The following is a 132,298-nucleotide window of genomic DNA, read 5'->3' on the forward strand; positions in this document are numbered from 1 at the left end:
ACGAATACACGCTTCCAATGTGCGATCACCGCGATGTCGCCAAACACGGATGCTACCATCATGATGCTGTAAACAGAACCTGGATTCATCCGAAAAAATGGCGTTTTGCCATTCGTGCACCCACGTTCGTCGTTGAGTACACCATCACAGGCGCAGCGTCAAGGGTAACCGCAGCCATGGCCTCCGAGCTGATAGTCCATGCTGCTGCAAACGTCGTCGAACTGTTCGTGCAGATGGTTGTTGTCTTGCAAACGTCCCCATCTGTTGACTCAGGGATCGAGACGTGGCTGCACGATCCGTTGCAGCCATGCGGATAAGATGCCTGTCATCTCGATTGCTAGTAATACGAGGCTGTTGGGATCCAGCACGGCGTTCCGTATTACCCTCCTGAACCCACTGATTCCATATTCTGCTAACAGTCATTGGATCTCGATCAACGCGACCAGCAATGTCGCGATACAATAAACCGCAATCGTGATAGGCTACAATCCGACCTTTATCAAAGTCGGAAACGTGATGGTACGCATTTCTCCTCCCTACACGAGGCATCACAACAACGTTTCACCAGGCAACGCCGGTCAACTGCTGTTTGTATATGAGAAATCGGTTGGAAACCTTCCTCACGTCAGCATGTAGTAGGTGTCGCCATCGGCGCCAACCTTGTGTGAATGCTCTGAAAAGCTAATAATTTGCATATCACAGCATCTTCTTCCTGTCGGTTTAATTTCGCGTCTGTAGCACGTCATCTTCGTGGTGTAGCAATTTTAATGGCCAGTAGTGTAGGTTCTCTGGCCGCAAGTAGCAGGAGGTGCCCTCCAGTGGCGCATTTGTGAAATACGCCACTGGCCCGTCTCACACAGTGGTCCAGCTCTCCCAGAGTTTCCCTATTATTTCAGTACCTCTTATCCGTGAGTGTGTGCGGTGGCTGCCTATCGTACGTTTGTGGGGTGTCGATTCATTTAGCTACGACCACGTTTCATTTAAGGAGGCTGATAAATGGGCCCTATCTTTAGAAGAAGGGGAGGGACGTCGGCACAGCGCTGTGACAAGTACGAAGTGTCGGATCGTGCTAGCGGACGCGGTGAGGCGATGGGGCCACAGCTCAGGGGTGGCGGTCACGTAGTCGCCATCAGCCATCAGCGCCAACGAGACCCAATTGGCGCAATGAGAGAGGGAGATCGCCGCGGCGGTTCGCCCCCACGCCCACACACTTCGCCTCACTCTGCGCCGAATCGCCGCCCGGGCCGCACACTCGCTCCGCCTGATCGACGCCTACACGAGAGGGAAAAATAAAAGGACAAACCGGTGAGTACCGCCGGGGCCCGAACACGGCTGCAGCTGGCACCTCGGTATTAATTGCCGTGAGCGGCGTCTTCAACTGCTTGTCGTGAGATGACTAGAGTAGCATCTGTCGCGAGATCTTCGTGCTGTCCTCAACTTACGCCGGGTTCACACAGGCAACCAAAGGTATCGCCACTGCTAATGGCGAACTGCAGTTGCTTTGTAGTGTGAACTCCTACTTTTCGGTGGCGTCATTTAAGAAGCGCAACTTTTGTCACGCCACAAAAAGTTGAACTCGGCTCTACTTTCTTGCGCCATTTTGCCTTCTCCACAATCGAATAACGTCATTCGATTGCTACCTCGCGGCTGGATTCAAACCTTTCTAGTGCGTATTCGTTCGCAGATAGTGCTTTTGTTTGTGCGTTTGCTATTAATATGTCGAAAAAGTGGTCAACAGCGGCAATTATGAGATTCTTGAAGGTGTATCAAGAACGAGAATGCCTTCGGAACCACAAAAGCGAATCATACAAGGACAGAAATTTGAGAGATGCTGCATTAATTGAAATAGTAAACAGTATGCGTGAATATGTATCTGGAATTGATGTAGCTACAACAAAATTAAAAATTCGAAGAATTCGAAATGCTTACATGAATGAACATAAAAAAGTACTGAAATCACTTAAGAGTGGTGCGTCTACAGACGGTATTTATAAACCCAGCCTTGCTTGGTTTGAAGCTGCAGACCGGTTCTTAAAACATGTAGTCGAGACAAGAGAGACAAGAAACACTTTGGTAAGTAATATTTTACATTTATTATATTTCCAAAACATCTTATTTAGTAAGATGCACAGCCGTTTAATCAGCTAAGACAGGTGACGCCATTTTGCAAACTGCGCAATTACGAAGAATTTGTGGCGTGAACGGTAGCTCACAGCGCCAATCCAGAATGACTTCACTTGTGGCGATACTTTCGTTGTGTGTGTGAACCCGGCTTTACTCCAAATACTGTTCCTACCAGTCACGTTTTGTGCGCCAACTCTGGCGCCACAGACCAGAAGTAACTATGGGTCAGTAGCATCAGGACGTCAGATGATTAATTTGTCCAACATAGCTCACGTAAATAACAGTGATAAAAGTTTGGGTGGATGGTGGTCCGCAGCTACCATCTACTTGATAAATGACAATTCTTTTTCAAACATTTTAAGCTAGGTATACACGTGAGAGTTTTTCACGCTTAGAGAGTTTGCGAGTAAAGGCGCGTTTCCATTGAGCACAGAACATGTTTTTGTCCGGAACATTGTGTGCAACTTGTTCCCTCAACATGTTGACAACATTATTCGCATTCCCGTTTACACTGGCGGCCAACATTTCTACGTATTCGCATAGTCTGCTGCGGTGAACTGACAGGTTACTTTGTGTATTCACATCAAGAGATACGCTATGTCAAGTGAAGAGGAAGAATTAATGACATTTGGTGATGCATTAATAATGCTTAAAGAAATGAACAGACGAAGATAACGACGTAGTCGTCGTTGGTGGACCAAAATATACTATAGGAGACGTGGCAGGAATGACATGCTTTGTGAGCTGAATTTGGAAGACGGTTCTGGCTTTTGTAACTTCACTAGGATGTCGCCGTCAGATTTTGAAATGCTGTTGAATATTATAGAACCAGTTGTTTCAAAGAAAGACACAAATTTCAGAAAAGCAATCCCTGTATGCCAAAGACTTGCTGTTACTCTTCGTTTTCTGGCATCAGGAGGCTCCTATCAAAGCCAGCCATATCTCAAATAGTTCCAAATCATCCATGAAACGTAGATATTTAAATCCAAACCACTTCGTTTCGTAAAGTGTGTCAGTACCACATCCAGATTTTTTTAGTTTCCTCTATTTTTCTTTTCTCTCGTCGGTACTCAGATAAGAGACATTTAATTTTTTTGTCCACGTCACTGCACCAGCAGCAACTTTTTCCAATGAATGATGCCGGCCGGAGTGACCATGCGGTTCTAGGCGCTACAGTCTGGAACCGAGCGACCGCTACAGTCGCAGGTTCGAATCCTGCGTCGGGCATGGATGTGTGTGATGTCCTTAGGTTAGTTAGGTTTAATTAGTTCTAAGTTCTAGGCGACTGATGACCTCAGAAGTTAAGTCGCATAGTGCTGAGAGCCATTTTTTTGTAATGAATGATGTTTGATTTTAGAATTTGTGTAACCAGCGCAACGTACATTCCACAGGCACTCCTCTGCCTCATAGAGCGATATCAACTGGAAAATTTTGTCTTGTGACCACTCCATTTCAAATAAAAATGAAGGGACATAAAATAAACGCACCACTACACTCCAGCAAAACAAACACCAAAACACTCACTCAGAGCAAACGAACACTAGCGCTGCGTAGCGGAATTTAGTGGAAGCAGTCCACGGACAATGTTTCTTTTATCTCTACCGACGCAGCCGTGGAACACTGATTTTATGTCGCGAACATGTTGCCAACATGTTGCGAACATCGGTAGTCTATTACTAGCCACGAACAATGTTGCGAATAATGTACACTCCTGGAAATTGAAATAAGAACACCGTGAATTCATTGTCCCAGGAAGGGGAAACTTTATTGACACATTCCTGGGGTCAGATACATCACATGATCACACTGACAGAACCACAGGCACATAGACACAGGCAACAGAGCATGCACAATGTCGGCACTAGTACAGTGTATATCCACCTTTCGCAGCAATGCAGGCTGCTATTCTCCCATGGAGACCATCGTAGAGATGCTGGATGTAGTCCTGTGGAACGGCTTGCCATGCCATTTCCACCTGGCGCCTCAGTTGGACCAGCGTTCGTGTTGGACGTGCAGACCGCGTGAGACGACGCTTCATCCAGTCCCAAACATGCTCAATGGGGGACAGATCTGGAGATCTTGCTGGCCAGGGTAGTTGACTTACACCTTCTAGAGCACTTTGGGTGGCACGGGATACATGCGGACGTGCACTGTCCTGTTGGAACAGCAAGTTCCCTTGCCGGTCTAGGAATGGTAGAACGATGGGTTCGATGACAGTTTGGATGTACCGTGCACTATTCAGTGTCCCCTCGACGATCACCAGTGGTGTACGGCCAGTGAAGGAGATCGCTCCCCACACCATGATGCCGGGTGTTGGCCCTGTGTGCCTTGGTCGTATGCAGTCCTGATTGTGGCGCTCACCTGCACGGCGCCAAACACGCATACGACCATCATTGGCACCAAGGCAGAAGCGACTCTCATCGCTGAAGACGACACGTCTCCATTCGTCCCTCCATTCACGCCTGTCGCGACACCACTGGAGGCGGGCTGCACGATGTTGGGGCGTGAGCGGAAGACGGCCTAACGGTGTGCGGGACCGTAGCCCAACTTCATGGAGACGGTTGCGAATGGTCCTCGCCGATACCCCAGGAGCAACAGTTTCCCTAATTTGCTGGGAAGTGGCGGTGCTGTCCCCTACGGCACTGCGTAGGATCCTACGGTCTTGGCGTGCATCCGTGCGTCGCTGCGGTCCGGTCCCAGGTCGACGGGCACGTGCACCTTCCGCCGACCACTGGCGACAACATCGATGTACTGTGGAGACCTCATGCCCCACGTGTTGAGCAATTCGGCGGTACGTCCACCCGGCCTCCCGCATGCCTTCTATACGCCCTCGCTCAAAGTCCGTCAACTGCACATACGGTTCACGTCCACGCTGTCGCGGCATGCTACCAGTGTTAAAGACTGCGATGGAGCTCCGTATGCCACGGCAAACTGGCTGACACTGACGGCGGCGGTGAACAAATGCTGCGCAGCTAGCGCCATTCGACGGCCAACACCGCGGTTCCTGGTGTGTCCGCTGTGCCGTGCGTGTGATCATTGCTTGTACAGCCCTCTCGCAGTGTCCGGAGCAAGTATGGTGGGTCTGACACACCGGTGTCAATGTGTTCTTTTTTCCATTTCCAGGAGTGTAGTAAATAATGTTGCGAACTCAGTGTAAACGCGCCTTAATACGCGCAGTGTAGGCAGCAGAGACAGTCAGCTCGCCAACAGTGTCTGAGAATCCAGCAAGAACAGCTGCGTGGGGTAGCTGCTTGGTCTAGGGCTCTTGTCACGCGTCTACCCCCGTCGGAGGTTCGAGTCCTCCCTCGGGCGTGGGTGGGTGTGTGTCGTCCTTAGAGTAAGTCAGTTTAAGTTAGATTAACTAGTGTGTAAGCCTAGGGACCGGTGACCACAGCAATTTGGTCCCCTAAGATCTTACCACAGATTTCCAGATTTTTTTTATTTATTTATTTTTTTATTTTTATTTTACTATTTTTTTTTTCAGGTAGCATCTCAGAGAGTCGCACGCTGCGAGTTCAGACTTCTCGTGTAGGTAGTCGCCTCCATCTCTCGATAGCTATTCGCCGTAGTTCTCAGACAAAGAGAAATAACTACACCGGCATTGTCGGGAGAGCAGAGAGTACTGGGAGGGTACAGAATGTCCATACTGCGTCCCAGAATTGTGCCGTATTCCACATTTTGTACACTGCCACTCCCTGGTAATATACTTTGCCGTACTCATGTTCACTTTAAATAAAAGCACCCACGAAAGGGCGTGTTTTGAGCCATAATATGTAGCTATGTCATGTTTCTGAGGGAAAAAATCGCCCGTTTTACCTCCTAAACGAGCAATGCCAGCAGTTAGCCTGTTCCGAAAGTTCCAGATTTAAATAATGTTACGCGGTAAGTATCACATAAACACTTCACAGACAATTACATAGAATTAACAAACGAAAATTAAAAAATTGTCGCTAAATATACTCGATCCCGCGTTATAATACGACAATGTGAAAGAGAGACTGGCGCGCTACGCACTGTGTCACATCGACTCTGTAACACGCTGCTCTAACAATGTGTACCGCCATTGCCGGGATACGCACTGTGAAGTAAATGTCAGCGATGAAGAAAGAGGCCAAGAAGTGGACTCCGGGCGAAGTTTCGCATTTAATTAGTTTGTACGAGGACGGGCCAGCGTTATGGAATGTACAATTACTCAGGTACGGGAACAGAGGTAAGAAACAAAGTTTGCTGGCCGAAATGGCTACAGTTTTGACACCTCCACAGATGAAATTTACCAGAATATGAACACTTCAATGAATCAGGTATAAGAATTTTATAACTTAAGTTAATTAACATACAGAAACAAGTGAAATTATCTTTGAAAGTAATCGTTTTGGAACTCGGAAAACTGCCGTTTAACCTCAGGTGACACAGTTGTATCTACAGTTTTATGTGACATGGTGTTTATTGATTATATTATTGTTCTAGGTGTTGAAAAACGTTCCCGGGTTCGATTCCCGGCGGGGTCAGGGATTTTCTCTGCCTCGTGATGGCTGGGTGTTTGTGCTGTCCTTAGGTTAGTTAGGTTTAAGTAGTTCTAAGTTCTAGGGGACTGATGACCATAGATGTTAAGTCCCATAGTGCTCAGAGCCATTTGAAACATTTTTGTTGAAAAACAGACCTTCAGGAACTGACGAGCGATTCCTTAAGTCAATACACGTAAAAACGTTCAAATAACTGTATGTCCAGAAATTCTTCATATATCAAATATCCACCCTATTTGGCATTTGAACGTCTATGGGTATCAATATAAAATTGCTGTAATGTTATTTCGTTACAGTTGTTACTTCGCCAAATATTAATGAGAGTAAACGACTGATGCTATAAATATTAGTGTCACAAGCCGTTTGTCTTTAATAGTAATGGATTTACGCGTACTAGTATCCAGACTGGCAATTTTGGGGCAGATTATAAAAAGTATTTCTTCCTTCTCCATCGCTAGCATTCTCGTACAGTTTCGATATTGTTGTGAATTTTGCGTCACAAGCTCTACAACGAGATTCTTGCGTGCTCTCAGCACGAAAAAGGCAGTTTATGTTTTTCTCTTGCCACTATAAGTATGAAAAGTGCAGCTGCACCCCGATGCTCTTCCATCGCAACCTATCCCTTCAAGCACGTAACTATGACAGAAAAATCTCGCGGAGAGTGAGCTCTCAGCTCTCACAGACATTCTCATCCTGCTGTGTATAAACACTTCTGACATCATCCCTTGAACTCACAGGCAGCTCTCACAAATAGGTATCATACAGTAACTATAATCGAAAATTCGTCCCGAGTATAAACCCTTCTGCGAGTACTATCTGAGAGTACCAAAGTGACTGAGAGCAAAATACTCCAACTATGATTGTCTAAGCTGCGTACAAATTATTTACTATTCGATCGGTTTTCTTACTAGCCTATCATCTGGATCCTTAGCACTGGGATTTACGTGACATGTTTGCTCTCAGTCAGTTCGATACTCTGACTGCACTCGCAGATTTGTTTTGTGCTAGGAGCACATTTTAGCTGATAGTTACTGTCTGATAGTTGCTAGTACTTCTTGTAAGTGTCTGAGAGTCTTGCGAGAGCAGATGTCGGAAGCGTTAACACGTAGCAGGATCAGAGTGTCTGGTAGAGTTGACAATCACTCTCAGCGAAATTTTTCTGTCGTAGTTCTGCGCGGAAGCAAGATGTCGCGATGGAAGAGCGTTGGGACACGGTTGCACTTTTAATACTTCTAGTGGCAAAGAGAAAAACGTAAACGGCCGTGTTCGTGATGGATAACAGAGTGAATTAGGCAGCGGGATGATTTTGGAGCATGCAAGAATCTTATTATACAGATTGTGATGGAAGATCCACAACAATATCGAAATGTTACGAGAATGACAACGATAGAGATGGAAGTAATATTCATTGTAAATGGACACAAAATTGCCAAACAAGGCACTATTATGCGTAAATCCGTTGTTTTTCAAGACAGACTGCTTGTGAGACTAACGTTTCTAGTATCGGATACGTTAATTCTCTTTGATATTTGGTAAGGTAACAATTACGATGAAACAATATTATGCCAGATTTGATCATGATACCCATACTCCTTCAAAACCCAGTGCGCATATCTGATAAATAAAGTATTTCCGGACATATCTCCATTTCAACGTTAGGAACCGCTTGTAAATTCCTGAAGCTCTGTTCTTCAACATTCAATATAATAATATAATCAATAAATATGTCATAAAATTATAGATACAGCTTTTTTACTTGAAGTTAAATGGCTATTTTTCGAGTTCCAAAACGGGTACTTCACTCGTTTCTCCATGTTAATGAATGGAAAAAAGAACACATTGATACCGGTGTGTCAGACCCACCATACTTGCTCCGGACACTGCGAGAGGGCTGTACAAGCAATGATCACACGCACGGCACAGCGGACACACCAGGAACCGCGGTGTTGGCCGTCGAATGGCGTTAGCTGCGCAGCATTTGTGCACCGCCGCCGTCAGTGTCAGCCAGTTTGCCGTGGCATACGGAGCTCCATCGCAGTCTTTAACACTGGTAGCATGCCGCGACAGCGTGGACGTGAACCGTATGTGCAGTTGACGGACTTTGAGCGAGGGCGTATAGTGGGCATGTGGGAGGCCGGGTGGACGTACCGCCGAATTGCTCAACACGTGGGGCGTGAGGTCTCCACAGTACATCGATGTTGTCGCCAGTGGTCGGCGGAAGGTGCACGTGCCCGTCGACCTGGGACCGGACCGCAACGACGCACGGATGCACGCCAAGACCGTAGGATCCTACGCAGTGCCGTAGGGGACCGCACCGCCACTTCCCAGCAAATTAGGGACACTGTTGTTCCTGGGCTATCGGCGAGGACCATTCGCAACCGTCTCCATGAAGCTGGGCTACGGTCCCGCACACCGTTAGGCCGTCTTCCGCTCACGCCCCAACATCGTGCAGCCCGCCCCCAGTGGTGTCGCGACAGGCGTGAATGGAGGGACGAATGGAGACGTGTCGTCTTCAGCGATGAGAGTCGCTTCTGCCTTGGTGCCAATGATGGTCGTATGCGTGTTTGGCGCCGTGCAGGTGAGCGCCACAATCAGGACTGCATACGACCGAGGCACACAGGGCCAACACCCGGCATCATGGTGTGGGGAGCGATCTCCTACACTGGCCGTACACCACTGGTGATCGTCGAGGGGACACTGAATAGTGCACGGTACATCCAAACCGTCATCGAACCCATCGTTCTACCATTTCTAGACCGGCAAGGGAACTTGCTGTTCCAACAGGACAATGCACGTCCGCATGTATCCCGTGCCACCCAACGTGCTCTAGAAGGTGTAAGTCAACTACCCTGGCCAGCAAGATCTCCGGATCTGTCCCCCATTGAGCATGTTTGGGACTGGATGAAGCGTCGTCTCACGCGGTCTACACGTCCAGCACGAACGGTGGTCCAACTGAGGCGCCAGGTGGAAATGGCATGGCAAGCCGTTCCACAGGACTATATCCAGCATCTCTACGATCGTCTCCATGGGAGAATAGCAGCCTGCATTGCTGCGAAAGGTGGATATACACTGTACTAGTGCCGACATTGTGCATACTCTGTTGCCTGTGTCTATGTGCCTGTGGTTCTGTCAGTGTGATCATGTGATGTTCTGACCCCAAGAATGTGTCAATAAAGTTTCCCCTTCCTGGGACAATGAATTCACGGTGTTCTTATTTCAATTTCCAGGAGTGTATGTTACAAAACTACTTTGCCCGATTCCTTAAATAGTGGATATTCTGATAAAGTTCTTCTGTGGAGCTGTTAAAAGCTACATCTATACCTAAATGGATACTCTGCAAAACCACATTTAACTGCCTGGCAAAGAGTTCGTCGAACCACCTTTACAGTTCTCTATTATTCCAATCTCGTATAGCGCTTGGAAAAGACGAACACATATATCTTTCCGTAACTGCTCTGATTTCCCTTATTTTATCATGGTGATCGTATCTCCCTATGCAGGTCGGCGTGAGCAAAATATTTCCGCATTCGGAAGAGAAAGTGACTGGAATTTCGCGAGAAGATCCCTCCACAACGAAAAACGCCTTTGTTTTAATGATTTCCATGCCAAATCCTGTATCATGTCAGTGACACTCTTCCCCCCTATTTCACGATAATACAAAACATGCTGCCCTTCTTTGAACTTTTTCGATGTACTCCGTCAATCCTATCTGGTACGAATCCCACACCGCACAGAAATATTATAAAAGAGGACGGAACAAACACTGGTAGCAGTAACTTCTGTAAAATATCTGGGAATATGCGTGCGGAACGATTTGAAGTGGAATGATCATATAAAATTAATTGTTGGTAAAGCGGGTACCAGGTTGAGATTCATTGGGAGAGTCCTTAGAAAACGTAGTCCATCAACAAAGGAGGTGGCTTACAAAACATTCGTTCGACCTATACTTGAGTAATGCTCATCAGTGTGGGATCCGTACCAGATCGGGTTGACGGAGGAGATAGAGGAGATCCAAAGAAGAGCGGCGCGTTACTGAGATGTTTAGCAAACTCAAGTGGCAGACTCTGCAAGAGAGGCGCTCTGCATCGCGGTGTAGCTTGCTGTCCAGGTTTCTGTATGAGGTATTGAATATATTGCTTCCCCCTACTTATACCTCCCGAGGAGATCACGAATGTAAAATTAGAGAGATTCGAGCGCGCACGGACGCTTTCCGGCAGTCGTTCTTCCCGCGAACCATACGCGACTGGAACAGGAAAGGGAGGTAATGACAGTGGCACGTAAAGTGCCCTCCGCCACACACCGTTGGGTGGCTTGCGGAGTATAAATGTAGCTGTAGATGTAGATGTAGATGTAGGACAAGCGTAGTGCAGGCAGTCACCTTAGTAGATCTGTTACATTTTCTAAATGTTCTGCCAATAAAACGCAGTCTTTGGTTAGTCTTCTCCACAACATTTCCTATGTGTTCCTTCCAATTTAAGTTCTTCGTAATTCTAATTCCTCGGTATTTAGTTGAATTTATGGCCTTTAGATTTGACTGATTTATCGTGTAACCAAAGTTTAACGTTCCTTTTAGCACTCATGTGGACGACCTCACACTTCCCGTTACTTAGGGTCAATTGCCAGTTGTCGCACCATACAGATATCTTTTCTAAATCGTTTTGCAATTTGTTTTGATCTTCTGACGACTTTACTAGTCGATAAATGTCAGCTTCATCTGCATACAAAGTAAGACGGCTGCTCTGATTCTCTCCCAAATCGTTTATAGAGATAAGGAGCAGCAAAGGGCCTGCAACACTACCTTGGAGAATGCCAGAAATCACTTCTGTTTTACTCGATGACTTTCCGTCAATTACTACGAACTGTGACCTCTCTGACAGGAAATCACGAGTTCCAGTCACATAACTGAGACGATATTCAATAAGCACGCTGTTGCTGTATCCATTTCAGCCACCAAACATAGCTTGTTATCTCTGTGCCTGTAGTCCAGTAACAGTAAAATCCATGACGCTGGCCTTTCCTCGTAGAAACTAATTAAATGCGGAACTTCTCCCCGACTCCACTTCTTGGCCGCTTTCTTCATCACAAGTCGCCACCGACATTCGTGACATTCACTTCAAAATGCGTAGGGATGGCGACATTGGTCTCAACTGTCCCGACAAAGCTGGTACTCGTTTACAGAGCAGCTGCTTGCACTGTCTGTGTGTCGCAACAGATGATACGTTATTCTTTCGTTCAATGTAAGATCGAATCTTTTCGGCGACAATTTTTTTTTTCGTTTGTTATTTGTATAATGTTTATGATGATTTTACAGGTTTTTTCTTAAGTTGCATTGTTGTATAGAACTTTCGAAATAGGCTAACTGCTCGTGCTGTTCGTTTAGGAAGTTAAACAGACGGGCAATTTCTTCGCTGAGAAAGATTCCACGGCCACAAATTATGGCTAAAAGCACGCAGTTTCGTAAGTACTTTTATTTACTGTTTGCGTGAGTGGGGCAAAATATATTATTTAGGTGTGGTAGCGTAAAACCTGTCAAATACGGCGCGAATCCTGGACGCAATATGGCCCGTCTGCACTCACATGGCATTCTCTTCTCTCCCGACGATGCTGGTATAGTTTTTCTTGTCTGAGAGCTATGGCGAGCAGCTCTCGAGAGATGGAGGTAGCTGTCTAGACGAGAGTTCTAAATTCGCAGAAAGCCACTATCTGTGGTCTTGCCCGCTCTATGACAGTGCGGGCGAGCCGACTCTCGGCGGTGTTTACACGGCATTTATCTACATCTACATACAGGGTGTTTCAAAAATGACCGGTATATTTGAAACGGCAATAAAAACTAAACGAGCAGCCCTGTATATACTCCGCTAGCCACCAAGCGGTGTGTTGCCGAGGGCACAATTCGCGCCAAAATCACATTTCCCCCCCCCCCCCCCCCTGTTCCACTCGCGGATCGCGCGAGGGAAAAACGACTGTCTGAACGCCTCAGGACGAGCTCTAATTTCCCTTATCTTTGAATGGTGATCATTGCGCGATTTGGAAGTTGGTGGTAATAATACATGCTCTACATCCTCGGTGAAGATCGGATTTCGGAATTTAGTGAGCAGCCCCTTCCGTTTAGCGCCCCGTCTATCTGCAAGTGTGTCCCATTTCAAACTTTCTATAAGATTAGTAACGCCCTCACGATGGCTAAATGTACCAGTCACGAATCTTGCCGCTCTTCTTTGGACCTTCTCAATCTCTTGAATCAGACTCTACTGGTAAGGGTCCCTACAGACGAACAGTACTCTAAGACTGGACGAACTAACGTATTGTAAGCTATTTCCTTTGCTGAAGGACTTCATCGCCTCAGGATTCTACCAATAAACCGCAATCTAGAGTTTGCCTTACCCGTTACTTGTGTAATCTGATCATTCCATCTGAGATCATTTCGAACAATCACACCCAGATACTTGACGGATGTTACCGCTTCCAAAAACTGGGCAATTATTTTGTACTCGTACATTAATGGGGATTTTTCGCCTTGTTATACGCAGTAGATTACAGTTCCTAATATTGAGAGGTAACTGCCAGTCATTACATCACGCATTTATTTTCTGCAAATCCTCATTGATTTGCTGACAACTTACGTGTGACACTACTTTCCTGTAGATTACAGCATCATCGGCAAATAGTCTAATGCCCTCTTAATACCATCAACCAGGTCGTTTCTGTAAATCGTAATAAGCAGCGGACCTATTACGCTGCCCTGGGGCACACCTGAAGTTACGCTTGTTTCTGTTGAAGTCACCCCGTTCAGGACGACATACTGCTCCCTGTCTATTAGAAAACTTCCTATCCAACAGCATATGTCATCGGATAGACCGTAAGCGAGCACTTTTTGGAGCAAGCGACAGTGCGGAACTGAGTCGAACGCCTTTCGAAAGTCGATAAATATGGCATCATCCTGGGAGCCCGTATCTAGAGCCTGTTGCACAAAGAGGGCCAGCTGTGTCTCGCATAACCGCTGTTTCCTAAAACCGTGCTGGTTTCTGCAGATGAGCTTCTCAGAGTCTAGAAAGGTCATTATGTCTGAACACAAAATGTGTTCCATGATTCTACAACAAATCGGTATCAGTGAAATTGGCCGGTAATTATGTGCATCCGATTTTCTACCCTTTTTATAGATTCCTGTGAAATGGGCCTTCTTCCAGTCCCGTGGAACTTTCCGCTGTTCCAGTGATTTATTACTCGCAAAAGTTCTCTGAGAGTGCAAAACTCACACGTGTATGCCTGGCTTATATTCGTACTAATAATATCCAAGTGAGCATCACATGTACTGACTAGGAGCTGCCAGCGTGATGTTTGTCAAGAGGAAAACTTTAAAAATAACTTTAAATCAAAAGGGAAAAAAAACGACGCATCATGAAGGAGTTAACCGAATGGGCCGTAAATCTAGATGTGAAGTACATGTACAGACAAACGAATGATTCCAATTTCAGAAAAACTGGATGGTTTATTCGAGAGAACCAGCTCCATAAATTGATCAAGTCAATAACGCGTAGGTCCACCTCTGGCCCTTGTGCAAGCAGTAATTCGTCTTCGCATTGGTTGACAGAGTTGTCTTGACGGATATCGTGCCATATTCTGTCCAACTGGCGCGTTAGGTCGTCAGAATCCCGAGATGGTTAGAACGGTTTGCCCATAATGCTCTAAACGTTCTCAACTGGGGAGAGATCAGGCGGCCTTGTCTGACGAGGCCTGGTTTGCCAAATACGAAGACAAACAGTAGAAACTTCTGCCGTGTGCGGGCATTATCTTGCTGAAATGTAAGCCGAGTAAGGGATGCCATGAAGGGCAACAAAATAGAGCGTAGAGTATCGTCGACGTACCGCTGTGGTGTAAAGGTGCCGCGGATGACAACCAAAGGGATCCTGCTATGAAGAAGGATGGCAGCCCAGACCGCCACACCCGGCTGTCGGGCCGTATGCTGGGCAACAATCATGTTGGTATCCCACCGTTGTCCGGAGCGCCTCTAGACACATCTTCGGCCTGGAATCTCACGGAATGGAGTAGAACTGTCTTCACTGATGAGCCCCGCTTCGAACTGAGTCCCGATGACGTGTCTGGAGACGGTCCGGACAGTGGTGGGATACCAACCAGACTGTCGCCCGCCATGTTGTTGTTGTTGTTGTAGTCTTCAGTCCTGAGACTGGTTTGATGTAGCTCTCCATGCTACCTTATCCTGAGCAAGCTTCTTCATCTCCCAGTACTTACTGCAACCTACATCCTTCTGAATCTGCTTAGTGTATTCATCTCTTGGGCTCCCTCTACGATTTTTAGTCTCCACGCAATCAGGAGCGAAGGTCTGGGGTGCCATTTATTTCCGCAGCAGGACCTCTTTGGTTGTCATCCGCGCTACCCTTACATCACAGCGGTACGTATAAGATGTTCTACGCCCCGTTTTGTTGCCCTTCATTTCAATTTTATATAAAAACGTAATAATGAATAGTACTTAAATACCGTTCCAATAAAGTGGAATTTATCAATTGAAGATATGAAGTCTGTATATGAGTACGCTATCATTTTATTTTTAGCACCTTTATTCTCACAAGTCCGTCTTGATCACATAGATTTATTTACACTTTATGACCGGTTTCGGCTTATTGCCGTTGCATATAGTATATCAGTATATGTTTTAATGACAGACGCTCGTTTAGCCAAGGGGGAAAATTTTTTAACTAAAGGCAATGCATACCGCATTTTAATCTTTATATTGGCGGCATTGGTTTACTATGTACTCTGGCTAAGTGCCCTCTGCTGGCGTTAGGTTTTTGTCTAAATAGTGACGCAATCTGAATATCAGCACGCACATGTTTAACTTGACTATGATTTATATCGGAATATTTTAACGGTATGTATGGCTACCATACATGGCTATAAATATTTTATATTTCATGCATCACTAATACTTGTATAGATTTAATCTTAACTAATTGAACCTGGTCGCTTACATATTTATAGTTACAACAGATCTAAAGATGACAATAAGCCGAAACCGATCATAAAGTGTAAAGAAATAAACGTGAGCAAGACGGTCTTGTGAAAATAAAAGTGCTAAAAAGTGGGATTTTTGTAATTACTGTTTATAAACGCTTGTCAGAGGCTGAAAAATGTTAGGAAATGTGTGTTTGTTATATTAAGTTATTAATTAAAATTATGTTAGTGTAAACTGTATGAACTATACCTATGTTAATATTCTTTAAGTATTACTATAGAGATTATGATCCAACTCTGCTTGTTTATTATACGATACGTGCGCTGCAGGAAAGGTATTAAAAAGTGGGACAAATCTTATAAAAATAATTTGGGCTGCGGAAATGGGACAGGACCCGGAAATACAATTTTAAATGGGAACAGTATTGTCTGTAAAATAATAGTAAACTATTGTAAATACCTGTTCTTGTTTATTCTTTTTCCAAGACTCGCTCAATAACGCTTGAATATGCCACATCTAATCTTTTAACACTTTAAAAAATTAATCTGTTTCAGTTACTATAAATTACTTAAGTTTAATGCTGCATTTCGGTACAATAATAGACAATTTGCTCGCTCTCCTCTCTAATGTTGGAATCGAACTGCCTCAACAAAAAATGGACACATATCATCTTCTCTTTCGGAATGAAAAACATTAGAACGTAGGCAGAGACATACTTTTCATCGTTATCTGTGACTTTACATTATTTCACATTGAGGTTACTCACTGAATTACTGTTTTAACATTTTATTAAAAATTTGCGACATAATTTCTCCCTATGACGGAAGGTAGAGAGCATACGAGATGTTACAGACTTTCTCATTGAAACTGTATGGAGAACCATAAAGTAAAGCAGGGTAGGAGTTGTTATACAATACTGTTACGAGAGCCACATTTTAAGTTTTTGGCACTGTTGAGATTTGATACTAGTATTCTTTTAGTGCCATTTGTCGTTAAAAAACTGCAGCTTAGAAAACGGGCAAATAGTTTCATTGAAGTGAGGATTTAAAGAAACGGTCTTCTAATGAAACTCAAATTTCACGGTAAGGTTTTCGTTGAACGATTTTTTACGATTTTCGTAAAGCCCCAACTCAACAACAGTGCCACGAATCGTTTCGTTCAATTTTGGTATTCAGTCACCTTTAGAAAAGACTGTTTATAAATGGTTTCCGCAGTTGCTTTTGGTCATGCTTCCGTCGACGGTGAATTTCGAGATAACCAGAACCTATTGCTGAGCCGAGAAACGTTGATGTTGTGCACGTTATTGAAAAGCGTAGCCGTGTGACCTACTGTTCGATAGACGCAATCTTAGTCATACATTCGATTCTGCGTGAATAATTAGCTGTAAAAAAATATCTGTTTCCGATGAATTCAACACAACAATATCCTCGCGGGTACTGGTGTAAGGAAATGTTAAAAAAAGTCGACCGAGGAAACGTGTAATCCGTATACTACGCACTAAGTGTGTTGCCACCCTTGCTGTTCATACTGTGTACTAATGACCTTGCGGACAATTTTAATAATGAGCTCAGATTTTTGCAGATCGTGCAGTTATCTGTAATGAAGTGCTCTCTGGAAGAAACTGCGTAAATATTCAGTCCGATCTAGATAAGGTTCCAGAGTGGAGAAAAAAAAAATTAAGAAATGTTAAACTGTGCACTTCTCAAAACGAGAAACAGTAGTATCCTATTACTTTAATATCAACGAGTCACTGTTAGAATCGTATAACTCATACAAACAGCTGGGTGTACAGTGTCACAGAGGTACTGTGTGCACTGTAAATGTACATTAAAGATTTTTGGACATCTATGGAAATGCCATTTCCGACTTTTTATATTGATGTCGAATTAAATCGGGTGACGCTGCGGGAATTAGATTAAGAAATAAGACGCTTAAAGTAGTAAATGAGTTTTGCTATTTGGGGAGCAAAATAACTGATGATGGTCGAAGTAGAGAGGATATAAAATGTAGACTTGCAATGGTAAGGAAAGCGTTTCTGAAGAAGAGAAATTTGGTAACATCGAGTATAGATTTAAGTGTCAGGAACTCGTTTCTGAAAGTATTTGTTTTGTGGCGGCGTTCGTAGCGACAAACAATTCGCTGGAGAAACGGCTTACGAAGTCACCGCCACACTTTTAATAGCGGGCCGACCGGTCCGCTGGAACAGTGAACAGAAAGATGAAAACCCAAACACTCTGATTAAATAAAAGTCGGTACTTATCTTTATTAACGAAGATACAGAAACACAGTAGTGAACTCCGTGTCTACAGAGATCTGTCTAGTTCGAGTCGGAGCGGCTAGGTCAGCGTCGGCTGACGACAAACAACAACTCTGCTGCGATGAACACACAACTGACTAGCAAGTACACAATTCGGTGGCGAGTATACAACTGAGCGGCGACTACAGAACTGTCCTAGCGCTCGCGACTCCAGCGCTTAAGAAGCCAGAAGCCAGCGGTGGCGCGCGCAGACTTGCGGCGATTTCCTGTCTCGCTGGCGCTGCTTATGCGGACGGCGTCCGGACTTTGATGCTGCCAACCTTTTGGCAGCGGGCTCGGGTGGCATTACTGGCTAGGACATAACAATTTGTATGGAGTGCAGCCATGTATGGAAGTGAAACCTGGACGATAAATAGATTAGACAAGAAAAGAATAGAAGCTTTCGAAATGTGGTGCTACAGAAGAATGCTGAAGATTAGATGGGTAGATCACATAACTAATGACGGGGTACTGAATAGAATTGGAGAGAAGAGAAATTTGTGGCACAACTTGACTAGAAGAAGGGATCGGTTCGTAGCGCATATTCTGAGGCATCAAGGGATCACCAATTTAGTATTGGAGGGCAGCGTGGAGGGTAAAAATCGTAGAGGGAGACGAAGGGATGAATACACAACACAGATTCAGAAGGAGGTAGGTTTTAGTAGGTACTGGGAGAGAAGAAGCTTGTACAGGATAGAGTAGCATGGAGAGCTGCATCAAACCAGTCTCTGGATTGAAGACCACAACAACAACATTTTGATTTGAAAATGGGTCTTCGTCCGAAACTAGTCATCGTATGAAAAATAAAATATTTGCAGCTTGAACTGGCTTTTCGTTCTACTGATTAAGAGAAGCTGCTGACCCGAGCTACTCCAGCAAGCTGAAAGTTCATGCGATGGAATGATTACATAGGCTCAGTCGTGGATAAAGCAAGTGATAGACTTCGGGGTATTGATAGAATACTGGAGAAGTGCAATCAGTCCACAAAGGAGATCGCTTATGACTCACTCGTGCGACCGGTTCTTTAGTACTGCTCAAATGTGTGGGACCGATACGAAATAGAACTAACAGGCGATATTGAATGTATACAGAGAAGTGCAGCACGAACGGTCACAGGTTGGTTTGATCCGTGGGAGAGTGTCACAGAGATACCGAAGAAACTGTACTGGAAGACTCTTCAAGATAGACGTAAACTATTCGGTCAAAGTCAATTATCAAAGTTTCAAGAACCGGCTTTAGATGATAACTCTCGGAATATACTACAGTGCCCTACGTATCCCCCACATAGGGGTCGTGAGGATAAGATCGTAATAATTACTGCGTGCACAGCGGCATTCAAACAATCATTCTTCCCGCGCTCCATACGTGAATGGAACGGGTACAGTGGGACGGACCCTCTGCCATGCACCTCATGGTGGTTTGCAGAGTATAGATGTAGAAGAGGGGACGAAATTTGAATGTATTCTAACGAGCCGGAAACTAACTAGCAATAACGGTTTGTGTCTTCCAAGATGACCCGGAACCAACAAAAGCCATTTTTCGCGAAGCACTTCCAAGAAAATGGTAGATTGTTTTTTCGGTTGCTCTCGACATGTCCCAACTACTGTGGATGATCAAGAAACAGTTATTGCTGAATGTAACATACCAATTTCTTCACTGTAATGGCGCCTAAAATTTCTGTAAGTGTTACGTACATAGCTTCCAGGTCCTTACAGAACAGGATATAGTTGAAATGAATTTTATTATGAGTGTCTTGACTGAAACTACTTTTCAGCTGTAATCTACATAATGTTTTCTGGAAATAATTATCTATATAAAGATTTATGCTCATAATAATTAATACTGAATGTTGCAAATTTTGACTATATAAAACTATCAGTTTCCTGTTTCTGCATAATTGTCCACTGCAGTATCGATAGTAAAATTGGAAAAATGAAAGCAGAAGTTTTGTTTACAAGAAAAATAAAGCATAGTATTAGTTGGACTGTTAATTGTTTTTGACTCATTTAAGTTAACAATTGTGATTATTAATTTTCATGGTTCAATATCGATAGTGCTAAGTGGATCAAAAAATAAAATTATATTATCAGTAAAATAGTGTTTGATGATCAAATATTTGCAAAATTAGCTTAAGATGTAGAATATATGTAATTTAAGTATAAAAGTGAACTCAATCCGAAATTTATAAGGAATCGAATATTTCAATTGAAGTACGAAAGTTCTGAGGAGGCAAGATTCATTACACTCCTCGCTATGCGAAATCCAGCTTTAAAAAATCTGACTGTTTGACGGAGAATTCACTAGACTTATCACATGATGCCTTTCTTTTGCTCCCTTGTGTGAAACTTATTTGCTGGATTTATTCCAGTTTCTGTCTTCCAATAAGGTTTTTACCCTCTAGCGCCCCTTCAGATACCAAGGAACTTATCAGTGGCCCATGTGTCCCACTCCTCAGCAATACTGCGGGGAACCTCCTCATTACTGTCTTAGCAGGGCACCTCATTTTCAGCATTGTTCTAAAGCTTCGATGCTGTTCTGTTCCCATTTCCCACAGTCCATGATTTATGTCCTTACAATGCTATTCTCCAAGCACAGTACTCAGAAACTTCTTTCTCAAATTAAGGGCGCTGTCTGATATAGAACTTTTGGCCAGGAACGGCCCATTCGTGCTAGTCTACTTTTTATGCCATCCTTGCTTCGTCCGTTATGTGGTTCTTTTTGATCCACAGACAGCAGAATTCTTTCACTTTGACTGCTTAATAGTCATCAGTTTTGATGTTCGGGTCATTGCTTATCTCATTTCTGCTACTCAGCATTACTTTCGTCTTTCTTCTGTTTACTCTCAATTCACAGAATGTGTTCGTTAGACTATTCATTCCATTCAACAGGTCCTGCAATTTTTTATTCTTCTCGACTTTCACTGAGGATAGTCATACCATCAGCGATTCTTTATCACTGGTATCCTTTCACAGTGAATTTTAATATGGCTACTTAATCATCGTTTTATTTTTTAATTGCTTCTTCGTTGTATACATTGAACACTAGGGGCGAAAGACTGCATCCATGTCTTAAATCCTTTCTTATCCGAGCACTTTGTCTTTGGTGTCCTATTCTTATTTTTCGCTCTTTATGGATTACACCGATTTTTCTCAGAATTTCGAACATCTGGCACTATTGTACAGGGCCGAACACTTTTTACAGATCGACAGATCACATGAGCGTGTCTTGATTTTTCCTTAAGTCTTGCTTTATTATGAAGCACAACGTTAGAACTGCCTCTCAGGTTCCATTACCTTTCCAAAACCAGTCATCTAACTTTCCTCAAATTTATTTTCCTGCCTTCTGTGTGTTCTTCTTGTCACCAACTTGGGTGCATGAGATGTTAAGTCGATTGTGCGTTAGTTCTCGCACTTATCTGGTCTTGCCATCTTCGGGATTGTATGAATGATGTTTTACCGAAAGTTTGATGGTTTATCTCCAGATTCATATACTGCACGAACCAACCTGGGAATTCATTGGATTACCACGTGCGCAATAATTTTAGAAATTACGAAATAACGAAATAATGTTCTCTAACCCCTATGCCTTGTTGCCAGACTCTTTTGAACTCTCCCCTATGTTGTTCTGACACGCCATCAGACAGCTCCTTCCCCACGTAGAGTTTTCAGTGCAGTCTTTCCAACTGTCCTCTCTCTCCTCTGCGTTTAACAATGGAATTCCTCTTGCCGCATTTGGCTCAAACGACAATTTTTTTCTTTATCTTCGCACTGTTATTGCACCTTTGGCTTTGTTGATCTTGCTATTTTGTTTATTCGTGAATGACTTACATTGCTGTATTCATGAACATTTTTTGACTCCCTTTTTTCGTCGGTCAGTTGAATTATTTCTTCTATTCTTTCTTATTTTATTATTTCTTCTATTATTCGCACTTCCTTGACTCTTGCGCAGACAGGTGCGCAATACACTGCAGCATCCATTTTCAATAAGCTACCACAAGAATGCAAAAATCTTAGCACTAATCCACGCGCTTTCAAATCGAAACTGAAGACTTTCCTCATGGGTAACTCCTGTTCTGTCCAGATATTTCTGCAAAAAATTAAGCTGATTCCTATGTTATAATGTTGATTTGGTTTTCTTAAGCGAATGGCTTTCCTCTGTGTTTATAAACGTTTTATTTTATCTGTTATTACTCTTATGTTGTAATTTCATGTAGTGACACGTTTCGTGGCCTTGGAGATTTGCTCCTCAATTTGGTCCTACGGAACTAGACGCGTAAAATAAAAATAAATAAAATTACGTAAGAGTTCGTTGCAGTTTCTTTTATTGTGCATATATTTGTCTGTGCAACTTCCGTCATTGTCCTTTTAATAGATGCCATTCCTCTCCTACGTAACTTTGCAAGGTCGGAGCTAGTACGCTGTGTGCAACGAGTCGAAGCCACGACCCATCCTGAAGATGTCATCCACACAAGAAGGCGAAACGTTTGGTTTACCAGCTAGATCCATTCCGTCACAGAAAAGCAGGCTGGAAAATATTAACATCTGTACCAATTGTGGCATCGAAAGCTTATATTTTGCGATTTACACTATCCAGCAACTCGTAGAATACTTTTTGACTATGGGTTCTGTAGTTTCTAGGAACAGCCTTGGAGAAACTAAGACCTGTTTGAAATATACAGGGTGTCCATAAACTCCCTTTACAACTTCAAAATTTTATTACAACGGCAGTTGTTGAAATATTTTAACAACATTTCTTTTATTGTAATCATTGTTTATCAAAGTGTTTTTGACAATGTTTAATAGACCTCTATATGGGCGCCTTTAGTTGCACGAAGCACATCAACACGGTACTCGATTTCTTGCCATGTTCGCTGTAGCATGGCGTCCGTCATCAACGGTGGCAATGGCAATTACGAATCCTTTGCTTCAAGTCAGCAATGTCCCGTATCTGTGTTTGATACACGATATTTTTTACATACCTCCACAAAAAAAGTCCAAGAGAATGATAACGTGGCGAACGCGGTGGTCAAGGAATTGGCCCATCCCTCCCAATCCATCTGCCTGGAAATGTTTCGTTGAGGAACCGACGAACATGCAGTCCCCAATGTGGTGGTGCACCGTCTTGCTGGAAAATGATAGTTGGTTGTAAGTCAATCAGTTGTGGTGCTATATATTCGGTCAGAAAGTCGAGCTAAACATCTGCAGTAATTGTTGACTCGTTGAAGAAAAATGGACCAAATATTCGGCTGCACATTATTCCACACCACACATTCACTTTTGGACTATCCCGGTGAAGCTCTCTAGTCACAAGGGGGTGTTCAGATCCTAGATTCTCACATTGTGTTTGTTTAATGTCCCAGAAACATGAAATGTTGCCTCGTCACTGCAACAAACTCGCTTGAGGAATGCTCCAGCCTCCGAAAGGCGTTCCAGCATGTTGAGTGCAAACTCTGTCCGCTTTTGGCCCCAGTGTCTGTAACGGTTGTACTTTGTAAGCGTAAAACCGTTAATTTCTTGTGGAGGACCTTATGCACAGTTTAACGTGGTAGTTGCAACTGTCTGGCAGCAGTGCGGATGGGCTTCGTAGGTGAACGAGTGAAGGCGTTTAAAACGCAATCGATGTTTTCCTCGGATGTTCTTGGTCGCCTGCTCCTCCCTTTATCCAACACCGTCCCTGTCTCCATAAATGCGCCATGCACAGATTGAAGGGCACGATGGTGGATCTCTTCCATACTTCGTTCTGAAGTTTCGTTGAGTCTGAACATACGATTTTGTCTCAATAAACCAGGATACATTGTGCCTTCTCTCGAGGAGTTGCCATTTTATAGAGATTCAGTTTCTTCCATCAACAATCTGAAACACAAAATTTTTGATTTTTGGACAACATGGTTGTGGAGAGAAGCAGCGATTAGTATAAATAATCAATAATTCAAGAACAATCTTAATCGCCTTTATTACCGTTATAATACCGCCAACCGGTTTCAACACCACGTAGGGGTCATCTTCTGGGCGTTTACACCATTGGTCGACCGCTGGTGGTGTCACTCCTGTCTACATAACATGCAGTCCACCAATGGTGTAACCGCCCAGAGGATGACCCCTACGTCGGGTTGAAACCGGTTGGCGGTATTATAACGATAATAAATGCGATTAAGGCTGTTCTTGAACTACTGACAAAATTTTTGTATATGTAAAAACTTTAGTAAACAGTGTTTACAATAAAAGAAATTTTGTTAAAATACTTCAACAACTGCCGTTGTAATAAAATTTTGAAGTTGTAAAGGGACTTTATGGACACCCTGTATATCTGTACTCACAAGCCATCTTACGGAGTGTGGCGGGGGATACTTCTGGTACCATCCTCAACCTGTTCCACTCGCGAATGGCTCGTAGGAAGAATGACTGTCGGAAACATCCGTATTTAGCTGTAATTTCTCGAGTTTTCTCGCGGTGGTACTTCCGTGACACGTATACGAGAGGAGGTCATTTGTTTCCCGATTGCTCCCGGAACTTACTCTCTCAGTATTTCAACAATAAATCTCTCCGCGATACAAAATACCGATCGCGCAGCGTCTGCTACATGAGTTTGTTAACCATCTCCGTAGCGCTCTCGTGTCGACTGACGACCCCGTGATGAAGCGCGCTATTCGTCGTTGGGTCTAGCGTATATCTTGCAGAAATCGAACCTGGTAATGGTCACGGACTGATGAGCAATTCTCAAAATCAGTCGAACAATTGTTTTTTAAGTACCTCTTTCGTGGAAGAATTACATTTCTTTAGGTTTCTTCCAACGAATCTCAACCTGGTCTCAGCTGTTCCCACAATTATTTTAATGTTGTCTTTGCACTTTACATCGCTCCAGACGGTTTCTCCGAGATATTTTGCGGTAGTTACTGCATCCAATTAGAGTTCGTCAATACCATAATGTAACAGTAATGATCCTACTCGCCAATTTGTGAGCAACACGCTATATTTCTTCTCGTTCAGGCCCCTGCACTAGAACTGTTGATATTATTAAAAATATAGGGAATCCGTTATATCGATATTTAAGAAATATCATAGCCGACTCGATCATGGATGTATCGTAATTATGTATCGATATATAGCCGACAAAATACGACTTACCGGCCTACAAAAATATCGGCTGCACTAGTAAATATACTGCCAGTCTTAGAGCTGTACATTTAAGTGCTGATTTATTATTACATATTCTGTACAACAAACAAGCTAGCAGTCTGCTTATTACCCTTCGAGCAAGAATTGAATGGAAAACGATGCACTTTCACACTTGGCAATAAGCACTTTACAACGGTAACTCCATGTAAGTGGCACAACAAAAGCTATCTTATGGGTCTGTCGTTTGGTTCCGTCACATATAGGATCTGTCCAGATTTTTGTTTACCATTTCCAGCATCTGTTTTTTAAGAATGCCGACGTGAAGAAATAACACACTAGTTGCGCTAAAATTGTTTTTTAACGCGACTGGTATGCTGTCTCTTCACATCGGGAATCTTGTATTCCATTTAAACAGTTCCCCCCCCCCTCCAGTGCAAACCGTCCTACTTGTTTGTGCCATCTTTATTTGCTTCTCACAGTCAAAGAGAAAGACTGGACGTGATGGAAAATCAGAAAGTAGCAAGACTCCTTGACACACTGAAAATAAAATTATGTTCTACTACAATTTCAAAAGAACAGTTTCAAATATTTACTGAAAATTGCGAAAAAAGTATAATATAAAATAAAAACATCGGAACTCGAAGCTGCCATTTCGATGTCGAAACATCTATATATCGGAAAAAGAAATAGAGGATCTCTATCGATATTTTCGGAGGAAATATCAATATATACGTATATAAAAATCTAAATTCTGTCCGAACAGGCCATGTAGGCCCAACAGTACCAGTGTCCTCAGCCCACAGGCGTCACTGGATGCGGATGTGGAGGGGCATGTGATCAGCACACCGCTCTCCCGACCGTATGTCTGTTTACGGTACGATATATATATATATATATATATATATATATATATATATATATATATATATGAATGGTGTAGGGTAGGGCTGTTGATAAAATACATCACACCGCTCTCCGGGCCGTACGTCTATCTACGAGACATTATATAGGGTGGGTCGCGTAAGACGTAACACCCCCTCTATTCCGGGGGCGATTGCACGTATCGGCATGCGGTTTTCGGCGAATCATAGCGGACTATGGGGCACATGCGTTGGTACGTGCACAATAATCACAACGTTTATATTGACAGAGATAATGAGGCAAGAACTTGTTTTTTAAATGGGATGCTATACCTTTTTTTTACCATCATTCGAACGCTCTGGAAAAGACGCGTATAGTGATGTAACGCATGTTGCTATTGTGATTCAAACTTTGCTTAAAAGAGAGCAGATGAGGATTTACTTTCGTAGCGTAGGCCGTGCATGCTGCATAGAGCACGGCAACTCGGCCTGCGGGTCGCGCGAGGCGTGTTTACAGTCTGCAGCCGCTTCCGACCGCCTCGACCTCCAATCGTACAATATTTCCCAGCGTCTTTTAAGCGAAGCTTGAATCACAATAGCCGGCCGCTGGTGGCCGAGCGGTTCTGGCGCTTCAGTCTGGAACCGCGCGACCGCTACGGTCGCAGGTTCGAATCCTGCCTCGGGCATGGATGTGTGTGTTGTCCTTAGGTTAGTTAGGTTTAAGTAGTTCTGAGTTCTAGGGGACTTACGACCTCAGCAGTTGAGTCCCATAGTGCTCAGAGCCATTTGAACCATTTTGAATCACAATAGCAACATGCGTTACATCACTATACGCGTCTTTTCCAGAGCGTTCGGATGATGGTAAAAAAGTATAGCGTCTCATTTAAAAAACATGTACTTGCCTCGTTATCTCGGTCAATATAAACGTTGTGCTTATTGTGCATGTACCGAAATATATATATATAGGGTGATTCAAAAAGAATACCACAACTTTAGGAATTTAAAACTCTGCAACGACAAAAGGCAGAGCTAAGCACTATCTGTCGGCGAATTAAGGGAGCTATAAAGTTTCATTTAGTTGTACATTTGTTCGCTTGAGGCGCTGTTGACTAGGCGTCAGCGTCAGTTGATGCTAAGATGGCGACCGCTCAACAGAAAGCTTTTTGTGTTATTGGGTACGGCAGAAGTGAATCGACGACAGTTGTTCAGCGTGCATTTCGAACGAAGTATGGTGTTAAACCTCCTGATAGGTGGTGTATTAAACGTTGGTATAAACAGTTTACAGAGAATGGGAGTTTGTGCAAAGGGAAAAGTTCTGGACGGCCGAGAACGAGTGATGAAAATGTAGCACGCATCCAGCAAGCATTTGTTCGCAGCCCAGGAAAATCGACTCGCAGAGCTAGCAGAGAGCTGCAAATTCCACAATCAACTGTATGGAGAGTCCTACGAAAAAGGTTAGTTATGAAACGTCAACTACCCGAGGCGATGGATCGGCCGCCAGGCAGCCCGTGACAGAGCACTTCATCACTGGCCTCCAAGAAGCCCTGATCTTACCCCCTGCGATTTTTTCGTATGGGGGTATGTTAAGGATATGGTGTTTCGGCCACCTCTCCCAGCCACCATTGATGATTTGAAACGAGAAATAACAGCAGCTATCCAAACTGTTACGCCTGATATGCTACAGAGAGTGTGGAACGAGTTGGAGTATCGGGTTGAAATTGCTCGAGTGTCTGGAGGGGCCATATTGAACATCTCTGAACTTGTTTTTGAGTGAAAAAAAAAACGTTTTTAAATACTCTTTGTAATGATGTATAACAGAAGGTTATATTATGTTTCTTTCATTAAATACACATTTTTAAAGTTGTGGTATTCTTTTTGAATCACCCTGTATATATCGTAAATAGAAGTGATATATTTTATCAACAGCCCTACCCTACACCATTCATCGATCCTTCGCTAAGGTCTTCTGACGTTTCAGCGTTCCTAAATAAAACAGCACATTTCACGAACAGTCTCTGAATAGTCCCGAAATTATGTTTACTTATGACGATTTCGTCGTTTAGATTTAGAGTTCCATCTGCAAGGAAGTCCTCAATGCCGTCACAACTCCAGTCTGATGCTCGATAAGGTCGTATTTTGTTCGCTAAACCAAAGAGCAGAGGCATACCGAATGCTTTCCTGAAGTCAAGAAACACGGCATCGACCTGCACGCCGTTGTCTACAACGCTATGGATCCCGTAAAGGAACAGAGCGACCTGAGTTTCGCACGATCTCTGTTTGCGAAATTCATGTTGATTTTTATAGAGGAGATTTTTAGTTGTCAAAAAACGTCCTAATTCGTGAGCATAATACATGTTCCATAATTCATTGATTGACGGGAGCGATAAAGGCCTATACTGTTGTGCATCGATCCGCCGGCCCTTATTACGGCCGGGAATGTCCTGCGCATTTTTACCTTCACTTGCTACGCTTAGCTGCTGCAGCGGTCTAAGCAAACTGCTACTAGAAGTGGAGCACGTATTGTCACGTAATATCTGTAGAATCTCACAGATGTCACATCAGGAATTCTTACTTTGCACTACTGAGCGATTTGTCTATTCCACGATCTACAAACATACTCCGAAAACCACCGTATGTGCCATAAGTAGCCGTTTCCTTTCCTTTTCCGCTGGCAAGCAGATCGAGGGAAAAACGACTGTCCGTATGCATCCATGTAAGACCTAATTTCTTGTATCTTTATTGTGGTTAAGTGAAATGTATGTTGGCGGCAGTGGAATCGTTGGGCAGTCAGCTTCCAATGGCGGTTCTCTAAAGATTCCCAATAGCGTTCCTCCAAAAGAACGTCGCCTTCTCACAAGCGATTCCCATCTGAGTACCAGAAGCTTCGCCATAACACTTACATATTGTTCGAACCTATCAGTAATAAATCTAACAGCCCACCTCTGATTTCCTTTGTCTTCCTTCAATCCGACCTGGTATGGATCCTAAACACTCGACCGGTACTCAAGAAAAGGTCGCACTAGTGTCCTACATGCAGTATCCTTTACAGATGAGCTACACCTTCCTAAAACTCTCCCAAGAAACTGAAGTTGCCCATTCGCCTTTCCTACTACAGTACTCACATTCTCGTTCCATCTCATATCGCTTTGCAGTTGTCTCAGTATCTGCTATTTCGTTGTTCGCATCGTGATGAGGAAGGACGTACTGCAATAAGAAATTTTGCAGTGCAAGCCTTTTGGAAGACTTAATTTACTATTTTGGCCTTCTCCCTGTCATATTTCTTTTCGGGCCAGTATGCTCTCTAAAGTAGCTGACAAGGGAACCTCCCCATCGCACCCCCCTCAGATTTAGTTATAAGTTGGCACAGTGGATAGGCCTTGACAAACTGAACACAGATCAATTGAGAAAACAGGAAGAAGTTGTGTGGAACTGTGAAAAAATAAGCAAAATATACAAACCGAGTAGTCCATGGGCCACATAGGCAACATCATGGAAACCGGCAGCCCAGGAGCGCCGTGGTCTCGTGGTAGCGTGAGCAGCTGCGGAACGAGAGGTCCTTGGTTCAAGTCTTCCCTCGAGTGAAAAGTTTACTTTCTTTATTTTTGCATAGTTATTATCTGTCCGTTCATTCATTGACGTCTCTGTTCACTGTAATAAGTTTAGTGTCTGTGTTTTGCGATTGCATCGCAAAACCGTGCGATTAGTAGACGAAAGGACATGCCTCTCCAATGGGAACCGAAAACATTTGATCGCAAGGTCATAGGTCAACCGATTCCTCCACAGAAAAACACATCTTGTATATTCTTTACGACACTGGTGACGGCATGTGCGTCACATGACAGGAATATGTTGTCGACCAACCTAACTTGTACACTTGGCGAATGGGTAAAAAGATTCTTCTACCTTGCCCGATTTACGTTTTCTTGTGAATGTGATAATCACTCCCAAAAAAAAGTGATGGAAACATAAGAGTTTGTCACATATACTAAAAATAAAAAATTAAACTTTTCACTCGATGGAAGATTTGAACCAAGGTCCTTTCGTTCCGCAGCTACTCACGGTACCACGAGACCACGACGCTCCTGCGCTTCCAGTGTCCTTGATGTTGCCAATCTTCCATGAACTACTCAGTTTGTATATTTTGCTTATTTTATCACAGTTCCACACAACTTCTTCCTGTTTTCTCAATTGATCTGTGTTCAGTTTTTCAAGACCTATCCACTGTGCCAACTTATAATTAAATCTGAGGGGGGTGCGATGGGGAGGTTCCCTTGTGAGTATGTGATTTCGGTCCGCCCGCTGGCTTTACATTGGATCGAAACCTCTTAGGATTTTTAGTCTGATCAATTGCCAAAATTTTACTTTATTTTATTGAGCGGTGTCCGCCCCCGGTAGTTGAGTGGTCAGCGCACCAGCATGTCAATTCTAAGGGCCCGGGTTCGATTCCCGGCTATGTCAGAGATTTTCTCCGCTCAGGGACTGGGTGTTACGTTGTCCTAATCATCATTTCATCTCCATCGGCGCGCAAAACGCCAAAGTGGGGTCAAATCGAACGACTTGCACCAGGCGAACGGTCTACCCGACGGGAGGTCCTAGTCACACGACATTATATTATTATTGAGCAGTTACCGCAATGTTCCCCTTACGCTCTTTTGACTATGACCGCTTAAATCTGTGATAAAGTTCTCTTAGCTTTCGTAGGAACCTCCTAACACATCTACTGACCGTAGGTGAGCCTTTGCCATCAGTCATTATATTTATCGGCATATACTAGTGTAAGGCGTATTGTACAATGCTTTTGAATTTTATCCCTTGTGTTTCACAGCTTCTTTCAGACTACTAAATATCTGATGCTGACTGATTCGTTCCTTCACAATCTGTTTGTTGCTAAGCCAAAATATTTTGCTAGATTCTTTAAAATTCCTTGCAACATCAGCAGTCGTTGATGAAGCGTTCTTTCATCTAAGTACGAGGTCTGTCTAAAAAGTATCTGACCTCTGATTTTGCCGCGCAAAATAGAGACGATACCGCGGCGCCATTATACACAGTGAAGGAAGAGACCTTTATGCGCCGACCAGAGTGGCCGAGCGGTTCTAGGCGCTACAGTCTGGAACCGCGCGACCGCTACGATCGCAGGTTCGAATCCTGCCTCGGGCATGGACGTGTGTGATGTCCTTAGGTTAGTAAGGTTTAAGTAGTTCTAAGTTCTAGGGGACTGATGACCTCAGAAGTTAAGTCCCATAGTGCTCAGAGCCATTTGAACCATTTTTTAGACCTTTATGCGTATAACTGAATTTTGTCCCCGCCCCCAGCGCGTCAGTCGCTGCCTGTCGGTCGCTGAGTGAGGTGCCACACAACGTGTTCGTCGGATCACCGATTCTCTCAAGATGACTGAACGTGTTGAGCAAAGATACTGCTTCAAATTGTGCCAAAAGCTTGGTGATTCCCAAAGCAGGTGTTTGGAGAAGATGCGATGGGTGTAACACAAACGAAGGAGTGGTTCAACTGATACAAAATGGCCGCACAACAATGGAGAGCGACCAGCGTTCTGGCAGGCCCCAAACTGCTCGGAGCAGTGTGCGATTTGCAGGGGGGATGGGGGGGATTTCCCTCCCTCTGCATCAGACCATCCCCTCCTCTGGTTTTAGTTTGCGCATCCCAACCTGGGATGTTTATTTCCCACGAAAAATTTAAATTTGTGGAGTCTTACTACTAATACTATTAATATGTTTCAGTTTTCTATCATCAGAATAAGCACAACTTTTCACAAATGTGCCTCTGCTTTTTGAATTCCCCTCGTATATCTGTACCCGTATGTAGATGATTTTGTAAATAAGCTTTACCTATAATGTACTTTTAAAGATATAACAAGGGATGGCTTTTCTGATAGTGCATACGCGTCAATAGTGAGTTTCGGCTTTAACATCTATTTATAAATAGCTCTTTAACCATGCGTATTGCCACGGTCCAAGCTAGTAACATATATAATTCTAAAAAAACCCTGAGACATCCCCCCCACTGGTTAAAGCACAAATCGCACCCTGGCTCGGAGTGCATCTGTTGTTGAGAGGGTGCAAAATTTGGTGATGGCAGATCGTCGTTTGACCGTGCAGGAGATTTCCCAAAAGGTTGGAGTGAGTAAAGATTCTGCCCATGCAATTTTGCGTGATGATTTGAGCATGCACCGAGTGGCTGCGAAATTCGTGCCCAAGTTGTTGTCGGCGGAACAAAAAGACCCCCGTTTTGGCGTTGCACAGGACCTTCTGGACACCACCAACACTGATCCTGGGTTTCTGAACACCGTGATAACCGGAGTCGTGGGCGTACGGGTACGACCCAGAAACAAAAAGACAGTCGTCGCCATGGAAGCATCCCGAGTATCCAAGGCCAAAGAATGTGCGGCAGGGGCGAAGCAGAATCAAGGTGACGACTGTTTTCTTTGATTTCCCTGGAATTATGCATCACGAATACGCATCGGAAGGACAAACAGTGACAAAGGAGTACTATCAAGATGTTCTCCGACGACTCCGTGACGCACTTCGGCGTAAAAAGACCCGACATGTGGACGGCGAGAAACTGGCAACTGCATCACGACAACGCCGCCGCACATTCATCCCACTTGATCCAAAATTTCTTGGCCAAACATGGAATTACAGCCGTTCGCCAACCTCCCTATTCTCCAGAGATGACGCCTTGCAACTTCTGGTTGTTTCCAAAATTGAAGACGCCACTGAAAGGATCCCGTTTTGAGAGTAGAGAAGAGATAGTGCGGAACACGACGACGGAGATGAACACCTCTGGAAGAAGACTCCCAGAGGTGTTTCTGGCAGTGGAAGGATCGGTGAGCTAAATGTGTGCAAGCAAAGGGGGCCTACTTTGAAGGGGGTTAGGGTCCCAATCCCTCAGGTATTGGAAATATTTTTTCTGGCAAAAGGTCGGATACTTTTTAGACAGGCCTCGTATTTTTCAGACAAGGCATTCAGAACGATCTGACCCGTGTTACTGCCTCTGACATCAGTTTTAATGGATGGAATCTCGAAATTTTTACCTGGCAAATTGAATTTTCCACTTTTGTGTTGGCAGAAGAGCCAACACCGTGTTACGAGTGGAGGCCGAAATGCACGCGTTTTAGCTCAGGCAGGCTGGCGTGAGGAGGGAAGAACTATACTGACGTGAGGTCTGGAACATGACAAGGAATGAGAATTCAGGAAGTAGACATAATTAGTTTGATACTTGACTTTAATCCATTAATGATGAACGTCGCTCTTGACGGTACATGATTCACAATATTATCTGTTCAGAATACATTCATAGTAACTGAATATGGCGCCTTGCTAGGTCGTAGCAAATGACGCAGCTGAAGGCTATGCTAAACTGTCGTCTCTGCAAATGAGAGCGTATGTAGACAGTGACCCATCGCTAACAAAGTCGGCTGTACAACTGTGGCGAGTGCTAGGGAGTCTCTATAGACAAGACCTGCCGTGTGGCGGCGCTCGGTCTGCAGTCACTGACAGTGGCGACACGCGGGTCCGACGCATACCAACGGACTGCGGCAGATTTAATGGCTACCCCTAGCAAGTGTGGTGTCTGGCGGTGACACCACATCCACCTATTACAATAGCATGGTCAAGGAACTTACTCGCGTTGGTCTGCAAGTTTTCCCCGTTACACTCTACCACCGCAGTTTCCGAGGCACGTGATCGACGACGTTTGTAGTTGTCATCTTCATTTCGAAGACAGGTTTGATGCAGCTCTCCACGCTAGCTTACCACCTGTAAGCCTCTTCATCTATGCAGAACTACCGTAACATATATCCATTTGAAGCTGAAGACATAGTCGAGCCACCGTCTGCATTTACAAGTTTTAACCCCACATTCCCTCTATTTCCCAATTTACGATTCCGTGATGCTTCAGGATGAGGCCTATCAAGTGACGTGTTCTTTAAGTCCGGTCGCACCACAAGTCAATTGCGTTCTGTATCTCCTCATTAGTGGACAGGTGGAAAGAGGGTACTGAGGACCTCTATAAGGGTGAACTTATCTGATGACGTGATAGAAGAATCTATAGGGAAGATATAGGGGATCCAGTGTTAGAATCAGAATTTAGAAGAAGTTTTTAAGACTTAAAATCAAATAAGGCAGAAGGGGTAGATAGTATTCTATCAGAACTCCTAAAATCATTGGTGGAAGTAGCAACAAAACAGCTATTCACGTTACTGTGTAGAATGAATCAAACTGGCGTTGTACCATCAGACTTTCGGAAAAACATCATCCACACAACTCCTGAGATTGCAAAAGCCGACAAGTGCGAGAATATGGTACAACCAGCTTAACAGCTCATTCATCCAAGTTGCTGACGAGAATAATACAGGGTGTACAAAAAGGATCATCCGATTTGGCACGTCTATATTTCTGAAACTAATAAACATATGTAATGAATTTTGTTTTCTGGTGAACGGGAAACTCAAGAAGTTCTTTCTTATACCTTTTCATAGGTGTTCAACGTGCCCCCTTGATATGCACGGCATATGTCAATGAGGTATTGAATTTGTTCCCACACTGCAGCGAACATGTCTTGAGTTACAGCTTCCACAGCTGCTGTTATGTGATGTCTCAGTTCATTCATTGTTGCTGGTAATGCAGGCACATAAATAGAGTCTTTTATAGACCCCCACAAGAAATAACCACTTACAGTCAGGTCCGGTGACCTTGGAGGCCACAAATTTAACCCTGAATCATTTTGTCCAGTGTGACCGATCCATAGTCCAATAACCTCTGATTTAAAAATTCCCGCACTTCCAGATACCCGTGTGTGTAAACGTTGGCGCGACACATACCAGACAGACATCGGGGGCACGTTGAACTGTCGAGCTGCACGGCGAACGGATTTCTGCGGACTTCTTGTGGAACTATGGCCGATGCGTTCGACGTCTCTATCAGACATTCGGGGAAGGCCCGGCGATTTGCCTTTACACAAACAACGTGTATCTCGGAATTGTTCATGCCATCGTCTAATCCTCTGTGTTGTAGAAGGATCCACACCACACCTAGTACGAAAGTCACGCTGAATAATTATTACTGACTCGCACTGCGCAAAACGTAAAACACAAAACGCTTTCTGTTGTCTGGACACCATTTTCACTAAAACTGAAGTGAGCGCACACTGCTGCTACCTACTGGGAACCATGTAAAACTCGAGAGTTTGGTCTTTCCAGCAGTACGTTGTTCATGCATATATCTCAAATAACATAATAGTTATTTTTTTTAATCGGATGATTCTTTTTGATACACCATAAAGAAGAATGGGAAGCGAAATTGAGGATGAGTTAGATGACGATCATTTGGATTTCGGAACGGCAAAGGCACTAGAGAAGCAATTCGGACGTTGTAGTTGATAATGGCAGCAGCACTGAAGAAGAATCAAGACACGTTCATATGATTTGTCAATCTGGAAAAAGCGTTCAACAATGCGAAAAGGTACAAGATGTTCCAAATCGTGAGAAAAGTAAGGGTAAGCTATACTGAAAGATGGGTGATATACTATATGCAGAAGTAGTGAGAGGGAACAATAAGAGTCGAAGACCGAGAACGATGTGCTCGGGTTAAAAAGGATGTAGCACAGGGACATAGTCTTTCACCCCTGCTGTCACGCAATGACAGAAATAAGAAAAAAATATTCAAGAGAAGGATTAAAACTCAGGGTGGAAGGATATCAATGTTAAGATTCGCTGATGACATTGCTTTCCTCAGTGAAAGTTAAGATGAATTACAGGTTCTGTCGAATGGAATGAACAGTCTAATGAGTAAAAAATATGGATTGAGAGTAAATCGAGCAAAGAAATAAGTAATGTGAAGTAGCAGAAATTAAAACAGTGAGAAACTTAACACCATAACTGGTAGATGAAGTTAAGGAATTCTGTTACCCAGGCAGTAATATAAGCCAGGATGGACGGAGCAAGGAGGACATAAGAGAGCAGACAGTCACTGGCAATGAGGGCATTCATGGCCAAGAGAAGTCTTCTAGTATTAGACACAGGTCTTAATTTGAGGGAGAATTTCCTGGTTTGGAGCACAGCACTTTATGATAGTGAGACATGGACGGTGGGAAAACTGGAACGGAAGAGAATCGAAGCATTTGAGGTGCGCTGCTATAGGACAATATTGAAAATTTGGTGGACTAATAAAGTAAGAAATGAAGAGGTTCTACTCGATTCAGCGAGGAAAGCAATATTTGGAAAACTCTGACAGGAATAAGGAACATCTGTTAACTCATCAGGGAATAACTTCCATGGTACAAGGCTACGCTGGTCTGTGAAAGCAGCCAATTAACATGAGTCATCCATCTTTCATATTTTGCTTCGGCCGAATTACTTCATATTAGGAATCTGTAATAACGTCATGTGACACCATCAAGCTCTACGCCGCAATGAGTATGCTTGCTAGCCTATCCCTGCGATATGTAATCCATCTGAATTTAAAGTTTCGTTCCTATCCACTTTCGGTTTCAGTCAGCTTTAACTATGACACAACTGAGATCATGATGACTGAAAGCATACCGGTATATTACACAGGGCTATTACAAATGGTTGAAGCGATTTCATAAATTCACTGTAACTCTATTCATTGACATATGGTCAGGTCACGACACACTACAGATACGTAGAAAAACTCATAAAGTTTTGTTCGGCTGAAGCCGCACTTCAGGTTTCTGCCGTCAGAGCGCTCGAGAGCGCAGTGAGACAAAATGGCGACAGGAGCCGAGAAAGCGTATGTCGTGCTTGAAATGCACTCACATCAGTCAGTCATAACAGTGCAACGACACTTCAGGACGAAGTTCAACAAAGATCCACCAACTGCTAACTCCATTCGGCGATGGTATGCGCGGTTTAAAGCTTCTGGATGCCTCTGTAAGGGGAAATCAACGGGTAGGCCTGCAGTGAGCGAAGAAACGGTTGAACGCGTGCGGGAAAGTTTCACGCGTAGCCCGCGGAAAATTGGCTCATGCCAGAACTGGAGACCGACAGCGCCGACTTCATCTTTCAACAGGATGGTGCTCCACCGCACTTCCATCATGATGTTCGGCATTTCTTAAACAGGAGATTGGAAAAGCGGTGGATCGGTCGTGGTGGAGATCATGATCAGCAATTCAAGTCATGGCCTCCACGCTCTCCCGACTTAACCCCATGCGATTTCTTTCTGTGGGGTTATGTGAAAGATTCAGTGTTTAAACCTCCTCTACCAAGAAACGTGCCAGAACTGCGAGCTCGCATCAACGATGCTTTCGAACTCATTGATGTGGACATGCCCCGCCGAGTGTGGGAGGAACTTGATTATCGCCTTGATGTCTGCCGAATCACTAAAGGGGCACATATCGAACATTTGTGAATGCCTAAAAAAACTTTTTGAGTTTTTGTATGTGTGTGCAAAGCATTGTGAAAATATCTCAAATAATAAAGTTATTGTAGAGCGGTGAAATCGCTTCAATCATTTGTAATAACCCTGTTTTAGATTAGATTAGATTTACTTTCATTCCAATTGATCCGTAGTGAGGAGGTCCTCCAGGATGTGGAACATGTCAGAAAAACAACAATACATGACAAATATTTAAACTAAAACAAATAAGCTAATGTACCATTCCACAGGTCCCAAGTGGAATGATCGTCATTTTTTAATGAACACTAAGGGTCATTTTACAAATACTATTGCACTGAATTTAAAATAAAAAAGTTTTATATTTATTTATAAGGTAAGAAACATGTAATACAACTACTGTAATACTTATTTACAATGAACACATTACTGCACTGAAATGGTGCAGAAGTTAGATTATACTTACACACACACACACACACACACACACACACACAAATTTTCAGTGAACACATTACTGCACTGAAATTGTGCAGAAGTTATGTTGTACTTATATACAAATCAGTTGGTTTTCCTCAGAAATTCATCAATGGAGTAGAAGGAGTTGGCCACCAATAAATCCTTTAGGCTTCTCTTAAACTGAATTTCATTGGTTGTTAAGCTTTTTATGGCTGCTGGCAAGTTACTTTATTGAACTTCTATTCCCTCCGAGAAAGGGGGGGGGGGGCAGAGGGGGGGCAGGCTGGCAGTAGCGTAATATGCCGCTCTCCAGCCTACAGAAGAATTAAAAACATGAGGAGATATCAAAACAATAAAAACAGGCGAGTAAACGGTGCCTGTTTAAAAGTGGAACATTGCGAAAAGTTGCGAAGTGAAAATATAAAAACAACTCTTTTGTATCGGTTGTGAATAAATAGTTGCACTATTTAAGTTCCAACCCTCGTACTTGCATGTTCTTCGTACCTGTTGTTGTTGTGGTCTTCAGTCCTGAGACTGGTTTGATGCAGCTCTCCATGCTACTCTATCCTGTGCAAGCTTCTTCATCTCCCAGTACTTACCGATAACAAATCTAACAGCCCAGCTCTGAACTGCTTTGATGTCTTCGATTAATCCGACATGGTACAGATCCAAAACATTCGAACAGTTACTCAACAATGGATCGCACTAGTGTCCTATAAGCCGTCTCCTTTATCGATGAACCACACTTTCCTAAAATTCTCCCAATGAACCGAAGTCGACCATTCCCCTTCGCTACTGCTGTCCTTACGTGATAATTCCATTTCACATTGCTTTGCGACTTTACGCCTAGATATTTAGTCGGCGTGACTATGTCAAGCAACAAACTATTAATACTGTATTCGAGCATCATGAGTTTGTTTTTCCTACTCATCTGCATTAACTTACATTTTTCTACCTTTAGAGCTAGCTGCAATTCATCACGCGAAATAGGAATTTTGTGGGAGTCATCTTGTATCCTCCTACCTCCGCTCAACGATGACACCTTCCCGTACATTACGGCATCATCAGCAAGCAGGCGCTGCTTACCCTGTCCGCCAAATCATTTATGTCCATAGAAAATAACAGCGGTCCTATCACACGTCCCTGGGCATTCCTGACGATACCCCTATCTCTGAAGAACACTCGTCGTCGAAGACAACGTACTGGGTTCTGTTACTTAAGAAACCTTCGAGCCACTAACATGTGTGTGAACCTATTCCATATGCTCGTACCTTCTTAACAGTCTGCAGTGGGGCGCCGTGTGAAATGCTACACAGTAATCTAGGAATATGGAATTCGTCTGTTGCCCTTTATCTACGGTTCGCAGGATCTCATGAGAGAAAAGAGCGAGCGAATTTCCGCACGGGCGATGCTTTATAAAACCGTGCTGATTAGAGGTCAGAAACTTTTCCCTCGCAAGGTCATTTATTGTATTCGAACTGAGAATGCTTTAAAGGATTCTGCAGCAAACCGACGTTAAGGATATTGGTCTGTAATTCCGCGGGTCCCTTTCCTTATATACAGCAGTCACCTGCTCTTTTTTCCAGTTTCTTGGAACCTTGCGCTGGACGAAACATTCTAGATAAAAGCAAGGTAAGGAAACAGTGATGCAGAGTATTTTCTGTGAAACCGAACTGGCATTCCATCAGGACCTGGCGACTCATTTGCCTTCAACTCTTCACTTGTTACCCTACACTAGCGATTTTTATTATGTGTCCTCCCATGCGGGAGTCTGTGCGATGGTCAAACGACGGTATGTTGGTACGGTTCTCCCTCGTGAACGATTTCTTAAACGCGAAATTTAAACATCGGCTTTCCTTTTGCTCCGTTGTACTGCCACACCACACTGGTTAACGAATGACTGGATAGAAGCCTTCGAGAATGGAGGAAGGCCATCAGTATTAAAGGGATTCAACTAGGAAGGAATCTAAACAAGATAACTGTCGACTGTTTAGCCTTCGTAGATGACATGGCATTGATTACAGATTCGCGAGATAATGCCGAAGAAGAAATAAGAGAACTGCAAAAACAAGCAGCCAAAGTAGGACTACAAATATCCTTTGAAAAAACAAAGTTCATGAAAAACATCTGCGATGCTCCTCAAAATATTTCAGTTGACAACAGTACAATACACAAAACAGATTCCTTTAAATACCTAGGAGAGTGGATTACATACAATGCAAAAGAAAAGACAGCTATAGAAACTAGAGTGCATAAAATGGAAAGAGTGTTTCCTATGACCAAAAACGTTTATAACAAAAAATCCTTGTCCTGGAACATGAAATTAAGACACTACCAAACAGTGGCCAGACCTGAAGCTCTGTGTGCGGCAGAAACACTTAAACTAACAAGAAATGGAGATCTTGAGAAACTAGAGAAGGTCGAAAGAAGAATTTTAAAGAAAATACTGGGAGCTAAAAGAAACGATAATACTGAATACAGGTTAAGACCAAACAGAGAGCTATACTTGAAAACTGAAAAACTAACTGATGTAGTGAGGAAGAGTAGACTACAGATTTTTGGACATATATTCAGAACGGACAACGACTAACCAAGCGGATATTCACATTGCTCAATAGCTACAAATCCAAGCCCGCATGGCTCAAATGGCTCTGAGCACTATGGGACTTAACTGCTGAGGTCATCAGTCCCCTAGAACTTAGAACCACTTAAACCTAACTAACCTAAAGACATCACACACATCCATGCCCGAGTAGCCCTCATGGTTCATAGAGAATGAAAAGCATATGGAAAATGCTGGAATTACAGTAAACACAATAGAAAACAGAACATATTTCAGAAAGGCAATTCAAAAGGCAGAATTTCAGGAGAGAAAGAAAACTAGGCATAAGTGGACTCAAGAAATAAGGGAACAACACACTAAAAGGATGAAGGATATTTGGAAACTAAGGAAATCTAAGACAATGAAGAGTAGCCAAAGCTGATTCATCGTACCCTCCAAATGGGTTATTCGAAAGAAGAACAAGAAGAGGAAGCCTTCGATCCACTTGGCGAGTTTTCGTAGTACCAGAATTTTCTCGAGTTTTCGGCTAGGTCTGCTACAAAGGTATGTCTCTGGTAGTCGTATGCTTCAGGCATCGATGTTTTTACAGACGCTCGAACTCCTGTAAATTTTTGCGACTTTGAACACTTGTTATATCCCTGGCTTGAAGCACAACGTTACGTATGTCTATTGCAACTAATAATTTGTACCACATTGAAGACATCAAGATGTACTGAAATGATTTCAAACATTTCGGAATGACCTTTAGTTCAACATGTGCCTCCACATTCAAATTAAAGCTAAAAACAAGTTCAGTCGACTTTTTTAATCCTAGCGATTGCTCAGCAAACGGACCTGTGACATCCATCCGTGCACACCAACTCGTTTCCAGCAGCGCGTGAAGAGGCGATCCAATGTTTTGTTTTAAAAGTTTCCATCTTTGGAGACTAGGCTGATACACTTCATCAGTATCACTTGATGGAAATTGATTATAACACCTCCATGTAGGCCTAGGTAGCAACAATGTTTTTTTTTTTTTCTGCAGTGTCTGACGTACTGGTCGCGCCTTACAAGCAGTAACATAATGTTTTGCATTTATTTAACCGCTGGTTATATAGGCATATGATCTTTTAAAACCATCCGACATGGGCAGTGAGGGCCTCCAGCGCTCTCGCCTCTTATTCAAAATCATATGTGCAGATTTTAAAATTTGCGTTTAATTCTTATTTGTATTGTGTATTGTACGGGGGACCTAGAAACGACGGAGAGGCTTCGTTCTGGCATAGCCCTCAGTGGTTCACAACCCCACAACAGGCCGCAGCTGTTCACCCACCTCACTGCCGCCCCAACATGAATCGTCTCATACCAGACGAGTGTAACCCCAATGTTTGCGTGGTAGAGTAATTATGGTGTGCGCTTACTTGGAGACAGTGTTCGCGCAGCAATCGCCGACAGAGTGTAACTGAGCTGGAATAAAGGGAACCAGCCTGCATTCGCCGAGGCATATGGAAAACCATCCACAGGCTGGCCGGCACGCCGGACCTCGACACCAATCCGCCGGGCGGATTCGTGCCGTGGACCAGCACGTCATCCCGCTCGGGAAGCAGCGCGTTAGACCGCGCGGCTAGCCGGGCGGGCGTTGACTCTTATTTAGTCAGGCACCTGAGGCCCGCATCACACATACAACAACAGTCAGTGACGTAATAGAAGGAGTAAACGAATGTATGAATTCTCCACCCTGCGAACTTTCCGCCCCACTAGAAATCTAATTCTCCGCCTCGTACCTGCGTCCATTGTGTCCCGCCCTACCTGCAGCCGGACCGTCCTAATCACCTAGCTCTACCTGTTCCCTGGACTCGGCCGAACTCCGCCCACACAGTCCCGTCTGCCTGTTAGCATCGCTCTAGTTTTCGTAGACTTCACATCGTGCCACTTGGATATTACCGTCTCAGTAGTTGTGATATGGAATTTTCAACGACAGTTCGTGGCAAGCCTAGTTGCCACTATGAAGGTTATTCTTACACACTGAAGAAAACGGAGGAAGATGGGACTGTGATTTGGCGCTGTTCAAAACAGAAAGAGAAGCATTGCCGAGGAAAGCTTAAAACCAAGAATTCTACAGTGCTCTTTTCGCACGAGCATCATTGTGGAGCTCCGGATGACGCAAGGTTGCAAATACAGAGAACTCTGAACTTCAACTAATACACTGTCTTCTTTTGCATGACATTTATGTGGAAGATTTTCTACGTTTTCTTTAAGTCCTTCAGTATTATCAAGAACGACCTCCTTAATACAGGGTGATTCAAAAAGAATACCACAACTTTAGGAATTTAAAACTCTGCAACGACAAAAGGCAGAGCTAAGCACTATCTGTCGGCGAATTAAGGGAGCTATAAAGTTTCATTTAGTTGTACATTTGTTCGCTTGAGGCGCTATTGACTAGGCGTCAGCGTCAGTTGATGCTAAGATGGCGACCGCTCAACAGAAAGCTTTTTGTGTTATTGAGTACGGCAGAAGTGAATCGACGACAGTTGTTCAGCGTGCATTTCGAACGAAGTATGGTGTTAAACCTCCAGATAGGTGGTGTATTAAACGTTGGTATAAACAGTTTACAGAGAATGGGTGTTTGTGCAAAGGGAAAAGTTCTGGACGGTCGAGAACGAGTGATGAAAATGTAGCACGCATCCAGCAAGCATTTGTTCGCAGCCCAGGAAAATCGACTCGCAGAGCTAGCAGAGAACTGCAAATTCCACAATCAACTGTATGGAGAGTCCTACGAAAAAGGTTAGTTATGAAACGTCAACTATCCGAGGCGATGGATCGGCCGCCAGGCAGCCCGTGACAGAGCACTTCATCACTGGCCTCCAAGAAGCCCTGATCTTACCCCTTGCGATTTTTTCGTATGGGGGTATGTTAAGGATATGGTGTTTCGGCCACCTCTCCCAGCCACCATTGATGATTTGAAACGAGAAATAACAGCAGCTATCCAGACTGTTACGCCTGATATGCTACAGAGAGTGTGGAACGAGTTGGAGTATCGGGTTGAAATTGCTCGAGTGTCTGGAGGGGCCATATTGAACATCTCTGAACTTGTTTTTGAGTGAAAAAAAAACGTTTTTAAATACTCTTTGTAATGATGTATAACAGAAGGTTATATTATGTTTCTTTCATTAAATACACATTTTTAAAGTTGTGGTATTCTTTTTGAATCACCCTGTAAATGTTAAAAAATGACGAAATTCCTCTAGCTGTATTAAGGTGTTGGTTTTATTGGCAACTAGTTTCGATGTTGTTACATCATCATCTTCAGGCCCATACTTGTTGACACAACCGTATGCGTCTAACACAGTAGTCAGTGGAGAGATAGGCGTGTTCCATGGAGAAGGCAGGTAGTAATCTCCTTAATATGTTCTTCATTTTTGTTAGTCTCGTCAATTTTTTGATCATCTACAAATCCACTCTTGAACTATAATATTTTTGCGCCTTCTTTCATATTTGGGTCGAGTGCTTCTCTGACGTAAGTTTAACAAATTTCAGCATTGAACCAGCCGACAAAAGGCCCTTCAAAAACCTGACCGCAATTAACTTCCTTAAATTTATTTACTTATTTTGTGTTCCACTTGGGCAACGTCGCTGTGTATTTGTTCGAAACCAAATATCTGCATAAATTAATAGAATCTTTTTTTTTTACTTTTAATCAGTAAGAACTCTCTACGTAAAAACATATACATATCAGAACTATAACACTGAAATTGTTACATGCAACATATTGTAAAGACTTGTACCGTACGGTTTGAGCATGCTAGCTCGTGTCCCCAGGAAATTAGTGGGACCTTGTTAGACCTTTTCTGGGTGGAAATTTCACAAGGAAGAGAACGCACGGAGGATTAGTGGACCCTCCCTCGACCTTTTCTGGGTGGAAAATTCACAGGGCGGAGAATACACGACACCGGAGTAAACACCTTGGAATGGCATTGGGCTCGTCATGTCGCTCGAAGAAAGGTTATCGGACGGTGAAAACAAACAACAGACTGGAGCCCAATTTACCAAAACTGTTAAAGGGGAACACTATTGGACAGATGGGAGACACAGACTTATGAAAAACAGCTGGATCCACTTAGCAATAAGAAGCCTGAGATCGGCAGCCCGCCGACTCAGGAAGGTCACATCACCAAGAAATTGAAGTGGCTGATGATGATGGTATGATAACTATATGATATGATATTTAGGAGGTTAGGGACGCAGCACTCACCAGATACTGTCGTCATAACTGATTCACCGTTTCGTCAGCACAGTCGTGCACGCTGCGTGAGAAACCTCCCACTCGGCAATTGCCACCGGCGTGATTATGTACTTCTGCACCTCGAGCGGAGTGGAGTGAAGTGGTGGGGTTCATTTATAGCGTGCACCGCGAATCACTGCTCCTCACTGGTTTGACCTCCACACGTGTCGCTGATGAAATTGACCTTGCCGCGTTACGAGGCGACGGGTCAGGGGCCAGGAGAGGGGGGAGACCACCTTCACATCTACTTCTGCATACAATGACGGAACAAAAACGCACTAAAAATGATAAATGTAGAGAGCATAATGGAATGTAGTCGAATTAAATCGGGTGATGCTGCGGGAATTAGATTAGGAAATGAGACGCTTAAAGTAGTAAACGAGTTTGGCTATTTGGGGAGCAAAATAACTGATGATGGTCAAAGTAGAGAGTATATAAAATGTAGACTGGCAATGGCAAGGAAAGCGTTTCTAAGAAAGAGAAATTTGTTAACATCGAGTATAGACTTAAGTGTCAGGAAGTCGTTTCTGAAAATATTTGTATGGAGTGTAGCCATGTATGGAAGTGAAACGTGAACGATAAATAGTTTAGACAAGAAGAGAATAGAAGCTTTCGAAATGTTGTGTTACAGAAGAATGCTGAAGATTAGATGGATAGATCACATAACTAATGAGGAGGTACTGAATAGAATTGGAGAGAAAATTGTGGCACAACTTGACTAGAAGAAGGGACCGGTTCGTAGGGCATATTCTGAGGTATCAAGGAATCACCAATTTAGTATTGGAGGGCAGCGTGGAGGGTAAAAATAGTAGAGGGAGACCAAGAGATGAATACACTAAACAGATTCAGAAGGATGTAGGTTGCAGTAGGTACTGGGAGATGAAGAACCTTGTACAAGATGGAGTAGCATGGAGAGCTGCATCAAACCAGTCTCTGGGCTGAAGACCACAACGACGACAACAACAACAATGTAGAGAGACGAAATTTCTGGAATACATTTGTCTAGGTAACATATTGTAGTGACTGACATTGCAAGATCTCAAGCTAATGCGCGCGCGAGATAAGCCGCTGCAAGTGTGAAATGCTGGTATGTTAATAAACGGTGCAACCATTAGAATGCTGAATACAGGCATGCAAACGTGCATGTATTGTGTTACAGAGGTACCGGATGTCAGTTTTTGGGATGGAGTCGCATGCCCGTTGCACTTGGTTGGGGCAATAAGGGGATGGTGAAGGCTGTTTGTGGGTGATGCTGGAGCTGCCGTCCGATGGTGCCCGATATGTGCTCGATTGGAGACAGATCTGGTGACCGAGCAGACCAAGGCAACTTGCCGATACTGTACAGCATGTTGGGTTCCAACAGCGGTATGTGGGCGAGCGTTATCCTGTTGGAAAACACCCCCTGGAATGCTGCTCATGAATGGCAGCACAACAGGTCGAGGCACCAGACTGACGTAGAAATTTATAGTCAGGGTTCGTGGAATAATGACGAGAGTGTTCCTGCTTGTAACGTCTCCCTTCCCTTCTGTTGACAACGTTAGAAATATATGACCGTGTAAGCATGAGCCTAAACAATTGGAATAAAAATTTTGAAAAGGCTATCGTTCCGAAGTTTCAATATAAAGTCGATAAATGAGGGGGGAGGTTTACAACAAGGTGCCTTCTAGGACAACTTATTACGCCTACTTAATTACTGTAAAATTCAGTATGGTTGTTCGAAAGGTTTGTGCTATCATTCACGTACTGTGCCAACGAGAAGGGGTACCACATGGAACGGAACAGAATAATAAGAGTTACTGAAATAATTATAGCTAAAAGAAATACGGTCGCCAGCCCAGCTGGGCAAAATTTATGTTCGATAGGTGAATCAATGAGCCGAACAGTCAATGTCAAGCATTACTCGAACATGCGCGGCAACAGAGGGCTGCACGCACGTTAGCAAAAACATCTGAAACATTTACGTAATAAAGCGAGAAAGAAAATAGTTAGCATTTGAAATATCATTAACTAATAGAGCTGATATTTTGAAAACATACAAGATAACTTAGATTAATGGTTACTTACTGTTGTAAGTGACATTGGCGCTGCCTCACAATAACGTCTACTATTTTGATATGAATTTTGGAAAATGGCAAAAAATAATTAAAAGAAACTCTGTTGACTTCTGGACAGGGAAGTAGAAATTGATAATTACTGTATCAAAAGGTAATTATTATATTTTAGCACGACTGCAAGTCAAAGTGTGAACCAGAACTTTACTAACAACAATTTACAATAATCACTGATATTTGCACTCACTCATTAATTCTAGTTAGTGTTTTTGTTCATAGTGGCAGGAATCATTTTAATTTGATTAGTTGCTCTACTATTCGCAACAATTAGATCGCCTCAGATTAAAGTTCAAATTTAAAGTTAGGGAGACTGAAATTACTGAATGCTTTAAGTTCAAATCTTTAATCTAACTGAATCATTTAGTTCATAAGCAAAATTAACTGCATTTTTCATAAACGGTACTCTGATTATTGTAACAATAGGACAGGACAGGAACCTACTTGGTGAATGATTTTAGGGGATTCACGGGTAAACAGTTTTGATTAAACTATGGTAATTATTCACTCGCAAAACACCACAAAGCTGAGTAACGCCGTTACAAAACTAGTTGACAATAAGCTGTGATGCAACAATCTTACTTCAGTCCATTCTCGCCGCGACGACGTTGCTGACGACGATACTGTTGCTGGCTCCTTTGCCGGCCGCTGGTGGCCGAGCGGTTCTGGCGCTATAGTCTGGAACCGCGCGACCGCTACGGTCGCAGGTTCGAATCCTGCTTCGGGCATGGATGTGTGTGTTGTCCTTAAGTTAGTTAGGTTTAAGTAGTTCTAAGTTCTAGGGGACTTATGACCTCAGCAGTTGAGTCCCATAGTGCTCAGAGCCATTTTTTTGAGCTGGCTCCTTTCCATGATAATTAGCGAGCACGGGTGTTATTGGCAATGATATTGGCCTGGCGGGTTCTTGATGTTGCTGCAGCTAATATTTCCACCGTCCACGCTCATCACTTGCCACGTGCCGCTAAACAGTCACTCCTCCAGTACAGTGCACGCCATCCACGCGTCCGCACTTCACCAAGTCTCACACCAGATTGTTGTTGGTTGTGTTTTGGGGAAGGAGACCAGACAGCGAGGTCAACGGTCTCATCGGATTAGGGAAGGACGGGGAAGGAAGTCGGCCGTGCCCTTTGAAAGGAACCATCCCGGCATTTACCTGGAGCGATTTAGGGAAATCACGGAAAACCTAAATCAGGATGGCCGGACGCGGGATTGAACCGTCGTCCTCCCGAATACGACTCACACCAGAGTTCTCCCTCTGTGTATAGCGCGCTCGGACGTAACATCCTCCCGCGTCCAGAGACGCCGCTACTCCAACGATACTTATTCGTTGACAAGAACCTAACGTTTCCTTAACGCTTCCTCAGCGATTCCTCAGCGATACTTACATAAGATACATAATTGATTATACAGCAAAATAAATTAATGCATACATCGTGTACCTATAAATTTACGTAAAGATAAAAGCAAGTAAAAGAAAAATTCGGAGTAGGTATTAAAATCCATGGAGAAGAAATAACATCTTTGAGGTTCGCCGATGACATTGTAATTATGCCAGAGACAGGAAAGGACTTGGAAGAGCAGTTGAACGGAATGGACAGGGTCCTGAAAGGAGGATATAGGATGAACATCAACAAAAGCAAAACGAGGATAATGGAATGTAGTCGAATTAAGTCAGGTGATGCTGAGGGTATTAGATTAGGAAATGAGACACTTGAAATAGTAGATGAGTTTTGCTATTTGGACAGCAAAATAAGTGAGGATGGTCGAAGTAGAGAGGATATAAAATGTAGACTGGTGATGCAAGGGAAGAGTTTCTGAAGAAGAGAAATTTGTTAACATCGAGTATAGATTTAAGTGTCAGGAATTCGTTTCTGAAAGTATTTGTATGGAGTGTAGCCATGTATGGAAGTGAAACATGGACGATAAATACTTTAGACAAGAAGAGTATAAAAGCTTTCGAAATGTGGTGCTACAGAAGAATGCTGAAGATTAGATGGGTAGATCACATAACTAATGAGGAGGTATTGAATAGAATTGGGGAGAAGAGGAGTTTATGGCACAACTTGACAAGAAGGGAGCGGCTTGTAGGACATGTTCTGAGCCATCAAGGGATCACCAATTTAGTACTGGAGGGAAGCGTGGAGGGTAAAAATCGTAGAGGGAGACCAAGAGATGAATACACTAAACAGATTCAGAAGGATGTAGGTTGCAGTAGGTACTGGGAGATGAAGAAGCTTGCACAGGATAGAGTAGCATGGAGAGCTGCATCAAACCAGTCTCAGGACTGAAGACCACAACAACAACATATGGTCAAAGAGCACATCGGCTTGAAAGTGTTACATGCTCACATTTGAAGTCGCACCCCTGACCATAACTCTAGGTGTAGGTCTAGTGTGTAGATCTTCTGGCTGCATTCCCTCAATTAGCCTCCTTCTAACCAACACACGGCCATCACTGGCACCGAGGCAGATCCAGCTTTCATCGGAAAACACAATAGACTCCCATCCTGCCCTCCAAAGAGTTCTCGCTTGACACCACTGAAGTCGCTACAGGCTGTCTATCTCTGAGCTGCCCTCGAAGTAACCGATTTTTAACAATCCGTTGTCTCACAGTAGTGCCAATTTCTAATGAAGTTACTATTGCAGATGCAGTGCGATGCGCCGCAGCCATACGCCAAATACGATGGTCTTCCCTCTCGGTAGTGCCACGTGGCCGTTCGGAGCCAGGTCTCCTTGCGACCGTACATTCTCCCGTGACCATCACTGCCAACGATCATGCGCAGTGGCCACATGCCTGCCAAATCTTTCTGCAATATCGCAGAAGGAACATACAGCTTCTCGTAGCCCTATTGCACTACCTCGTGCAAACTCAGTGAGGTGTTGATAATGGCGTCTTTCTCGCCTTAATGGCATTCTTGAATAACATCAACACGCAGTGGCCAGTCTCAGTCGCTCACGACCGTTGCAGCGCATATTTAAAGCAAGAAGGATTTTCATCCTCATAGTGGCGCTGCTAACACCACTCTTTTGCAACTGCAGCGAAATTTAACTAAACGTCATCTTGCAGATGTGGAAACATGTCTACCAACTTCCGCTTATGTCGCACAGCTCTTTCTTGGTGTTGCGATTTTTTCCTTCGTCAGTGTGTAAAGGGTGATTCAGCTAAGTTCTCACCTCAAATGTTTCCGAGACCATTTAACATATTGTGAATCTATTTTCACACAGATGAGTTGTGAGAAACTGCTCACCAAACGATGTTTAGTCTCTTTTCACAGCTATTTTTTTAGCATTCCGTCTTCAGGCCACGAGTGGCCTACCGGGACCATCCGACCGCCGTGTCATCCTCAGAGGAGGATGTGGATAGGAGGGGCGTGGCGTCAGCACACAGCTCTCCCGGTCGTTGTGATGGTATTCTTGACCGAGGCCGCTACTACTCGGTCGAGTAGCTCCTCAATTGCCATCACGAGGCTGAATGCACCCCGAAGCATGGCAACAGCACATGACGGCTGGATGGTCACCCACGCCCAGCAGCGCTTAACTTCGGTGATCTCACGGGAACCGGTGTATCCACTGCGGCAAGACCGTTGACTCTTTTCATAGCCATATTATTGTATTTACACAGACATGTTTATTAACTTCGATTTTTCAAATGGAACCATAGATTTTTAAATGCATGAAAAAATGTTCAAATGTGTGTGAAATGTTATGGGACTTAACCGCTAAGGTCATCAGTCCCTAAGGTTATACACTACTTAACCTAAATTATCCTAAGGACAAACACACACACCCATGTCCGAGGGAGGACTCGAATCTCCGCCGGGGCCAGCCGCACAGTCCATGACTGCGGCGCTTAAATGCGTGAGACGGCGCTGTTTATTTGTCTTTTATTATAACTATCAGTTTCCGCTTACACCGTCATCAAGGTTCCTGCATACAGCAAACAAAGCACGAAACAACTAGAAACGCGTAAGGTCCAGTCAGTTATGCATGGGTGGTATAATCTAATACTTGTCGAAGATCAAATATTAATAATATATCATAGCATATCATATCAATATCGTAGGCCATATAATCTGAGCTGTTGAACATCTACAGAACCAAACATGGCACAAGAGGTGCAACAGAACCATTGCACAAGAGGGGGTATTTCCAAAGCCCAATCTGAAATCATGTTGTAACTAATCACTAGCTGAATATAAACCATAGATGTTCGTTATGGAGTAAAAAGAAACCGATATAACTAACAATGTTACACAGTTATGTAACCGACATTCTAGCTTCATTCCTTACACGAGTACGTACGTAATTATTCCAGCCTACCACTGTGCTAAATTTTAGACATACACTCCTGGAAATGGAAAAAAGAACACATTGACACCGGTGTGTCAGACCCACCATACTTGCTCCGGACACTGCGAGAGGGCTGTACAAGCAATGATCACACGCACGGCACAGCGGACACACCAGGAACCGCGGTGTTGGCCGTCGAAAGGCGCTAGCTGCGCAGTATTTGTGCACCGCCTCCGTCAGTGTCAGCCAGTTTGCCGTGGCATACGGAGCTCCATCGCAGTCTTTAACACTGGTAGCATGCCGCGACAGCGTGGACGTGAACCGTATGTGCAGTTGACGGACTTTGAGCGAGGGCGTATAGTGGGCATGCGGGAGGCCGGGTGCACGTACCGCCGAATTGCTCAACACGTGGGGCGTGAGGTCTCCACAGTACATCGATGTTGTCGCCAGTGGTCGGCGGAAGGTGCACGTGCCCGTCGACCTGGGACCGGACCGCAGCGACGCACGGATGCACGCCAAGACCGTAGGATCCTACGCAGTGCCGTAGGGGACCGCACCGCCACTTCCCAGCAAATTAGGGACACTGTTGCTCCTGGGGTATCGGCGAGGACCATTCGCAACCGTCTCCATGAAGCTGGGCTACGGTCCCGCACACCGTTAGGCCGTCTTCCGCTCACGCCCCAACATCGTGCAGCCCGCCTCCAGTGGTGTCGCGACAGGCGTGAATGGAGGGACGAATGGAGACGTGTCGTCTTCAGCGATGAGAGTCGCTTCTGCCTTGGTGCCAATGATGGTCGTATGCGTGTTTGGCGCCGTGCAGGTGAGCGCCACAATCAGGACTGCATGCGACCGAGGCACACAGGGCCAACACCCGGCATCATGGTGTGGGGAGCGATCTCCTACACTGGCCGTACACCACTGGTGATCGTCGAGGGGACACTGAATAGTGCACGGTACATCCAAACCGTCATCGAACCCATCGTTCTACCATTCCTAGACCGGCAAGGGAACTTGCTGTTCCAACAGGACAATGCACGTCCGCATGTATCCCGTGCCACCCAACGTGCTCTAGAAGGTGTAAGTCAACTACCCTGGCCAGCAAGATCTCCGGATCTGTCCCCCATTGAGCATGTTTGGGACTGGATGAAGCGTCGTCTCACGCGGTCTGCACGTCCAGCACGAACGCTGGTCCAACTGAGGCGCCAGGTGGAAATGGCATGGCAAGCCGTTCCACAGGACTACATCCAGCATCTCTACGATCGTCTCCATGGGAGAATAGCAGCCTGCATTGCTGCGAAAGGTGGATATACACTGTACTAGTGCCGACATTGTGCATGCTCTGTTGCCTGTGTCTATGTGCCTGTGGTTCTGTCAGTGTGATCATGTGATGTATCTGACCCCAGGAATGTGTCAATAAAGTTTCCCCTTCCTGGGACAATGAATTCACGGTGTTCTTATTTCAATTTCCAGGAGTGTATAACTTTTTAGGAGGATGCGCTATGACTTAGTTGGAGCGTTGAATGGGAGCTAGCTCTAAATATAGAAAAATGTAAGTTAATGCGGATGATCAGGAAGAAAAACCCGTAATGTTCGGATACAGGATTAGTAATGTCCTGTTTGACAGTCATATCTTTTTAATACCTGATGTAACGTTGCAAAGCGATATGAAATGGAACGAGCATATGAGGATTGTAATAGGGAAGGCGAATCGCCGACTTCGGTTTGTTGTCAGAATTTTGGGAAAGTGTGGGTCATCTTTAAAGGAGGCTGCATATGGGACGCTAGTGCGACCTATTCTTGGGCACTGCTCGAGTGTTTGGGATCCGCACCAGGTCGGTTAAAGGAAGACGTCGAAGTAATTCAAAGGTAGCAAGTCTGACAGCCTGCCTCTGAATTACTTCGATGACTTTCTGCTGTGAATCCCAAACATTCCAGCAATACTCAAGAATGGGTCCCATTAGCGTCCTACACGCCGTCTCTTTATGGATGAGCTACACTTCCAAAATTCTCCGAATGAAACAAAGTCCAGTATTCGCTTACCCCAACTACCAACTGACGTGCTCATTTCGCAATGTTACGTTTAGTTATGTAATCGACGCGACTGTTTCAAGCAGCACGTTACTAATGGTGTATTCGACTGTTGCAGGATTGTTTTTCCTTCTCATCCGTGTCAACTTACATTTTTCTATATTTAGAGCAAGCTGCCATTCATCACACCAACTAGAAATACTGTCTAAGCCACCTTGCTTCGCCTTACAGTCACTCCAGGACGAAACCTTCCTGTACATCACAGCATCAACACCAAACAATCGCAGATTACTGTCCATCCTGTCTGCCAAATCGTTTGTGTATTGTGCCGTGTGCTCCTGCGATTTGATTGTTCCAGTGTAGTGTGTTGTATCTCTTTCGATTCGCTTTGCGGTGCGTGGATTGGTGCGCCCTCTGGGATTCCGTGCAGGAAGCCGAAAGGGAGTCTCGGGTAGAGAGACGGGGGGGGGGGAGGGTGGGAGGGAGGGAGGGAGGGAGAGAGAGAGAGAGAGAGAGAGAGAGAGAGAGAGAGATCGGGCCTGGGCGGAGCGACGCCGGAAGACCGCGGAAGCCGCGTCGGCAAGTGGTGTGTGTGTGTCAGTTTTGCATTGGGGCCGGCCGAGCGCGGAACTGGAGCTGCTGCAGTGACCCGCTGTCGTTCGTTCTGTTTACGAGTTCAACCTTCCCTCACGCTGTGGCTACGGGCTGGTGTTATTCTGGCCATTACCTTATTAGCGGCATTTTACTTAATATTGTTAAAGGTGAGCTGTTAGTTTGGTGCATCTTCATCTGGTGTAGTTACAGCGAGACTTCTTTCCGTTGCATTCTGGCTTGCGCTGCTGAGCAGTGAGTGTTCCCACGTCGCGTGTCGAAATACTGACTTGTGCCCTGGTTGACTTACGTATGAACTGGAGTGCCTATGTGGGCGTGTTTGCTTAAATTGTTGATGAAGTTTTCCACGATACCCTTACTTGAGTGTCTTTAAACTGCATTTCAGTTCGTTACTGAATTTATGTCAGTTAAGGGACGCCCAAATTGTCGCGCTAGTCAAGTAAAGTTTAAGTCTACTGTGACACAACTGTTTACCTGTTGGCCTACGACTATTGATGGATTTCTGTGGTAAAATTCAAATAGAGGCACTGTCTTGTTAACTTGTCTGAACTGAATGTGCTTGCCTTGTAAAACAGTTCATTGCTGATTCTGAGTAGTTTAATCAGCAGTAGGGCACTCGTTATTCTGGACCAGACTGTACTTGGCATTAATTGCATTGTCTTGGTAAATCGGTGTGCTACGTAAGATTATAACGCTAGCGCCATTGTGGGTAATATTCACCATTTAACTATATGAGTTGGTTCTGTGAATCATAGTGTAAGACAGTGCTGTAGTGGGCAGATATTGCTATACGTCTGTGATATTATTTCCTGTAAGCCACTGTGCCCATTAGGTTATGTAAGGCTTAAATAAAGTGACCAGTTTGGTAATTTTCTGTGTTTCGTAATAACATTTTACAAGCATTACAATTTTGGGTTCAAATGGCTCTGAGCACTATGGGACTTAACATGTATGGTCATCAGTCCCCTAGAACTTAGAACTACTTAAACCTAACTAACCTAAGGACATCACACAACACCCAGCCATCACGAGGCAGAGAAAATCCCTGACCCCGCCGGGAATCGAACCCGGGAACCCGGGCGTGGGAAGCGAGAACGCTACCGCACGACCACGAGATGTGGGCCAATTTTGGGAAAGGTTTAAATCTCATATTTGCAGATTGTTTGATGTTAGATAACATGTTGATGATTCCTGTTAAATCAGCTGATGTACATTTAAATTGAACAAGTTATATGTCAATATGTTGTTACTAGTACCTTGCATGACTTTTCTTGCGCAATAAATTAAAATTTATATTCTATCCTCAATTTGTTGATCAGCCTTCCACTCCAGCAGCCCCTGTATCCTGCTCCCAACCATATTATGTATATAGAGAACAGCAGCGGTCCTGTTACACCTCGCTGGTGCACTCCTGTCGATACCCTTATCTCTGATGAATACTCACCGTCGAGAACGACGTACTTTGTTCTATTATTTAAAAAGTTTTCGAGTTACTCTCATATCTGGGACCTAAACAGTATGCTCGGTTCTTTAACAGCCTGCAGTGGGGCGCTGTGTCAAATGCTTTCCAGAAATGTAGGAATGCGGAATCAGCCTATTGCCCCTCATCCATAGTTCGCAGTATATCATGTGAGAAAAGGGAAAGCTGATATTCGCACGGGCGATGTTCTCTAAACCCGTGCTGATTGGTGGACAGGTGCTTTTCTGTCTCAAGAAGGTTTATTATATTCAAGAATTCTGCAGCAAACCAATGTTAAAGATATTGATCGTCGTTATGCGGACCCGTCCTTTTACGTGCCTTATCTACAGGAGTCATCTGTACTTTTTTCCAGTCGCTTGGGGCTTTACCCTGGGTGAGGGAGTCACGATAAACGCAAACTAAGGGGCCAATGCTTCCAGTTACTTCTCTCTGCCAGAGAAGCCCATTTCTACGTCCTCCACCCAGGAGTCTGTGCGAAGGTCAAACAATTGTTGTTTGTACTTTCTCCCGCGTTAATGCGCGAAATTTAAAGTTTCGGCTTTCCTTTTGCCATCTTCTTTTGCCGCACCAGACTGACGGGTGGCTGAAGAGAATCCTTCCGCCCACTTTGCGATTTTACGTGTGAGCAACATTTTCTCGGGTTCTCGCCAGGAATTTCGACTTCCTTTTGCCTCTCGACATTTGAGAGTTCTTTTTTAAACCGACAGTGGAAAAGTATCTGGTTCCTCAGCATTCCGAATTTTATTATTAAACCACGGAGGGTTTTTCCCAACCTTAATCCACTTTGTTGGCATACACATCTCATCCATAATTCCTCTACGTCCGCCAAACTGGAACTAATGATGTCCATTCATTGCCTAAGTGGGATGCCAGCAACTGCTTATCTGCTTTTTTCTAGCATAAATACTCTCCTAGCCTTCTTGAGGGGTTTATTAACTTAAAACCATGATCGCCATCATTATCACTAATCCTTCTCTCTATTTCTGAGACTGTCTATAAACTAAGGTCTGTTTGTAGCTACAACGTCTAAAATATGTCCATTGCGTATGGGCTGTCGAACTGGTTTTTCAAGGCAGTTTTCGGAAAATGTGTTCGAAAGTACTTCACGAGACTGCCTGTTCGTACCACCTGCAGTGAATCCGTACACGTCCGAGTCTATATTTGGAAAATGTTGAGGGGACCTCATATGTACCAAAAATATGCCTGTACGTATTAAGCAAGAGTCTGTAACATGCATGTGATATCCGTGAAGTCGTCTTAATGAAAGCAAGAGTTTGTAATGTCACGAATCACCACGACTGGCCCCGCGTCCATTAGATATTATGTTTCGAGATGAAATACTTGTATTCATTTCGTGATGGGATATACATATACCAAAAGCTACAACACTCGTATATTCTTCGCCACATCATACTTGAGGTTCAAGTTTCACGATAAACCACACACATCTAAAGCCTGTAAACTGAACTTAACACGTAGGCATTACAATTACGAATAACTTAAATTGGAACGATCACATAGATAATGTTGTGGGGAAAGCAAACCAATTTGTTGGCTGTATTATCGCGAAATAAGTGAGCGAGTGGCACGAATTGGGGTGACAGTCATTAAAACCAAGTCGTTTGTCGCTGCGGCAGGATCTTCTCATGAAATTTCAATCAGCAACTTTTTCCTCAAAGTGTGAAAATATTTTGTTGGCGCCCACATACATAGGGAGGAATGATCATCATAGTAAAACGTCAGAAACAGAGCTCGCAAAACTTTTTCTCGCCGATACCCTTCCCTCTCCTACCACCCCCACCCCCACCATAAAATGATGAAAGGAAAAAAATTCTCGTTCACTAAATTTTCGCTGTTCACGCAGTAGAACATAATCAGACAAGACGTTTTACTTTATTACTTCTTTACTACTAGCTCAGTTTGCAACACGTTTTGCAGACAGTATTCACATATACCACTGAATGTGCCTGCAACATTATATTACTGTACGAAGCACAGTTCAAGAGATATGGCGTCATACACATTGAGATGCCTCAAACAATAGCTCCTTCTTAAAACAGAGCGCAAATTACCGAGACTAAATTCATTTAGTGTTTGATAATGAGAGTACTTAGCGACTTTCAACAAATGTTAAACATAATTTGAGACCTTTCTAAACTTTTTCTAGCTTTCATGCTTAGTGTCAAATATTTAACAGACTAATTTGTAAACTCAAAGTGGTTCAAATGGCTCTAAGCACTATTGGATCTAACATCTGAGGTCATCAGTCCCCTAGACTTAGAACTACTTAACCCTAACTAACCTAAGGACATCACACACATCCATGCCCGAGTCAGGATACGAACCTGCGCCGACCGGTGTGGCCGAGCAGTTCTAGGCGCTTCAGTCTGGAACCGCGCGACCGCTACGGTCGCAGGTTGGAATCCTGCCTCGGGCATGGATGTGTTTGATGTCCTTAGGTTAGTTAGGTTTAAGTAGTTCTAAGTTCTAGTGGACTGATAACCTCAGATGTTAAGTCCCATAGTGCTCAGAGCCATTTGAACCATTTTTGAACGAACCTGCGAGCGTACCAGCAGGAGCTCGGTTCCGGACTGAAGCGCCTAGAAGCGATCGGCCGGCAATTTGTAAACTAACAAGACGTTTGAAGTTGTTCTATACAGGGGAGATCGATTCTTTAAAGTATCTGTAATGATGGGTTTACCGGTTGGTACCTATCACCATAGCCTCTGTCTTTTGGTACCACACCAACTAATACATGTTGTTCACGTTTCAGACATTAGTGCTGACGTGTGTGTGTATACCTGGAACGCGTTGGATCGCAGAACTAGTTGTGGGAAAATACTGTACGTCCTTTTCTTAAGACGAACCTGACTATAAACAATACAGGGTACGGCAGCGTTCATAGTAGGGTATTAAAAACACACGATCAGGCAGTAACTGTAATTTATTTGTTACCTCTTACGACAATTAATATTTAAAGGTATGCCATTTACTAATGTGTAAGTCATTTCCCATTGCGTGGATTACTTTTTGAATATGACTCCTGTCAAATGATGCCCCTCTGCACAACACATTCATGTAGGCGCCGTTGGAAGCTTTCCATAACTCGACGTAACGTATTCCCTGGGACACTGCCGACGGCAGTTCTGATGCGACCCTTCAACTCAGGAATGGTGGCACAACGTGTCCGGAATACTTCTTGCTTCAGGTAGCCCCAAGGAAAAAGTCTGCAGATGAAAGGTCAGGTGAGCGAGGCGGCCAGGAAATGTCACCAAAACGGGAAATTACTCAACCGGGAAATGTCTGTCGCAAGAAATCCATTCAAATTCTGGCCACCCTTCCTGAGTTGAAGGATCGCATCAGAACTGCCATCAGCAGTGTCCCAGGGAATACGTTACGTCGAGTTATGGTAAGCTTCCAACGCCGCCTAGATGAATGTGTTGTGCAGAGGTGCATCATTTGACAGGAGTCATATTCAAAAAATGATCCACGCAATAGACAATGACTTACACATTACTAAATGGCATACCTTTAAATATTAATTGACATAAGAGGTAATAAATAAATTACAGTTACCGCCTGATGGTGTGTTTTTAATATCCTACTGTGGTGTCACCGCCAGACACCACACTTGCTGGGGGTAGCCTTTAAATCGGCCGCGGTCCGGTAGTATACGTCGGACCCGCGTGTCGCCACTATCAGTGATTGCAGACCGAGCGCCGCCACACGGCAGGTCTAGAGAGACGTCCTAGCACTCACCCCAGTTGTACAGCCGACTTTGCTAGCGATGGTTCACTGACAAATTACGCTCTCATTTGCCGAGACGATAGTTAGCATAGCCTTCAGCTACGTCATTTGCTGCGACCTAGCAAGGCGCCATTATCATTTGCTATTTATCTTGTGATGCATGTACCGTCAGACCGATGTTCACCAATTATGGATTAAAGTTAAGTATTCCAGAAGCTACGTACTATTTTTGCTGCTATAAAGACCTTGTCCTGTTCCAGACCTCACGCCATCCTGCGTGAGCTTAAACGCGTGCCCTTCGGCCTCCCGTCCTAGTGGATTGGCTGTCTTGCCAGTCCACAAAACCTACTATGAACGCTGCTGCACGCTGTAGCTTTATCAATAATTACCATAAAAAGCAGAACAGCTTCTTGCACCGGACTGTTGCTCGAAATAATGTCCTGATGCTTTTTACGTACGTTTGATGAAATGAAAGATAACTCTATTTCTATGGATCAAATAATATATTTTCTCTAAAATCGACTTTATGGAGCCACTGGTAAAAGTAGGTAAATATGAATAGTTGATAGACAGTTGTATAACCTCTCTCGTCTATCTTCGTTCAGTCCCCTTTAAAATACATAAAAGCAGAAGCTATATTAATCTCGCTACTCAACCTCAAGAAGCCCTCACTGGTCTACCTCTAGCAGATGCTGAGAAAAAGAAATATCCAACAGAAAGAAAATCTAACATTTAAAAATGCATTGTGTTGTTTATTACTTACTAGAACAGTAATGACACTGGCTTCTTTCTAAATACTGAGAGAGCACTTTGAGGCACTGAATATCCGTTTAAATGTTTCGTTGTAATTTACATTAGAACTGGTCTCAGGTCTTGCGATACAGCTCAGAAATTGACTCCCACATGAGCTGATGCGGAGGCATGTAGACTATCGTTTTTCTCTCGCTCTGTCTGTGTATGGAGCAGGAAAGGTACAGGGTCCGTCATTCATCGTACGGTCGCTTGCGGAGACTGTATGCAGATGTAGATACAGATGTAGATGTAGACATGGTCGCATGTTAATGTAACTTCATACACATACACAATATTGGTAGGTACATAAATGATTAGAGTTGCAATTCTCTGTCACAGGTGTAACGGCTACCGTTGGTGTTATTACCGGTTCCGGTAGAGTACATATGGCGTGTGAAAAGCAGCAGGTGGTGATTGATCACTGAAGGACACGGAGAAGCTGCGTAAGTGGGTAAATCAGCAACATCAGCACCTACGAGAGATTGAAAGAGACTTCATTGTAGGTATCCATTTGGCCCACTGGTCGAATAGTACAATATCTAGAATTTTTGGACAATCGGACACGACATTGCCCCGATGTTGAACTGTGTGGGCGTGTCAGGGCGAGCATACTCGTCTCCGAGGTTCCGGCCGACCACCTCTGGCCTCCCCAGGGGAGGATCGCCTTATTGTGCGCCAAGCACAGCGTAACCCCTTCTGTATCTCCATCTAGATCTACGCACTCCACAATCCACCGTATGGTGCATGCCAAAGGGTACCTTGTACCAGTACTAGCCATTTCCTTCCGTGTACCACTCGCAAATACTGCGAGGGATAAACGACTGTCTATACAGAGTGGTCCATTGATCGTGACCGGGCCAAATATCTCATTAAATAAGCATCAAAAGAAAAGACTACAAGGAAAGAAACTTGTCTAACTTGAAGGGGGAAACCAGATGGCGCTATGGTTGTTCCGCTAGATGGCGCTGCCACGGGTCAAACGGATATCAACTGCGTTTTTTTTTTTTAAATAGGAAAACCCATTTTTATTACGTATTTGTGTGGTACGTAAAGAAATATGAATGTTTTAGTTGGACTACTTTTATACTTTTATCGCTTTGTGATAGATGGCGCTGTAATAGTCATAAACATATGGAAACAGGTAGGTTTTTTAAATTAAAATACAGAACGTAGGTACGTTTGAACATTTTATTTCGGTTGTTCCAATGTGATACATGTACCTTTGTGAACTTATCTTTTCTGAGAACGCATGCTGTTACAGCGCAATTACCTGTAAATACCACATTAATGCAATAAATGCTCAAAATGATGTCCGTCAACCTCAATGCTTTTGGCAATACGTGTAACGACATTCCTCTCAACAGCGAGTAGTTCGCCTTCCGTAATGTTCGCACATGCATTGACAATGCGCAGACGGGGAGAAAGAAATCTGGGGACGTCAGATCCGGTGAACGTGCTTCGACGACCAATCCACCTGCCATGAAATATGATATTCAGTACCGCTTCAACCGCACGTGAGCTATGTACCGGACATCCATCATGTTGGAAGTACATCGCCATTCTGTCATTCAGTGAAACATCTTGTAGTAAATTCGGTAGAACATTACGTAGGAAATCAGCATACATTGCACCATTTAGATTGCCATCGATAAAATGGGGGCCAATTATCCTTCCTTCCATAATGCCGCAGCATACATTAACCCGCCAAGGTCGCTGATCTTCCACTTGTCACAGCCATCGTGGATTTTCCGTTGCCCAATAGTGCATATTACGCCGTTTTTACCGCTGTTGGTGAATGACGCTTCGTCGCTAAATAGAACGCGTGCACAACATGTGTCATCGTCCCGTAATTTCTCTAGTTCCCAGTGGTAGAACTGTACACGACGTTCAAAGTCGTCGCCATGCAATTCCTGGTGCATAGAAATATGGTACGCGTGCAATCGATGTTGATGTAGCATTATCAACACCGACGTTTTTGAGATTCCCGATTCTCGCGCAGTTTGTCTGCTACTGATGTGCGGATTAGCTGCGACAGCAGCTAAAACACCTACTTGGGCATCATCATTTGTTGCAGGTCGTGGTCGACGTTTCACATGTAGTTGAACACATCCTGTTTCCTTAAATAACTTAGCTATCCGGCGAACGGACCGGGCACTTGGATGATGTCCAGCATACCGAGAATCATATATAGCACACGCCCGTTGGGCATTTTGATCACAATAGCCATACATCAACACGATGTCGACCTTTTCCGCAATTGGTAAACGCTCAATTTTAACACGGGTGATGTATCACGAAGCAAATACCGTCCGCACTGTCGGAATGTTACGTGATACCACGTACTTATGCGTTGTGACTATTACAGCGCCATCTATCACAAAGCGAAAAAAGTGGTCCAACTAAAAATTTCATATTTCTTTACGTACTACACGAATATGTAATAAAAATGGGGGTTCCTATTTTTAAAAAAAACGCAGTTGATATCCGTTTGACCTATGGCAGCGCCATCTAGCTGGTCAACCATAGCGCCATCTGGTTTCCCCCTTCAAGCTAGCCGAGTTTCGTTCTTTGTAGTTTTTTCGTTTGGTACTTAATTAGTGAGATATTTGGCCCAATCACTATCAATGGACCACTCTGTATACCTACGCTGAAGGCAGTAGAATCGTTCCGCAGTCAGCTTCACACGCCCGTCCACTGATTTTTCTCAATAGTGTCCCGCATAAAGAACGTCGATTTCCCTCCACAGATTTCGATTTGAATTCACAAAGCATCTCCGTAATAATCGCTAGTCGATCGGAACTACTGGTAACATCTCTAGCAGTCTTCCTCTGCACTGCTTCGATGTCTCCCTTTAATCCAACCAGGTGCGGATCCCAAACACTCGAGCAGTACTCAAGAATCGGTCGCACTAGCGTTCTCTACGCTGTCATCTTTGTAGGTAAGCTCCACTTTCCCAAAATCCTCCTAATGAAACGAAATCAGGCATTCGCTTTCCCTACCACCGACCTTATGCGCTCATTCCAATTTGTTTCAGTTGGCAGCGTTATGCATAGATATTTAATCGACGTGACTGTGTCAAGCAGTACACATGCTGTATTAAAACTATATGGGTTTGTTTTTCCTATTTCTAATCTGCATCAAATAAATTTACAATAAGGTGCCATTCATCACACCAACTAGAAATTTTGTCTGGGTCATCTTGTACGAGGGTCACTCCAAAAGAAATGCACACTAGTTTTGCAAAAAAACAGTTTTCATTCTGCATGTGTAAAAAGTTTTACAGTGTGTAGATACATCCTTCCCGCGTGTTTTCAAACTTAGTTCAACCTGTTCCCGTGAGTGGTGCCGTCATAGCATGTCTTCAAGATGGCTGCTACATTTGACGTTCGTCAGAAGCAACGTGCTGTCATAGAATTGCTGTGCTGTGAAAACGAGACAGTGGGAAATATCCACAAGAGGTTGAAAAAGGTGTATGGTGATGCTGCTGTCGATCGCAGTACAGTTAGTCAGTGGGCAAGCTGGTTACGTGATGAAAGCGGGCACGGCAATATTGAGGATTGTCCTCGCAGCATCAGGCCTCGTACTGCACACACTGCAGACAATGTGCAGAGAGTTAACGAATTGGGGACTGCTGACAGACGCATCACAGTGAACGAATTGTCACGCGACGTTGGGATATGGGAAGGAAGTGTTTGCAGAATACTGAAAGTGTCGGCGTTAAAAAGATTTGTGCCGGGTGGGTTCCCAGGATATTGACAGTGGCTCACAAATAAACAAGAAAAACGGTATGCAGTGAACTTTTGGAACAGTACGAGAATGGTGGAGATGAATTTCTTGGAAGAATTGTGACAGGTGATGAAACATGGCTCCATCATTTTTCACCAGAGACGAAGAGGCAATCAATGGAGTGGCATCATGCAAATTCACCCAAGAAAAAAAAAATTCAAAACCATACCTTCTGCTGCAAAAGTTATGGCTACGGTGTTTTTCGATTCCGAAGGACGCTTGCTTGTGGACATCATGGCAAGTGGAACCACCATAAATTCTGATGCATATGTGACGACACCGAAGAAACTTCAAGTTCGACTGAGTCGTGTTCGACCACATCGGCAAAAGCAGGATGTTTTGCTGTTGCACGAGTGAGGAGTGCCCCAGGCAAGTGCGACAGGACCGCTCCTATTATCTAAATATGCCTCTACATTTACATCTGTACTCCCTGCAGTCACTTTGCTGTGTGTGGCGGAGGGTACTTGTGTACCACTATCACGACAATGCACGGCCACATGTCAGTCAAAAAACCACGGAAGCGATCACAAAACTCGGATGGACAACACTATCACTTCACCCCTTTCCTGACACAGTACAGTACAGGATAGGAAGAAGAACCGTGTGGGCTCAAATACCGTTTTATCTACGTGAATGATCCGATGGACAGGCTGTCCAGCGGTCTGCGGCTGTTTGCTGAAGACGCTGTGCTATACGGGGAAGGTGTCATCGTTGAGTTTTCAGTGAGCCTAGCCGATCTGACATGTACACTTGGCACTTTTTGCCTTCATACGGGCTCACTTGGCCTGCTGGGTTGCTTGTATATGGCACGGGTAGAATACACAGACTCAAGTCAATGGTCATAGCAACCTAACAACAAAGACATATGACTCGTATTTTACTTTTCTTGTTTTCTGAGCAATTGAGCATCTTTTGATGATCAGGGGAGCACAGTTAGTAACCATTCCTCTGTGTAAAGAACACCTTTCTAATGACCATAAGCAAAAGCAGATCAAAAAGTAAAAATAAAAATTAATCAAGAAATTAAAACTTGTCTCCATTCCGGAGCCATCAGTATGCAATAAATTACTTAAAATCTTAACTTCTCCTGAAGGGTAGTTACCCTACAGAGGTTGGTTGGTTTTGGGGTTTGATGGGGGCTAAACATCGAGGTCATCAGTGGCTCTGAACGCTATGGGACTTAACATCTTTGGTCATCAGTCCCTAAGAACTTAGAACTACTTAAACCTAACTAACCTAAGGACATCACACACATCCATGTCCGAGGCAGGATTCGAACCTGCGACCGTAGCAGTCGCGCTGTTCCGGACTGAGCGCCTACAACCGCTAGACCACCATGGCCGGCGAGGTCATCAGTCCCCTGTTCCAAACAGACATACTTCTAAAAGGCATATACAGTAAAAGTGTAACCTCTGCACTGAGAGGGAGGGAACACCAACGGGTACAGAGCTAAAATGAACACCACAGTAACACAAAATAGAGGACACTTAAAAGGAGCAGAGCAAATAGTTGACTAGAGTAAAACAGACTACAGTGGTTGATGGATCAGGTAAAAGGTCGACCTCTCAACTACAAAAGAAGAACCTCCAGCTGGAGAGTATTGATAGAGGTACCAACACAACTTGTTACCATAAAAGACACTATTTTGGTATCCATGTCACAATTAAAAGTCGCTGGAGTGGGTATAGCCTGAGAAATCATGCGAGAGCGCCCACACTAGAGCGAGTGATAAAACCCAGCTGGACGGATAAAACGTAAAACTGAGTCAGCTATAAAGGCATCGCCACCGAGAATTAAAGGAAGTGCAGCTGGTAAATTAAAGGACTGCATCAAGGGGGCTAAAAGGGGGCAGTACATCAGAAGGTGGACCACGGTCAGCCCTGCATCACAGCGACACTTGGGCGGGTTCTCATGACAAAGGAGATAGCTGTGGGTCAACTGCGTATGTCCAATTTGGAGATGGCAGAGAGCAACTGAGTCCCTACGCGTGCCCCTCAAGGATGTGTTCCATACGGCCGTGGACGACTTATCTATGTGGAGCTTATTTGGCGTGTTCAAGGCAGACCATTCAGAGCTCCAGACATCGCGGACCTTGCCATGTAGGGCTGACCGGAGGTCTCTTCCCACGAGACCAAGCTTCAGGGTGGGCGCAGTGGTGGCCTGCTTGGTCAACCATTCGACACGTTCGTTTCCTGGAATGCTGATGTAGGCCGGGATCCACACAAATGTTGCTGAACGACCACACTCAGAGAGAGCAGAAACAGCATCTTGAATACCACGCACCAAAGGGTCCCGAGAAAAACACTGGTCGAGTGCTTACAATCCACTCAGGGAGTCACTGCATATGACAAATGACTCCCCAGGGCAGGAGGAAACGTGAGCGAGTGCACTATAAAGAGCAACCAGCTCCGCAGTGAAAACACTGCTCCCACAAGGCAGTGAATGCTGCTCAACGTAGTCGCTGTGGATGAAAGCAAACCCAGTGCGTCCATAGACCACAGAACCATCGGTGTAGACTACATCTGCATCGCGAAACAAGGCAAAAAGGGCCAGGAATTGTTGACGAAGACTGGCACGTGCAACGGAGGACTTGGAGTGGCTGGACAAATCCAAGCAAAGCCGCAAACGAGGGAGGGACCAAGGAGGGGTAGAAGAAGAGGGCCAGAAGGATGGAGGAAGGTGAGAAGACTCGAGTGACGAGAGAAGGGAACGAATGTGGACTGCAATCGGGAGACCCGACCTAGGCCGCCGTCGTGGGGAGGGGAGTGCAGAAGATGGAAAAAGGAGCCTGCAGTTTGGGGAGTCAAGCGCGGCATGGACGCGAGCGATATATGACGCAAGCAGCTGTTGTTGGCAGAATCGTAGGGAAGGGATTCCAGCTTCTACAAGAAGGCTAGTCACCGGACTAGTGCGGAAGGGACCTGTCGCCAGTCTGACGCCACAATGGAGAATTGGGTCGAGGATTTGCATTGTTGAAGGTGCTGCTGAGTCGTACACCACGCTCCCATGGTCGAGACAGGACTGGACTAAGGCCTTATAGAGCTGTAGGAGGGTTGTTTCTGCAGCCCCCCAAACAGTGTGGCTGAGGCAGCGAAGGATGTTGAGGTGCCACCAGCACCGTTGTTGAAGCTCGTGAAGATGAGGTGTCCAAATGAGGCGAGCATCAAACAGCATGCCAAGGAAGTGACGCATCTCCTCAATATGAAGGAGTTCATTGGCAAGGTAGAGCTCTGGATGGAGGTGGACCGTTCGACGATCACTCGGGTCTTAAAGGCTGAGAATAGAAAACCATGGTTGGATGCCCAAAAATGTGCCTTACGGATAGCTCCCTGCAGCTGCCGTTCAGCGACACTGATGCTTAGGGAACTGTAATAAAGACAAAAGTCATCGGCAGATAGAGAGGAACAGACCGATGAGCCCACCGCACCTGCAAGACCATTAATCGCCACCAAAAAATAGGGGAACACTGAGAACCGAGCCCTGCAGGACACCATTCTCCAGAATATGGTCAGAGCTAAAATATGTGCCAACTCTAACTCGAAAGGAGCGATTGGAGAGAAAATTCCGTAGAAAAATCTGAAGTGGACCCCGTAAGCTCCATTCGTGGAGCGTAGCAAGGATATGATGGCACCAGGTGGTATTGTATGCCTTCCGAAGATCAAAGAAAACAGCAACTAGATGTTCTCGCTGAGCAAAAGCTGTACGAATAGCTGACTCTAGCGACACTAAATTTTCGATCGCTGAGCGGCCCTGTTGCTGGGCTAGGAGGCCCCGAGCTTTGAGGATTCTCATGAGCCACCAACTCACCATCCATTCCAGGAGTTTGCACATAACAGTGGTAAGGCTGAGAGGGCGATAGCTATCAACCACCAGCGGATCTGTACCAGGTTTCAGCACTGTTTTCTCAGGTTCCACCAAAACCACATCCTCACAAATCACAATGTATTCAGAAGAAACAATCAAATATTTGTGACAGCAAAGATATAGGTTTCACAGCTGTCCTGTTAGTATGGCAACAATGTTTTCAAGTAGTGATACCACAGACAATGGCAAAGTTTAGAATAAGTGTAACAAACTTTTTAGGTAGCTATCTTAAGTCAACAACTGTTCGTAAGTTTCCTTAGTCGGAATACATTAAAAAGAAATCTTTCCCAAGGAGCTCGTTTTGCAGTTGGCTGGAGATGAACTGAAGCAGCCCGCTGAAAAAAATCTTTCAGAAACGAAGAAATGAATGAACTGTAGAATGTGCTGTCATCAATATCCCTTCTGCTCTCCAAAAATCTCTCTCCATAGTTCCATACCCAAATTGGTTTTTATACTTGAGTACCACATGCATGGCCAGACTGAGTGATATTTTGCCTTTTGGGCCATTGTTTAAAAATAATAAAGAGCATTGTTTCAAAACGTATTAAATGCAGCCAAGGGCAAAATACAGTTTGACACATTAAATCTTACTATGTGCATCGCAGTCGATGGTTCAAAAACATATTACGTTCAGGGCAAGTTTCTCAGCTATCTTATTAGCCCGCTCTTTTTCTTGCTGTTTCTGCTATTTTCGTCTTACAGCTCACAGTGTGGTGTTGATTACATGATAGCGCACAGTGATGTTGCCTTTTGAAAGTCCTACCAGTCTTCAAATAACGCTAACATTAAACTGCTATAGATATGTAACGAGGCTATTGTAGAAGTGTCTACATATTTTTAACTACCACAACACTAGCGTACGAATCAGAATCTGTTTTCCTCTTCTTTCTTGTTATAAACTCATCCATAATTAGAAACTATCACAACAGCACACAGTGCAAAAACATTAAGCAGCAGCACTTTCATTAAATTCAACTGCAAGTAAGAGCTGAACTGATTAAGAAAACAACAGCTGAGATCAAGGAAGACCATTAATGTACAGAAACTGGTCTTGTCTGAAGTAGGGAGGGGCGATAACTGATAGTGCTATCGATATATCTACAGTAAAATCTAACAGTGGCGATATTTACTATCGGCAGAGCCGGATAGAGGGGGGCAAACTGTGGTACCTGCCCCAGACGGCAGTTTCAGGAGGCGCCAAATTCATATACTAGAAGAAAAATAAACAATGTTTCACAAAGCGCCTAGCATCCAGTATATGTCAGTCTATCTATTGTTGAAATAATTTTGAAACAAACTGTTGGTTTTTGAACACATTCTAAGTTGATTTCTGAAAGAATCATAAGCTGATTTTTGAATGTACGCAGAGTGTACATCATGACTCTGCCTGGGGAATCCCCGTCGCATCTAGAAATAAAAGACTTTCCCGTGGACAAAAGAGGCCGGGGCTATACGAGCTGAGCCGAATTAACCCGAACGGGTGAATACCAATCGCTGTTTGCTTACGTGGTTGATTGGGTGTGCGAATGATAAAGCTTTGTTATAACTCTTCGCGAAACCCCTTGATTCAGACCACCACAGTGGAAATAAACGACTAACAGGAACAGCAGGTGAAAAAGATTACATATCCACTTGGTGTATCCAAGAAAGTGAAAGTTAGAGAGAAAATTTTTGCCAGCTCGCTCCATTACGAAGGGCCAGTTGTACCGTCCCTGGCTGCCAGTCGCTTAATTCTGTTCTCGGAATAAAATGCGGGATAACTATACCGGTGATTTTGTCAGGCTTAGTGAAGTTAACCAGAGAATAAGTTTTGACAATGGCAGGAGTAGTTACACAACTAGCGATGACAAGATTGATTGTTAGAACGAAGAAGGAGACGAAACAGGGATATCGCACAATTTATATGGGAATATGAAGATACTAGATTTATATAAAATTTCGTACTACTACCACTTTTCGATCTCATGCCTGAGAAGCTGGAACATATGAATGAAATGAACTATTTCCTAACATTCAACTTTTTGCATGTGGTACGCCTTTTGATATTGGTACTTCGTGAATTATATTCTGTCTTGTTATTTATGTAAATGAGGTCGATAAAAATGATAATTTACGCCAAAACAGTATGGCTTATTTGACGTGTGTTACAATTGCTGTAATAGTAGAAAGGTCTATTTCGTTTTCTCTAGCAGACAGTGACAAAATAGACGTAATCAAATCGAGAAACCACACCAGTCTTGGGTACTATTCGTATTTAATTTGTGCGGGACCATAAGTTGGGAATGTGGGCCTCACGGGAGGCGCGTCAGAGATAAGTCCCTGCAGTCGCACTATCTTCTGTGTCCTCGGTGGCTCAGATGGATAGAGCGCCTACCATGTAAGCAGGAGACCTGGTTTCGAGCCCCGAGCGGGGCACACATTTTCAACTATCCCTGTTGACCTATATTAATGCCTATTCGTAGCTAGGGGTATTCATTTCATTTTAATTTCATTCTAACGAGCTGCGTGGTCACCGATGGTATCTGTTCTTTCGGACATGTAACTATTCGTATTAACAGCTTTTCCGGTGTAAAGCAAAGACATTCTGATTTTTCATGTAGCAAGACGTTTGACGAATGTTGATGAGGTAATAGATTCTTTGGCAGAAAGAAGAGCACGTCTTGTAAAGCTGTAGCAAGGTCAGAGAGAGAGAGAGAGAGAGAAAATGCTGGGACCTAAGGATCGAAGAAATGTGTACTGTCTTGCTTGTCTCTTGTCTTTTTTTTTTTTTTTTTTAAAAAAAAGGGGATAGGATGTCAAACCGGCCATCTAGGAGCAGAACACTTTAATTTCCACTGCCCTGACTATCGGTTTGATGGCGTCTATTACAAAATATACATGTTTGAATTCCACTGAGCTAAATACAGAGAGGCGTCACACAATAATGCTGTGTGAAGAAGCGTGGCACTGCACTTTGGCACACTTAAGACCAGATAACATGTCTTACATTTCCTCGATCGTATATGTTGCATATATTAAACTCTCTAGAAAGATGTGTGATATAAAATGAACACAGTTTTGAAAAATAGATTTTTTTTTTAATTTTTGACGTCCTACTTCAAATGCTCGAGGATGAGGAGGGAGGGGGCGCCACAATAAAGTTTTTGCCCCAGTTCGGAAATATCATTCGTCGAATGACAGAAAACCAAAATATCATTCAATTTCACTACATAGCAACTGGGTTGTGTTTAATTTTATTTAGGTGATTTCGGAGGTGGGGTGTCGGACCCCTGGATCCCACCTTTAGCTACGTCCTTGGTGGGTGACAGGATGTTTGATGTCCGCGTCTCACCGCAGCACACGACAATCTGAGGCTTACCCACTTCATTAAGCAAGGTTGGGGGTGATCTGTGACAGGTCTGACGACAGATTACAATGCTGGTACAGGCAAAAGTGTTCTGAATATACTGTTTAGCACTCAATTTTGAGCCTGGGACTCGACAACAGACTACTCAACGTCTTTCCATGTTGACCCATCCACAGCACCAATTAGGTTTGCAGTGGGTATGAGGTCGTTGATACGGGACTGTGGATCAATAGTAACGTGTCGCCTGTTAGATGAATAACGTTTCCTGTTATATTAGGTCGATGGTCGTGTCCGTATTCACCTTCATTTAGGTGAACATCTGCTAAAAACATGAACCGCGCCACACAGCCTATGCACGCCAGCGGAGGTCGAGAGACATTCGTCTTGGTTTCAGCGGGTCCTGTAGTACTGTACACTTAAAGTAGTAAAGGAGTTTTGCTATTTGGGGAGCAAAATAACTGATGATGGTCGAAGTAGAGAGGATATAAAATGTAGACTGGCAATGGCATGAAAAGCGTTTCTGAAGAAGAGAAATTTGTTAACATTGAGTATAGATTTAAGTGTCAGGAAGTCGTTTCTGAAAGTATTTGTTTGGAGTGTAGCCATGTATGGAAGTGAAACATGGACGATAAATAGTTTGGACAAGAAGAGAATAGAAGCTTTCGAAATGTGGTGCTAGAGAAGAATGCTGAAGATTAGATGGGTAGATCACATAAATAACGAGGAGGTATTGAATAGAATTGGGGAGAAGAGGAGTTTGTGGCACAACTTGACAAGAAGAAGGGACCGGTTGGTAGGACATGTTCTGAGGCATCAAGGGATCACAAATTGAGCACTGGAGGGCAGAGTGGAGGGTAAAAATCGTAGAGGGAGACCAAGAGATGAATACACTAAGCAGATTCAGAAGGACGTAGGTTGCAGTAAGTACTGGGAGATGAAGAAGCTTTCACAGGATAGAGTAGCATGGAGAGCTGCATCAAACCAGTCTCAGGACTGAAGACCACAACAACAACAACTGTAGTACTGTACAGGGTGGCCAAGATAAACGAGGTCTCGTGTTATAGTAAACGTGATATTTGAAGCTATCTGTCACTACATTTACATGCAACACATCTTTCGAAAGACGAAAAGCGAATTTCGGAAGCAATTTTTCGCTGTCGGTGTTCACCTGTTAAATATCTGAATCAGAGTTGTTTAACTGGAAATATGGCGCCTGGAAAACAGCTGTTTCAGTTCCTGATTTAGTTGGAACAATCGCTATTTCTGTCCAATTAGACGAAGTATGAACAGCTTCAATCTGATATTTCTACTTATCCTTCAATGTACAAAAGGCCACTCCGGCCATATTAGCCAAAAAATTTTGAAAACAAGACGAAACCTGACAGCCCAAGCACTTTTCTTAACGGGTTGCGTTTACAAGGAAGCGATAATACACTGCTGGCCACCGTAAATGCAACACCAAGAAAGACAAGAGGTAGCACAACAAAATTTATTTTGTAGATAACATGTTGACCAAGTATCAAATGATTACGTTTACAGACGTCTGTGACATGTGGTTCCTGCCAGAATCAGTAGCCAGAGTAGCCGCCATTGTTGGAGATCACCGCTGCCACACGTCTCGGCATTGAGTCAAAGAGACGTTGGATGTGTTCCTGGGGTACAGCAGCCCAAGCAGCTTCCACACGTTGCCAAAGATCATCTGGTGTGGCAGCTGGGGATGTAATCTGGGTCACTCGTTGAGCAACCATGGACCACATGTTTTCTATCGGCGAAAGATCCGGAGATCGAGCCGGCCAGGGAAGCAATTCAATCTGGTTATTGACGAAGAACCTTTGGACAATGTGTGCCACGTGTGGTCGCGCATTATCCTGTTGAAATATGGCTGTGGCCGAGCCCTGAAGGTAAGGAAGGACAATTGGCTCCAGCACCTCGGATATGTAGCGCCGGCTATTTAAAGTACCGGCAATGCGTACTGGAGGCGTGCGAGAGTAATATCCAATACCGCCCCATACCATAATACCCGGTGCAAGACCAGTGTGGCGGTGCATAATGCAGCTGTCCAGCATCCTCTCTCCACGGTATCTCCACTCTCGAATCCGACCATCGTGGTGCTGCAGACAGAAGCGTGCCTCGTCAGTAAAGACAACGTCATTCCATTCTGCCGTCCACATCCGTCTGTCATCACACCATTGGCGACGGAACGTCTGTGGTTCTGCGTCAATGGTAGACGAAGCAATGGACGTCTTGCGGACAGACCACTCTGCTGTAAACGGCGTCGAATGGTACACGCAGACACTGGATGATGCGTTACAGACGCAATGTGCTGTGCTATGGTTCGGGATGTCAGAGCGATCCGTCACTGCCATGCGCACAATTTGCCTATCAGCACGTGCAGTGGTGCACCGAGGTGAATGCGATCGACCACGTCGGTCCGTCGTACCCTCCTGCATCCAACGGTCACATATCCGCATTACAGTTGTTTGGTTTCGTCCAACACGACTAGCGATTTCTCTGTATGATAATCCACAATCTCGGTAAGCCACTATCCTTCCTCTGTCGAACCCGGATACTTGATCAAACGATATTCGCTGTTGTCTACGAGGCATAACTGATCGTCTTGTGAAACAACCACAAGGTAAACACACGTGCCGAACGTACACTCGTCGAAATCGCCAAGCCTTTAATGGCGCTATGAGGTGGCGCCACAGGCGCGCGTGATGTGCGTCTGCGCTGAAATTCTAATCAGTTGCATATCTCATCGCTGCAAACCCATGGTGTAAATTTCACTTGATTCGGATGCTTCCTTCAGGGTGTTGCATTTACGGTGGCCAGCAGTGTAGATTGCGGAATTGGAAAGCCGGCAACTAGAAATGTTTACGTGACCATCCAGAAGGGGTATTGGGAAATCGGTTTGCAGCGTGTGTGTGCGTGTGTGTGCGTGTGTGTGTGTGTGTGTGTGTGTGATTTCTTAACGCTAGGCCGGCACTCGATCGTAGTTATGTGATAGTGATCAGTGCTGCGTTGTCAATAATCAGTTTGCAGCTTGTGAATACAGTTCTGCAGAATACCTTTTGCAATCGAACAAAGGATGTTTACTGTTGAAACTTTTTTTCGATCTAAATCGTTTAACATGTGAAATGTTGTGTTGTGCACAAATTAATCACTAAATTTAGAGCAACAGATTCAGTCACTAACGCCAAACATAACTGTGTAAAGAAAGTTTGTTCACTGGAAAATACTGAACGTGTTCAGGAGACTATGGTAAAAAGTCCATGGAAATCAACTAGATGTCTATCCTGCCAACGGAGCGGGGCGGAGACAACAGCAGCAGCAACAACAACAACCACAACAACACTATCGTGACTGGTTACTCATGAATGTCGCTGATGGTTATCTAGACCGAAATCTCCCCTTCAACTCAGACGAATCGTGGTTTCATCTTAGCGGGATCGCGACCTCTCAAAACACACGCTCTTTGTTAACAATCCCAAGGAACGCTTTGAGGTGCCTCGGCACTATTTGAAACAAGGCTTTGGGTGTGCAGTTTCAGGCCAACGGATTGTAGGCCCCAATTTCTTTAACAACACCGAGAACTCTCAAGTATGTGTAACGGAATAGTTGCAACCATTCATAGCGCAGCTAACTGAGGAAGAACGAGAGTGTGCGTCCATGAAGCTTTCGGAGCAGGTTTTTGGCCTCCAGATCGCTCTATCTGTCTACCTGTGATTTTTATTTGTTGGGTAATTCAAAGGGTAAAATCTACAGTAACAACCCGCATAAAACAGAAGAGCTGAAAACAAATATTCGCAATGCGATTGCGGAAATCATAGCAGATGAATTATGTTGAGATGAGCTGATTGTGTATTGAAGTTAATGGTGAACATTTTCAGCACCACCTGCAAACTATTGACCTTCTGAATGTTCAGTGCCTTGTCTTTCGTAACAGTTATTTGCTACTCTGTAATTACAATAAACAAGAGAATCTTCTGTAAGTCGATTATAAAGCATGGGACCTCTTATTTTGACCACCCTATGGTAATCGAAGGCACCATGGCAGCTAAGGCCTATGCTAACATGATTATGGAGCACCTGTATCCCTTCATACTTGATGTCCTTTCGAAAGGCGATGCAATCTTCCAGCAGGATAACTGTCCATGTGAGAAGGTCAGAATCATGCTTTGTTTTTTGAGGAGAATCGTAGTTAAATGACGATATCTTAGCCATCAAATTAACCATATCTAAAACCAATGAAAACGACTGGAACACTATAGTGCACCAGCTCCACACTCACAAGCCAACAAGCCAATGGCCCCAAATTCACATGAACTGTGCATCGACATCAGGAGGTATCTCTATAAAACCTACCAGAGACCTTTCGAATCCTTGCTAAGCAGAGTCACAGCTATATTGCATTCCACAGCTAGACCACCACCTCAACTAGTCCAGTACTCAGTAAACGTTTGTTTCATGCTTTGTGTAGAAAACAGTATGGTGCACTATGGTATGAGACAGGCCTATGTGCTGTGTGTGACACCACCATCACAGTATTTAAAAAAAGTACAGAGACAAACTCAGTCAATAATAAATTAGCAATATACGTCAAAAGGAAGAAATCCCACCACCACGAAGAACCGACCCTTCTCAACAGAAGTGAACTGGCCCATATCTGAACAAGTATTGGCTTCTCGACTTCTTTCTCTAGTTTTGTGTAGTACTATTTTCTGACAGACACACACAGGGACACATTTTTAAACATCTTATATCTGTATCATGGCAGCTAAAACAGGTCATCCAAATCTTATTCAAAATGAATAAATATAATGAACTGAGGTTATCACTGTCTTATAGTGCACAATGTGACGAATTTTCAGAGGGATTTGCGAACCAGCCTGGTACTTACCTTTAGTTCAGTTCATGAATGATAGTGATTCGCGGAGATTGAGGCACCAAAGAGGACTGCATTGTTCCCAGTTCCAAGTGATATACACAGGCGCGCGCGCTCCCGCGCACACGCACCCACGCGAAGAAAACGCGTATCCCATAAATCCATAAATTATATCTCGTTGCATATGCAGAAATTTGCTGCTTACCACCACTATCAGCAATAACGACTAGCAAACAAATTCAATGAAAATCCACTAAATGACTCGCCATGATCACATTTAATGCTCGCATTAGCTATGAAATTCACAGTAGACTGTTCAGAACAATCACTGGCTTTCGGAGAATGCGTGACGTACGCGCGCAGAGCGATCCAAAATTTCACCGGCATCATTCATGACTCCAACTATAGTTGGATGTGAGAAACCACCTAAAAACCAAGTCCAGACTAGGGTGATATAAAAAAATAAATATAATTGAATATGATAGAGTTATTAAAATGTCTGTGCTTAATTTTTCTTGGCGATCGGACTTCGCTTACTTTTTAGTTTAGTAAAGAGAGAGAGAGAGAGAGAGAGAGCGGACGGCAGAGGCATAAGCTAATTTCGTTTACACATTTGCTTCGCATGAAGGGGTATGTTACTTCTCATTGCTGTTAATTTTATGCCTACGTGTACAAATCAAAAGAATCACTTATGCTTATACACATTACTTTACTTTAAAATACACTCCAGAAGAAAAATTACACTCATAATTGCGTCCACCATATACAGGGTAGCGCACGAAATCTGTTACCATTTTGTTTTTGAATATAAACTTTATTGTAAGTACAATCTGAAAGGAAGAGCCGTCCATGGAGATTTGTTCTAACTCAGCACATGCTCAATATGTCCACCATTTCGTTTCCTAACTTCCTTCAAACGAACACTGAAGTTAGTGATTACCCTACGGCACATGCCTTTCGTAATTTCACTGCAAGCTTGAAGAATAAGTCTTCTAAGCTCCATTAAATCACGTGGACGTTTCAGGAAAAATTTTTCTTTTAGGTACCCCCAAAGAAAAAAGTCACATGGATTGAGGTCTGGACTATTGGGGGGCCAATTTTGTCCGTCATTGAAGCGACCTGGAAACCTGAGTGAAATGATCCGCATGTCGAAATGCTCGTGTAAAAACTCCATCACAGTGTTTGCAGTATGTGGCCTTGCTCCATCTTGCATGAACCACTGCGTGTTGAAGGGCAAGGCAGTAGCAATAAGCTGTGGAACGAAGCTATTGCGAAGCATGCTCAAATAATGCTCGCTGTTCACAGTTTCTTCAAAGAAAAAGGGTCCAATAAGTCTGTGACTGAAAATTACTGCCCGCACTGTAATCCTCGGAGCATAATGTCGCTCATGAAGCACTTGTGGGTTTTCAGTGGCCCAAAAGCATACATTTTGTTTGTTAACCACACCGCCTAAATGAAAATGCGCCTCGTCTGAAAACCAACAACGTTTATTCCCTATCCTCCGCCCCCTGAGCAAACAGTAGTCTCTGCTGCTTGTGTTCTTCAGTGAGCTTCTGCGCACAGGTCATCTTGTATGGGTACATATGGAGGTCACTTTTAGGAATGGTTGAACGGAGCGTCTGGATATTCCCAGATGCACTGCTGCCTTTCTAAACGATTTCCCGGGACTTCTCTGTACAGCAACTCATACCGCTTCAGTATTCTCCGGTGAACAAACAGGCTTAGGCCGAGGTCGCTTCGCTTCCAATACTGTTCCTTCCTGTACAAATTTATCGTACAGCCTGTGGATGGTCTTCTTGCAAGGGACCCATCGTGTGTTAAACTATTGTCGAAAACGCCTCTGAGTCACAACAAGGCTTTTCGTTTCATGAAAAAGTAACACAATTGCCGATCGTTGCTGTGTCGTCAGCAGTGATCTCTATACTAAGGAGATCACTGGTCGTCAGTCTTCCATTGTCAGCCGTTGTCGCTTACTAGTCTCCTAGCGGCAGTATCGCGAATCACATGTCATTTCGTAACTCATTTGTTTTTACAAGCTCTGCTGGTACTGCTGTAGAGATCCCAGAGGAATACCTAATGTGCGTCGTAAATTGTGAAAGAAACAATTGGTAACACATTTCGTGCGCCACCCTGTACAATTACCCTGCGATAAAAAAAGTTACGATGCTTCGTCATTCTATAAAGGCTTTTATATCTTGTCTCTCCCTGTTTTCTCATAGGATAATCCGTACGTCCCAGGGTATGGTAATTTGGAAATTACATATGGTTCTGAACAGCGTACTTTACTTACTTACTTACTTATCCTTGGCTTGGGCCTTTGTGACCATATGCCTGCTCGACACTCCTCTTCCATCGTTCCCGGTTGCGAGCCTCCTGCCAACACTCGCCCGATCCTAGTCCCATGTCCTCGGTGTCCTTGTCAAAGTTGTCCTTCCATCTTGTCCATGGTCGTCCCCAGTACCTGGTTCCAGCTACAGCTCCCAGAAACACATCATAGGGTATCCTCCCTTCATTCATCATTGTTACATGTCCAGCCTAGGTCAACCTTATTCTTTTTATAATGTCAGGCTGTGCGTAAAGCTCTTTTAATTTATTTTTTTTTCGAATTCTCCATTTCCCCGTTTGTGAATCAATCACAGGACCATATATTTTTCGGAGGGTTTTTCGTTCGAAAACAAGTAGTTTCTCTTCATCTGTTCTCCTAACGGTTAGGCTCTCACAAGCGTACATAACCACTGGCATAATCGTACTTTGGTACAGACTGATCTTAAAATGTCTTGACAGGGATCTTTTCTTCAGCACATTCTGAAGGCTAAAAGTATGCTCTCTTGCCTCCGACAATTCTTGCATTTATTTCGATTTCACAGTGGTTCTGATCACTGCAAAGACTACGAAGGTATTGGAAAGTATTTCACCTTCTAAATCGGAGACTGTCCACCGTGAGTGGGTCCCCATCTCTCGCTGACTTGCTCAGGACCACGTATTCTGTCTTAACTTCACTGACTTGCAGGCCTGCCCTACTGGCAATCTTGCAGTACGAGCCTGCCATTGTAACAGAGTAAATGTACTAGAGTAATTGCCACTTCTTATTTAGTTTGCCAATTTTTGTCGAATTAGGATGCGTCCTTGGGAGGACTCGTTGCCCTTCAAAAAGTTGTGCAACACATTTCTGTTTCAGTTTCTTGTAACAAATTTTCTTTATATACTCGGCCCTGTTATCTAGTGTAACCATGGCTTGTTTGATTTTGTCTTGTGTCATTTCTGTAGTGGGTGCCTTTGGTGTGGGCGACTCCTATTCATTCCTTTGTTTTTTCCAAAACATCAATTCATTAGGTGTGAAACCTGTTGAAGAATGTGGAAGGTTATTGACAATTTGCATGAAAGGAATTACATATTCTACCCATCGGGAGTGTGTGTGAGGGGTGTATGTCCTAAAAAAAAAAAAAAAAAAAAAAAAAAAAAAAAAAAAAAAAAAAAAAAAAAAAAAAAAGAGCTAATAAAGACTCGTTCAGCTGGGCTTCCTTCTGGGTGATAATGGCTTACTAATATTTGCTTTATGCCCTGTGAGGTCATAAATTGTTTCTACTTTTGCCCAACGAAATATGAAGCATTATCAGTTAGTAGTACCATTGGTTTACCGACTCTTCTCAAACTGTCTACCTCAATCCTTTTTCCGATATTTGTGGCTGTTGCATTTTTAATGGCATACCTTTTGATATGTTTCGAGAAAATATCTTATAGTGCTACTACGTATTTTACTCCTTTACTTCTTGGATATGGACCAGCTATGTCCAATGATACTATATCTAGAGGGTTTTTTGTGAGTACTGAGTGTAGCTCAGTATTTTTTGACACATTGGACTGTTTTGATTTTTGACATATTGCACGTTTTCTCAATACCTGTAGGACTCGCCTTTTCAAATTGTTGCAATTTTTACAGTACATTTGCTCGCTCCATAATGTCCCCATACTTCATGTGTGTGTCTTACAAATTCGTCGATATAATCTTCAGGAATACACACACATCATTGATCAGATTTTTCATGTTTCCTAAGAAACAATACGCTCTTGTACTCCTGATACCATTTACTTACCTTTCCACCTTCATCTTGCTTAAGGTTCTGCATGACTTTACTCCATCTGCTACCTTGCTGTTGTATAATTTTCATCTGCTTGCAAAACCTTTGCTAATCAGACTTGTGTTGCATTAATAACGTTCTGAGTTCTGCTTCTTGCTCTGTTAATTCACCAAATTCCTCTGAACCTTGTGGTAGCCTAGACAAGGCATCTGCTATAACGTTCTGACTTCCTTGGATATAAATGATTTCGAGATTGGATTCTTGTAAATATAGACACCACCTAGCTAATCTACAGTGCAATAGTTTACATGTTAAAAGAAATGACAGTGAGTGATGGTCACAGTAAGCTACGGTATTCTCGCCCCACAAAAGTAGTGCAACTTTTTAAATGGCCACATTACCAGTAAACTTGCCAATTCTGACACAGACTAAGACCTTTCTGCTTCTGATAACGTGCGACTAGCAAAAGTGGTGACCTTGGGTACTTCCTTACCTTCTTCCTCTTGCCTATGGAACAAGCATGCCCCAAGCCCTTGAGATGAGGCATCTGTGCATAGACAAAAATTCTTGGACATATCAAGGTGGCTAAGAACGCTTGCGTTGACTAATTCCTGCTTAATGTTATTAAAGTCCTCTTGACACTTATCATCCCATAACCAAAGCGTACGAGGGCCGTTCAGAAAGTAGCCTCCGGTTGATTTAAAAAAAAATACACTAAGTTAAATAAAAATATTTTAATATATACATCTTACAACTACATCTTTGCACTATTTTTCTACATAGTCTCCACAGCGATTGAGGCACTTATCGTATCTCTTCACAAGCTTTGAAATTCCTTCTGCATAAAAATCACCCGCTTGTGCCTGGAGCCAGCCTGTGACCGCATCTTTGAGCTCTTCGTCGTCATCAAACCGCTGTGACCCGAGCCATTTCTTCAAATGCATGAAGAGGTGATAATCACTTGGCGCCAGGTCTGGGCTGTAAGGTGGATGGTTGATAACGTCCCACTTGAAGGACTCAAGAAGGGCCGTTGTTCTGCGAGCAGAGTGAGGACGGGCGTTATCGTGCAAAAAAACGATACCGGAAGTCAGCATACCACGGCGTTTGTTCTGTATAGCCCGTCGTAACTTTTTTATTGTTTCACAGTACATGTCTTGATTAATGGTCGTACCACGTTCCATGAATTCAACCAACAACACCCCTTTGGCATCCCATAACACCGTTGCCATCAGTTTTCTGGCAGAAAAATCTTGCGAGGCTTTTCTTGGTTTGGTAGGCGAATTTGAATGTGCCCACATCTTTGATTGTTCTTTTGTCTCAGGGTTCATGTACTTAATCCAGGTTTCGTCACCGGTCACGATTCTGTTTAACAATGGTTCTCCTTCGTCCTCATAACGTGACAGAAAGTCTAATGCAGAGGCCATTCTTGGAGTTTTGTGGTGGTCGGTAAGAATTTTGGGCACCCATCGTGCACAGAACTTATGGTAACCCAATCTTGCTGTCACTGTCTCGTACAAGAGAGTCTTAGAAATCTGTGGAAAACCAGTAGACAACTCCGACATTGAGAAACGTCGATTTTCACGAACTTTTGCATCAACTGTCAGAACGAGTTCGTCAGTCACCAATAATGGTCTACCACTCCTCTCTTCATCATGAACGTTTTCTCGTCCTCTTTTAAATAAACGTACCCATTCACGGACAACTCCTTCACTCATAACTCTTGGTCCGTACACGGCACAAAGCTCACGATGAATAGCTGCTGCAGAATATCCTTTGGCTGTAAAAAACCTTATGACAGCACGCACTTCACATTTGGCGGGGTTTTCTATTGCAGCACACATTTCAAACTGCCACAAAAACTAAACTAGCGCAGGTACGACGTTCACTCGACCACGGCTTGATGCCGACTGACCTGTTGTGTGCGTGAACGCACAGATGGCGTCGCTACTCCCCCCACAACCCGCACTGTGACCAATCGGAGGTTACTTTCTGAACCGCCCTCGTATTTTTTCGTATCAAGTTGCGCAGTGCATCACTGTTCATGAGTTTCTGTGGTACGAATTTACGAAAAACGAAGAGTCCTAAAAAAGCTTTTAGTTGTTTTTTATTCCTTGGAGCTGGACAATTGTATATGGCATCAAGTTTCTTATAGACAGTGACTTTGCTAAGCAATTATGGTCCTAAAACCTTTTCCAGTGCAGATTTAAACACTCCTGCGCTAATGTTCCGTCCAAAAAGTAGAATACGGAATTCATAATTTCTGCCGTCACAAACAAATGCTGTATGTATATTTTCTTCACGGAGTGTCAATTGCAAGTGGGACATTTTGAGATCGAGTATACTGAAATATTTTGTATTGTAAAACTTTAGAAGCTGTTTGTCCAAGTTGTCTGGTCTTATGCGTACTGGCACTATAATCTTATTGATACCTCTAGCATCGAGAACTAATCTTACAGAATCATCTGGTTTGCTTACTGGTAATATTGAACTACAGTAGAGTGAAAGGTTGTATAATTCCCCATCTAATCATACGATTCCGTTACTGCCTCTCGTTTTGCCCATGAAATAGGATATGACATTACACAAAATGTCCCATGTGGATAGACTTCAAATTTATATTCGTAGTCTTTGTTTACTCCTGCCTCCTTACTGAAAACAGTGACATACTTAAATAACAAGTTAGAAAGTTCTTGTCGTTGGATATCATTTAGTACCTGTGATTCACTTAGTTTCTTCTCTACCATTTCGTAACTAACCTCAACGTTTGCTTCTTGTTCAGTATCAAATTTGTTTGTGAACTGCACAGCTGGACAGGCACATTGTACTATTACATTTGACTCTGGTTTGTTTTTGTTGCTTTCATCGGGTGTTTTGACTAAACCAACAGCAAAAATCTGATCCTTTAAAAAAAAAAAAAAAAAAAAAAAAAAAAAAATTGGTTCAAATGGCTCTGAGCACTATGCGACTTAACTTCTGAGGTCATCAGTCGCCTAGAACTTAGAACTAATTAAACCTAACTAACCAAAGGACATCACACACATCCATGCCCGAGGCAGGATTCGAACCTGCGACCGTAGCGGTCGCTCGGCTCCAGACTGTAGCGCCTAGAACCGCACGGCAACTCCGGCCGGCGATCCTTTACACAAAAGTGGCATTTACTATTACCTATGTGAACAAGACAATTAACTATAAGTTTGTCATTTATAAGAAAGTTGCACTTCACTGTAAAATGTTCGGTTTGTAATGGGATAAGTGTCTGATTCTTAACCACTTTAGTGTTACTGCCTGTAGCAGCCTGTACCGTTTTGTTTTGTATAGGAAATGTTGGGAATATGCCTCTCTTCTTCAGTTCACAAAAATGCATTTGACATTAGATTGGTGGTTGAACGTGTACCTAAAATTAACTGTGTGTCAATGTTAAATATTTTCACCTAAATGATTGCTTGTACGTGTTCTTCCTTTACTTTATCTACTATATCTAACTCATGCTGATACAAATCATCCTTGATTTCACCTGGTTTGTCAAACCTTATGAAACATGTTTGTAGTTCCGCCTTGCGCCCACTCCCTGAGAGGTCAATAGCCTGGGGCTTAACTACAACCGGTTGGTGTTTTGCGCCGGCGTAGTGTGACTTAGTTCATTACCTGGAGAAATTTCAGATAGTTGCACGTGTGAGTACTTCGCCAATTTGTGTCGTTGGCTGCTGTGCTGTTATTTTGCTACCCAAGGGTCGGCTGTACGTGCTGTACAGCGTAAGGCATGGCATTGTTGCCGCACGTCGGCCACTGCTGCGGCTGTCTGTATCTATTCATGATCGGCATACGGCCTTGTGATGGTGAATTGCAGTTCGCTCGTGCGTTGAAATTATTCCTGTTGTCTTGAAAATTTCTTTTAAATCGTTTGTTTTTTTATGTTCCCGTTACCGCACTCGTTATCTCTAGGAACGTAAATTTGCTGTTGTGTGTTTCAAAATGTTCAAGTGTGTGTGAATTCCTCAGGGACCAAACTATAGAGGTCATCGGTACCTAATCTTACACACTACCTAAACTAAGTTAAACTAACTTATGGTAAGAACAACACACACACACACACACACACACACACACACACACACACACACACACCCACGCCCGAGATAGGACTCGAATCACCGGCGGGAGTGGCCGAGCAGCCCGTGACAAGACGCCTCAAATCGCGCGGCCAGCTGTGTGTTTCAATCACGTATTGCTGACTGATTTACATAATTATGTTGTTGTTGTGCCTGATTTTCTGTTCCTTCGGTACACGTATTTCTTCATACACCACTGGCCATTAAAACTGCTACACCACGAAGACGACGTGCTACATACGCGAAATTTAACCGGCAGGTAGAAGATGCTGTGACATGCAAATGATCAGTTTTTCAGGGCATTCACGCAGGACTGGCGCCGGAGGCGACACCTACATCTTGCTGACATAAGAATAGTTTCCAACCGATTTCTCATACACAAACAGCAGTTGACCGGCGTTGCCCGGTGAAACGTTGTTGTGACGCCTCGTGTAAGGAGGAGAAATGCGTACCATCACCTTTCCGACTTTTATAAAGGTCGGGTTGTAGCTTATCGCGATTGCGGTTTATCGTATGGCGACACTGCTGCTCACGTTGGTCGAGATCCAATGACTGTTAGCAGAATATGGAATCGGTGGGTTCAGAAGGGTTATACGGAACGCCGAGCTGGATCCCAACGGCCTCGTATCACTAGCAGTCGAGATGACAGGCATCTTATCCGCATGGCTCTAACTGATCGTGCAGCCACGTCTCGATCCCTGAGTCAACAGATGGTTAGCAAGACAACAACCATCTGCACGAACAGTTCGACGACGTTTGCAGCAGCATGGACTATCTGCTCGGAGACCTTGGCTGCGGTTACCCTTGACGCTTCATCACAGATAGGAGCGTCTACGATGGTGTACTCAACGACGAACCTGGGTGCACGAATGGCAAAACATCGTTTTTCGGATGAATCCAGGTTCTGTTTACAGCATCATGATGATCGCATCCGTGTTTGGCGACATCGCGGTAAACGCACATCGGAAGAGTGTATTCGTCATCGCCATACTGGCGTATCACCCGGCGTGATGGTATGGGGTGCCACTGGTTACACGTCTCGGCCGCCTCTTGTTCGCATTGACGGCACTTTGAACAGTGGACGTTACATTTCAGATGTGTTACGACCCGTGGCTCTACCCTTCATTCGATCCCCGCGAAACCCTACATTTCAGTAGGATGATGCACGACCGCATCTTGCAGATCCTTTACGGGCCTTTCTGGATACAGAAAATGTTCGACTGCTGTCCTGACCAGCAGATTCTCCAGATCTCTCGCCAGTTGAAAACGTCTGGTTAATGGTGGGTGAGCAACTGGCTCGTCACAATACGCCAGTCACCACTCTTGATGAACTGTGGTATCGTGTTGAAGTTGCATGGGCAGCTGTACCTGTACACGCCATGCAAGCTCTGTTTGACTCAATGCCCAGGCGTATCAATGCCGTTATTACGGCCAGAGGTGGTTGTTCTGGGTACTGATTTCTCAGAATCTATGCACCCAAATTGCGTGAAAATGTAATCACACGTCAGTTTTAATATATTTGTCCAACGAATACCCGTTTATCATCTGTATTTCTTCTTGGTGTAGCAATTTTAATGGCCAGTAGTGTAGATTAAGTCGAGAGACTCAAGTACTGACAAAAAATATTCAATATCATGCCCTGGCGTTGTGACTAATTATTCTCTAATATGCAGAGATAAACGACTTTCTAAAATTTTTAACACGTCTACCTGTGTTACTCGGTTCGTTCAGTAGTGTCTCTTGTTCGGGTATTTTTCAAAGTATCCACGTAGACTACCATATTTGCCGTCGAATGGCGCGGGGTTGAAAACCTCGTGTCTGATTCTTTCTTGCACTGCCTCAGACCAGTCCTTGTCGAAGAAAGCTCGTTCAAACTGGATATAAGTGCTGCAACGTTCGGCCACTTCAGTTGCCCATAAAAGCACATCACCTTGCGTATAGCCCACGACAAATCTGATTTTACGTGCTTCCGTCCAGTTGCGTGGAAATATATGACGGAAAGCACTGATAAATACTACTGGATTCATTCTTTTACCTTCCGCAGGAAACAGTCGGTCTCAGCAAACCTTCGTCTGCAAAAGTAATTGATAGACACGTGGCAGTTTCGGTCGTATTTATGTTGCTGTTGTAGTTACCTGTAATTCCGGTTGGTAATTGTTCAGGTATCGGAGTTATGGGTATGCTTACTATTTGCACTCTACAACTGTGTCACGGGTACCTGCTGTGGGCCTTGTGACAATTTGTGGATAAATACCAACAGGTTGTGGGTTGTTCACTGTAGCCTGTGTATTATTTACATGCACAGTTCGAGATATCGTAATACTTTCTTCTAAAAGATTGCGGATCCTATTTTCCGCGGCTTGTGGGTTAATGTTTACCTTCTTCAAGATTTCATTTTCTTTACTCTGAATAGCCTTTTCTGCTACATCTGTGTATAACTTGCAATCCGTTACTAACTTCTCTGCAATAGTAGTAACCTTATCTAACGTACCTGCTTCATCTTGACTAACGATATCACTCATATTTTCATTAATGTTCTCTCTCTCCTTCTTAGCACATGCTGAGTCAACTTCTAATGTCGCTACCCTTAACGTTACCTCTTCTACAGTTAGAGGTACACCTTCGTAGTCTGTTTAGTCTGTTAACGACAGTGATTATCTTTTTTACTGTCGAAACCAACTAGTTTTGTGTGGCTTCAATGTTTGTGTTTGCGTCTGATTTTCTTTATCTGTTATTCTGCTCGATAGTGGCGGTCATTAAAAGAATCTGCCTTCTGTTTTACCTCCGTAATGTTACTGTTAACTTCAGGAAGTACTTCATGCTTTACGTATGTTTTCATATCATTCAATTTTTCATCTGTTTCAGTGCGAAAATTTTTGGCTGAGTCATCGAAATCTGTGAGACCGTGTTTTGCAAATCCTTGAATACTTGTTCTTGTTTCATTGCATTTAGATCTTGTGTAACAGTGTTTTGTCGCTGTTTTACCGTGTTCATATCTTGTGTCAAATTATCAATTTGGGTATTCATATCTTGCTTCCTATCGCTGAGATTGGTTTTTATATTATACGAGGGCTGTGCAGAAAGTAAGTTACGATCGGTCGCGAAATGGAAACGACTATGAAAATCCGATAAAGCTATGCAAAGATGTGTTGGGCAGTGTCTCTAGTATGACTCTAGGTAGAATTATGTCGCTCTTTTCATTCCTGAGCTCTTAGTGAGCGCGTAAAGATGTTATAGAAAATAGTGTCTCCCGCCAAGTACGAGGGCCTGGTGAGAATTTTCCCCTGAAGCTATGCAACCAACATTACATAACTGTCGTGCGGTTTCTTCTTCAAGACAATTCTCAGCCTCATTCTGCAGGCGCAATGAAGATGTTCCTGCATCGTTTCAATTGGAAATGTTTGGTTACCCACAATACAGTCCGTAATTGTCTCCCACTGAGTTTCATCTCTGCTCAAACGAACCGCTGGCTATGAAGACAACATTTTGGCACAGACAACGAGCTTTAGGCCAGCATAGAGAATTGGCGGAAAGCACTGGCGGCTGCCTTCTATGATGAGGGTATTGGAAAGTTGGTACAACGCTACGAAGAATGTCTGAGTCAGAACGGCGACTACGCAGAGAAGTAGCTGAAAGGTGTAGCTAACTGTAGCAAATGAAACATTTCTGATTTTCACTGTGATTTTCATTTCGCGATCAATCGTAACTTACTTTCTGGACAGCCGTCGTATAATAACTGCTACAGCAGTACGTCAGTTTTACTAACGTGGTTGCTGTCCGCTATACTTCCCAAGTTAATGTTTTGTGTTGTGACAAGTGGTATTTGTAACATGTTATCAAGAATCATATTTGGATCGCTCTCCGACGTTTCATTCATGAGCGGTATGTCGCTCCGGTAGATGTGTGACATTGTCTCGTCAGTGGTAAACATTATGTCGTCCAGGTTATTCTGTTGTGGAGCGTCGCCATCATTTGTCACTCCTGCGACACTCTTCTATGATCTACTTGAACCTTCTGCAGTGGGCATGCGTGGCACCTGAACTTCAATTGTTAGATCTCGCAATTCTACGCCATCTTGGCTGATTGCGTTTTCGCTATCGCTATCGCTATCAAAAATGGGCATATACTTTTCGGTCGTGTTATATAAATATGCAAAAAATAGAAATTTCACAAAAATGTTAAAATTTCATACGCTAATTATTACAACTGATAAATGTAATGCTTGCTTTACGATTATTATAAAGTGCAAACTATTGTGTAGCAATTCTCTATGTTTTACTGACAATGCGTATCACACTGAAAAACTCCTGTAAATTTTTCGCCAATAAAATTCAAGGAAGAGAATAGTGAGATAAAGGTTTCTATCTACATCAAAACAATCGCTACCAACCTTTACAGCGCTGAATAAAACAGCTTACTACGGAAAATTTTACGTGACCTGGGTCCAATTCCTAGTCCTCTCAAAAATTTTCTCCTCAATTTTGCCTTTATGCGTTACTTGCTCCCCATCGTGATTCATGCCAACAGAAAATAGAGGCAATTAGTTTTTATAATTCATAACAATGTCATAGAAATTTCTTACTGTAACAATGATTAACAAACACCACTCACGACCGTTGCATCTAAGCCCTCGCACACAGGTCGACAGTTGTAATATAAAAAAATTTAAATAAATATAATTGAATATGATTGCGTTATTAAAATATCTGTGCTTATCTTACTTTTTCTTGGCGACCGAACTTCGCTTACTTTTTAGTTGAATGGGCAGGCGGCGGACTCCGGGAACACTGACGCTTGTCATAATCACGAAAATCCTCTTCCCGTAAGTTTCCTCTTCACTTCATTAAATAAATGCTTGATACTGTTTTTTAACATCATATTACCCATGCACACATATGATACTTCAAGATCGCAATACTTCAAAATCGCACATCCTCATCGTCCTTCTACATACGAGAGCGACAGCCTGTGTCTAAAACAAAAAACTGTACAAAAATGAATGAAAAAATGTTTTTGTTTATCTGCACCTTACCGCGCATTCATAATTAACATCTTTGCTAACGCTTCTAGTCGATCGGTGTTTCAGTTTTGTTTTGTTCTTTAATAAGTAGTAACTTTGCGGCATCCTGGGGGTCTTTCATCATGTACTTATACACTAACCAGCACACAGACCCTGGTTGTTAATCCACCACGCAGATTCTGTTCAGAGATGGGGTATCTCCTGGAAGCAATGCTTTAATACGCACGCGTATCTAGACAGGTGCCAATTTCCATTGATCATTCACTGTAAATCCATAAAATCACTTTCCCATTTCAGAAATATAATCAAGGCTTTATTGCACTTGTAGTTTAATGATTAGGTTCCATAAACTTCACATAATTTTTTTACCACCTACTGCATCTCTATTTCTCATGGAACTCTCCTGTTCAACTTATTACATGGTACGTGACATTGCTTTGCTGCTGTAGAAGAAGACATCTCATCATTTTTACTGCCTCTATCATATTCCATTGCGCAAGTGCCTCATGTTCGTTTTTATGATACATGCAAGACAACTTCAAAACTGAAACATAATCAAATAGTAACAAGATAACAGTGCTGCAAACCACTGTCCTATCTCCAGGAAACATGGCTCCACAAACGTCTGTCCCAGGAAACACAGAACTCAGGTATTGTTTGTGTCTTTACCACTGCATCTGAGGCCTATTACTCTGTACTCTGCACAGCACAACATGTTTATTACATTTGAAAAAATGTATATATATGGTCAGCAAATTCATTAGATCACCCATTAAAACTTAGTGATAACGGCATATCAGTATATTTATTCATTCTATAGATATTGTGGGTGGCCTGCATCTGCTGGCTAACTCCCTAAGTGCAGATATTTTTGTATGTTGTAATGCTACCTTTTCCTCGGGGTTCTGCCGTGAAAAATATAAAATCTGATTGATGTTTTGAATTTTGGTGGTTTCAGCTACGGATAAGGCGGATTTATTATTGATTGAGATCGTGCTGTAATTTGACCGTGCATGGCAGACCGGTCGGCAACACTACAAAAAGCGACTGTACGGAAATAGCATCAGAAACTAATTGAAATTTACCTTATAATCTTGTTAGATACGCAGTATTAATTACAATATAGTCTTCATGGCTGTCCTCCTAATTTCTCTTGTAGGACGACCCGTCTGTCACTTTTCTCCGTCTGTTGAAAACTTCAAGTTGCCACTGTCATGATCAATTTACAAATTTGATGATAACCACCTCGAATCACTATTGAAACAACCTCGCTTTGTAATGTAATTTTAATTTCCACCCAAAAGCACATTCAACACATCGCCGAAAAATACACGTCTTTCGTATGAAGACAAGAGAGAGAGTGTAATCAATTAGTTGTTAAAAACAAAAACCTACACAAAAGTAAAAAAAAAAAAAAAAAAATAAAAAATAAAAAAAAAAAAAAAATTATTTCTAAAAATCGGTCGCTGGCGCAGCGCTCTTCTGCGTGCGCGATCGTAAATTATATCTTTGTATTGGCGGAGGCGCGGAAGTCAAAGTACCATTACAATACCTCCTCTACTGACACGCTCCGCAAGCGAGCGTGGCAGTATAGAAAATTTACATAGATACATATGCGAAAATAAGAAATTTACATATTACAAAAAATATTTCTGAGCACAATGCTCTTTGCATATCAGTCTTTGTATACAGTCTTTTTGGTGTGTATCTTCTTTAGGAGTCGTAACATTAATGTCTTTGAATTGCAGCGTGTTATCGTTGCTTAGCACAGCGTTTGAATTCGGTTCACGATTCACATGATTCGTGTTTACAATGGAATTAATTCGAGCAATAAATGTTTCTATTATATTGCTCCAATGTCTTTAAACGTAGTATCGGATTCTGAGTGTGTGTGTACTGCCTGGATCTCTTGCGTGTGACTTGAAGAAAATCCAAAGTTTGTTAAATGTGTCAACACGAAATTGTGATCTCCAGCAGTCGAATTTTGGTGGCGTCTACCGGGGTATAAATGGTCAATGAGGGCACAGGAAACACCTCACTGCCTACGACAGGTGATGAGCTTGTCTTTTACACCAACCTGAAGACCTGCCGGCTTCCACTACACCATACACATAAAGGCATATTGACACTACGCAAATATTTATTGACCAGTGTTCCATCACGTTGGTTTCTTCTTTGCATTTTCAGTTCCATTTATATGAATCATGTGCTACATGCACAAGTCCTTTGCAGTTCATTAACATCTCCTTAAAATACATTTCTTGATATAGTAATTACATAAATATACAAATATTTACAATTAATCATTACATGAGATAGTTACATTGTTGTCATATAGTACATATACAGAATTAAATGAAAGATATAGTAAATTTTTACGTTACATTCAGTATCATTGTGCTGACATGTGAATTACATTACATTCAGATTGAAATATACGTTTTATTTGTTAGCTCATTCTTTTTTCTTTTCTTTCCTTTTTTTGTTCCTTTCCCTTTCGTTACACTTGCAACATTTGAAGATAATTGTGGCAACTCGCTAGAATATTCAACTTAAAATTCATCTTGCCTCCTGGAATAAAATTTATACATATTTCAAGCTTCAAGACAGCCCTCTGTAGGAGGATAGGTTCATGGGATGGTTGCTATCTACTTCATAAATACTAGTAAAGTCATCTCCTACAGTAGACTACACAAAATAAAATATGATAAATAAAATACATGTTAACTTAATATAATGTAAAAGTTCCTATACCTAATACCGTTTCTAAGTGTGGTGTCCCCACTATTGCTGTTTCTAAGAGTGGTGCTCCTCTAAATATCTTAGGATCCTACAAGTATATACATCAGTGTGGTAAGTGTGTGTGTTATATATATATATATATATTTTATTTTTTATTTTTCAAGTCAATCGTGTTCCTACAAAGTTTGTGTAGTTCATCTCCTCCTTTTCATCAGTATCAAGCAATATAAATAAATGTTTTACTTAATAAATGAATAAATCTTCTTAGATAATTGCTGCTGCATTCCATGCTGTATATCCATTCTGTATTTACCTTGTGGTACCTGTAAAATTCTATTTATAAATAAATATGTGTGTATGTCTCTCCATACTGTCAGATAATCATGGATTATATAATGTCAAATATTTCATCAACATGTATAAATTTTTCTAAGGGATGGATGAAAGTATGAGCCGCAACAGAGGACTGACGTTTTGTTTTCTCCTTAATCTCCTTTATATTTAATGGTGCATTAGTTCAGTTCAGTAGATGAGCTTTAATTATGTCATTAGATGACTGCTAAATATGTTCTCTTAAATAATTCTTCCAATCTGAAGTGTCAAGCCTAAATAACTCCAAAAATTTTATTGGAAGTTCCCATTAGCTTAGTGTTAAAGTGTTACAGATTTAAATCTTCTGGTATATTTCCAACAGTGGCTGCTGTAAATAATTCTTTCCACATAAATCTATACTTTCACCTTTAGTTATAAGAATATATATGACATCACATAAGTTATTATCTCAGGCATACCAACCTTTCAATAAATAATATTCTTTCCACTACTTTCATTCTGTATTCCATGAGTACATGTGATATAGCTTTCAAATCTAGTTTCTCTCCTCTCAACATATTCTCAATTACTCATAACATTCTCACCTATCCATTATTCATTCTTCACGAAATAACATATACTTATTCCTCAGCATTATATATGTATATTCCTCTTATTCATCATCATTTACTTTTTTACTTCAACAATAATAATAATACCCTTTTCTCATTTTATATTCCATTTACCTCTCTCCATATTACTATTTATCCTCTTATTAAACTAAAATTACATTCACTCATCTCATTCAGTCACTCACATCACTCATATCAACATTACTATTATCACGTGCCTCCTAAAGAAGATAATTCTGTTCAGTTCTCTGCCCCTTCTAATGTGTATATGCCTCCTCTAATGTGTATATGCCTCCTCTAATGTGTATATGCCTCAATAGCAACTCCTCTTGTAACCAAATATCTTATTAGCTATTGGATGGTCCACATTGCTTTCTAGACTTACCTGCATTCATTAGATTGTAAGTATCTGTATAACTTAAATGTAGGCTCATCATAACTGTATATCATATTAATTATCTTCTTCTCATTAGCTAACATTTTACTGTATGTATTTTTTCAAATGTCTGTGTGGATGTAGACCTCTGGGTTTATGTGTTAATGGATATTCTAATGAATAACAGCCAGGGTGTGGAATATTTGCAGTAAAACTAACTCATCAACTTGAAATGTTTGTGCTTTCCTGACACCTCTGTCATATTTCTGCTTTCTTTCCTTAGCTTTGTCACATAATGTTGTGTAAGCTTGTCTTACCTTTTCTTCTAAACTAACATGATTTGTTGTTGCTGTAAATTTAGGTAGAGGGTCTGTCCATTCATTTCTTTCTGTTTTATCCATAATTAATTCAGTTGGTGTGTATCCAGTAGAAATGTGAGTTAAATTGTTCACTATTTGTTCAAATGGTGCTAGGTATTCTACCCATTTTGTGTGCTTCTCTGGTGTGTGTGTTCTCATAAACTGTCCAAATTCTCGAAATGTTCTTTCTACTGGGTTTCCTACCGTGTGAAATCTTGAAATTAAAATATGTTTAACATTCTGTTCTTCAATAAAAGTCTTCCATTTTAAACTGGTAAAATATGCTGCATTATCGGTGATCATAACTTCAGGTTTTCCTATTCTTACAAAATAATCTGTTAATAGACGTCTGGTAATAGCAGTTGTAGAAACTGAACGTAAAGCATGTAATTTTAAATACTTAACACAGCAAGGATGTATTTCATTCCTCCACATGCTTGTGGATAGGGTCCTGCAATATCTAAAGAAATTAGCTGTAATGGCCTCTTAGGTATGATTGGGTGCAGTTCATTCATGCTTGTGCGATTAGAATATTTGGCTTTCTAACATATGATGCATTTCCTAATATTACTCAATACTCTTCGCCTTAAATTTGGAAAATAGCAATATTGTATAATCTTATCTGTACATTTGGTTACACCATAGTGTCCCCAAGTTCTGTGTGTAAATAAAATAAAATCATCAACATGAGCTTCAGGTAAGCAAACACACCAATGCTGTGATTCAGGGTTTCGTCGGTGAAATAATACTTCTTTGTGTAATGTGTAATATTTTTCAAGATGTGGGTCTGTTCCTGCACGTAATTTATTCTTTATCTGGATCCACCTGGGATCATTGTCCTGCAATATGGCTAACTTCCTGCACATGTTTTTGTAGTAAGGTGCAACTGTACCGTCATACATGAGTAAAATTTTGAAATCTGATGTTTGTTCTGTCACGTCTGAAAATTCTTGTCGGCCTTGTGGCAAACGAGATAGAGCATCGGCTATAATGTTGGATTCTCATTTTATGTATATAATATCAAAATCATATTCTTGTAGTGATGCACACCATCGTGCAAGACGTGAATGTAATAACTTGCATGATAGCAGGAAAGAAAGAGCTTGATGATCAGTATAAAGCTTAGTACGTAGTGAAACTTGCGAAATGCCCATACTATGGCAAGTGTTTCGCGCTCGGTCACTGAATATGACTTCATTCAGTGAGCGTGCGGCTAGCAAAACGTATAGGTTTGATGACTGTTTGTTCATTTTCTACATGAATTTGGAATAAAAATGCTCCGAGCCCATAGGAACTTGCATCTGTTACTAGGCAAAAGTCTGATGTCATGTCAGGATGACATAATAACGGTGCATTTACTAAAGCATTCTTAATCGCTTCAAAATCTGTCTGACAGAACTCTGTCCATTTCCAAATATTATTTCTTTTGAGTAAAGATAGAAGACGTGGACTGTTAAGAAGATGGTAGGGTACAAATTTCCTGAAGAATGAAGATAGACCAAGAAAGGCTTTGAGTTGTTTACAATTCTGTGGGGATGGAAAATTCTTTATTGCATCAATTTTTCTTGAGCCTCGATAAATGCCTTCAGTTGATATGATGTGACCAAGGAATTTGATTTCTCTCCTCCCTAATTTTGTCTTTGATAAATTGATAGTGATACCTGTGTCAGAAAATTTAGTCAGAAGTTGCTTCAAAAGATTAACATGTTCTTCCCAAGTAGTGGTGGCAATGACAATGTTGTCAACATAAACTGTGATTTGCGATAACAATTGTGGTCCAAGAACAGCATCTAAGGCTTCAATAAATACTCCAGCACTCACTCGTAGACCAAAGGGTAGAACACAAAATTGATAACTACGTCTCTCACATAGAAATGCAGTGTATTTACGACTGTTTTTATGGAGGTTCACCTGCCAAAATGATGAGCGGAGGTCGATATTGGTTAAATACTGTACATTATCAAATTTTAAAAGTTGTTCTTCCAAATTTACAGGTCGTGTGTTGATTGGGATTATAACTTTGTTAATTTCTCGTGCATCCAGCACTAACCTTACACTACCATCCTCTTTATTAACTGCTAGTATCGGACTGCAATATGGTGAGTGTGACCTTTCAATGATACCCCAAGCTAGCATTTTTTCAATCTCTTTCAAAATTGCGGGTTTCTCTGACCAAGGAATATTATAATATGTTCTACAGTATGTTTTGTGTGGTTTAACATCCATCTCATAAGTATAGCCTCTAATAATTCCAGGTTTCTCCACAAATACCTCAGCAAATTGCTGCAAAACTTCAAGTAATTCAAGTTGTTGTTCCTTCGTCAGATATTCAGATTCTGTGCATTTCTCATATAAATCATTAGATTTAATTCCCTGAGATACAGCTTCATTAAAAGTTAAATCACATATGTTTGTTGCTGGTGGATACACAAAATGTAACTGTTCAAATTTACCTTGTTTACTGTTTAAGTTTTTACCCTGTGTTAACTCTATTGTCAGTTGTTGTTGGTTTAGGGTTAAATGACATTTCCCTTTTCCTACATCTATGATTGCTTGATATTCATTCAAAAAGTCAATTCGTAATATGCAATGCATAACTAATTTGTATACTACCAGAAAACTGTAATTGAGTGGTATATTTGAAAATGCGAAGTTAATTAGCACCTGAAATTTCACATTCTTTGAGTTGTTACCGGTGGCACTTATAATGTGACAATTCTGTACTGGCAATGTTTGTATGTTCATTATTTGTTTGAGTTCATTATATAAGGACATTGAAATGACACTTGCTGCTGCTCCTGTATCTAACATTACTTCCACTTCATAACTACCAATCATAACTCGTGTTATAGCCTGAATGATCTTCTTTGTTTTACTGGTACTATTATAATCTACATCCTGATATAATTCTTTTTCTATTTTCTTACTGTCATCATATCGAAGAAAACAAATCGTCGGTTCCGTTGCGCTCTGCTCCCTGTTGACCATAACTCGAGCGCTTAGCTCGGTCGTTGTTCGTTTTCTGGCAGATTCGGTTGTTGCTGCGGGTTGGGTTCATTGCCCAACTCAATAATATTCAAAGTATTGACGTAAAGTTTCTTTCTTCGGGTTGTAAATTTCTGGATTGTATACTTCTCGTTTTAAACTTTGCTGTTCTGTGATCGACCAGAATTCCTCAAGAAATGCTTGTTCAAACTGGTCAAATGTTAAACATTGTCTTTTCATTGCTGCTCCCCACTTAGCTGCTCTTCCACGTAACAAATTTGTAACATATCGAATTTTATCAGCTTCTAACCAATGTCTCGGGAAAATACCATCAAAAGAGCGGATGAAAACAATCGGATGCACTTTTTCTTTCTCATCACATGAAAATGTCTGAAAGTATCCATGTCATACTAATGTTTCATCAGCTACTCCCGATGGTATTATGGGTCCTGCATTTTGTGTCAAACTGTACATAGTATGTGGTGATGTCTGATAGTAATTTTGATCTTGTGGTAGGATTGAAAATGGTTCATTGGGATTTATATCACTCATTCATAATTCTATTTTCGGCTGTGTGCTGGGTCTAGCATTATTCGGTTTCTCATTTGTGTTTTGGTTGCCTGTTATGGGTTTTGGTATCATTGACAAACTTGGTATTACATTTTCTTTAAGTTTACGTACCTCTTTCTGAATATTATCTGTTTCTCCCTTTACTTGTTCCTTTGTCTTATCTAAAATGATCTGTGTCATTGTCTCAAACTTCTCATCTAAATAATCATCACATAATTTGCATTCATGTACAAGTTTCTCTGCTAGAGGTGTGGTGTCATTCTTTAAAGATGCTACATCTGCTCTGTCTTCAAGTTTTTCTAACTTTTCCTGTAAGGATTTCTGCTCCAATGTTACATCATTTAATCTGTCTGAAAGGTCTGTAATCGTCAGGTCTAAGTGTTCTTGGTTTGTTTTTACGGAATTGTGTGACTGTCGTAATTCGTCAACTTGGGTACTTGTTTTCTGTTGTTCAAAAACTACTGTTAACAATTTCTCATTACATCATTGTAAGTCAGTTTTTGTCTCGTCACTGAATTCCACAAATAACTTTTCTTGTCTCGTAACCTTGTCTGATAAGTCAATAAATTTTCTTTCAAGACTACTGGTGGCTTCTGTCAAGTCGGCAATTTGTCTCTATTGTTTTTCAAAATTTTGTTTTATGTCCCGTGTCAGTTCATCGAATTTAGTGTCAAATTTCCCAATGTCACATTTTAAATTGTCATTTTCTCGTCTAAAGCGTCAAATCTTTTGTCAAATTTTCTGTTTTGGTGTCTTAGTTTCGTCATTTTTTCGTGTCCGATTGATGTCTGGTTCTGAAGTTGGCGTTGTCAGTGTCGCGTTTTGTCGCGTAGTACTCACTCTCCATTCGCCTGTATATCTGTTTAAATATAGGGGTTGTTGTCTTAATCGATCCAGTAAAATTATGTCTTGAACATCCTCACAATTAAGTTCAATATTCATTTGACTGTCGGACATGTTTTGCAATGTGTCACTTTCACTAAGCTCGCCCGCGGAAACAATTTCTACGCGTCTAGCGTCCCTCTTGCGGTTTTCTTAATTAATTGCAAATAAAATTTTCCAATGGCAAAAAAAAAAAAAAAAAAAAAAAGATTTAAAATATGATATGTTGAAATCTGAAATTTCTCTTATGGAAATGGATATTTCTATATGATTTTTAATTAGAAATTGAATTATTAAACTGGTACTGAAATTTCCCTCTCACAAATAAATGACTGTGAATATGCTCTTCACTTATCATTTGCAATAATAGTAAATCAATTTTAACTACAATTTGAAAAAATAATTTCGAAATAAATGGATCGGAATAAAGGAAGTACAGATGGCTGCTTGAAACTGGAAAAAATGTAAATTTCTGTACTCACCAATTTTTTTTTTTTTTTTTTTTTTTTTTTTTTTTTTTTTTTTTTTTTGCTTCAGTCTTATGTTGCAAATGTAGCGTCAAATATACAGTTTTCAATCCAAAATTTTTCTTTCGCGTCCTTGCAAATTATTTTATGGAACGTTATCCTTTTCCCTTATTTTTACCAAATTAATTTCCTCAGCATGAAAATGAAAATTAACACGAATTAATAACAGGGAAAACAATATTGTTGTAAATTTCATGCACATAACATTAGAATTGAAATGAATGAGACTTAGTCCAAATTCATTTTCTGATGCTATTAAGTGGTTAAAATTAGATAAAATGTCCAAAATTTATAATAATTGCACTTGTATCAAATCCGGAGATTGTAAGTCCTGTCACCAGGACGCCAATTGTAGTGTTACCTTTTCCTCGGGGTTCTGCCGTGAAAAATATAAAATAGAAAATCTGATTGATGTCTTGAATTTTGGTGGTTTCAGTTATGGATAAGGCGGACTTATTATTGATTGAGATCGTGCTGTAATTTGACCGTGCATGGCAGACCGGGTCGGCAACACTACAAAAAGCGACTGTACGGAAATAGCATCAGAAACTAATTGAAATTTACCTTATAATCTTGTTAGATACGTAGTATTAATTACAATATAGTCTTCATGGCTGTCCTCCTAATTTCTCTTGTAGGACGACCCGTCTGACGAACAAAATTATTTATAAAAATCGGTCGCTGGCGCAGTGCTCTTCTGCGTGCGCGATCGTAAATTATATCTTTGTATTGGCGGAGGCGCGGAAGTCAAAGTACCATTACAATGTTGTACTTTATATGTACACACACCAGTGGTTGGCTGTTTTTCCTATGCATCAAACAGTCTGTCCACAAAAAAGTCATAAACTTTACAACCTGATGTTTTCTGCACAGTCATGCTACACCACTAAGCGGACTATGACTTTCAGTAAAAAAGTAATGTTCGGAATGTAACTATGCACAAATTAGTTAATTTTTCAATGTGAATGTATAATGAGTCGTTCCACGTCATTGCAATCCGTCGTGCAAAATGATAAAAAAAATGGTTCAAATGGCTCTGAGCACTATGGGACTTAACTGCTGAGGTCATCAGTCCCCTAGAAATTAGAACTACTTAAACCTAACTAACCTAAGGACATCACACACATCCGTGGCTGAGGCAGGATTTGAACCTGCAACTGTAGCGGTCGCGCGGTTCCAGACTGTAGCGCCTAGCACTGCTCGGCCACACTGGCCAGCACAAAATGATCGATGGAACATATTACAAACTAACTTTTTTGCACCCATGCACCCACACTTCAGCAGTTGACCTGCCACCCAGGGAAAAGTAAGCATTAATGGCTTGCTGTTGCCACATGTACCTGGAGGTACTGACCAACCTAAAAATATATGACTTGTAATGGCTATAATTATTAGTCTGGTAATAATGTAAATACAGATGTGACATTGTTCAGTACACCGTCCTCAGTCACCAATATAAATTCCCGGACTTATACCCATTATACCCTGTATATGTCCTTCGATACTTGCATTCCGGAGTATCCTATGTAGAGCACAAATTTCAAATAAGATTGATGTACTGTAATTACAATAAAAGTATTTGGATTTCAAGAACATTCATATTAATTGTGTCCCTAACGGTTTTAGTACATTGCGAAAAGACATGAAAATTTGTATATTGAAGTCTCAAGGCTAAATGTATCTTGTGATATTGTTTCAGATATGGAGGCACCATCTACGGTGTTTGCCTTCTTGCTGTCTCTTGCAGTTCAGTGGCTTCTCGTGACAGCCAATCTGAGTGGTGCCCCACCTACCACCACAACGGGCCTTGCTGCTGACACCACCAGTACAATTCCATATGGCGCACCTCACATTGGAGAGAGCCCCACGGCAGAGCAAGACAGCTTCACGGTGGATCTGGATGCACCGACCACAAATCAACAAGCCCACTCTGGAGAAGGAGGTACCTCCAACATGGCCCTATCTACCCTCACTGATATTCCATCCACTACCAGCAAAGTACAGGATGTTACCGGTGTTAACCCCACCACTGTTACAGTGGATCGAGATGGCATCACGGAACGCCCTACTGCTGCCACAACAGACCTGCGCCCGGTCACTACATCCCGCGGCTGTATCGCTCGTAATGCAGCTGGTGTCTCAGCAGTCCAGAGAGGCAGCAAGAGGCTGAGCGCACACAACAAGAACCCATCCACTGTCACCACAGAAGCCACGACAAAGCCGGAGACTCGTACTGCCCGTCCCACAAAACCAAAACCCGAACCCATCTGTCCGGCCGGCTGCAAGTGTGAGAACCTGGAGGTGCACTGCTCACGGGCCGGGCTGGTGGCCTTCCCTGAGGGGCTCGATCCACGCACCACCTACCTGGATGTAGGCCACAACCGCTTGACTGCCATCGCTGATGATGAACTGGCTGAGCTGGGCCTCACCAAGCTCACCAGCCTCATCTGCGATGACAATGCCATCGAGACAGTCGGGCTGTATGCCTTCCGGGGCCTCCACGACCTGGCACTATTGCAGCTGTCTGGAAACCGCATCCGCAAACTGTCCCCATTCATCTTTGTAGGCAACAGGGACCTTCGCCACATTGACCTGACAGGTAACCCCTTGCAGCTGGAGCACGGGCCACTGCTGATGGTGCAGCAGCTCGAGTGGCTGGACCTCGACCAGTGCAACATCACGTACCTGGCACTGGACGCGTTTCGCGACATGCGAGGCCTGCGCTATCTCAACCTGAGTGGCAACCGCTTGACCTGGCTGAGACTGTCACACTTCTCCGGGCTCAACTACCTGCGCTACATCAAGCTGAATGGCAACCCACTGGTGTGCGACTGCAGCACAAAATCCCTCTGGCGCTGGTTCAAGCAGCAGGCAGTCCACGTGGATGCCAAGTGCATTGCCCCTAACAATGGTACCACACATTCCTGGAATTTCTTGGAGGTGCTGCACTGTGTTGATGAGACCGAATATTATCCACCATTACCATGAGAATTGTCAATGTTACAAATACTCTCTAAAAATCACAGCTCTGAATGCTGTGTTGTATTACTGTTCCCCTTACTTTACCTGCATGTTTGCCAACTTCTGTGGTGTTTTATCACTCTATCCTCAGCACAAAGCTGTTCTGAAACAAAGGATCACAAGAGATCTTGAGCCCTTAAGAACTCCCACTCTTTCAGAGATGCCACATGCAGACCTCAATATGGTTTCTTGAGTGACATTTATCGTGACTTCCAAATATGATGTCTTGTCCTGGCATCTTATCTGCAGTTTCACTCAACCAAAAACAATATTTTTTATATCTTCCATTTCCTTTCTGGGCAGTTGACCCACAAATTCATTTTCTCCTTCGTCTTCTTCTATATGGTACCTAGGGATAACAAAGCTTGATGAAATGACTAAGAGAAGTAGAAAATGAACGTGAGCTAGTACATTTGACATTCATTATTACTGGTATATCCGAATGCACAGTTTGTCAGTATAGACCATATCGATAAATAAAATTGATTAATGTCAGAATTCACAAATATTCTAAAGAATGTCAAAGATCACTTGCTTGTTTCTTAGTAGTCAAAATATGAAACCAATATGTTCATGTACAAAATGCTCATGTAAAATGTATCACCTTGACTGTAAATGAATTAAACATTTACTAGTTGTTGTACAAAGGCAAAATATTTTGTTACAAATAAATGTTTGCAAAATTCTCCTTATGTGATCATATTGACCCTTTTACTATTTTCGAACTATTATTCCATCCAGCACTGTTCCTCTCCCAGTGGTTGAGAAAATTACAGTTGAAAAATGCTCACCTCAGTTACTTCTGCCACTCTGATATTTCCTGAGATTAACTGGTTAACAGCAGATGTGTAACTGGTAAGAACACCTTTTGACTGCATTGCATTTATTGATGGATCTGTATACGCACTGAAGGAGGTAGTAAAAATCTATTCTTGCAGGAATACTATACTTTTGTTATAGCTACATTGTGGTATCTGTTCCAGTGAGTCGGCCAGCTGAGGGCTAATCACAGTTGTTTCTCCAGCACTGTGTGCTCGCTGTGTTGCATGTTTTGCAGGTACATATAGATCTTATTCACATGTGGCTGGCAGCATGCCAGTAACACTGTCTAATGCCACCCTCCTCCCCATTCCCCCCAACCCCGCAAATTTCGAGTGTCCCACAAAAAATATGAGCATCTTACGCCCAAGATTTAAGTAACAACAAACTAATTACAAAATAGTAGTAACATTTACAAAAAGGCAGTTACCTGTTTACAAGAGATACTTGAAGTGGTTGCCATGGGCATGCAGGCATCACTGACTTCATGTGATGATGATAACAGCAACATGCTGTAATTCTGCACGCATAATGTTGCTAAGTTCTCTAGTAATTTTACGTTTAAAATCGTTATTGCCTGAGGATTGACAGCATATACTTTGCTTTTTAGTGTGTCTCATAAATAAGAATCACACAATGTTGAGTCTGAAGACCCTGGGTGCCAGAGGCCTCTGCTGACTAGTCTGTCTTCAAGGAACATGTTGATGATGTGAGCCAGGGAGTATATGTAACCTGAAAAGTGAAACCAGGCCCGATCTGACATGAAGTAAAGCAAGGCATCCAATTACCGTTAGTAACTAATGTTAACAGCAGTTACAATAGTGAATTTTTTTCCCCCCCGGTCCTCAAATTTCAACTCTGGAACCACACTCACTTTTAATCATATCTTTCAGTACATGATGTATGTGATTCACCAACCTGCTGCGATGATCTTACTGATTGCAGGGACTTCTTTTAATGACCATGTGAATTCTGACAGGGGCCCTCACTATCGGTTGCCTATTGCTCTGCACATTCTGAATGGGTTCTACAGCCCTCCATTTCTTGTACAGATCTTCAATAATGGTGGTCATGGGGAGTTTCCTAACAGGATACTTCACTTGAAACATTTCGTAACATTCCTTGATAGTTCCTGTCTTTACAAAAGAATTCACAATTTCAATTCGCTGTTCTTAGGCAAACTGCCCCATTTATTTAACAACTCAACATTATGAGCTCCTCTTAACAACTGATGCACAAACACAGAGCTGCACTGAACATTCTGATAAAATGCAGTGTAACCAACTTTTGAGGCAGTATTGACATATCACATGCAATTCAATTAGAGATGATTAACTAGTATGTGAGGAGTACATGTTTTATGTGGGAGACCCTGTATTATTCAGTCAAATCTACTACAGATTACAGGTGCTTAGCATGGTCTAAACTGTACAAGCTTACCAATCACTCTCTTCACATGTTACCCAACAGCAAAAACACTGTCTTATGTTGCAGTGGGCTAGACAATAGTGCAGTCACAAATGGCAGACCAGCTGTATGAAGACAGTGTCTTAAACCACATAGCAAAACTACCAACAGGCCAAACATACATATTAGGACCTTCAATATAGCTCACATGTATAAAAGCCTTATCTTTACAAACAATACCTGAAATTTTGCTCCTCCCTTGTAGTTGTGGAATGTCGTGCTCTCCACATTATATTCCACAACTCACTACTCTCTCCTGTATGCATCTTTTGTCAGTTTATCAAGTTCCAGTCCTTCCTAAGATTCCTAAGAGAAGTATGAAAATCCTACACATGCAGCAATCTTGACCAGCAGAATCTTAGTACAATACAATTCCTCATGAAACAGGATTGCTGCAGGCTTCAACCAAGTTATACACCCACTTCTTCATCTTTGAAACCTGTCTTTGCATCATCGTCATCATCATCATCATCATCATCATCATCAACAACAACAACAACAACAACAAAACTCCCACTTTCTGATCCAGTAGTACATGCAGACAACTACTTTTCTTACCATCTATTGTTTCTTCCTCACTGATCTCTCCTCATTTCAAAGCCCGACTATCAATACCCTTATTTCCTATCCATTCATCAGCAGCCACTCTCCACTGCACACACATCCAAATTAGTTTAAATCCTTCCCACAAGCTCTTGAAAACAAATTACCTCTCTTTCTTCACAACCACTTATCTTACCATTTGATTTTACTAGGAGTAGTTAACATTTCTTTAGCAGTCCATAGCCCATAGTGTATCAAAACCCCAATATCATCACTGAAATTAAAAAAAAAAATGTTATTTTTACTTAGAAAATCTGAGCTAATAGTTTGGCTATAGCTATGCTACTCATAGAATCAGTCAGCAGCTTTTGTCTGTGACTCACCAGTCTAGTGAAAGTAGCAGCACTTCTTTCACATAACATTTTTTTCTACATTGTACTCAGATCCGGAAATTTTGAAACTGAGGCCATTGCACAATGTATCACCTTAAGTAAAAGTCCCTGTTTAATTGTTCAGTTCATATAACAACATTTTTAACTATTTTGACAAAGCAACAGAAACTTTGTCATCATTCACTGCACATGCATTTAGACAGTCTGGCAATGACCACAGAGTGGATGAAACCAGTAACTGCATTTTCAAATGTTTTTGTGAACGTTGTCACAAGAAAATAAATGAAGAGAGGTAGCCACTTATTCACCACTGACAATGTCATTTTCTCAACTGGTAGCAGGTATTACGGAATCATTTTACTGTCACAGACTTCTGCTAGTTGTAAATCGGTATGTAAACATTTATTTTGTGACATAAACTATATTAATACACACTATTGGAAGTTTCCTGAGGGAACTCTCTGATCTCTCAAACATATTTTGAACACCAGTTGTTTATATGTAGATCTACACTTTTGTCTTAAATTAGTTTCTAATAGTACTTTGATTCTTGCGTAGTGACAGCTTTATAGCACATATTTTGGCTCAATGCTTTAATGAAAAAGAGATCAGTAGTTGCTTCCAGTTTGATTTTTTTTTTTTGTCATCTTCTTCACAAGTGGGTCTCTTCAAATTTATTTTTCTCCTTTATTACCTCTGTTGTTGACAATGCAATGTGATCACAGATTCCATTATGAAAGTGAATGGCAGCAAAGAGGATAGAGAGGCTTGTAGACTGCACTTTTAACACAGATCCATTGCCCTGAGATCCATGGCAGTTATCAGAAAAGATGTACTGTATATAACAGTGGTAGTCAACTTGGGCCCTACTGCCCAATAGTGGACATTCCAGCTTTCATAGTGAGCGGTGGGTGGTACTGGTTTTAAATATATTTTCATTATGTTTTCGAAAAAAATTGTGTAAAGTATTTGAGAAGCAATTTTTATTATACAGGGTGTTACAAAAAGGTACGGCCAAACTTTCAGGAAACATTCCTCACACACAAATAAAGAAAAGATGTTATGTGGACATGTGTCCGGAAACGCTTAATTTCCATGTTAGAGCTCATTTTAGTTTCGTCAGTATGTACTGTACTTCCTTGATTCACCGCCAGTTGGCCCAATTGAAGGAAGGTAATGCTGACTTTGGTGCTTGTGTTGACATGCGACTCATTGCTCTACAGTACTAGCATCAAGCACATCAGTATGTAGCATCAACAGGTTAGTGTTCATCACGAACGTGGTTTTGCAGTCAGTGCAATGTTTACAAATGCGGAGTTGGCAGATGCCCATTTGATGTATGGATTAGCATGGGGCAATAGCCGTGGCGCGGTATGTTTGTATCGAGACAGATTTCCAGAACAAAGGTGTCCCAACAGAAGACGTTCGAAGCAATTGATCGGCATCTTAGGGAGCCTATGGCTCGCGACTGGGGAAGACCTAGAACGATGAGGACGCCTGCAATGGACGAGGCAATTCTTCGTGCAGTTGACGATAACCCTAATGTCAGCATCAGAGAAGTTGCTGCTGTACAAGGTAACGTTGACCGCGTCACTGTATGGAGAGTGCTATGGGAGAACCAGTTGTTTCTGTACCATGTACAGCGTGTGCAGACACTATCAGCAGCTGATTGGCCTCCACGGGTACACTTCTGCGAGTGGTTCATCCAACAATGTGTCAGTCCTCATTTCAGTGCAAATGTTCTCTTTACGGATGAGGCTTCATTCCAAAGTGATCAGATTGTAAATTTTCACAATCAACATGTGTGGGCTGACGAGAACCTGCACGCAATTGTGCAATCACGTCATCAACATAGATTTTCTGTGAACGTTTGGGCAGGCATTGTTGGTGATGTCTTGATTCGGCCCCACCTACGCTCAATGGAGCATGTTATCATGATTTCATACGGGATACTCTACCTGTGCTGCTAGAACATGTGCCTTCAGAAGTTCGACACAACATGTGGTTCATGCATGATGAAGCTCCTGCATGTTTCAGTCGAAGTGTTCGTACGCTTCCCAACAACAAATTGGTAGAGGCGGACCAATTCCATGGCCTCCACGCTCTCCTGACCTCAACCCTCTTGACTTTCATTTATGGGGACATTTGAAAGCTCTTGTCTACGCAACCCCGGTACCAAATGTAGAGACTCTTCGTGCTCGTATTGTGGATGGCTGTGATACAATACGCCATTCTCCAGGGCTGCATCATCGCATCAGGGATTCCATGCGACAGAGGGTGGATGCATGTATCCTCGCTAACGGAGGACGTTTTGAACATATCCTGTAACAAAGTGTTTGAAGTCACGCTGGTACGTTCTGTTGCTGTGTGTTTTCATTCCATGATTAATGTGATGTGAAGAGAAGTAATAAATGAGCTCTAACATGGAAAGTAAGTGTTTCCGGACACATGTCCACATAACATATTTTCTTTCTTTGTATGTGAGGAATGTTTCCTGAAAGTTTGGCCGTACCTTTTTGTAACACCCTGTATACGTTAATTTGTTGCAACTCTGCTTCATGATTTTTTAAACATAAAGTTACTTCTCTAACTTATAAATCACATTTACTGTGGAACTGGTGGGTGGATAGACAATTTTATTACTAATGAAGATACAAAAGTGAGAAGTAGGAAAAAGAGGTTGACTACCGTGGAATATAATAACCTGTCTTGATTACAAACGGACTAACTAATCTCTTGGCAGATTATTAAAGAAAAGGAAATTATCTGCATTACATATGCCTTGGAACAGCTACAACCTTTGAGCTCCACAAGAACAGATCTGGCATGTCAACTTATCCAATTCCCTGAAATGGCCCGATTTGCCCTTCATTGCACTTTGCTTTTTCTTTCTATTATATAAGAAAAGCTGAACTTTGCTTTCACAACTGTGTAAATCTCATGTTCTTTAAAGAGTGCTGGGGTGATAGCTACTGTATCTACTAGAAAAGAAGTGCAGCGCTAACCTAACTCTATACAGACATCACAGAAGAGTGTATGCAGAATGAATTACTCTAAGGTGCTCCTATTCAGTAGACTAGAATCATTTTTGACACATTCAGCTGAAGCAAAAATAGAACAAATTAGCCCATGGTAAACAGCACAGGGCAGAAATCATAAGTCCCAGTAAAGGTGCCACAGGTAGTAGAAAGGTGTGTGTGTGTGTGTGTGTGTGTGTGTGTGTGTGTGTTACTTAAAATCTATTATGTTAGAAGGAACTATAAAATTTCGACTCTCATTAAGAACTTCATCTTGACATAATAGTAAGTTTACTTTCTACTTGCCTGAATATAAAAACATTCTTATAGAACAGTGTACAGTGTATTTATTTGACAGTACAAAATTAAGTAATAACTTACCTACTGCTCATCCATGAGCAACCACACGAAGGCAGACACACGGAAATGGGAATACAGAAATTTGAGATTTTGGTGCTATAGAGAAGCTCCATCTGGAACAAAAGAAGGTAAAAGCAAGATGATCTGATGAATGAAATGCATTAAGCCATGGTTTGAGGTGCCTAACATTTTTCTGTGCAACCTTTCTCTACCTGTTCTGGTTTCCATTCTACTTTTTTCTTTCTAATGAATAACTATTTTTAATCTTCCAGAATGTCTAGTTCCAAGGATTGTTTCCTCTGTGAGCTTGTGATCAGCATTTATATGTTGAATGTCAGTGTGGTGAGCATAATTTGGCAGCTCTCATCATTGAGCAGTACAGCTAACAATTACAAAATGGAATTCTTAGGGTGTCATTGGACATCACTTGTGATACTAACCCCTAGAGATTAGACCACAGGAGGTCACTCTAAGATCTGTGACTCACTGTTCATTGTCAACAGTCTTTAGGTAATACTACTACAGTACTACTTCAGAAAAATTACACCTTTTTCACCAGTTTGATCTGCTATATTCAAGTCAATGTTTAACAGAAATTGCTGCTGCTGCTGTTATAAATCCTTTATTAAAGGCACAACCGGTTTCATAATTGTGTGTATTCCCAACGGAGCCCCCAGTCTTCACCATTGCCCTCTCCCTTACCGCACAGGTATGGGCAAAGTTATTTCGTGTGCACTCTACGGAATGGGTCATTAAATATGCTTACTCACAGTTTTTTTATTTTTATTTATTTCGTGTGGTGCTGTTGCCTACTATGCAGCTCTATTGGTACTGGTTTTTACTCATGCCATGGACACAAAGTAATTTGTTACTTCCCAGTTAGCGCCACGGTGGCTCCCTCCCACCACACACTGCCTCGCAACAGCCACTCTTCAAGTACGTGCATTAGCCATGCCTGTCTATCATTTGACAATGTTCACCCCAAATCATGCATATGTTCATCAAGGAGTTCAGTATTTTAATTATTCCTTCAAATTATGTAGATTCATTACTGAAATTCATCTTAAACAATTCCTCACAAATTGAGAATATTTGTGTCCACAGCTAAGAGACCATTATTATTCAGTTCTAAAGCTGTCAGAGAATCACAAGAGAGTCCAAAATGCAGATGCAAATAAAAACTGATTACTTGTGCAAAACCATAACAACTGACAGGAAGAAAGAAAGTTTTTCAATCTAGCATAAAATCACTTTTTCTATATGACTACTATTCCACACACAAGTTTTCCATTAAAAACTGGTAGCTTGTAAAAAAGCACCACATGTTAGTGTACAACGGGTTACTAAGCAGTAGAGAAGTCTAATACAATAATTCCTATCAAATACACACTGAGGTGACAAAAGTCATGAGATACGCCTCCTCATATCATGTTGGACCTCCTTTTGCCCGGCATAGCACAGCAACTTGACAAGGCATGGTCCCAAAAGTCACTGGAGGTACCCTGCAGAAATACTGAGCCATGCTACCTCTACAGCCATCGATAATTGAGGAAGTGTTGCCAGTGCAAGATTTTGTGTGCGAACTAACTCTCGATTATGTCCCATAAACATTTGGTGGGTGGCCAACTCATTCGCTTGAATTGTCCAGAATGTTCTTCAAAACAATTGCAAACAAGTGTCTCTCAGTGACATGGCTCACTGTCATTCACAAAAAATTCCATCGTTGTTTGGGAACATTAAGTCCATAAATCATTGCAAATGATCTCCAAGTAGCTGAATGTAGCTGTTTCCATTCAATAATCAGTCCAATTGGAGTAGAGCACCCATTCCATTCCATTCCATGTAAAAACAGCCCACACCTTTATGGAGCCACCACCAGCTCAAACAGTACCTTTTTGACAACTTGTGTCCATGGCTTCGTGGAGTTTGTGCCATACTCTAACCCTACCATCGACTGATGGTGATGGTGTCGTCATCGTTGTCTTCAGTCCAGAGACCAATTTGATGCAGCTGCCCATGCTACTCTATCATGTGCAAACTTCTTCATCTCCAAGTAACTACTGCAACCTACGCCCTTCTGAATCTGCTTAATGTATTCCTCTCTTGGTGTCCTCCTACTATTTTTACCCTCCACTACTAAATTGGTGATCCCTTGATGCCTCGTAATGTGTCCTACCATTTGATCCCTTCTTCTAGTCAAGTTGTGCCACAAATTTCTCTTCTCGCCAATTCTATTCAGTATCTCCTTAAGCACCACACTTTGAAAGCTTCTATTCTCTTTTTGTCTGAACTATTTATTGTCCACGTTTCACTCCATACAACAACTTTCATAAAGGAATTCCTGACACTTAAATCTCTACTCTACGTTAACAAATTTCTCTTCTTCAGAAACGCTTTCCTTACCACTGCCTGTCTGCATTTTATATCCTCTCTATTTCAACCATCATCAGTTACCTAGTTTGCTTTCCAGATAGCAAAACTCACTACTACTATAAGTGTTTCATTTCCCAATCTAATTCTCTCACTATCACCTGTTTTAATTTGACTACATTTCATTATCCTTGTTTTGCTTTTGTTGACGAACATCTTATATCCTCCTTTCAACACACTGTCCATTCTGTTCAACTGCTCTTCGAAGTCCATTGTTGTCTCTGACAGAATTACAATGTCATCAACAAACCTCAAGGTTTTTATTTCCTCTCTTTGGATTTTAATTCCTAATCCATATATTTCCTTTTGTTTCCTTTACTGCTTGCTTGATATACAGATTGAACACCATTGGGGATAGGCTACATCCCTGCCTCATTCCCTTCTCAACCACTGCTTCAGTTCCATACCCCTCAACTCTTAAATTGCCTTCTGGTTTCTGTACAAATTGTAAGTAGCCTTTCGCTCCCTGTATTTTACCCCTGCCACTTTCAGAATTTGAAACAGAGTATTCCAGTCAACATTTTCAAAAGCCTTCTCCAAGTCTACAAATGCTAGAAACGTAGGTTTGCCCTTCCCTAATCTTTCCTCTAAAATAAGTCTTAGGGTCAGCATTGCCTCACGTGCTCCAACATTTATATGGAATACAAACTGATCTTCCACAAGGTTTTTCCATTCATCTGTAAAGAATTTGTGTTAGCATTTTGCAACTGTGAATTATTAAAGTGATAGTTCAGTCATTTTCACACCTGTTAAAACCTGCTTTCTTTGAGATTAGAATTATTATATTCTTCTTGAAGTCTTAGGGTATTTCGCCTGTCTCATACAGCTTGCTCACCAAATGGAAGAGTTCTGTTATGGCTGGCTCACCCTAGGCTGTCAGTAGTTCTAATGGAATGATGTCTATTCCCAGGGCCTTGTTTTGGTTTAGGTTTAGGTCTTTCAATGCTCTGCGAAATTCTTTGCACAGTATCATATCTCCCATATCATCTTCATCTATGTCCTCTTCCATTTCCATAATCGTGCCCTCAAGTACGTCGCTCTTGTACCGACCTCCTATATACTCGTTCCATCTTTCTGCTTTCCCTTCTTTGATTAGGACTAGTTTTCCATCTGGGTTCTTGATATTTATACAGGTGGTGCTCTTTTCTCCAAATTTCCCTCTAGGTTGTACCTACCTTACCCCTAGTGATATACACTTCTACATCCTTACATTTGTCCGCTAGCCACCACTGCTTAGCCATTTTGTTCTTCCTGCCGATCTCATTTTTGAGACGTTTGTATTCCTGTTCGCCTGCTTCATTTTTATATTTCCTCGTATCATATCTATATTTCATCTCTTAAAGCTATCCATTCTTCTTCTACTGTATTTCTTTTACCTGTTCTTGTCAATCGTTGCCCAATGCTCCCTCTGAAACCCTCTACAACCTCTGCTTTTTCAGTTTATGCGAGTCCCATCTTCATAAATTCCTAATTTCTTTCAGTTTTAATCTACTGTTCATAACCAATAAATTGTGGTCAGAGTTCACATCTGCCCATGGAAATGTCTTGTAATTTAAAACCTGGTTCCTGTACTTCTGTCTTACCATTATGTAATCTATCTGAAACCTTCCAATGTCTCCAGGCCTCTTCCCTGTATAAAATCTCCTTTAGCTATGATTAAGTTGTGCTCTGTGCAAAATTCTACCAAGCGGCTTCCTCTTTCATTCCTTACCCCCACTCTTAAATTTTTGTCTCCCTTAACTACCTGAGTAATTTCTTTTATCCCATCATACATTTCTTCAATCTCTTCATCATCAGCAGAATGAGTTGGCACAGAAACTTGTATTACTGTGGTAGGCAAGGGCTTTGTCTACCTTAGCTACAATAATGCATTCACTATGCTGTTCGTAGTAGCTTACCTGCATTCGCATTTTTTAATCATTATTAAACCTAATCCCGAAATGCCAATATTTGATTTTGCATTTATAATCCTGTCTTTACCTGACCAGAAATCTTGTTCCTCCTGCCACCGAACGTAACTAATTCCCACTATATCAAATTTTGATCTATCAATTTCCCTTTTTAAATTTTCTAACCTACCTGCCGATTAAGGGATCTGACATTCCACGCTCCAATTCATAGAATGCCAGTTTTGTTTCTCCTGATAACTTCCTCCTGAGTAGTCCACGCCTGGAGATCCGACTATTTTACCTCTGGAATATTTTACCCAAGAGGATACCGTCATCGTTTAACCATGCAGTGGAGCTGCATGCCCTCGGGGAAAAATTATGGCTGTAGTTTCCCCTTTCTTTCAGCCATTTGCAGTACCAGCACATCAAGTCCGTTTTGATTGATGCTACAAGGCCAAATCAGTCAATCATCCAAACTATTGTCCCTGCAACTACTACTTTTCAGGAACCACGTTTGTCTGGCCTCTCAACAGACACCCCTCCATTGTGGTTGCATCTACGGTACGGCTATCCGTATCGGTTGGTTGGATTAGAAGAGGGGGAAAGGGACCAAACTACGAGGTCTTCAGTCCCTTGTTCCGAATAAAACAATGCCGCAAGTGTGAGAATAAAACAAACGAGACTGACAACTCAAAACGGAATGAAAGGAAAAATCACAAGAATGGTGAAGGGTAACAAACATGTAAATGGACAAAAGGGGACAAGAAAACCACAGAAACGCAAGAAATGGGATGAAGAGATTAAAACAACAAAGCAGATTACCACAGCTGGCTGACCATGAAAATAAAAAAGGAGAAGCCACCCACTCTGCAACACATTAAAACCTCGACCCCAGAAGCACTAGGGTGGACAACGGGACAAAGGACATGCGCTAAAACTTAGATCAAATGATAAAACCCACTCTCATGAATAAAACGTAAAACTAAATCAGCAGATGAGGCGTTGTCAGATAAAATTAGCGGCAATGAGTCCGGTAACCCAAGACTTCGTTGCTGTGCAGTCAAAGTGGGACAGTAGACCAGAGTATGAGCCACTGTCAACTGTGCACCACACGGACACTCAGGAGCGTCTTCACAGCACAGGAGGTACCCGTGCATCACCCAAGCGTGGCCAATGCGGAGCTGGCAAACTGATTTCCTGCGAGAGGCCTGCATGGAAGACTTTTACACATTCATAGTCTCCTTAATGACAGGCACTTTGTTGTGTGTACTGTTATGCCATTCTGTCTTCCAAAGCTGAAAAACCCTACAGCATAAGTCAAAATGCAGGTCAGATTCAGAGATTCCCATCTCCAGAAGCGGTTTCTGCATGGCCTGTTTGGCCAGCCTGTGGGGAAGTTTGTTGCCTGGGATGCCGACGTGTCCTGGGGTCCACACAACCACCACTGAATGACGGGAGCGTTGTTGGTTGGTTGGTTTGGGGAAGGAGACCAGACAGTGTGGTCATCGGTCTCATCGGATTAGGGAAGGATGGGGAAGGAAGTCGGCTGTGCCCTTTCAGAGGAACCATCCCGGCATTTGCCTGGAGTGATTTAGGGAAATCACGGAAAACCTAAATCAGGATGGCCGGACGCGGGATTGAACCGTTGTCCTCCCGAATGCGAGTCCAGTGTCTAACCACTGCGCCACCTCGCTCGGTGATGGGAGATGTCCAGGGCATAGATGGACTCCTGGATGGACATTACCACAGGATAGTGATACCCTCACTGGTCAATAGCTTGTAGGCTGATCAAGGAGTCAGTACACAGAAGAAACGATTCCCCGGGGCATGAACAGATGTACTGAAGTGCATGAGAGATGGCCACCAGCTCTGCAGTGAATACACTGCAGCCATCAGGCAAGGAATGCTGTTCAAAATGGCCTCTGTGAATGTAAGCAAAGCCAACATGACCATCAGCCATTGAGCCATCAGTGTAAACCACTTCAGAGCCCCGGAACACATCAAGAATTGAGAGAAAGTGACAGCGGAGAATGGCAAGAGTAACTGAGTCTTTAGGGTCATGTGAAAGGTCCAGACGAATCTGCAGCCTAGGTGTACACCATGGAGGTGCATGCGGACAGACCTGGATGGGATGTGGTATAGGGAAGGACTCCAGTTCAGACAGAAGGGCTTGCACGCAATCGTTAACCCTGACCTGAGCCGCCGATGCAGAAGATGAACTGCTGCGGGTGGAGAAAGGAAATGGTAATTGGGATGCTCAGGAGAACTACAAATGTGTGCAACGTAACTGGCGAGCAGTTGTGCATGTCGGATCTGCAGTGGAGGGACTCTGTCCTCCACCAGGACACTGGTCACCAGACTCTTTCTAAAAGCTTCCATAGCTGGGCGAACACCACGGTGGTGCACTAGGTCAAGTACACGCAATGCTGATGGCGCCGCTGAACCATAAATCGGACTCCCATAGTCAAGGTGGGATTGAACAAGGACTTTGTAGAGCTGCAGCAGAGTAGAGCTATCTGCACCCCAGTTGGTGTTGCTCAGGCAGCGGAGAGCATTGAGGTGCTGCCTGCACTTTCGCTTAAGCTGACACAGGTGAGGTAGCCAAGTCAATTAGGCATCGAAAACCAGTCCTAAGACCCGATATGTCTCCACTACAGTGAGTGGATGTCATGAAGGTAAAGTTCTGGTTCCAGATGAATGGTACGATGCCAACAGAAGTGCAGGACACACGACTTAGTGGCTGAAAACTGTAAGCTGTGAGCAAGAGGCCATGACTGAACTTTGTGGATGGCTCCCTGTAGGTGCCTCTCAGCAACACCAGAGCTAGTGGAGCAGTACGAAATGCGGAAGTCGTCTGCATACAGAGGGGGTGAGTTGGACGGCCCTACAGCTGATGCTAGACCGTTAATGGCCACTAAAAATAGTGATACACTCAATACGGAGCCCTGCAGGACCCCATTTCCCCTGGATAAGGGGAGAACTATGGGAGACACCAACGTGAACACGCAAAGTACTAAGCGACAGGAAATTCTGGATAAAAATCTTGAGCGGACCTCTGAGACCCCACCCGTATAATGTGGCATGAATATGGTGTTGCCAGGTGGTGACATACACTTTGTGTGGATCAAAAAAGACAGCAACAAGGTGTTGGCATCTGGAAAAGGCTGTTCGGGTGGCAGACTCGAGGGACACAACATTATCAGTGGTAGAACGCCCCTGGCAGAAGCCGCCCTGACATGGAGGCAGTAGGCCACATGACTCCAGGACCAATCCCAACTGCTGACACACCATGCATTCCAGCAAAGTTGGTGAGGCTGACGGGCCGCTAGCTATCCACATCAAGTGGGTTTTTGCCGGGTTTGAACACTGGAACAATGATGCTCTCCTGCCATTGCGATGGAAAGACGTCATCGTACTAGATCCCTAGATCCGGTTGAAGATGACGAGGAGATGGCACTTGTAGTCAGACGAGAAACATTTAATCATCCGGCTGTGGATCTGATCAGGCCCAGGTGCTGTGTCGGGGCAATGTGCAAGTGCGCTGAGGAGCTCCCACTCCATAAATGGGGCATTACAGGGTTCACTGTGGCATGTACAGAATGAGAGGACTTTCCTTTCCATCCGCCATTTGTGGGTGCGAAAGGCTGGGGGGGAGGGGGGGGGGGGGAGGGTGAGTTAGCTCTCCGATGCAGAGGTTCGAGCATATTGCTCAGTGAAGTGCTCGGCAATCACGTTTGCATTGGTACATAGCACGCCACTGACAGTAATGCCAGGGGCACCTTTTAAGATCTTGTACCCAGAAAGACGTCTGATCTTCGTCCTGACCTGGAAAGGTGACGTATGGCACCCAATGGTCGACACGTACCCCTACCAACACTCCTGTTTCTGGGGACGGAACCGCTTAAAGGCTGTCAGATGCTCTAGGGAAAGGTGTCGCTTATGTCGCTGTAGAGCTCGTCGACACACTCTAATTGCCTCAGCATCATCCGGCGACCACCTGATCACCAAGGGACTGTCTTTCCCCCGGAGGCACCTTAAAGAGCGAGGGATTGCGTATTCTGCCACAGAAACGATTGTTGTAGTCACCTGCTCAACCATCACATCAATATTACCATGTGGGGCAGAGTCAACGGTGACATCAGGTGAAAGTTTCTGAGTCCGCCTTGTTTAAATCCCATCTGGGTAGGCATCTGTGGGCCTGATGCTGGGGCAGTGACAGGAAGATGGGGAAGTGGTCACTACCACACAGGTCACCATGTACTTTCCAGTGGATAAATGGGAGAAGTCCTGGGCTATAAATTGATAAATCAATGGCCGAGTAAGTTCCTCAAGCCACAATGAAATGTGTTGCGGCCCCAGTATTTAAGAGGCACAGGTTGAACTGAGATAGTGAAGTTTCAACATCTTTGCTTCGCCCAGGAAGCACGGTGTCACCCCCCCAAGGAGTTATGGGCATTAAAATCTCCATAAAGTAGGAAAGGTTTAGGGAGTTGATCAATCAGTGCAGCTAATACATTCAGGAGTACTGCAGCATCTGGAGGAAGATATACATTGCAGACAGTTATTTCCTGTGACATCTGTTTTCTGACAGCCACGGCTTCAAGAAGGGTTTGAAGGGGCACAGGTTCACCACAGACTGAGTTTAGGACATAAATGCAAACTCCACCTGACACTCAATTATAGTCACTATGGTTCCGGTAATATCCCCTATAAGCACTGAGGGCAGGGGTCTCCATTGCTGGGAACCAGGTTTCCTGGGGGGGAGGGGGGGGGGGGTGGCACTGCAGAAAACAGGTGTAAGGCTCAACAGTTGCCGTAGCTCATCTGCAATTCCACTGGAGGATGACATCATCGTGAGACTGGGAAGGCATGGAACATGCAATGAGGCACTTTACGCCTCAGGGTCACCTGCTGCCACTGACTTTTTGCCTGAGCAGTCTATATGCTTTGTGTCTGAGGGTTCGGCAAGATCCAGGTCCTCAGCGGATGTCAGAATCTCCTCCTCAGACGCAGAGCTTGTAGGCAGCAGTGGTGTGGGTGCCACAGCAAGTTCCTTATTCTTAGGAGTCTTCTTTTTCGATTTTTGCGCTGTTCTTTGGGTTTCCCTGGCTGGGAGGACTTCACTGAATCAGTCTCCGGGACTGAGGATGAGCGTGAAGCCATACTACCAGCTGCTTTTGGGCTCTTCAGCTGCTGGCAAGTGTCACCTGTCCCACTAGCAGAAACCTGGGAAGGGAGTGACACAAGGGACCCCTTCCCAGCGAGAGGAGCCGAAGAATCCTTACGCTTCTCTGGCTCAGAAGTGGGGACTGAAATCCCCGATGGTTGGGGGAAAGGGGAGGGGGGGGGGTGTTGCTGCTCCCAAAGTAGGTGGTGCGGGAGCAACTGGGATTGAAGTGCCCCCCCACCATCAAGGGGTCAGGTGCAATCTCCCGGTACTGACAGGTGACAGGAATTTGAGGAACTGATGGGGGCGAGAACTGGTCTGGTAGTGGCGGCATATGAGGTGGTCATAGCTACAGGCTGTGGGTGCTCAAATTTCCTCTTAGCCTCAGTGTAGGTCAGTCTGTCCAGGGTCTTATATTCCATGATTTTTCCTCTCTTTCTGTAAAATCCTGCTGTCTGGCGAGCAAGGTGAATGATGTTCTTCATGGTTGACACAGAGGAGAGGTGGGGCACATGGAATATTGAGATGCGATAGACGTCCACAATGTCGACAGGTGGGGCTAGAAGTACAGCGGGAAGACATATGGCTGAACTTCCAGCACTTAAAGCACCACAATGCGGGAGAGATATGGCTTGATGTCACAGGGGTAGACTGTTACATTGACCTTCTCGGGCAATGTGACTCCCTCGAAGGCCAAGATGAAGGCACCGGTGACAACCTGGTTATCCCTCTGACCCTGATGGACACGCCGGACAAAATGAACACCTCGCTGCTCTAAATTGGTGCGCAGCTCATCACCAGACTGCAAAAGAAGGTAGCTGTGGAATATAATAACCTGGACTATATTTACGCTCTTATGAGGAGTGCTGGTAACTGACAAAAGCGAGTAATGCACATGACTGGGCAGAGGATGCTGTTTTTATCAAAACAGACCCAGAGCACATTTTGGACAAGCCCTCCACCTCCCCAAACTTTTCCTCCAAATGCTCCACAAAAAACTGAGGCTTCATCGTCATGAAAGATTCCCCATCAGCTCTGGTACCAGGGCGAATAAGATCCGCTGCCATCCTTAGCCTGGAGTTCCTCCCATGGTGTGGCCAGGTAGGTGAACAACTTGGGGTCATATTTCTTAGCATTAAAGCTACACTTTGCCCGCTTAGAGACTGCTGGTGGTGGACCACCAGCAAGAGATGATGTACTATGCTTCACGGCATGTCGTCCGCCCTGATACCACCCAGTCTAACCAGGGGCCCTCTCCACGGGCACCACCCAGCCACAGCAAAGGCCACCTGGCAGGATGGCCATTGCTGGTAGTCCTGATGCCCCAAGGTGACAGGCATCTATTTCTTGGCATATGTGAGGAGCAAACAGTGCAGGTATGAGCAGAGCAATCCCTGTGTTGTCAGCTGGCTACAACCAACAGGGTACGTGGCAGCCCTACCACAACGGACTGGCTACCATGCTGGATATGAGCTACAAAGAAGTCCATGGTCATCATCAGCACAGAAAGTGACACTGCAAAGTGCATGGTGGAAAATGCACCCAGGAGGGTGTCCTCGCCCAAGAGATGGTGATTGGGAGGGACTGCAATGTGATGGCGAGAAAGTGGGCTAAAGATCTCAATACACAATGAACAAGATGCACCATGTAAGGGCGCCCTTCGCCAATTGGCTCGCTCTTCGGGAAAATTTTGAAAAATGGAGGTCAAACCCTACAGGGGACCATCACATAAAGGCCAAAATGTGAGAGACTCCTTTTAGTTGCCTCTTACGACAGGCAGGCATACCTCTGGCCAATTCTTGCTCCTGGACCTGCCGGGGGGCTATCCGTATTGCTATGGCACTCAAACCTCCCCACCAACGATAAGGTCCAAGGGTGGGTGGGTGGGTGGGGGGGGGGGGGGGGGAGGCGTGCATCAACTCTTACTTACTGAAATTGGGGTCCCCCGGTCAGGCCATTGCTTTCCAGTCATCTAGGCTCCAACCGATAGTCATGAGCCCAGGAGATACGCTGCAAGCAGTGTCGTACTATCAGCAAAGGCACTTGCATTGGTTGTCTGCCGCTATAGCCCATTAACATCAAATTTAGCTGCACTGTCCTAATGGGTTCGTTTGTCCCACATCACACATTGATTTCTGTAGTTATTTCAGTGTTGCTAGTCTGTTAGTGCTGATAACTCTACGCAAATGCTCCTGCTTTTGTTTGTTAAGTGAAGGCTATCAGCCACCATGTTGTGCATAGTGAGAGGTAATGTCCAAAACTTTGTATTCTTGGCACACCCTTGACACTGTAGAGCTCGGAATATTGAATTCTCTAACAGTTACTGAAATGGAATATGATGTGTGTAGCTCCAGCTTCTGTTCTGTGTTCAAAATATTTTAATTGCCATCGTGCAGCCACAATCACAATGGAAACTTTTTCACATGAATCATCTGAGTACAAATGACAGCTGCACCAGTGCTGCCCTTTTATACTCTACCTATGAGATGCTGCAGCCACCTGTATATGGGCATATTGCTATCCCGTGACTTGTCACCTCAGTGTAAACCACTATTGTCCACTTAGTGCCTGCAAATGACCAGCTTGGAGCCATACTCTCAAACAAATTGTGTACATCGAGGAGCGAAAACCTCATGACCACCACCTTAACAGTGTGTTAGTCCACCTCGAGTAACGCAATACAGCATTGATTTCTGCGTGGCAAGGATGCAAGCCCTTTGAAGGTTTCCAGAGACATGTGGCACCAGGTAGCTGAGCACAGGTCACACAGTTCTGGATCAGTAGTGTGTGGGAGTGGAGATGGCACTTGACAGCCTCTCGGATGCATTCCACTGGGCTCGTATCAGGTGAATTTTGTGAGCATACCACCACCACCACCACCACCACCACCACCACGACCACCATCACCACAAGTTCACTACCGTGCCCCCTCAAATTATTGTATAATGATTCTGGCCGTGTGGCATGAACAGTTACCCTGCTGTAAAATGGCATCGCTGACCATGAAGAGAGGCAGATGGTCCACAATAATTTTCACATAGTCTACTGCTGTCATTATGTCTTCAATTACTATCACAGGTATATATGACGGTAGTATCTGTTCCCGAAAGAACAGTTACCGTGGATGATCATGCAGCTTTGCTAGAAATGAAATGATAATTAAATGGACACCCTAGCTGCAAACAGGCGTTGACGTACTTCATTGGGGACATGTTGAAAATGTGTGCCATGTAAGCAGGAGATCCCGGGTTCGAGTCCCGGTCGGGGCACACATTTTCAACATGTCCCCAATGAAGTTCTTCAACGCCTGTTTGCAGCTAGGGTGTCCATTTAATTATCATTTCACTATCACAGGTCTTGTGGAGGGCCAGGTGGATGTTCCCTGTAGCATAACACTGGCCACACCTGCCCGCAACCGTGCCATGGTGCAAGTTTCGAGCAGCCATTCACCTGGACAAGCAGCCATTCACCTGGACAATGACATACCCAGATACGACTATCAACCTGATGTAATGGTAAACGTGCTTTTCTGACTGAACAACATGTTTTCATTGATCTGCAGTTCAATATCTACAGTCCCATGTCCATTGCAATTATAAGTAATTATGTTCCTGGATCAACATAGGAACATGTAAGGGCTATCTACTCCAGAGTCCCAAGTTCAACAATGTGCACTGAATATTGTCCTCTGAAACACTTGGGCTGCACTTCATTCTACTCGTCATCAAATCTGTAACAGATCGATGCCTATCATGCTCTTTGCAGAGTGGGCATGTCTCCGAACTTCACGTTCTGTGACAAGGCAAGGCAAGAATGTCCAGCACCTTCTTTCCTGCTTGTGGTTTCACAGTACTTCAACCACTTGTGATAGATACTCTTAACAGTAACCTGTGCACACCTTTGCTGTTTCTAAGATGGTCATTGTCAGGCACTACCTAATAAAAATCTGTTACAGGCTTAGTTGTTTCACAGGCTTTTTGTTGCGCCCATCTGCGACTCATTATTTCCACTACAGGTATACAGGCTGTTACAAAAAGGTACGGCCAAACTTTCAGGAAACATTCCTCACACACAAAGAAAGAAAATATGTTATGTGGACATGTGTCCAGAAACGCTTACTTTCCATGTTAGAGCTCATTTATTACTTCTCTTCAAATCACATTAATCATGGAATCTAAACACACAGCCACAGAATGTACCAGCGTGGCTTCAAATACTTTGTTACAGGAAATGTTCCAAATGTCCTCCGTTAGTGAGGATACATGCATCTACCTTCTGTCGCATGGAATCCCTGATGCACTGATGCAGCCCTGGAGAATGGCGTACTGTATCACAGCCGTCCACAATACGAGCACGAAGAATCTCTACATTTGGTACCGGGGTTGCGTAGACAAGAGCTTTCAAATGCCCCCATAAGTGAAAGTCAAGAGGGTTGAGGTCAGGAGAGTGTGGAGGCCATGAAATTGATCCGCCTCTACCAATCCATCGGTCATTGAATCTGTTGTTGAGAAGCGTACAAACACTTCGACTGAAATGTGCAGGAGCTCCACCGTGCATGAACCACATGTTGTGTCGTACTTGTAAAGGCACATGTTCTAGCAGCACAGGTAGAGTATCCCATATGAAATCATGATAACGTGATTCATTGAGTGTAGGTGGGGCCCAATCAAGACATCACTAACAATGCCTGCCCAAACGTTCACAGAAAATCTGTGTTGATGACGTGATTGCACAATTGCATGCGGATTCTCCTAACCCACACATGTTGATTGTGAAAATTTACAATTTGATCACATTGGAATGAAGCCTCATCGAGGAAGTACAGTACATACTGACGAAACTAAAATGAGCTCTAACATGGAAATTAAGCGTTTCCGGACACATGTCCACATACATATTTTCTTTATTTGTGTGTGAGGAATGTTTCCTTAAAGTTTGGCCGTACCTTTTTTAACACCCTGTATAGTGGGTAGCAATGTATCCTTTTCATAATATTGTTGTTATTCCTCCTGGATTTTCCATTGTTTGATTTTGCCTTTTGTCGAAGTCACACCCCACTGTGGGCTGTATCATCAATAGATTGTTCACTCATGTCTACTCCACACGTATACTTTCCTTACCGTATCTGATGCCCATAGTGCCACCATGTGGTATTCAATCCAGTGGTTGGCACAGGTCATAATGTTTTAGCGCATCAGTGTACATATTTACTGTATAACTTTCTATAAATATACCATAGTTTAAATGATATGACCCACTAACTGATGTACACAAGCAGAGGGAGGGGGACACCACTGCTATGGGCACCACTACAGGTAACCGTTCAAACTGCCTCTGAGGAAGCAAGACTCAGATTTTTATTTATCAAACCCTTTCGACACAGGAAATGTGTTAGGTAGGTATGTCACAGATTCTATGTGTCGTTTTACCAGCTGGCAATTCGCTGAACCACATGTGGCGAAAATCATCTTGTTCAAGCAAAAGGTACCAGTCCTTCATTGACCTTCACGTTTGTCCAACACCTTGCCTATCTAACACAGGTTTACCATGTAAGGGTTCAAACCCTTGTCTTAATCAGTAATGAATACACTACACGCAAAATGGGGCTTTTTAGGTACAATACTGTTCGTGTGTTTTAATGTGAATTTAAGATGCTTTTGTAACACAGCAGGGTTGACCTCACACCTTCTTTTGAAACAAATAATCCCGGAGATGTTTAACGTCCTCAGCCCGGTCACAGTCCCCTCCTCCCCACCAACCCCCTTGAAGAAAGTAGCATGAAAGTGACCATTGCAAGTAAAAACTAGAGCATTTACATTTATTACATAAAAAAGCCAGTTAACTACAGTTCATTTCTGTCAATGGCCAAAGTGATTAACCCTTTTGCAGTCTAACATTATGAGTGGTGAATTCTAAATATGTCACATGTTTTTATACTGTCATGTAGTGTTCTATTTAAATTGACATATTTCACACTGCATTCAATTTAAAACCACGAAAAGAATTCCATTTACCCACAAAAGTGTGTAGTTTTTTATGGTGTGCCCAAACTGGCAAATTTCTCCACTTTAAAACATATGTATGTGATGAAATAAGGATTACTTTTTCTAGAAAAATAAAAATATGATTTTGTTTCCATGCAATTAGCACTCCACTTGATTCTAAGAAAACTCACCAATATTCACAAACACTATACAATTTTCTGTGTGCAATTACAAAAAAATGAAATTTTTATTACTATTTGCATAGATATAATTATAACAATTCTGCAGTACATCACAGTCTGTCCAATGTACATAGTTCTGTACCACCTAACACTCATGTTTTGGAGCAGAATACATTTTGCCAAACCATGGACATGCCTTAGACAGTTTTGTGCTCCAGTATGAAAACAATGTAGGCCTTTTGTCGAGTCCCATATTCAGTGAGCAAGCTATAGAACCTCTCACCTCAACTCTTGAGACATTCTTCCACTTCTTTATGGGCTGGACAAACTAGCAGCACATTTAGATACAAATTGCGTAGCTGAATGACATGTTTCGGTGACTATTAGTTGAAATACTGCTGCAGTGAAAAATAAATATAAAGAGTCAACTGCACTAGATCCCACAGATGGAATATGCTAGGCACATTGTGAAATTGATGTGGTACCTGCTGTAGTGTTTCAAGTGCAATTGTTTCAATGTATTGTGCATTTTCCACTCTGTCTTCACTTTCAATCAATATAATAGCAAGAACATCACTATCACTTTCTGAAACACTGCTAGTTTCACTAAAATACTTTCTATCACTAGCATTTTCCAATAACTCTTGGATTTCATGGTTGGATACATTTTTATAAAAAATCTGAAAGTAAACGAAATAAACAAACCGCAAACATTAACTTAAAGAAAAATACTACGGAAACAATATTAAACAACAATACTCCACAATAACAACAATGTCAGATGAAGTAACAAAATGTAAGTATTACAAAGTTTGATGTCAACAAAAAATGCAGTAGCAAAGTTATTGATCGTTGATATTTCATTGGAAGCTCAAAAAAGTTGGTACTATTGATGTACAAGTAAATCAAAATGCTGAACATCAATACCAAGCACACTAGCCACATCTAGAGGCAAATTTCATAATCTGAGTGAAAGTAAACCATGTACTGACGAATCGGCCCTGGCAGTACTGGCATCTGTAGGGCTAATGATAGATCACTACATTGACATTCAAAGGGTTATATAACCACCTCACACTGAAAAACTGTGAAACCTGTGCTCAGTGAATTTTTTTTGAAAACCGATGGCAGAGCTTGCTTTTTGTTGTTGTTGTTGTTGTTGTTGTTGATGATGATGATGATGATGTCCCATACTCCGAGGAGCGTAGGGAACAATGTGGGAGACCCACATCGCCGACTAGGCAAGGTCGTAGAGGAGGTGGTTTGCCATTGCCTTCCTCTGACCATAATGATGATGATGATGATGATGATGATGACGACAACACAACAACACCCAGTCATCTCGAGGCATGGAAAATCCCTGACCCCACCGGGAATCGAACACGGGACACCGTGCGCGGGAAGTGAGAATGCTACCGCAAGACCATGAGCTGTGGACTGTTTGTTGTTAAACAAGTGAAAATCTGAACCTTTCAGTCATTAGAGCATTCATTGTAAACATGAAAAGTATACATTATTAACAGAAAATTGACTACTGAATAAAGCTAGTTTGCTTTACAGACTTGGTGGAAGTCTGATCGAAATTATGCAGATGATGTTTTGTCGAAAAATTCCCACGTACATAGCCACCATGCAGGAGAGCTATCTACAAATTAAATCAAATGTGTCTAAATGACTTTTCATGCAGTGGCCACCCAAAACTAGTAGTTATCGAAGAAAATCTACACCTTGTTGCACAGACATTCGTTCAGTCTCACATGAAACTTGCATGAAGAGGAGAAGTTTAAGGAGGATATTACATCTAAAGCTTCCTAACTCTACATTACTCCACTGCCTAAACAAGGATGATCCTGATCAAAGATGTGAATTCTCTAAGTGGTATGCAATTTGTAGCAAATGTGATCCTAACTTTTACAAAACAGTGCTGTGGTCTTATGGAGCACAGTTTAAGGTAATGGAAGAGTTAACAAACACACTTGCATATAAGTGTCTCATGAAAATCCATGATTAGTTCTTGAGTAGTAGTAAAATGTTCTTGGAGTTACTCTTTGGACTAGTATATTCTGAAAAGGAACAATAGGCCCTCATTTCTTTTTTTCAGTGCTAGTGCGTCTGTGGAACTGTATTTTGAAATGTTAGGAGAAATCATCACAGAATTATACAATACCTCTGTACTTCAAGCTGTATGAAACCACCTCATTTTCCTCCACCACACTACAGATTACACATCCGTGCATATTTGGACGAGTTTTCAAGAGTGTGTTGGAAGATGTGATAAAATCTATTGGCCTCCAAGATCACTGGACCAAACGCCATGTGATTTCTCAATGTGTGCAATATAGAGAGACAATGTTTTCCCTACAAAACCATTAAACTTACAGATTTTAAGGGATTTGATAGAAAAAGACTGTAAAAATCTTTTGGTAACAATGGAGAGTTATATGGCATTACTGTTTAAACAGTGCATTAAATGTTTAGGTAACAATGGAGAACACTGAACAATTTTAGTAGGACATGTAACTTTGTGTAAGCTATTAAACTTACAAAACAATGTACTGCATTTTTTTTGTTAACTGACTTTTTCTGTATCCTGTATAAGGTTTTGTTTTGTTTTATTTGTCACTGAATTTCGTGGACACCTGTTAGATATTGTCATGCCCTGTTATCTCAAGAGGGGGGGGGGGGGGGGGGGAGGGGGACCACAAAGTTAAATAATTTGAGTCGGTATTCTGATCAGCCTGGAAGTAAATGAAAGAACACATACTTAAAATTTTTCCTCAGAGAACAGGAAGAGAGGAAATGATATTTTGCAACCCACGGATATAGTTGATAGCAAATTGATTATGCTACTCCGGAAGCAATTATTATTGTTGATTTGTGCACCCATATACAAACTTCATTGAGAAAAATATCTTAGTAACATACACAAGTCCTCTTTCATTATATATTACATTATCTAGAGGTTCTCATTGCTCCCAGTAAGAGCTTCACGTCACAATGAATCCCGAAAGTGAGAGATCATGTGCTGCTCTGTAATCAGAGTTATTTACATATTGTCATGTACCTAACCTGAGACAATGTTCACTGGAGTCTCATGCACCATGCTTAGTGCAGTAATTTTCTCTGCAGTGTAGTATGCTGCATAGGTGTGTTGGTAGTCCCCTGCTGCCAATATGAAAGTGGGTTGACAATGTATTTATGTTTAAAGATATATCTTGTTGCTAATGAAAGAGTGCTGAAAATGGACAACAAGCAATCTAGCAAAATCTGAAGGACTTGCTCTATCAAGTTGTCACCATTGATGAGACCTGGTTTCATTAATATGCCCTGTAAAATCAGAAGAAAGGGTTGCTTCCACTGAACCTGTCTGAAAAAGGCAAAGGCATATCAGTCTCCCAGAAAAGTTATGGCTCTGAATACAATCAGTTTTATACTCTTAATTTCTGAGGAAAGGGAAAAATGATCACAAAAATACAACAGTGAGATTGGATCTCTTTGGTACAAAATTGAAGGAAACATGGACCCACATAGCAAAAAAGAAAATGATGCTGTATCATGTCTAAATGCAAGACACTCACCTTGAGTAGCTGATGCAAAACTGCACAATTTGAGTTATGAATTGCTCCCAAAGTCCCAATATTCACTCAGCATGGCTCCCGGCAGTATCTTCATACTCCCATACATGAAGTAATAGTCACAAGTAAAAATATTGCTTAAATTAAGAGGTTGTCATAAGACAGATGTATTTTAGAGAGCTTGTTACTTCGTATTTTTGGGTTGTCAAAAAAGTGTATTTTTCTAAAAGGGGACTACATTTAGGAAGGTGTTGCGTACAACTTCGTACACAATAAGGAGAGATGGCATATTGAGTATTGCGACAACTGTCGTTGTAGGACAGCTCGATAGGATTAGCGAACAAGTTAGCACAGCAAACAGAAGATTTACTTCACTTTTATTTCTTCAAGTGTATGAAGACTCATTACAAATAAACAGCAAAAAACACAGAGTCCAGCTATCTGACTGTCAACAAGGATTAAGCACGAACGAAGGTGTCGCAGCGTAGTGGCTCCAAGTGCAAATGGGAGTGGAATGAGCAGCTGCTGGCCGTCCTATATTGTGGCAGCGGAGGGCGCAGTTAGTAAAGAGCTGCTGGAGGTGCGACTCAATGGACGAGCACCAATGGATCCGCCGGATCCCGCACTAGTGCTGTCGGTATCATATGGAAACTTGCCATTTCGTCGCCAACTTGATACACTGATAGAATAACACTGATATCACAGGAGGGTCTCTTACAAAGCACAGTAACCTCTACCGAGGCACGTTTGTCTCTCTATCATTACAAGCAATATTTGGGGCAATATCATCCCCTTCTCCCCTCAACAATCTATAACACTGATAGAGAAATACGTTAGTCATAGGTGAACCTCAGCATGGTGACAGTCCACTGGTGCCTAAAACTAATGTACTGTCTACAATTAATGCAACTGATAAAACTTAAGTATCATATACTTTGGTTACTGCACCACCAGGCAGTGGCTCGGGATACAGTTTTTGGCATTTGTCTACATGAATATAGCATCGTACCTTCTTAAATCATTTGAAAAGGATTTTATATATCATTATATACTTCGTACATTTGTAACAACACACTTTTTACTGAGTATAAACAACAAATTATGACATAATGTGAGAAGTAGTAATAAAAAATGTTAGGCAAATTACTGGGGAGGGAAAGGGGTGGTGATAGAGAGGAAAAAAGAAGAAGAATTAGAGAGAATATGTAAAAGAAAGAGGATAACTTTCATTGCATATCACTTTTCCTCACTTTTTAAAACTTTTTTATGTATCAACTGAATCACCTTTTACCACCCCCTCTCCCAACATCACATTCTGTCACTTTTAAATCTGCAACATATAATTTCTAGTTCAGTGACTGCCTGCTTATATCCAAGCACAAATTAAATGTTCTCCATCATTCATCAGGTCCATTTTATTTCTGGGGGAGGGGGGGGGGGGGGGGGAGGGAGGGTGATAGCAAGCAAACTACCTTCTTTCATGTGGAAGGATATGCAGTAAGTAAATAAGTAAATAATTAAATAAATAAATATCAACATAATCCAATATCCAAATAAACCTTCAATAATATTAGAATTTGCACTGCCTCTAAGGGCCGCACTCTTTGCCACTTGAGGGTAGTTAATGCACTAATGAAGAATCACAATAGTTGATACTATTGGAAGGTTAAGTAGCTAACACCGATAGGTGGTGACTTATGAAAGAACTGGTTGTTTGAAAATGCTCACTGATGATAATATTTCAATGAATTTTAACTGAGGAACTTAACTGTATTAATTGTAAGTACTGGATATGAAATACCTCAAAAATGTTACAAGAAAGATAAAACAATAAAATTATTGACAGAAGCATAGAGCTTTATTTACATCGAATGTGTGAACTCAAAATCCCACTGAGTGTCTTGTATGTCTAGCAACTCTCTTCTGCCTACAAAAGATGTCAAAGTGGTCAGAATTCCCCAGCAGTTCAGTGAAGTTTGTGGAAAAAACGCCATTAGCACTAGAATAGAAGGAATACAGTTGGAGCAATTAAAAATGGCTGCAAAAATGTTCATGATGAAATGAGCGGTCTTATGGCAGAATGACCTATATGACATTTTTTTTTTTTTCAAAAATTGAGTTCTTCACCATTTTAAAATGATAGGAATTTATTCTGTATTATGACAAAACGAACTGTCTGACAACTCGCCTTGTTCCGTTGCTGTAGCAAGGGATTTCTTTGGCAGAAGGTTGGTACTATTCATTCTCTTATTCCAAAGTGAACCATGCGACATCACAAGATGGCTACCACGGTATATAGCCCAGGCACATGTTCAAGAAAAATGGCAAAAAACGATGATAATTGTGAAGATGAGTCGTTTAGTTCTAGTTGTTCTGACATATATGAACCTAGTGATGGTGCCTCTCAATCATCAAATGGTAAGTGGCTTTTAAGAACTAGTGATACTTTAGTTTATAGAATAAACTCGTTAATTGGAGGTTATGTTGTTTACCTCACATGCCAGAATGAATCATGACCACAAGTAGTAAATCTAAGGCCACTGCACAATCGATAGTGAGTGTGTGTCGATATTTCGGCCAGTGCTGCCATAAATAATGAGGGGAGAGAAAAATTGACCCCGTGGAAAGAAATGCCTCTTTATTTAGGGCGGGAAATGCGATTTAATGTTGAGATGGTTGACTCTGGCAGAAGAGTTCCTGAAAGAATTGTGTTTTGCATATTCGTCAGTTACCAAAGTAATGAAATGGAATATCTTAACTTGGTATCATGATTGGCATTCTTCATAAATCAGTTTTGAAAACGAATTTATAGGTCTAAGTAATTTGTTTTTCAGATGAAAATGAAATTTCTGGCAATAAAAGAAATAAAAGGAAACGGGGAACAATGGAAGAAAACCCTAAGGAAGAAGAAGCGAAATAGTGGGGAAACTTACATTAACAGTAAAGGGGAGACTGTCCCAGGAAAGACATTTGTTGATTTTAATTGTTCATGTAGACAAAAATGCTGGCAAAAAATAAACTGCGAGGAGAAAAGAACTTTTGACACATTTTATGGAAGTGGGTCTTGGGATGTGCAGACATCAATAATATATGGTTCAGTTAAAAATGTTCCCATCAAAAGGAAGTGTTCTAAAACCGACAAGAGGAAGTTTTCTAGGAACTATTATATTCCTAGTGCGAATGGAAATGATGTGAAGGCGTGCAAAGGAAGACACTACAGATTTCTGGCAGCAGTGTGCATCGAGCCATAGCCATAGCCAAAGCAAAGACAAGCTCTTTATGTGACCAGTGTGGAAAACACTTACCTCATAACAAAAGTGCTGACTCAGTTATTATTCACATCCATAATCATATTAATAGTTTTCCCAGTACATAGAGTCACTACTGCAGAAGAGATTCGTCAAAAAGTACTAGGACAGTAAACTTAATCTTAATTTCATGTACAGATTATTCATTGATAAGCTGAAAGACGGAGATCGCAATGTTAAACCTCCCAGCCAATCGCTGTACGAAAAATTATTTAAACGAGACTTCAATCTCAGTTTCAAGGCCCCTCAAAAGGCTACATGTCAAACATGCGACAGGCTAAACACGCTAATTACAGTGGAGGAGACACTTAGAGCTGGTGAGGCAGACACTGAGAAGCTACGAAGATTAAGAAAGGAGCAGGAATTGCACCATAGGAAGGCTGAAGCTGCAAGAGATTGTCTGAAAAGGGATATGGAGAACTCCAAGACAGAAGATAATCTTACAGTTTCTTCATTTGATTTGCAGAAAGCATTACTGCTGCCAAACTCGACAACAGGTGTTGCATACTATAATCGTCAACTCTCCTGCTTTAATTTTGGAATTAAAGACTTTAAAAGTGGAAAGGCAGTAATGCATTGCTGGAATGAAAGTATTGCTTCAAGGGGAGCTCAAGAGGTAGGCTCTTGTGTATTGAAGTATGTCGAATCTCATGATATTGGTTCCATGATGGTAGTATGGTCGGATTCGTGTGGGGGCAAAACGAGAATTTTAAAATTATGACAATTTGGATGTATTTGGTTTAGAGTGACAAAACTAATATTGAGGAAATTACACACAAATTTGCTGAACCTGGTCACTCATATCTTCTGAATGACAGTGATTTTGGGGATACAGAGAGGAAACTACGGCATTATCCAGAAATATTTGCCCCAGAACAGCTTTATTGTATTATTGAGAATGCCAGAGTGAAGAAAGGTGAATTTGAAGTTGTAAAAATGGATTGTAGTGACTTCAAAAGTACTATGCTACACGAAAATGCAATGACTAACAGAAAAGTAAGTCTCTCTGGAGAAAAGGTTGAATGGCTTAGGAAATGAGATTTTCAAAAGAGAAGCCAGGGATAATTGGGTACAAATACAGCCACAATGACATGGAAGAATACTCTTCAGTGAATTTAAATAAATGCTTAAAAGCTCGCCACTGTTCTCTCAGTCAAATTACACTACCTACGGTGTATCCATTAGGGCGCACTCTACGCCCTGAGAAACTGAAAGATCTTCAGAGCCTTCTAATGTACATACCCCCAATATACCATGAATTCTATAAGGGTCTCAAAATGGCTGAAGTATCAGGAATGAGCAGTGACAGTAATGAAGAAGATGAGTAATGGGGAAGCATAATCATCGCCTTAAGTATATTCCAATGTTGTCTCCTAACTCCAAAAATTGCTTAATAATGCTGTATTACATAAATTCTGAAATTCTATCTGTGTGTTTCAGTTGCCAAATAGATCTATATATGAATATAATACAAAAACAAGAAAACTTTATATTTCGTACTGAAGTGTATTAATGTGATGTGACAACAAAATAACTTGACGTACATGGATATTTTACATTGTTTCTCTGTAGTTTTAAGTTTCAAACTGTAATTAAATGATGTGCTGCAAGGCTCAAAATGCTTGTAAAAGTTTTTCACACCTATTATGCACCAGACCACATGTATACACATAAATATTTTTGAATAAATAAGTTGCTGTGAACTCATAACTTCAGTCCTTTATTTCTCAAAACTAACTGTCACTTAGTTCATTTTGGCAAAATATGAAGAGGGTGATCATCTTAAATGACTTGAATCTCACGTGAAAGTTCAATAGACATTTTATGATTTTGTCTTATTCTCAGGTTTCAACAAGAGTTCTTAGTGAGTCTTACAAAACATCTAAACTACCAGAAACTGTGTTCATTAGTGGCTGGAAAATCATGTGGTAGATTATTATGAGAATCAGATTCTTAAGTTGGTGGTTGGCATGCCAAGTGCCATAATAAGGCCAAATATTGTGTTGAAAAATAGACTGAGGTACAAGCTTTTAGGTAAAATTCTTTTAAAAAATGCACTGTTTGTTTAATGTAAAA

The 132,298-nt window shown here is 42.7% G+C and overlaps 1 protein-coding gene across 2 annotated transcripts; it reads left to right on the forward strand.

Annotated features, from left to right (window-relative positions):
* Positions 1 to 1,190: 1,190 nt before the first annotated feature.
* Positions 1,191 to 101,775, forward strand: LOC124788147 (protein slit-like). Of its 2 annotated transcripts, none has more exons than XM_047255294.1 (3): positions 1,191 to 1,305; positions 99,768 to 100,010; positions 100,107 to 101,775. In XM_047255294.1, the coding sequence occupies exons 2-3, from the start codon at positions 99,770 to 99,772 to the stop codon at positions 101,054 to 101,056; spliced, it is 1,191 nt and encodes a 396-aa protein (XP_047111250.1). In that variant the 5' UTR covers positions 1,191 to 1,305; positions 99,768 to 99,769; the 3' UTR covers positions 101,057 to 101,775. The 2 variants fall into 2 exon arrangements, with proteins under 2 accessions (XP_047111250.1, XP_047111249.1); XM_047255293.1 differs by lacking the exon at positions 1,191 to 1,305 and adding an exon at positions 90,673 to 90,734.
* Positions 101,776 to 132,298: the final 30,523 nt, after the last annotated feature.

This window comes from Schistocerca piceifrons, chromosome 3 (genome assembly GCF_021461385.2).
Source record: "Schistocerca piceifrons isolate TAMUIC-IGC-003096 chromosome 3, iqSchPice1.1, whole genome shotgun sequence".
Taxonomy (NCBI): Eukaryota; Metazoa; Arthropoda; class Insecta; order Orthoptera; family Acrididae; genus Schistocerca; species Schistocerca piceifrons.

Coding starts and splice junctions, on each gene's coding strand:
- LOC124788147 (XM_047255293.1), top strand. CDS start 90,692: ATGGTCAATGAGGGCACAGGAAACACCTCACTGCCTACGACAG. Junction 90,735..99,767: donor CACCTCACTGCCTACGACAG/GTGATGAGCTTG, acceptor ATATTGTTTCAG/ATATGGAGGCACCATCTACG. Junction 100,011..100,106: donor AGCCCACTCTGGAGAAGGAG/GTACCTCCAACA, acceptor CCACTGTTACAG/TGGATCGAGATGGCATCACG.